Raw genomic sequence first — 140,398 nt, forward strand, 5'->3', positions numbered from 1 at the left:
CAGCTTCCCAATGAATCCTGATTTTCGTTAGGGGTGTCTGGAAACATATTCCTCTCTCCTTCAAGGCCTTTTTCATGCTATTGTATTCTTTTCTTTTCTGGATAACTTCAGTGGCGTAGTCATGATCAAAGAAGAGTGCGCGGTTTTGATAGTGGATTTTTTTCCCCCATGCTTCCCTCAGCACCGTCTCTTTCACTGTGTATTGTTGAAGTTCACCACAATAGATCTCGGGGGTTTACCAGCGCCTGGCTTCAGCAGTAAAGCTCGGTGTGCCCGTTGTGTTTGTAGATCCATGTTTGTTGGTAGGGGTAGCTCATCTTTCAGAAGTTGTTCAATGAATCGTGTTGCTCCCTCTTTTAAGCCGAAGATCCAGATATTATTCCGTCGGCTTCTTCCTTCTTGATCTGTCAGCTTGTCCTGTAGTATTCTCTGCTGCTTAATAGATTGGAGTAGAGCTTCTTTTGCCTCTATGTTCCAGTTTTCTAGCTCCTCAATTCTCTGTTCAGTTTCTGTGATTCTCGCATTTTGCGTGGCTAGTTCTGTCGTTGTTTCTGTTAGCCGCTGGTGGATGTCTTCATCGAGTTCTTTTTTAAAATCCTTTTTAATTTCCCTGAACGTAGTAAATTCCGCTTTTAGTTGGGTTTTGAAGTCCTGGATTTCTTTAACAATATCTTTCAGTCCCATACGGATCGCCACGGCTGCCTCGGCCTCCAGGGGTTCGTCTTCACCCTCTATTTTATCCGTTACTTCGCCTTCGTCTTCATCGCTCAGTTCTGGTTGTTTCTTCGAGTTTTTTTGGTTTATTTGTCTTCTTGATTTTCCTCCCCTTTCCATCTCTGCTGCAGTTGTAATTATTTCTATCAAAACTATCGAATTCGGGGTTTTTTATCGAGTACTGATCGGGAACCAAACACCTATGCTGCCATCTTGGGTTGCGTCAGCCGGAAGTCCTCCTCATCAGTCTATTCTGATTCATCAACACAGTTTCACTGATGATTTATAACTAACCCCAAACCCAGGATAGAGCGGCTGAGTGAATGTGGTGTGGACTGTGTGGATGAGGCTCATTGTGTCAGAGACGCTGTAGAAGGACAGAGTTCCTGCTCCGTGATCCACATACACTCCTACTCTATAGACACCATTCACTCCTGTTCTACTGATGATGGGCTTCACAGGGCGAACAGTCTCTCTGTTATTGTGTCTGAATGTGTAACTGGAGGAAGAGCAGTTCAAACTCCAGGACTGATCATTACATCCAAACCCACACTCATTACCCGATCCATTCCTGCTGATGCTCTTATATGACACTGATATATACACAACATCTCCACTCCACTCAATCTCCCAGTAACAGCATCCACACACACTCTCTCTACACAACACCTGAGAACGCACATCAAATCTGTCTGGATGATCGGGATAATGATGATCTATGAGAGTGGCAGTAATCAGTCTGTTGTTCTCAGACAGACGGAGGTATTTATGTGCTGTGTTCGGATCCAGAGTGAGCCGATGGGAATCTGATGGAGATAAAACACATCAGAATCAGGAATGAATTATTAAATCAGACACACAAACACATCCTCTTTAATACAAGAATATAAATCACTATGTAACCCACTAGAATGTAATTCTAGTATCTGTGGGTTATATTGTGTTTTATTCTGTGTTTGTTTAATTTAGCCTCTAATTCAGAGCTAATATGTAAATGGAGTCTAACGCTCATATTTCAGTCACAAAATATGTGTGCTTGTCCCTTTAAGAATACCGTGCTTTGTAGCAAGGTAGATGGGTGTGTACATGGGGGAAAAACGTGGTTTTGCCCTACAGGTTAGGTTGTTTGTATTTTCTTTGGGTTAAAATTGTTAAGACCCTCCCTCCCGGGAAAACAGAGACTTTTGAGTGGTTAATAGGGAGGAGGAGAGTTCGGGTGCAAGAGAGAGAGAGAGAGAAAGGAGAGCGCGCCGAGAGGAGAACGAGAGACTCAGAGCTGATCAGACCGATCTGAGCTAACGAAAGCAGTAATTGGAGTTTATTAATCGATAAACCATCGTATTAATCATTTGAAGTGTATATAGTGTGTGTGTTAATACAGTTTGTTGAGTTTGTTACATCGTTCATTTTCGTATTCTCCGTGTATGTTTTTCCGTCACCGCGGTTACGTCATTTCGCTCGTAAACGGCCGAGTGGAGATTTCGTGTTTTCAAACGATCTGTGGTGAGGGATAACCCAGTTTTTTAAATGTAACCGCTATTTTGGTATTTTTATTTTCAAGTGTTACTTGCTCATTTAATTGTGTTGACATTTTGGTCAACTAAGTATCTCAGACGTCTGTAACATTTTTTCTATTTGAGCTAAAATTTGTATCAATTTGATATTTATTTTATTGTTTAACTACTGCTTTATTTTGTTTATCCATTTTCACACTTTCCAAAACTTATTCAAAATTTAAGTAAATTCTTTACATTTTCTATTTATTCTACGTGTTTTATTTACTCAAGAGTTTTATAAGAGACGGTAAAGGTGAAGTTTAGCCATTTATTCAGAGTAACATTTTATTATACATTAGTTCAGTCAGTGACTCCAGAGGGGCCCATAATACAACATCTCTTAGGGCACTAGATTATTGAACCTGGTGCTGCCCCTTACTTATCCATTAAAATGTCTGAACCTCACTGAACACATGTGTGTTAATACTCTTATATCTCTCATATGTGTGTTTGTAACCCACTCAAATAATTGAGAATGGATTGATAGAAGATTTCTGTCAATATTTATGATAACTGAGATTAATCATTTCTTTATTCACATTTTTATTTTTACTTGATGGATAGCATGTTCTGGTATGTATCCCCAGCTTTGTCTTGTTACAGATTTCATAAAGAACATTTTGCAGTAGTTTTCACTGTCAAAAGTGATGCAGAAGTAACTATTGATATTAAAATATAGCTTACAAAACCTTCCAAAGAGTGTCCTGCATTACTGCCCCCTAGAGGAACATACTGCTGTATTGACTGAGTTTGACATTCAAACTTATAAATTAATTTAAAATCAATACAGTCTTCTATCCTAACTTCAAAGAGTGTGTTTTGTTACTGGTTTCTAGAAAAACATACGGTAACACTTTCTATGAAGCCCATATTTATAATACATTATACGGGTATTCTTACGGCATTATAATTAATTTATAATGCATTATAAAAAACCTTATAATATGTTATATCATCTCATGAGTATTCATAAGAACAGTTTTAATGTATTATAATTTGTACTTTGTGGTTAAAGCTTTTAAAAATATGATTACCTCCTCCATAGTTATAACATATTATAAGTCTCATATCTTTCCATGTTTCTCATGTCACTTTACTTAAAGCATACAAAGACCACTTATAAGTAATTATAATAATATTTCTCAAAGAGCCATAGGATCAGGTATTAGATGAGATAAATGTGTAATATGACACATTAGTATTATCAGTTTATTTTGATAGTCCCCTTTAGACAGCTTTTGATAAGTAACTCTGCAACTGCATGTCAGCTAGCAGTAATTATTATTATTAGTATCCTAAATATATGCTAACACCAGGGTGCGAATTACTGGGGGGTTTGGGGGGGTCTGACCCCCCTAATTAATGCTTTATCCCCCCTGAAGGACATAAAAACAAGATGTAAGGGGGGTCTTCCTTGTAATTAGTGGTAAATTGTTCGCACTGATCTGTATCTTAAATATTACTCATAGTAAAAATAGTAAATTAATATAAATATAAAATTAACCTGTGACCACCCCTATAAGGGTTCATACCAATCGCCCCAGCAGCCTAAGCGGGAAAATTCAGTCTGCTGAATAGGAAGCCTACCGATAGACACGGTGAGTGTTCAAGACGCCTTTTCTTGTTATACGACCTTATATACTATATATTATATACTTTTCAAACATTGCCTAAAAGTAAAGTAAAATTAGACCACCCATCACTCATGTTTTATATTTAGACGTCTATGCTCGGAAGTTAAACAGTGAAAGAGTAAACGCGATCTTTCATAATCATCAATTTATCAGTCAAATAAGGATGTGAACTTCTTACCCAGCGTTTCCCATACATAGACTTTACTTGGGCGGCCCGCCCAGGTAACGACAAAACGAGGCAGCTGCCCTCTCTAGCGGCTTGTTCCTCAGCTGCGATCGCTCTGGTTTCACTCTCTCCCCTGTCTCTATCATCACTGCACGGCGACACACCCGCTCAATGTTCCCCTCTATGTGCATTCTGCCTATATACGTTACTGATAATCAGTGCTCGACAATAAGGACTGCCCGGGGTCAGCGCTCGGGACAGTAGACAGGATCGTCACTGGCCCGAACGTAGCTAAAAAGCTAAAAAGAAAACGTCTGTTTCTAACTCGCATTTGCGACTAAAAATTAGTACGTGCGACTGTGAAAAAAATATTTAGGAGCACCATGTGCGACTGACCCCATCAGCAAATTTGTGTTTCCGCTCGGGGGAGCTTCAAAGGTTTCTACACGTTTTTGCAACGTTGAGTAATGTATTACAGACATATCTCACGAATCCTTTCATAGACAAAGTGTAGAGAGAGTGTAAATAAGAGACAGATTGTGCAGTAAGTTATAGAGAGCGTCGTTGATTATAATAGAGCTTTGTGACATCGCAAACTAAGATGAGTGACAACTTTAAATAATTTTTTGTGGGAGTTTGTAAATTGTCTGACTATAACACTGTTGCCTGATTTTGCTCTATTTCGTTGTCAAAAGTGGTCTGAAACAAGTCACAACTGAGCCGCTGCGCATCTCTATTCAAACACAGCGGTGTTTCGTTTATGAATGAACGTGCGTTTTTAAACGAATCTAGTGAAATGATTCAATTTCCAATTCATTAAGAGTCACTTGCTTTATTCCCGAATGAACCATCCGTTCGAACGAATCAAATGAATAATATGATTCAGTAATCAAATCAGTCTCTTGCCTCCACCTGCTGGCAGATATCTGTATTCAAAATTGTATAACATGAATTTATGAATTTGATTGCACTCATGGCACCTCTGAGCCTAATTAAACATATGAAAAGGTAAAAACAAAGGTAAAAAAATCTTGGACGACCACCGTAAAAACAAAACTTTTAACATAAATTCTGCTTAATAACACTCTATTTTCTAATATTGTTTAATTTTCTTCTTTGCAACTACATTCCTTTAATAGGAGTCCTCCATTTATGTAGGCTATAGTTAACTGCTGATCTGGGACCATCAACCTGGACATACTGTTGTGCATAAATTTAGTTACATCACAATTATAATTTTTTAAAATTGTCAACTGTATTTAAGGAAATATACAGTTATATTTGGCTTTTGACACATTATTTAAAATGTGGCTAAAAAATAACTATTAACTTTTTTTTTTTTTTTTTTGGTTGGTTGGGCCAGTGAAAATTTTGGCAGGGCAAGTAAAAACCCTGGATAATGCTCGTTGGAAAAGCAAACTGCATGTCTAGTATTTAACATATCGCATATATATTAGTTTTGCACACAATATCTATTTTGTACACGCTTGTACAAAAACAACTATAAAAAGCTGACCCCCCCGATTGTCAAGGTATAATTCGCACACTGGCTAACACTGTATTTTGATGTTCCCCAAAAGACAAACTATTATAAGTAACTTTGCAAGTACATGAACCTTCCACCGAGCCCAACCATAACCTAAGTCTACTAATACTCTAAGGAGTGTTAGTTGGCATGTAGTTAGAAAGTGTAAGCTTATAGTCAATAGACTAAGGGGACCATCAAAATAAAAGATAATGTAAAAAATAAATGTAATATGATATAGTCCATCATAAATTAGGTAGATTAAATATGCGTCCATTGTGTGTTATAAATAATCATAATTTTAAAAGTTATAACCTCAAATACTCAAGTGTTATAATCAGAGCCGGATTAAATAAATGGACTACACTAGACAGGCTGCATCTTTTGGGCCCCCCTCCATCGATGTTATTTATGAATTGAAATCTGAAACTTACCAAAGTTACTAATAAAAGTTAATTCACATTTTACATAGCATAGTCTTTGGTTACAAATTGGTTGTTGTATGCCAAAATAAGTCATGTGTTGTATATAAAACAGTCTATCAGACTATTTTTTGATATTCATTATTTATACGTCATTACTCGGCTTTATTAAATGCTATTAAATTATCCTCATCTTATCCATTGGGAGTGTCATTGTTAAGGCAGTAGTACCAGTAAATAACCAATAGGTGTCAGTAAACTATGTAAACAGAGCAAATAAGTTTATTAAGCAAAACGATATTGGGCTCACACGGAGCCCCTTACGTCACCTGTAGAAGAAAAATAATCCGTGGGGACGGTTTTGCAATTCGTTCCCTCAGTTTAAACTGTACTCACGAGTTCTTAAACTGTTCCCTCGGTTAAATAAATGAATATAAATCGTGCCCATGGATTATCAAACCGTACCCACGAATTTCCAATCCGTGAGCTCAGATTTTGTAAACCGTACCCTCGGATTTTGAATCCTTACCGACAAATTTATAATCTGTGCGCACGCTTTAGCAATCCGTTCCCACGGGTTTGTAAACTGTACCCACGGATTTGTGATGCATTGTATTGCATTTATTAAACTTTATTTCTCATAGTAGGCTATGAGACCATGGAACACTGACAAAACAGAGTTTTAGTTTTATTTTATTTATATTAATCACCAATAGATTAGCTGCTAAAACACCACACCTGTGTTCTATCCTATTGGTTATTATTGTAAAATAAACGCTAAAAAGAAGACTGTTTTGTAAGTGTGGGTCATGGTACCACAATAAAATAATAAGTGAAGAGCGCTGTTCAAACGGCTTTACTTTATTTAATTTTTTCAAAATATAAAATTGCCTGAATTGAAAAAAAACAAAAAACGAGTTTTGGAGGGAAGGTAAAAAGCAATACAAATCAACTAATGTACAGGTTATGTTGTCATTCTTTTGCTCTCAAACTAAATGCAATGTAATAATAGGCCTTATTTAATAATAACATTAAATGTGCAGCATGCATCTAATGCTACATGTTCCAGGCAGGTTTTTGAGCTCGTAAAACACGACTTAAAATCACGACTCACGACTTTGTAGCGTTCCAGGCAAGTCACGCCAAACTGCCTGGGCACATTTATGAATTATTATTATTTTTAGATTATTATTAATTTGATTGCAACGATATATTGTCCTATGCTCTATTTTTCCACCGTGTACCACTTGCATAAACACCGCACGCATTAGGGCTGATATTGTATGTTACGTCAGAACTCGTAACTGGGAGTCCATCGATCTAGTACGAGTTCACGAGTGGGAAGTCACGGGTTTGACTGCCGTTCCAGTGCACTTTCACGGGTAGAAGGTTGGAAAAACACGGGTTACGGGTTGCCTTAAACGCAGCATAACTCTGGGTGTAAGTTTTATCTCATAATACTGTAGAATTTGCATACAAATGAACAAAATTGTGGATTTCAAATTGTGGATTTTCGGGAATTTCACCACATATGGTGCATGTCCACCCTCAACTTATTTGACGGGGCTGAATAAATTGGAAATGGACATTTTGTCATGTCAATATACATCCCAATATTGTGGACAAAAACACCTCTACTGTACTCAGCACACTCAGTGGAATCCAATGATGTAAGTTTCATGTCATAATACTGTAGAATTTGCATAGAAATGAATGTCCACGGGAGCATTATGGAGGGCCCACTGAATAAATTGGAAATGGACGTTTCGTCATGTGAAAAGTCCCAAAATTTGACCGGCCATAACTCACCCAAAATGGGGGTATTCTTAAAGAAATTTGGGTCAAAGTTGAACCTTCCCTAGGCCTACCGATCGCCACCAGTCCTGAGTCGATAGGCCCCCGGGGGACGGAGATACGGACCCCAGAGTTAAAGGGGTCAAACGGAAGGACATGTCCCAGAGACTTGAAACTCGGCTCGTTTGTAGCCCTCGAGGGGCCATGTTTGAAGCCACCTCTCCCGAGTCGATAGGCCCCCGGGGGCCTGAGATACGGATCCCCAAAGACAAAAAGTACCAAAATTTGACCGGCTGTAACTCACCCAAAACGGGGGCAAACTCCACCAAACTCAGGGTATTATTAGACCACGTGGACCTCTTTCCGATGCCACCTGCCCCAAGTCCCTACCCCCCCGGGGGCCGGAGATACGGACCCCCAAATTTTATGTCCACGCTCAACTTATTTGACGGGCCTGACATACTGCTTCCGTGGACACTTCAATAAAGTGTATTTTTTAATAAGTATGTGCAATATTGTTGATGAAAACACCTCTACTGTACTCAGCACACTCAGTGGAATCCATTTATGTAAGGTTTATCTCATAATACTGTAGAATTTGCATAAAAATGAATGTCCACGGGACCACTATGAATGGCCTGCTGAATAAATTGGAAATGGACATTTTGTCATGCAAATAAACATTTCAATAATTTGGTTAAAAACACATCTGCTGTACTCCCCACACTCAGTGGAGTCCATTTATGTCAGTTTTAGCCCATAATGAAGCAGAATTTGCATACAATTAGACAATATATTTTTTTTTCACAGTGCGTTTTTGAGGATTTCACCACATATGGTGCATGTCCATTTCCAATTTATTTGACGGGCCTGAATAAATTGGAAATGGACATTTTGTCATGTCAATTAACATCCCAAAATTGTTGAAAAAAACACCTCTACTGTACTCAGCACACTCATTGGAATCCATTTATGTGAGTTTTATGTCATAATACTGTAGAATTTGCTTACAAATGAACAACATTGGGGATTTCACGTTGAGTTTTCGAGTATTTCACCACATATGGTGCACGTCCACCCACAACTTATTTGACGGGCCTGAATAAATTGGAAATGGACATTTTCTCATGTACATAAACATCCCAATATTGTTGATAATAACACATCTACTGTACTCAGCACACTCAGTGGAGTCCATTTATGTCCGTTTCATGTCATAATACTGTACAATTTGCATAAAAATGAATGTCCGCGGGAGCATTATGAAGGCCCAGCTGAATAAATTGGTAATGGACATTTTGTCATGTAAATAACCATCCCAATATTGTTAATAAAAACACCTCTACTGCACTCAGCACACTAAGTGGAAGCCATTTATGTGAGTTTCATGTCATAATACTGTAGAATTTGCATAAAAATGAATGTCCACGGGAGCATTATGAAAGGCCCGCTAAATAAATTGGAAATGGACATTTCGTCATTTACATTAAAATCCCAATATTGTTGATAAAAACACATCTACTGTACTTGGAATACCCCTTTGGATCGATTTATGAGAGTTTCATGTTATAATAATGTACAATTGTGCTTACAAATTAACAACATTGAGAATTTCACGTTGAGTTTTCGAGTATTTCACCACATATGGTGCATGTCCAACCTCAATTTATTTAACGGGGCTGAATAAATTGGAAATGGACATTTTGTCATGCAAATATACATCCCAAAAGTGTTGATAAAAACACATCTACTCTACTTGGAATACCACTGGGAATCCATTTATGTGAGTTTCATGTCATAATACTGTACAATTTTGCTTACAAATTAACAACATTGAGAATTACACGTTGAGTTTTCGAGTATTTCACCACATATGGTGCATGTCCACCCTCAACTTATTTGACGGGGCTGAATAAATTGGAAATGGACATTTTGTCATGTAAATATACATCCCAAAATTGTTGATAAAAACACATCTACTGTACTTGGAATACCCCTTTGGATCCGTTTATGTGAGTTTCATGTCATAATACTGTAGAATTTGCATAAAAATGAATGTCCACGGGAGCATTATGGAGGGCCCGCTGAATAAATTGGAAATGGACGTTTCGTCATGTGAAAAGTCCCAAAATTTGACCGGCCATAACTCACCCAAAACGGGGGTATTCTTAAAGAAATTTGGGTCAAAGTTGAACCTTCCCTAGGCCTACCGATCGCCACTTGTCCTGAGTCGATAGGCCCCCGGGGGACGGAGATACGGCCCCCCAGAGTTAAGGGGGTCAAACGGAAGGACATGTCCCAGAGACTTGAAACTCGGCTCGTTTGTAGCCCTCGAGGGGCCATGTTTGACGCCACCTCTCTCGAGTCGATAGGCCCCCGGGGGCCTGATATACGGATCCCCAAAGACAAAAAGTACCAAAATTTGACCGGCTGTAACTCACCCAAAACGGGGGCAAACTCCACCAAACTCAGGGTATTATTAGACCCAAGTCCCTACCCCCCCCGGGGGCCGGAGATACGGACCCCCAAATTTTATGTCCACGCTCAACTTATTTGACGGGCCTGACATACTGCTTCCGTGGACACTTCAATAAAGTGTATTTTTTAATAAGCATGTGCAATATTGTTGATGAAAACACCTCTACTGTACTCAGCACACTCAGTGGAATCCATTTATGTAAGTTTTATCTCAAAATACTGTAGAATTTGCATAAAAATGAATGTCCACGGGAGCATTATGAAGGGCCCGCTGAATAAATTGGAAATGGACATTTCGTCATGTCAATAACCATACCAATATTGTTGATAAAAACACCTCTACTGTACTCAGCACACTCAGTGGTATCCATTTATGTAAGTTTTATCTCATAATACTGTAGAATTTGCATGCAAATGAACAAAATTGTGGATTTCAAATTGTGGATTTTCGAGTATTTCACCACATATGGTGCATGTCCATTTCCAATTTATTTGACGGCCCTGAATACATTGGAAATGGACATTTTGTCATGTCAATTAACATCCCAATATTGTTGGAAAAAAAACACCTCTACTGTACTCAGCACACTCAGTGGAATCCAATGATGTAAGTTTCATGTCATAATACTGTAGAATTTGCATAGAAATGAATGTCCACGGGAGCATTATGGAGGGCCCGCTGAATAAATTGGAAATGGACGTTTCGTCATGTGAAAAGTCCCAAAATTTGACCGGCCATAACTCACCCAAAACGGGGCAATCTTAAAGAAATTTGGGTCAAAGTTGAACCGTCCCTAGGCCTACCGAACGCCACTTGTCCCGAGTCGATAGGCCCCCGGGGGCCGGAGATACGGCCCCCCAGAGTTAAGGGGGTCAAACGGAAGGACATGTCCCAGAGACTTGAAACTCAGCTCGTTTGTAGCCCTCGAGGGGCCATGTTTGACACCGCCTCTCCCGAGTCGATAGGCCCCCGGGGGCCTGAGATACGGATCCCCAAAGACAAAAAGTACCAAAATTTGACCGGCTGTAACTCACCCAAAACGGGGGCAAACTCCACCAAACTCAGGGTATTATTAGACCACGTGGACCTCTTTCCGATGCCACCTGCCCCAAGTCCCTACCCCCCCGGGGGCCAGAGATACGGACCCCCAAATTTTATGTCCACGCTCAACTTATTTGACGGGCCTGACATACTGCTTCCGTGGACACTTCAATAAAGTGTATTTTTTAATAAGTATGTGCAATATTGTTGATGAAAACACCTCTACTGTACTCAGCACACTCAGTGGAATCCATTTATGTAAGGTTTATCTCATAATACTGTAGAATTTGCATAAAAATGAATGTCCACGGGACCACTATGAATGGCCTGCTGAATAAATTGGAAATGGACATTTTGTCATGCAAATAAACATTTCAATAATTTGGTTAAAAACACATCTGCTGTACTCCCCACACTCAGTGGAGTCCATTTATGTCAGTTTTAGCCCATAATGAAGCAGAATTTGCATACAATTAGGCAATATATTTTTGTCACAGTGCGTTTTTGAGGATTTCACCATATGTGGTGAATGTCCATTTCCAATTGATTCAGTGGGCCTTTTGTAGTGGTCCCGTGGACACATCAATAAGGTGTATTTTTCAGTAAGTATGAGAAATATTGTTAAAGAAAACACCTCTACTGTACTCCCCACACTCAGTGGAGTCCATTTATGTGAGTTTTAGCCCATAATGAAGCAGAATTTGCATACAATTAGACAATATATATTTTTGTCACAGTGCGTTTTTGAGGATTTCACCACATATGGTGCATGTCCATTTCCAATTTATTTGACGGGCCTGACACACTGCTTCCGTGGACACTTCAATAAAGTGTATTTTTTAATAAGTATGTGCAATATTGTTGATGAAAACACCTCTACTGTACTCAGCACACTCAGTGGAATCCATTTATGTAAGGTTTATCTCATAATACTGTAGAATTTGCATAAAAATGAATGTCCACGGGACCACTATGAATGGCCTGCTGAATAAATTGGAAATGGACATTTTGTCATGCAAATAAACATTTCAATAATTTGGTTAAAAACACATCTGCTGTACTCCCCACACTCAGTGGAGTCCATTTATGTCAGTTTTAGCCCATAATGAAGCAGAATTTGCATACAATTAGACAATATATTTTTTTTTTCACAGTGCGTTTTTGAGGATTTCACCACATATGGTGCATGTCCATTTCCAATTTATTTGACGGGCCTGAATAAATTGGAAATGGACATTTTGTCATGTCAATTAACATCCCAAAATTGTTGAAAAAAACACCTCTACTGTACTCAGCACACTCATTGGAATCCATTTATGTGAGTTTTATGTCATAATACTGTAGAATTTGCTTACAAATGAACAACATTGGGGATTTCACGTTGAGTTTTCGAGTATTTCACCACATATGGTGCACGTCCACCCACAACTTATTTGACGGGCCTAAATAAATTGGAAATGGACATTTTCTCATGTACATAAACATCCCAATATTGTTGATAAAAACACATCTACTGTAATCAGCACACTCAGTGGAGTCCATTTATGTCAGTTTCATGTCATAATACTGTAGAATATGCATACAAATGAACAACATTGGGGATTTCACGTTGACTTTTCGAGTATTTCACCACATATGGTGCATGTCCACCCACAACTTATTTGACGGGCCTAAATAAATTGGAAATGGACATTTTCTCATGAACATAAACATCCCAATATTGTTGATAAAAACACATCTACTGTACTCAGCACACTCAGTGGAGTCCATTTATATCCGTTTCATGTCATAATACTGTACAATTTGCATAAAAATTAATGCCCACGGGAGCATTATGAAGGGCCCGCTGAATAAATTGGAAATGGACATTTCTTCATGTAAATAAACATCCCAGTATTGCTGATAAAAACACAAGGTCCTAGGGCTTTGTGCTTTGGGGGCGCCAGCGAGGGGCGCCAGAGATGCGAGAATCTCGAATCTCGTTGCCCCACGATCCAGCGTCTCCAAACGGGGGACGTCCACGAAACCGCTAGGCCGAACCAATTCAAATAAATTGCAGGTGGGATTTTTTCAGAAACGTCCCAGGAGCACGAAACTCGGCACGGCGGCTCTCGGGGGCCCCCCGAGCGAGGCGCCGAAAGCGCGTGGCCCTATGACGACGTGCTTTTTTTTCCGCGGTCCGATGGTTTCGTGCTTTGGGGGCCTGAGCGAGGGGCCCCCGAGATGCCAGAATCTCAAATCTCGAGTTCCTACCACCCATCGTCTCAAAACGGGGGACGTCCCACTTACCATTTAAACGCGTACAGGTTTGGTGGACGCACGTTCCCTTTTTTGACCTTTTGACCCCTAAAGAAGGCCGTACGGTCGCAGGACTTTGGCGACTGGCTGAGGGGGTCCCCTCGAGCCAAAGGTTTCGATTTCAGCTCGATCGGCCCTTTCGAAAGCGTGTCCACGAACCCGCTAGGCCGAACCCATTCAAATAAATTGCAGGTGGGATTTTTTCAGAAACGTCCCAGGGGCCCGAAATTCGGCACGGTGACTCCAGGGGCATCCCAGAGCGAGGCGCCAAAAGCGCCAGGCCCTAGGACGAAGGAAAAATCGAGAGCCTCCTGCACAAAATATCTCCCTCAGTCCTCTTAGACTCTTACACAGTCAGAGCCTTTCGAGTGATTTCAAAGTGTCAAAGGGGTATTTTTTTCCCGAGGTCCTAGGGCTTCGTGCTTCGGGGGTGCGATCGAGGGGCCCCAGAGATGCGCAAATCTCGAATCTCGTGGCCCTACGACCCAGCGTCTCCGAACGGGAGACGTCCACGAACCCGCTAGGCCGAACCCATTCAAATAAATGGCAGGTGGACGCGCGCTCCCTTTTTTGACCTTTTGACCCCTAAAAAAGGCCGTACGGTCACAGGACTTTTCCGACAGGTCGAGGAGGTCCCCTCGAGCCGAAGGTTTCGAATTCAGCTCAATCGTCCCTTTCGGAAGCGTGTCCACGAACCCGCTAGGCCGAACCCATTCAAATAAATTGCAGGTGGGATTTTTTTAGAAACGTCCCAGGATCACGAAACTCAGCACGGTGGCCCCCCGAGCTAGGCGCCGAAAGCGCGGGGCCCTAGGATGACACACTTTTTTTCCCGCGGTCCGATGGTTTCGTGCTTCGGGGGCCTGAGCGAGGGGCCCCCGAGATGCCAGAATCTCAAATCTCGGGTCCCTACCACCCATCATCTCAGAACGGGGGACGTCCCACTTCCAATTTAAACGCGTACAGGTTTGGTGGACGCGCGCTCCCTTTTTTGACCTTTTGACCCCTAAAAAAGGCCGTACGGTCACAGGACTTTTCCGACCGGTCGAGGAGGTCCCCTCGAGCCGAAGGTTTCGAATTCAGCTCAATCGTCCCTTTCGGAAGCGTGTCCACGAACCCGCTAGGCCGAACCCATTCAAATAAATTGCAGGTGGGATTTTTTCAGAAACGTCCCAGGGGCCCGAAATTCGGCACGGTGGCTCCAGGGCCATCACAGAGCGAGGCGCCAAAAGCGCCAGGCCCTAGGACGAAGGAAAAATCGAGAGCCTCCTGCACAAAATATCTCCCTCAGTCTTCTTAGACTCTTACACAGTCAGAGCCTTTCCAGTGATTTCAAAGTGTCAAAGGGGTATTTTTTTTCCCGAGGTCCTAGGGCTTCGTGCTTCGGGGGTGCGATCGAGGGGCCCCAGAGATGCGCAAATCTCGAATCTCATGGCCCTACGACCCAGCGTCTCCGAACGGGAGACGTCCACGAACCCGCTAGGCCGAACCCATTCAAATAAATGGCAGGTGGGATTTTTTTAGAAACGTCCCAGGGACCCGAAATTCGGCACGGTGGCTCTCGGGGGCCCCCCAAGCGAGGCTCCGAAAGCGCGTGGCCCTAGGACGACGCGCTTTTTTTCCCGCGGTCCGATGGGCTCGTGCTTCAGGGGCCTGAGCGAGGGGCCCCCGAGATGCCAGAATCTCAAATCTCGAGTTCCTACCACCCATCGTCTCAGAACTGGGGACGTCCCGCTTCCCATTTAAACGCGTACAGGTTTGGTGGACGCGCGCTCCCTTTTTTGACCTTTTGACCCCTAAAGAAGGTCGTACGTTCGCGGGACTTTGGCGACCGGTCGAGGGGGTCCCCTCGAGCCAAAGGTTTCGATTTCAGCTCGATCGGCCCTTTCGGAAGCGTGTCCACGAACCCGCTAGGCCGAACCCATTCAAATAAATTGCAGGTGGGATTTTTTCAGAAACGTCCCAGGAGCACGAAACTCGGCACGGCGGCTCCCGGGGCCTCCCCGAGCGTGCCGCCGAAAGCGCGGGGCCCTAGGATGACGCACTTTTTTTCCCGTGGTGCTATGGGCTCGTGCTTCGGGGGCCTGAGCGTGGGGTCCCCGAGATGCTCAAATCTCAAATCCTGGGTCCCTATGACCTTTCGTCTTGGAACTACAGAAATAGCTGCAAATGGACAAATAGTGGGTTCGTGGGACCAGGGGGGCGGGGCTCGTGGCCGGGGAGGAGGTCCCGTGGGGTTCCGCGGGCGTTCCGTAACAGTAATGGGCAAATGGACAAATAGTGGGTTCGTGGGACCTGGGGGGCGGGGCTCGTGGCCGGGGAGGGGGTCCCGGGGGGTTCCGAGGATGTTCCGTAACAATAATGGGCAAATGGACAAATAGTGGGTTCGTGGGACCTTGGGGGCGGGGCTAGTGGCCGGGGAGGGGGTCCCGGGGGGTTCCGGGGACGTTCCGTAACAATAATGGGCAAATGGACAAATAGTGGGTTCGTGGGACCTTGGGGGTGGGGCTAGTGGCCGAGGAGGGGAAAAACTGGACGAATGTCTTGAAATATATCATCGGATAGATGTCTTGAGGTGTGGTAACCATAGTATAAGCAGAATAATTTACTTTGATTCGTTGAATTCTACGAAAATAATGCACACCCGAGGTGTAACAGCCACTCCGCTTCACGTCGTGACCACATCATCACCTCAGGTGTGCATTATTTTCATAGAATTCAACGGCCCATCATCAATTATTCCTTACGTATTAAAACCTCAATGTATTATGTATGAGAGAGAGATGGACTGAGCGAGTGATTAATGTACTTGCATCATTTATAATTCATATTTATGATGATTTGACATTAGTTTGAATGTTTACTGAAGAAAGCGCTAATATCCGTTCATCTGTTAAAGGTGATTTTGCTGCTCAGTGCATTTATTTGCTGTGGCAAGCTGTTTTTGAGGCTAAAAATAACTTCCACTTAACTTTTCATTTTAAAAGTCCCAAAGTCACTATTAACTGCTCACTCATAAAACGGACTCTTGTCGCCATCTAAAGGCCAAACAATGTAACGTTAACTAAAATTACCACGAATACACGTTTCTCAATAATAAAAACTATTATTAAATACATTACTTGAAATATAATTTATATACATTTTATTTATTGAGTAGTAATCTTTAATAAACAACAAAAACATTCATCAAAGAGTTGCTAGGCAATTCAGTCAAGAGTGAAGGCAGCATTCAGCATTGGATTTACATGAACATGATATATAAACTATCTTCTTCTCTGGAACAAATAATAGACTAATGAGACCAAACACTGCCCGTTATATTTACCCATAATGAATTACATGTCATGTGTAACCACTACAGAGACATCAGAGACAGCGGTAAATTCCAGAAGATGTGGCCGTGGTGAGAGAAAAAAAAAAACAGACCCGGCTAGAACACACGGAGTGATACAAAATTGTGAAAGAGCATTCCTGTAGCGATACCAGTAGAATATCTCACAGTTCTCAACCAATCATGATCTAATAATAATAAAATAATCTATTCCTGTTAATGTGAAATAAACTGCTCCGATCACTTTGCTGTTCGAATGAGATCACTCAGTGGTCTTAAGAGTGCTCTTGAAGGTCAAAATGATTGAAATAACTATTAAATAAAGAAGGCAGGGCTTTACTATTCACAGAAACATTAAACATTAAAGTAATATCCAGTGATGCAAACTACTCAACTTTACATAGATTCATTTTTAGGCAGCAGAGTAGGCAATTAACAATTAAGAGCGAATGCGTACATATTATCAAAATAAAAAATACTGTTTGCAAATAGTTCAGATGCATTACAAATTTACATTCACAGTAACATTACAATACTAATATTGATGTCTGTCTTAATATGTTATTATCTAAATGTTATAGCTTCTTGTTCTTGTTACTTCAAAAGATTCATAGCAATTCTCATTACAGATTTGGAAAGATGTTTGGTGCATTTTATATTTTCAAACCCATGTTCATCCATGTTGATTTAAACTCATAACACTTGTATTAAATGGAGTCTCTGAGACATAGTTTTCTTGTGTGTTAATGAATTCAGTGTCATGCTTCACTCTCAAACAAAATGTGGTAGCATGTTGTTAATTATTTTATGGAAAAGAGTTTACCTCAGTATCTCCAGCTTACAGTTTCTCTTCAGTTCATCAGAAAGCAGTTTCACTCCATGATCCTTCAGGTCATTGTTACTCAGGTCCAGCTCTTTCAGAACAGAGTTTGAGGATTGTAAAACTGATGACAAACTCTCACAGGACTGGGCAGTGAGATTACATATGGAAAGTCTGAATGAGGAAAAACAGTAATTGCACACAATATTAGTGTCACAGAGAGGTTCAGAGACGTGCGGATCCATTTGCAGCATTTATTGAGAATAGTCAACAGGCAGAAATTATCACCAGGAAAACAGGAACAACGTAGGAAATCCAGGAAACAGTTCGATACACAGGCAATGGTCGCAATGGCAGGTAGCAGGAATCGTCAACGGGGTACACAGTCCAGAGTCATACACAGAGAATCCAACACAGAGATAAACGCTTAGAATTACGACCATAGGAACAATAAGACTTCGCAAGGTGGCTGTGTGTGTGAGTGGCTTAAATGCATGTGGGTAAATGATAAACAGGTGTATGCAGCAATCAGTTCAGTGGGAAACGAGGAGCAGCTGTGTGCAGTGATTGGTGCAGTGGCTTATGGGGTTTGCAGTCCAGAATGTGTGTGCTAGAGTTCATGACGAGATAGACCAGATACGTGACAATTAGTCTTGGCAATGTGATTTTTATGATTAAATGTTGGGGAAAAACAATGAAAGCGTTTGAACTCAAACCTCAGTATCTCAAGCTTAGAGTTTCTCTTCAGTCCATCAGAAAGCAGATTCACTCCTTTATCCTTCAGGTCATTGTTACTCAGGTCCAGCTCTCTCAGGACAGAGTTTGAGGATTGTAAAACTGATGACAAACTCTCACAGGACTGGGCAGTGAGATTACAGCCATATAGCCTGAGTGGAAAACAAAACAAACAGCCATATTAATGTGTTTATCAGGTTTATATGCCGGCCTTCATATTTGGCCTAAGTACAGCATAATCAACATTATTCAGTAAAATGTTATTAGTAACAGAAATAAGCACAAATCTCAGGGCATGTAAAAAAATCTCCAAGGCCAAAAAAGCCCCTCAGGATCAATGTCAGAGCCAGGATTCGCCCTTGAATAAGACCTTGATTAGCTGGTTCAGATGTTTAATTGGGGTTGGAGCTAAACTCTACTGGACATCGGCAAAAATGCAAAAGGGGAAAGGACAGCAAAAACACAAAAGTCCTGTAAATAAATAAACTATATTTCTTTATCTCTGCCCCTTAGTAATATTTATACTAAAGGGCTGTTGAATGCTTTAATCTTATTGGCTGACAAAAGTTCTAAGGTGTGATTTTTCTTTCAGGAAAACCACATGACGAAAGTAATTCCAGGCAGAACTTTACTGCATTACATATTATCAGTAAAAAAACTTTAGCAACTTGACATTTTGGAATTAGCAAAGGAGGCTTTGGATGAGATGTGTAAGAAATTAACCCTACTCACAATAAGACAAAAACTGGATGAAAGCCTTGAAATATATAATCTGATCAATGTCTTGATGTGTGGTTACTGTAGTGTAAGCGGAATAATTGACTGCGGGCAAAGTCATTTATTCAATTATTAATAATGCACAACTGTAAATCGCGTCATCACCACATCATGTGTGCATTATTTTTCTAATAATTTAACAGCCCAGAGTCAATTATTCCTTAATTAACTCATGTATATACTTTATGTTGCGATTTGTTTATTTTTCAGTGTGACAGTGTAATGTGTATATATTGTCAGAATTGTATTTGTATTCCTACTTTATTATTTTGGATTGATATTTACTAATCTTAAAATATGCTAAAGCATTTAATAAAACCAATTTAAAAAAAAAATTGCTTGGGGAGTGATGTGTTCCACTTCATACTACTAATATTTTACATTTTCAGTGGTATTTTACAGTTTAACATAGCTTAGTTCAGCGGTTCTCAATTCCAGTCCTCGTGCCCACCCCTCCCTCCCTCTGCTCTGTACATTTTATGTGTTTCTCTTACCGCTTTAGATGTTTGTTCTATTCGAACGTAAGTGCCCTTCTAAGTGGACCTCACAGGATATTGCATATATTAAAGCGTGCAAGATATGAATTTAAATTGTATTTATTTACAGATGCATTTATCTCACACTTCACACCTCTCATTAGTTTCATCTGTGTGTAAAGACGCTGTATGCGGTGGTGTAGCGCAAATATCTGAATGAATGTTTCGTAGTAAAAGTGTAGTAAACTTCAACTTCCCCCTTCACTCAGGGAGTAGGGAGCAATGAACACTGTGCAGGGACCATGTCAATCGAACACAGTTCATGCACGGAGCTCACTTTTAACTGGTTATCTGAATGAGATGTGTTATCTAAGAGAGAATATGGTATATACGAGGGTGTGGGAACTGGAGGACTGGAATTGAGAACCGTTCTCCTAGTTCAATATATGAATAGGGTGTTCGTCAACTGATTGCATGCAGTCAGAGATTCCAGTATTGACAGCTTTATTATAACACTTAGAAACGTACCAACATTATAAACACTGAAGGCTATTTTAGATTCCCCCACTTTACAACAAATCCTTTGCATTTAATGATAATCAGAACAGAACAAGAATGAAAAAATATATATTTTAATGTATAAATATAATTGCAGTATATAATATAGGCTTAGCTATAAAAAACAAACAAAAAAAAACGCATAACTGAAGGTAAAGCTGGGGTCATATCATACCTCTCTCATTCGACACAAATCCAAATGTTTCCATATCAGCGGTATTATTTGAAGCAAAACTAGTATTTATCATGTAAAATAGGATTTGTAGTTCATGTGCATTTCAGTATCGACAGAAAAAAATCATAATGAGCAAAAATAACCTACGCTGAATGAAACGGTAAATGGCTGCGCTGTTTGCAATAAATATATAGTGCAGTGAAGTGACAACTACAGTGCTCTACATTTAACCCATCCAAGTGCACACATACAGTAGTGAACACACACCCAGGGCTTGGTGCCTTGTTCAAGGGACTCACCTCAGGCGTGGTATTGAGGGTGGAGAGAGCACTGGTTATTCACCTTGACTTTTGAAGAGGCAATTGTGGCCCAAAAGAAGAGCAAGACTTCTTGACTTCAGTGCATTATGATGATATAATAACAGTAAACCAATCCACAACATAACTAAAGCGATAACCAGCTTCTCTGTGCTAACACTGATTTTAAACTGGAAAATTGCATCTGCTTAATAAATGCATTATTGTAGGATGGCAGCAGTAGAATCACTCAAATCAAGATGACACAATTGTTTTTAATTATGAATGCATCATTGTGTGTTGGATGAGTTAGGTGAAATGTATATTTAGCAAGAAATCATTCACTGATGTTTATGACAACTGCAGATGACAAATTTATAAACAATTTTGCACTGTGCCATCTTTCTTCTAGAACATGTTTGATTTAGTTTACCGCATTAACTAATATGCAGGAACTAACATGTAATTAAGGTGGTGCTATTCATGCAGTAATTCATATGACTCATAAATAAACAAAATAAAAGGAAAAGACTGTTGACACGCAGGGGGGAACAGATCAAGATGTCACAGTCAGAATTGGCAAAGCGCGAGCAGCCTTTGTCATGTTAAAGAACATCTGGGCTTCAAGAGAGATCACCACGGCCACGAAATTGCGCATCTTCAATTCCAATGTTAAATCGGTCTTACTCTATGGCTCAGAGACTTGGAGGATGACCAAAGCGACGCAGCAGAAGATACAGACATTCTTCAACACCTGCCTGAGGCGTATCTTCAAAATCAGGTGGCCAGATAAGATCAGTAATGAAGAACTATGGCAGAGAGCGGGACAAGAATCAATAACAAGCCAGATTCTAAGAAGAAAGTGGGGCTGGATAGGACATACACTGAGGAAACCAGCCTCCAGCATCACCCGCCAGGCCTTAAAGTGGAATCCACAGGGAAAGCGGAAGAGGGGCCGGCCTAGGAATAGTTGGAGGCGGGATGCAGACTTAGAGCTGAAGCAGATTGGGACCAACTGGACGGAGGCAGAAAGGATAGCCCAGAGCCGCGATAGATGGCGAAGTGTTGTCGATGGCCTATGCTCCCTTGGGAGCTATGGGCCTAAGTAAGTAAGTACTGGTGCTCCCAACTTCAAAAAGTTAGGAGCATCCAAAAAATTTAGGAGCACCCAATTTCTTTTTAGTTATGCGCCGATCTTGATTCTTCATGGCCGATTCTGATTAGCACACGTACATCTCGGAGATGTCTATTTGACGTCTGTATTTACATCTGCAAGATGTAGTTTGCTCATCTGCAATACGTCTATTGGACGTTTCCTATCAGATGTCAAATAAAAGTCGTCTTTAAGATGTTTGGGATTCAGAATGTGTTTAAAACTGACATCTTACAGACATCTGCCAGACGTTTGTACCAGAATTGTATCTGACAGAATGTGCGCTGTTTTGTATTCTTCAAAAGCAGATTGTGGAGACCTTTTAATTGTCCACAATAAAAAAAATAAAATCGTCATATCACACCCCCCTAATTGCAATGCAGTTTGTGCAACGCCAGAACAGGGTTTGGTTGAGAGAGAGAGAGAGAGAGAGAAAAAAACGTCCGGTTCCAAGTTAAGCGGAGCGCAGTGTCAGTGACAGGGAGTGATTGACGGCTCAGGGATCGCAAAATGTCAAAATCTCTGGTAGCCCTTCGGGCAGGTACTCATCAGATTTTGTTATCCCGAAAATTAATTTAACTAGCCCAAATAAAAAACACTTTTTTTAAATATAAAAAAATCAGATAGGAGTCTAAATGTCAATCAAAAATGTTTTCAATGCACAAATATAAACAAATATCAAGAAAGGTTCATCATTTCACCATTTAGTGTAGCTGCAGAATTTTAAAATATCAATTTAAGGCAATTTATGACCTTTTTTTTAAAGAGCTGCACAAGTTAAATGAACAATATGAGTGGGTTGGACAATGTAAGGTAGAACATTAAGCCATAAAATTACATGATTTATGAAACAAAAACAATATCTAATACAATGGCATTTCAACCTTTATACCATTAAAAGGGATAAATCAAGTATATAATTTCTTATATTTATTTATACTACAGGGCCGTTGAATGCTTGAATCTGATTGGCTGACGAACGTTCTAGAGGTGTGCATTATATTCAGGGAAACGCACGGCAAACGTAGTTCCAGGCAGCTTTAGACCGCAGTGCATGTCTATATCACTTCGCCATACGATTTCAGTTATTTCAAAGGTCCTTACAGCCCAAAACAGCAAAATAACTAAAACCCACAATGACACTGGCCAAACTAATAAATACAGTAAACATCAGGATAAAAAGGACAGATTATTTCCATGTTTTTTTTCCACAATATATTACGTTTTATTATGTACGGAAAGCACAAACTCTTTTTCTCTCGCCCTCTTCTCACTCACCTCACAGACGCACACACATAACAGTACAGTTGGCACTCGCGTTAGCATTCGCGCTAATGTTGTTAGCGCTGCTCTGACGATTAACAACTTAAAAACGACATGACAGCTCTCACACGCGAGGTAACAACGGCGTGGTCTTGAAGAAAATGAACTTAAAGTTTAACTGTTAGTAGAGACAATGCTGCCAGTCACCCTTGAGAGACACAGATGTGAGAGAGGTAAAGTCATACACTTAGTTTCTCTCCCTCACTCTTGCCGTCTGTCTGCTTGTCTTTCGGTCTGTCTAAACTTCATTATTAACGGCATTATTTTGCTATTAACAGCCCAAGCGTCATTACTAGTTCTAAAATGACGTTTTGGAACTAGCAACGAAGCTGTTGAATGAGCTGCGTAAGAAATTAATCCTACTCACAATAGCGTTTTAAGAATAAAAACCGGACGAATGTCTTGAAATATATCACTTGATCGATGTCTTGAGGTGTGGTAACTGTAGTATAAGCGGAATAATTGACTTCGGGCCGTAGAATTCTACGCGTCGTGACCGCATCACCACCTCGGGTGTGCATTATTTCCTAAGAATTCTACTGCCCGTCGTCAATTATTCCTTACATAAGATATATAACATTAGTATTACTTAATTGTTTAGACTTTTAAAAGGCACATTAAATTATTTCACACTTAGCCCTACACATTTAGCCTACATTATTTGCAATAATTTGACCATAAACAGCTGAAAAAAATTATTGGAAATAAAAATGTATTCTGTGTCACTAGGGGGCGCTTTAGTAGTGCTGAAATATTAGAGTTTCCCTAGTAACGGCTGTACACAAATCAGCACTAACGCTGTTTATCAGACATGAAATGAAAATGCCAAGGACACGTTTCTGAGGACAGTCGGTTCCCTTCAGATACATTCATATAAAGACATCAGTGCCGCGTTTTGACTTTGAAACATGCAGTGCACATATTTATACAATGACATCATTGCCTTTTGAAGATTTATCCATCCCTATCGCGATTGTCTTTCCATCTCTTAAACTTATAATCAAGACTTTTCTTATACTATTTTACATATTTATAACTTTTTATGGCCTTACATTTAATACAAATAAATTGAGGAGTTTTAAGGACCTGCAGAAGTCGCTTTCTTTACAATAGACTGTCGGGGAGTCCGATGAAACATTCTGGTAGCCCGACTGGAAACACAAGAGCCCCGGGACGTCGGGCTGGCAATTTTGCGAGCCCTTCCGGCTAATATCTCAAATCTGCCTTTAAGGTAATAATGTGAAAATTAAGTTTGGTTATTTAATGTTGGAGTTACTGTATCAGCTCACAGCAATTTCGAGCCCTGTATATGCTGCTGAGTTTGGTTCATTTCTGTGTGGCGCGGTGTTCTACAAACAAGTTCATGGAAAGGAAACTGCGATGACAGAAATACAAGTAAATGTACTGCAGTGTCAAAAGATCTGTATGACCAAAAATAACAAGAGTATTTTATGTTTCCACTGTTTTATCATACCGACGCCAAACACTTATAGCATAGTCAACCAAACATATAGATACTTTACATACACTGGTTAATTCAAATAGTTCATAGTACAATACATGCTGTTCAGCCTGAGCTTTGGCAAAGCACATATTTGCTCATGTGAAGAGTTTTTTTTTTTTTTTTTGGCAGAAAGCAGGTTAAGTACAAAGCCGTGTTTACATACAAAATAATAGTTTAGCATCTAAACAACAGCGTTTGCTTTCAAATTAATTAGTTTTGGCTTGTTTAGCAACTTTTGTTAAAAAAACACTTTTCATTCTTGTTGAGTTCAGTTTTGTTCTAAATACCATTACATTTAAAGGATTTATTGTGGTAATCAAACAAATCAAATCAACAAAGAAAGCAAATCAAACTGATTCATGAACAATTTGATCCAGTTCAACTCACTGACTCAGTGATCTGGTCACAGCGGTTCACATTGTCAACACACTGAATCTGTCCAACTGAAATCAGGGAAAGACCTGAGAGTAATATAATCCTAAGAGCACAGCTTTGTTTAGTGTGCAGAGGATTTGATTGACAAAGTGAAAATAAAGATACTATACTAAATGTATAAAGAAAAGGAACATGTTTTAAATAGACATGAAATGCTTGATTGAAACAAACTGTTCAAGAGAACCACTTAAAGAAATATAGGTATTATTAATTGGAAAACTGCATTAAAAAATTCCAGGTTTTCCAGGATGCTTGGAAACCCAGATTGTTTTCACATCAGGTTTTTTGAGTAGACATTCCCTGCCTTGTGCCCTTGGAGAAACATCACTAACACATTTATTCTATAATATAAATGGGAAAATTGGTTAGCTGTAGTTGTGAATTGGCAATTCATCCACATATTGTAACCTAGTGATTTAGTGAATGTCAAACCTCAGTATGTTCAGCTGACAGTGTGAACTCTTCAGTCCATCATAAACCTCACCTCTAGGCTTGAGTCTAGAGTGTGGAATTAAAAGGAGGTTCTGGTCGCGGGATCTCAAGCTTCTCAAGGGGCTATAATGGTGGAGCAATTCGGAGAGGTAAATGGGTTCTTGATGATGTAATGATTTAAAAACAAATAATACAATTTTGAAATGTATTCTAGATTTGACAGGCAGTCAGTGAAGGGCCTTCAAGAGCGTAGTGACATGATCCCTTTTTTTCTTTTTTAGAAGAAACTTAGCAGCGGCGTTCTGGACCAATTGAAGACGGGCAATTTGTGATTAAGAGATGCCACAATATAAAGAGTTACAATAGTCTAGACGCGACGTAATAAAAGCATGAACGGCCATCTCCAGTGTCTTGTCGGTGAGAAAATGTTTGATTTTTGCAAGTGTACGGAACTGATAAAAACTAGATCCAATCACGGTGGAAATTTGTTTATCAAATTTTAGCGTGTCATCCAACAAAACACCCAGGTTCTGTACCTGTGAGGACCTAAAAGCAGATAAACGTCCTAGGTCAAAATCAGAGGCCTTCATATTAGAGCTGCACAATGAATCGTTAAAAGATGGCGATCTCGATTCGACCCCCACACGATCTTAATCCAGCCAATTCACGATTCAGCTAATTATATTTTATTTATATTTTACAAAACTTTCGCTAGTCTAACTACTGCACAGACTGCTGTGAGCTGATGCAGTGACAGGGTCGCCGTTCATTACATAACCATTTAAACTTCATCTTTACTTTATTACATTTAATAAAGATTTGAGATATTAGCCGTCAATCGCTCCCTGTCACTGAAACTGCGCTCCGCTCCGCTGAACTCGGAACCGGACGCTTTTTTTTTTCTCTCAACCAAACTCTGTTCCGGTTCTGCACAAACAGCATTGCAATTAGGGGTGTGTGATCTGACGATTTTTGATGTTCAACAATTAAAAGGTCTTTACAATCTGCTTTTGAAGAAATATACTTAAGCAATAAGGTACCTTCAGCCGTGATTTATTCATGATACAGCACAGCCTCAAATACCTTATTGCTTTTATAAAACGGTTACCACACAATAAAAATATTAAAATCCAAAAAATATATTAATTTATATATATTAAGTTGTACGTTTTCATAAAGTAAAATCATTAACTGCCTTCCGCTGTAAAAAGTAGTCCCTAACTGCTGCAGCTGTGTTTACGTTGCTAAGGGTGGTTGCTAAGGAGGTTCAATGATACACAAAACCGTTGAGTGAAGCGGTCATAGCAGTGCCGTATCATGAATACGACACAGCTGCTGACCAATCAGAATTGAGGAATGGAACTAACCGTTTTATAATGTCAGATGCAATTCATGGCGCCTCTGTCTCAATGTACTGTACGACGCGGCATACATTCACATCAAATGATCATTGATGTGTCCCCCGGTAACTCAGCGGCAGAGTTCCACACACACAGGGGAGTAACTTCCACTGGGGACACGCTTTTCAAAATCCCGTTGGTGTCCACCCACCTTCAGATGGTTTTGTTCAAGTAATTTCTTGTATTGTAGAATGCTGATATATCATTTCTTATTATTTCTAAAGTGTAATAGGGAAAAAGGCAATGAGGAAGTCTGTTTGTTTAAAAGGTCAAAACTCCTGTTATCAAGTAGATTTTTGAGGTGCACTCTTGTCATAAATAATTTTTCCTACATAATTTGTAGCACAACAAAAAGTCAAATATCTATTTAGGAGCCTTATGGTGCGTTCACACCGGACGCGAATGAAGCGGCAAGCGCGAGTGATTTACATGTTAAGTCAATGCAAAGACGCAAATAGCCATCCTGCGGCGCGAAACGTTACCTTTCAAACGTTATATGGTTTGTCATGATTGGATTAGAGTTTATTTGTAAAATGGTGAAAGGCAAGTGTTTCTAGCTAAGAATCTTTAAATGTCTTTACTCTGACATAATACCTTTGTATGTTTGTTTTTTTATGTTTAATGGTGATTTTTTTTTTCCCTTACATTATTACATTATTTTTCATTAAATGTCTTTAAATTTAAAGCAAAGTTTATTATGTTTTATTTTACTGCTATTTGATAACCTAATGTTCAGGGGTAAATCTTTAAAATAAAAAAGTTCTCCAGAATCGTGAGAGAATCGTGATCTTTATTTTAAGCAAAAAAAAAATTGTGATTCTCATTTTATTCAGAATCGTGCAGCTCTAATCCATACTATCTGATGGACCGAAAACTATCACCTCAGTTTTTTCATCATTTAGAGATAAGAAATTTTGAAACAGGGCTGCAACAACGAATCGATTAAATAGATAAAAATCGATTACTAAAAGAGTTGGCAATGAATTTCATAATCGATTCGTTGTGTCGCGCGACGCAGATAAATTTGATTATAAAAATAAAAAACTTTATTTGAGCACGGAGTGAACACACTCAGTCTCTCTGGTGCCCCTGATGCTAGCAGAGTTCGGCGCCTCATAGACAGGACAGAGCAAAAATAAAAAAAAACGAGCGGAGGTAGAGGAAAGATACATGGCGAAGGCAGAGAAATTCGTGCGACCCAAGTCATCCAAGGTGTGGGAGCATTTGACAGTAAATAAACTGCAAAATAAAACTGCACGGCAATGATCCAGCACCTGAAACGCAAACATGTTGGAGTGTTTGATGAGGAGGAAAGGAGTTCAACAGCAGGGTAAGTCACTACAGAATCCTACTTTTGTTCCGTTTTGAAGTGATGAACGTAATGTCCCTGGTGCTGGTGTTTACTCGTTATCCAGCTTCACAAGCATGAGTCCTCTGTGAAATGTGCATCGCCCAATCGAATATTGGCATAGTACTGTTCTGGAACAGAGTTGTAAATATAACTTAACCTCTGATTTCTAGATGTGTTCTCATTCGGAAGTACCTTCGCTTTGGCAATGAAACACACTGTGTCCCCACAACATTAGCTGCAACACTACTACAGCCGCTAAAAGTTAGGCCTTCTTTCTTTCCATATACATATGGGTGGTGTTATGCTAATCTACTCACCCCATGACTTTCTGGAACGAGCCGTTTTAGGGAGCTGTGGCTGAGTCTTAAATTTCTAATAAATATCTCTTTGGTTTTAAGACTTTAAGCTTTGCAACTTTACAGATCTCATCTATGCACAAACATCTTGTAATACTCCAAAGACAAAGGAAAACAAGAAACTGCATCATATGACTTCTTTCAAGTCTTAAAGGGTTTAAAAAACCAAGTAATATTCTAAATTGATCAGCTAGGCTGCACTGAAATGTTCAAATAACAACAAAAGCTTGAACTGAATTTTATTCCTTCATAATTTAGTTTCATAACTAATGAAATTAACATCAACTGATCTAATACTAATGACACTTATAATGACTGGTGAATGTAAAAATCTGCAAAGTTTGAATGATGCATTTCATATTCGCAAAGGTGTGTCTCGGGACGGAGCTAAATTTTGAGAACAACTGAACATTAACAAAGCAGATGGTCAGGTGCAGCCACAGCAGTTCATATCTACTAGACAAAAATAAATAAATAAATATAGATTTGGGCCACTTTAGCTGCAGTCTGAATGTATCTGTAATCTCACACAGAAGTGGTGTCATTTGAAACTGTGTGGGAAGTGTTTCAAATGGCTCAGCAAAGAACACAAATAACATCTGCATGACTTTTCAGGTGTATCTGTAATGCTGCGTTCACACCGCCCCAAATGTCATGCGTCAGTTGCGGCAAGATTACATGTAAAGTCAATGGTTGAGTCCATCAGAGGTCCTTCAGAGGCTCTTTGTTGCGTTGTTTGCGTTGGATCCATCAACTTTTCAAGCGTTACCTGCGTCAACGCAGCAAACACAAGCAACGCAGAAGTTCAGCTAGCTGGACTTTTAACGGACTTGACGCATTTGACGGAGTGCATCAACCAATCAGAGCGTCTCACTGTAGCGATGTCACCACACGTATTTTGAATGAAGCGGGAGCAGAAAAAAATATAGTTTTCAACAATGGAAGACAAGCTTATTGTAGCCGTCTGCAATCGCAAAGAATTATATGATCCGTCCTCGTTTTTGTATAAAGACAGGAATGTAAAGGAACTTGCTTGGATGAAGATCGCTGAAGAGATCGGGATGTCGGCTAAGTTATCAGATCCTTAATTATTTCCCATTTTGTTAGCTAGCGAAACATGGTCATGAGAAAATTCCAAAATGTACCGTCCCTACTAGTTTGCCATGGTTTATTCAGGGGAAGTGTGCAAAAAGCGGTCGAGGAGTCTGAGGGACAGATACACGAAGGAGAGCAGAAAGGAAAAAGAGTCGAGGAAGAGCGGTTCAGAAGCAGGGACAGAGAAAAAGTGGAAGTATCTCTCCGTCCTGTCCTTCCTCGAGCCCGTCATCGCACCCAGACCATCTTCCAGCAACATGAGCTTCGAGGAAGAGCAGGCGGTTGGGTACGACCACACAGAGGTAGAAGCAGCAGCAGGGCTATCAGAAGGTAGAGGCAGAATGTTTTGAGCAGCAAAACCACACACACACCTGCACAACACGAGGTCCACAGAAAGACGTTTGCCTTCCCATTTCTATGCCATAGATGTTTGAAGAATATTACTTATTTTTATTATTTATATCATTGTTTACAGCAGCAGTTTAGCACAAAGGAGACAGGCGGTAGGGAAATAATTTTCATCTCTCCCATGACAGAACCAGCTGACATGGAGCCTGATCCCGGATTCCCTCCGGAATCAGAGTCACCAGAACCTCCAGTGACAGGTTCTTCAGAGCAGCCGGGCCCTTCTGCTGCTTCCTCTGCCCACCCTGTTCCTGTCTCTGCTGCTGCTGTCTCCGCCCGCCCTGGTCCTACTGAATCCTCTGCCCACCCTGTTCCTGCTTCTGCTGCTGCTTCCTCTGCCCACCCTGTTCCTGCTTCTGCTGCTTCCTCTGCCCACCCTGTTCCTGCTTCTGCTGCTGCTTCCTCTGCCCACCCTGTTCCTGCTTCTGTGGCTAGATCTGAAGGTGTGTATGAATGTTTAGAATTGAATTACACAAAACATTTTATAAATCTGTTTAGGTTACCACAAATAGAATAAGCATTTACAAATTAAATACCCACATAAATAGTTGTAATGTGTATTCATTCTATATGACCAAAGATCTGTGTAAAATTTGTTAATAAAATGGACATACAAAGAAAACATTTTTGATTAGTTTCCAGATAAAACTTTTTTTGTGAAACATGCTTAATCTAGCAACATTCTCATTGCCCTGTGTTTTTTGAAGGCCCAGCAAGGAAGAGGACGAGGACGAGGCGGAGGCGGAGGCTGTCCACCGATCCGCCAGAGTTTGAGCGGGAGATGCTGGAAGCCATCAAGGCCAGACAAGATCCTCCTGCTCCTCGGATCACAGATGCTGATGAGCACTTCCTTCTCTCTCTGCTTCCTCTCCTGAAAAACGTGCCACCTCACACCAAAGAGATAATAAAATTTAAAATGCATAAATTATTATATGAAAGCAGCTATGTTCTGTTAAATTTGGAACCATTAGAGCCTACAGAGTAGTTTTTACTCCGTGACGGCGAATGTTTTTCAGGGGAGAAATCAGACTTCTTTCTGTGTCCCTCTCTCTTCCACCGCACTTTATCCAACCAAGTTCCTTTACATTCCTGTTGTATATGTATTTTTTTACATTGTAATTGTATTTATTAAATATATGTTGTAATCGAAATGGATCATCTGCTTTGGTCTTCAATATTATGCTTGCTGGTTCTAAAGTAAATTTTCTGTATTTATCATTACCTTTATGAAAACTATGAAATGATTAAGTTAGCAAAAAAAAACAAAAAAAAAATACATCAGAGACGAATGAAATTAAGCAAGAAAGTTTAGTTTGTTTTATGGATTTTCACATTCCTGTTTACAAGCCTGGGTGGTGGCAGCCATTACCTGCAATCAAAAGAAAAATAGGTAAGCAGCTCAAAAGTAGAATCAATACAGGTACATTCACAGGAGAAACTGCATCTTTATTAACTGCATTGTTCACTATAGACACAGGTTATACAGAAAGTTTTGCTCTTTTTTTAATTTTGGGGTGGCTCTTAAAAGAGCCGTTGTGGGTCAGTCCTGTATGGACATAACTATTCCGATGGCTGCCATGATACTGCTCCCTCCTCACTGAAGTGGGCCATAAACGCTTCTCTGACTTCTACTGCCTCTCTGGTCGCGTCGTTCGCTCCCATCCGCCCCACAGCTGGAGGTTGCAGTTCTCCACGAGCAGCAGCTGCTCCCCTCACTGCAGGTCCCCGGCCATCTGCAGAAGCTCTCATGAAATTATGAAGAACACATGTTGCTTTTATACACTTCTCCACAATTTCTGGATTTATTTCCAGCGTGCGCCGAAACAACCTCCACTGAGAAGACCAAATCCCAAAGGCGTCCTCCACCACTAGCCGAGCCCGGGACAGCCGGTAGTTGAAGACCCGCTGCTGAGGGGTTAGGCCAACACGTCCAGGGAAGGGGCGCATCAAATGCCTGCGCAGCGGGAAGGCCTCAACTGCAACAAACACATGGGCCTGGGGTCTTCGGTGGGGAGCTCTGGACATGTGCTGGTCTGCGGGCAGATGAAGTGTGCCATCATGTAGAGCCTGACCAAAGGCGGAGTTGGCCAAAACCCCTCCATCACTGGTTCTGCCATACCCTCCAACATCTCTGACCCTGAACCTGTAGTTGGCATCCACCACAGCAAGGAGCACGATCCGCTTGCGCGTTTTGTCAATAAAGCCGGTTCTGTAATCAGCGGTAAATGCCGTCAGGTGCGTGATTTCACGTTGAGCCATATGTACTACACACAGCCGTTGTTCACAGACAAGATGCGCAAATCCATGTTCATTATCAGTGTGAATGTGCGCAGCTCGTCGGTAAACAACGGCTGTGTGTAGTATATATGGCTCAACGTGAAATCACACACCTGATGGCATTTACCGCTGATTACAGAACCGGCTTTACTGACAAAACGCGCAAGCAAGATCGGCCGATCCGGATCGGTGCATCCCTACTTATAATTGAAGAATAAAGAGCCAGAGGCGGGGGGTGCCTTTAGGTTCACATGCTTCCCATCGATCGCACCACAGCACAGAGGGAAGTTCCATTGCTCCTCAAACTCCTCTGCAATGGACCTCCACTCCTCTTCTCCTGGCACAGCCATGAACTCCTCCACTAAACCATCCCAGATGGCAGCCACCACATCAGGGATGATGGTGGAGGCAGTGGAAATGCCCACTCTGAAACTGCTGGCTATGGATCTGTAGGAGTCACCGGTGGCAAGAAATCTGCAAGTACAGAAATAAAACAATAATAAAATTAACTAATTGTGGGACACAGATTCTTTTTCATTTTAATAACACCATAAATATTTATTGGGAATCATTGTTCTACTGTTATCTGTAGTACTGGTTCTTTTCAGTGTGAGGTATTAAAATATAAGTTTATTCTTCAGAGAAAATCGAGGGTGAGTAGTCTAGCAATCGCAGATTTCAAAAATCAGAAATAACACTTACCGAAGACAGATGGACAGGCGCTCCTCAGGAGGAATAGAGCGCCTGTAGTTGGTGTCCTGGTAGGAGATTTGAGCTCCGATGCGGCCCAACAGGTCATCAAATTGGGCGCGGGACAGACGGAAGTAGCGCTGAAAGCGAACCTCATCCATACGCAGCTCCTGGAGCAAATGGTTAAACTCCCCAAACTCAGAACGCATCTGAAGAATGGGGTGTATACACAAACGGCGCTGATGCACACGAAGTCGACGTTGTCTAGCTTTATCTAATAAATAAAGCCAAGCCACTCTCTCGATACGATCCGCCATAGTTCAAAACGTCCAGCGAGGAAGACCCTACCATGTGATCTTTTTTGCTCAACGTACATGCGTTGCCTGACGTGTGCGGTGTGAACGCACCAAAAAGCAAGCGTTGCAATCTTCAACGTACATGCTTCAAACTAGATGCGTTAGGAGCGTTGCCTGACGCAGACAAAGTGTGCGGTGTGAACGCACCATAAGTGTGATGGCAAAAGATTTATTACACTGATCACAATTAAACTGCCTTCCTCCAGAGCGAACCGGCGGATGATTTTACGAACTGCTACTTATTCTTATACTTATAAGCCTCTTTCCACAGCGAGTTTTCAAATGCTGTTTCAGGTCACTCTTATATTTGAAGCTCTTCTCACACTGAAGACACGTGAAAGGTCTCTCTCCGGTGTGAATCCTCATGTGAAGCTGAAGGCTTGCGTTCTGACTGAAACTCCTTCCGCACTGAGAGCAGCTGAAAGGTTTCTCTCCAGTGTGGACTCTCATGTGAACCCTGAGGTTTCCTTTCACTCTGAAACTCTTTCCACAGTCCTGGCACGTGAAAGCCGTCTCTCGAGAATGACTTTTCTCATGCCACTGAAGGCGTCTCTTGTCTGGGAATATCTGTCCACACCGATGACAAATAAAAAAACAGTTCTCTCTGGAGTGAAGCCTCATGTGTTTCGTAAGGGTTGCTGCGTGTGCAAAACACCTCCCACACTGAGCACACTTGAATGGCTTCACTCCTGTATGAGTCTCCATGTGAGCCTTGAGATTTCCTTTCTGAGAGAAGCTCTTCCCACACAGTTCACAGGTGAAGGGCTTCTCTCCGGTGTGAGTCTTCATGTGGGAATTAAGGTATATTTTATATCTGAAACTCTGTCCACACTGGTCACACGCAAACGGCTTCTCATCCGTGTGGATCCTCAAGTGTGACTTAACACTTCCTTTGTTTGAGAAGCTCTTCCCACACATTTGGCAGGTGAAAGGCTTCTCTCCGGTGTGAGTTCTCATGTGGTAATCCAGAAGGGCTTTACGTGTGAAGCTCTTTCCACAGCGATCGCAGATAAAAGGCTTCTCTCCAGCGTGGAGTGTCTTATGAGCTTTGAGACTCGCTGTACAACTGAAACTCTCTCCACATCGATGGCATGAGACAGTGTTCTCTCCTGAGTGCTCTCTCTTCACGTGGGCATTGAGGGTTATTTTATGTCTGAAACTCTTTCCACACTGATCACATGTGAATGGTTTCACTCCAGTGTGAACTTTCATGTGGGCTTTAAGGTTATGTTTTAGATTGAAACTCTTCCCACATTGATGGCAGGTAAAGCGACGGTTAGATTTGGTCTTCTGAGCTTTTTTTTGTGGTGATGAAGTTTTAGCCTCAACTGATTTTTCCACAGTCATGAAATCATTCTCTTCTATTTTTTTCAGTTCTTGCTTCTCTTCTTTCAGTGCCATTGGGTCTAAAGCTAAAAAAAAAAGACAAATACAAGTTAATGGCAGTTTAATGGCTAAAAGCAGGGGTCACCAGACTCGGTCCTGGAGGGTTTAGCTCCAACTTGCCTCAACACACCTGCTGGCAAGCTTCCAGTATACCTTGTAAGACCTCAGTCGAGGAGGAAGGGTCTTATCTAGCCAAACCATCGGTTATTAAAAAAAAAAGACAATTTATCTACTTTTTAACCTCAAATGCTGGTCTTGTCTCATCTCTGTGCAGCTCATGTGATCTCTGTGTAATTGGGGTAAATACAGTTAGGGTACGTCTAAAAACTCCCATCTCATTTTCTTTCCTAACTTCAAAATCGCTTTAGATCACTGCAAAAGTACCGACACAGTGTTTACAAAGTGAACATACAAAGAAACTCAAACGGCCTTAACAAAAAAAGGTAAAAACAGCATTGTAGGAGGATTTTGACATTGAAGACATAAACGAGATGGGAGTTTTTAGACGTACCCTAACAGTATTTACCAGAATCACACAGACAGAGATGAGACAAGACCAGCATTTGAGGTTAAAAAGTAGATAAATTGTTAGTTTGTTTGTAAAATAACGGATGGTTTGGCTAGATAAGACCCTTCCTCCTCGACTGAGATCGTTTAGAGTCTTTTGAAGCTGCATTTAAACTGCATTTGGGAAGTTCAAACTTCGGGGCTCCATCCATATCCATTATAAAGAGAGAAATCCTCAAATGTTTTCCTCCAAAAAAACATCATTTCTTTACGACTGAGGAAAGAAAGACATGAACATCTTGGATGACAAGGGGGTGACTACATTATCTGTGCATTGTTGTAATGAAAGTGAACTACTCCTTTAACATAAGCTCAAGATACTTTCAGGTTTTATTGTAAGACATAAAACACACCAGTTACACCCCACTCATGATTTTTTTTAAACTGTTACGTTTCATGAAAAACACAGTTGCTAACAAGTGGCTAAATGGGACTACAGGCTCTGAGACATTGAACGTCATCAACGTTTATCAATTTATAGTATTTTCTAAATGTAGTATAATTTATAGTTCAATTAATTGTAGAATAACCAAACCGAGTTAGTTCCCTGTGTTTTATATAATCTTTAGACAGTGTTTTTTTGCTTGTTTGTTTGTTTGTTTAGCTTTGCCCTGAAATGCAACTAATAGATTTGTATGTAAGATTCTGGTTTTATTACTGATGTAACCAGCGGAGACTCTGGGTTCATACCATGAGCTTAATTAATTTGACTATTCGGTGTAAACACTATGATTACAGGGTTTTCGTGGTCGCGGTGAAACTTTACTAATGAATAATGCTTGAAGCCACGTTAAAATGAAATGTTTACGGCCACATGAAGCTGTTAGAAAGAAGAAAGACTGAGGATTTTCTAGAAGCACGGATAAAATAATATTTTGTGTAACCACTCGAACAAAATGATGGCCGGAACGTGGTACTTTATTCAATAATAATAAACTTACTGTTTATCATTATTGTTTCATTTCAGTTTTATTTTGGCTCTAGTTTAGAATTTATTCCAGTTTTATATGAAAAGGTTAACGTAACATGGAATAAAATTCATCCACAGAGTAAATCCTGGCATATAGGACAGCCACCGGCTCATCACCTCCTTACCTCCATTCACTACTACACATCTACACTCCCTCCAGAAGTCTGAGATCCTCTAGTGAAAGACGCCTTATTGGACCACCACAGAGAGGTATTAAATCACTTTGCAGAACATTCTCCTTCACTGTTCCTGATCTTCCCACACCTATCTGTAATGCAGACTCCGTAATATTGCCCTTTTCTTCTGGATGAGACTGATCCAAATCTAATATTGTGTTTGTACTACTCATTGTTATCGAGTAGCACCACGGAAGGCACAGAAACATTATAAAGCACAATGACGTTTTCATGCACTAAATCTGTACATAAAGATCGATGGTTTTGTATTAAAGGACTTTATCTTGCTGGAGTTTCATGCAGTTTCTAAATCATTTTGCCAACAAAAATATAACCTATAAACCCAGAACTGTTGTGTCTCCTCAGCAGTGTTTCTTCATTACATTTACTGCCACCTGCTGGTAGTTTGAGTTTCTGATTTAAATAAAAACATTAAGGGGATAGTTCACCCAAAAATCATTATGTTGCTTCAAATCTGAATGACTTTCTTTCTATTGTGCAACTTAAAACTGTTGGCAACAAAGCGGAGACTAATACTGAAAAAATACTGAGATGTTTATCAAATTATCGTCTTTTATGTTCCACTGATTATGTTTGGGTTTATGTAGTATAATTACATTTCGAATCTAGGGCTGTCCTCAAGCAACTAATAGTCGTTCATTTATCAACTAATCCCACATTTATTAATAAGCCATCTATAATGATAATTATAATAACTGCCTATATAGCTTAATAAGCGCTGATAACACGCACAAGGCTTGCCACAGCACACCGGCACAAGCTAATAATCATGAATGTGTCTGAGAGAAAAGTAATGAGGCTGAATTAACATTTTAGAAATCTAACATACGCCAGTGCTTGCTTTATTTTTTATTTTTGTGGCTTAAGAGATGAAGTCTTTTTTATTGCTTTTTATAAGGAACTAGTAAAGTAATGCATTAGTTTTTAATTGACAAGTAAATATCTGAGTTATTGCTTTAAATAAGTAACACAATAATAGATTTAAATGATCTTTTGTGGGTATTTCACAAATTAAGCGACACATCATGTAATTATTAGATTCAAAAATAACAAATGAATCGCCTGACAGCTCTTGTGTATATGTGTGTGTGTTTAAATAAATAAACTATTTTTAATCACATTTTTCTAAAATTAGTCATTTTTATTTACATCTAGTCCCTAAGGTGCCTGTTTGTTAATGAAGTAACATCAGTTAATACCACTACTGTTCCTGATGTCTCCAGTATATTTCCCCTGATTTTAGCCATTGATTATAGCCATTAAAGCCATGATTTTAAACCTTTATTAGGCTTTGAAAACGAGTGAACTTATAACAGTCCTAAAATGAAGTCTTCAAATAATCTCCAGTGTTTGTCTGGTCTGCATGAGGACTCAGATGCTCAATGTCAAATAAAACCACTTCAAATATTTGACATTCTTCAGAAATACCAGTCATTTTTATAGAGATGGACATTTAACTTTCAGAATGAAAACCAACCTGTTTGTTCCTCAGTATCTTCTTGTTTCAGACTGAACACCTCTTCAATCTTTATATCTTCTCTCTCATCTTTAATAAACGCAGTGTTTGTTTGTTCTTCAGTATCTTCTTGTTTCAGACTGAACACCTCTTCAATCTTTATATCTTCTCTCTCATCTTTAATAAACGCAGTGTTTGTTTGTTCTTCAGTATCTTCATGTTTCAGACTGAACACCTCTTCAATCCTGATGTCTTCAGTCTCCTCTTTAATAATCTCCATCTTCATGGACGTTGCTCCAGCAGGAGTTTCCCTCTCTCTCTCTGTGTGTTTGTCCTGATTAAGATGAAGAACAGAAAGCAAAATAAACCTAAGCTCAATTTCAGGGTCAGCTGCTAGTCTCAGCACAGTCAGAGTCAGGATGTACCGGTGCCCCGTCGTCCGAGCAGAATCCACATTCGGCCGTGATCGGAGGTTACTACTAAGGTTCGATTGTGTCTCATAGGGAGTTTGGCGCAGGGCCTCAGTGGAAAACAGGCCCTTGGCGGCTGGAACAAAAGACGAAGAATGCATCCACATGCACATGAATCAGGAGTGTTAAATAAAGAAACCACGCAAGATGACGACGTGGTCCAGTGGTTAAGGCGGTGGAAGGCTAATGCATTGTGCTCGACACGCATTGGAAGCTTTATCGCCACTGAGAGCCCACCGGACCAGACAGGCCCAACCTGTTTACGATGGGTAACGGTGAGCTGTAATTGCGCTGCAGTTTAATGATAAACTGCAGTCCTGTCTTGAGAACATACTGACCAAACAACAAGCCTCCTGGCCCTGGCGCTCTATCATCAGCAGACGCCTTTTTGACGAGGAAAAAAAAACCTAAACGAAACAAGGCTACATTTCTCAACAAAACTCTAAGCCTCCAGAGAGGCTGGCAAAAATTGCCAAAGCTGACTGTATTTCAAGTCATCCTGGCGGGGTATTGGGTAAAGTTTTCAACCAGCAATGATCGCGCCTCGGATAAACCTCATAGGCTACAATATTGCCTCTGCGAAAGAATGCCGGCAGCGGTCGTGACCTTTTGGTGCACCTACGTGGATGTGAACCGACAAGGTGGTAGCAAGCTTTAAACTGCCGCACAAACAGTCTCCTGGCACGGGTTGCTGCACCGTGTTTCTACGGAACAGGTTAGAGGTGTGCAAAAGACGGCTCATTCACTATTCCCTCTGTGCTCAAAACAGCCTGCTGAAAGCACAGCAGCAGCAGCTGAAAAGGTCCGCAGCATGGCCTCTCCCCGTCAGCAAGGCGGCGGGGTGGCCGAGTGTTTAAGGCGATGGACCGTTAATCCATTGTGCTCTGCACAGTGGTTCGAATCCCATCCTTGCCGTTCGGCTCCTTTAGCACTGGACCTTAACCCAGGTCCTGGGCACCCCATGCTGGACTTTTTGTGTCTCCTCCTTATCTAACACACTCAGTCCAGTTCTTTGAGTTCTCTACTAATGGGCTGATGATCTGAATCAGGAGTGCTAAATAAAGCATGCTACGTAAAATGACGAGGTGGCCGAGTGGTTAAGGCGATGGACTGCTAATCCATTGTGCTCTGCACGTGTGGGTTCGAATCCCATCCTCGTCGTTCGGTTCCTTTAGCAGTGATCCTCAGTCCAGGTCCTGGGGACCCCACTCTGCACTTTTTGTGTGTCTTCCTTATCTGACACACTCAGTTCAGTTCACTGGGCGCTCTACTAATGAGCTGATGGTCTGAACCGGGAGTGTTAAATAAAAGGGCCACGCAAAATGACGTGGTGGTCGAGTGGTTAAGGCGATGCAAGGCTAATCCGTTGTGCTTGGCGCGCCTTGGTTTGTGTGGGTTCGAATCCCATTCTCTTCATTTGATGCTTTAGCACCACTGAGAGCCCACCGGAACAGACAGGCCCAACCTGTTTACGATGGGTAACGGCGAGCTGTAATTGTGCCGTAGTTTAATGATACCTGCAGCAAAGTCTAGAGAACATATTGACAAAAGAACAAGTCTTCTGGCTCCGGCACGCTATGATCAGTTGACACCTCTTTGACGAGGACCAACAACCAGCCACGCCAATAAAAGGAAACAAAACGAAGCAAGACTATCTTTCTCAACAAGCCTCCAAAGAGACTGGCAAATATTGCCGAAGCTGACTGCATTTCAAGTCATCCCGGTGGGGTATTGGGTAAATTTTTCAACCGGCAATGACCACGGCTCAGATAAACCACATAGGCTACAATATTGCCTCTGCGATAGAACACCGGTGACGGTCGTGACCTTTCGGTGGACCTACGTGGATGTGAACCGACAAGTTGGTAACAAGCTGGATGAGCCCCAGGGACAGATCATCGGTGAAGACCTCTTCACCTAGACGGCCATCGACGCAAGACTGTGAAAACCAGATCCTCTCCAATCTGACTTTGTGAAAACATGGAACTTTTGCATCTGCATTAAAGTTAGTCTGTTTCTTCTTATTCTGAGTTCACCGTAGCCACCAGATCCATTCTGTATTCAGATCAGATGGTCACTGCAGTCCCCCGGATCCAGTCCGTACCATGAGCAGATGGTGGATCAGCACCTACAGCCGAATGTCAGCGGATACCATGTCAACTAGATGAGCCCCAGAGACAGATCATTAGTAAAGAATGCATCCACATGCCACAGCAAACTCGAGATGGTGAAAATGTTCACCAAACACCCGCCGCTGACTTCTTTTAAAACAAGCCAGCTTATCGAAGGGGCACAGGATAAACGCCCTGAGAAAGCTGTGCCTCGCAACCCTAAGAATGGCATAGGCGTTAGTGCAAAACTCCGGCATTTCACGCGTCCCTGGGTGGGCTCGAACCACCAACCTTTCGGTTAACAGCCGAACGCGCCAACCGATTGCGCCACAGAGACGGCCGTTGGTGCCTGCTGCCGCCAGATCGCGGTTGTAAAAGCAAGGCTTAGGGTTAGGGTTAGGGATTAGAATCGCACGTACTAACAGGCTTTTTTGAAAGATGTTTCCTGAGCTCACAAAATACGCTCAGCCTGTGCGGCAAATGGGCAAGCTGGAGCCACGCCACACTGTTGGGAAGAAAGAGAGTAAACAGAGCCGCCCAACGTGGGGCTCGAATCCCACGACCCTGAGATTAAGAGTCTCATGCTCTACCGACTGAGCTAGCCGGGCTGGTCGTGGGTGTCTTCACCGGGTCGGATGCAGTTTTAATCGGCCCCCAAATTACACAGGCGAAACGGAGGCTCTCGCGTTGTGCAGGACTGTCGAGCCGTCCCGTGGGTAGGGCTTAGAGCAGGCTTAGAGTTTTCTTCTGTCAGTTTTGACCCGATCTGTTTTTGGGAAGCGCAGTTTGACCCAGCAGTGCGGGCCAACAACATGTTCTGTTTTGCCGCGTGAAGGCGGTTCAATGCTTTGGACAGCGTATGGTTGAGATGTGATTTTCCACCAATTTGGGGCACCTTTTTATGGAAATCAAGGATGATTTCATGGGAAATGGCAAACTGGTGTAGCGTTTGGCTAATAAGCTAAAGCTACAAAGGATGTACCGGTGCCCCGTCGTCCGAGCAGAATCCACATTCGGCCGTGATCGGAGGTTACTACTAAGGTTCGATTGTGTCTCATAGGGAGTTTGGCGCAGGGCCTCAGTGGAAAACAGGCCCTTGGCGGCTGGAACAAAAGACGAAGAATGCATCCACATGCACATGAATCAGGAGTGTTAAATAAAGAAACCACGCAAGATGACGACGTGGTCCAGTGGTTAAGGCGGTGGAAGGCTAATGCATTGTGCTCGACACGCATTGGAAGCTTTATCGCCACTGAGAGCCCACCGGACCAGACAGGCCCAACCTGTTTACGATGGGTAACGGTGAGCTGTAATTGCGCTGCAGTTTAATGATAAACTGCAGTCCTGTCTTGAGAACATACTGACCAAACAACAAGCCTCCTGGCCCTGGCGCTCTATCATCAGCAGACGCCTTTTTGACGAGGAAAAAAAAACCTAAACGAAACAAGGCTACATTTCTCAACAAAACTCTAAGCCTCCAGAGAGGCTGGCAAAAATTGCCAAAGCTGACTGTATTTCAAGTCATCCTGGCGGGGTATTGGGTAAAGTTTTCAACCAGCAATGATCGCGCCTCGGATAAACCTCATAGGCTACAATATTGCCTCTGCGAAAGAATGCCGGCAGCGGTCATGACCTTTTGGTGCACCTACGTGGATGTGAACCGACAAGGTGGTAGCAAGCTTTAAACTGCCGCACAAACAGTCTCCTGGCACGGGTTGCTGCACCGTGTTTCTACGGAACAGGTTAGAGGTGTGCAAAAGACGGCTCATTCACTATTCCCTCTGTGCTCAAAACAGCCTGCTGAAAGCACAGCAGCAGCAGCTGAAAAGGTCCGCAGCATGGCCTCTCCCCGTCAGCAAGGCGGCGGGGTGGCCGAGTGTTTAAGGCGATGGACCGTTAATCCATTGTGCTCTGCACAGTGGTTTGAATCCCATCCTTGCCGTTCGGCTCCTTTAGCACTGGACCTTAACCCAGGTCCTGGGCACCCCATGCTGGACTTTTTGTGTCTCCTCCTTATCTAACACACTCAGTCCAGTTCTTTGAGTTCTCTACTAATGGGCTGATGATCTGAATCAGGAGTGCTAAATAAAGCATGCTACGTAAAATGACGAGGTGGCCGAGTGGTTAAGGCGATGGACTGCTAATCCATTGTGCTCTGCACGCGTGGGTTCGAATCCCATCCTCGTCGTTCGGTTCCTTTAGCAGTGATCCTCGGTCCTGGGGACCCCACTCTGCACTTTTTGTGTGTCTTCCTTATCTGACACACTCAGTTCAGTTCACTGGGCGCTCTACTAATGAGCTGATGGTCTGAACCGGGAGTGTTAAATAAAAGGGCCACGCAAAATGACGTGGTGGTCGAGTGGTTAAGGCGATGCAAGGCTAATCCGTTGTGCTTGGCGCGCCTTGGTTTGTGTGGGTTCGAATCCCATTCTCTTCATTTGATGCTTTAGCACCACTGAGAGCCCACCGGAACAGACAGGCCCAACCTGTTTACGATGGGTAACGGCGAGCTGTAATTGTGCTGTAGTTTAATGATACCTGCAGCAAAGTCTAGAGAACATATTGACAAAAGAACAAGTCTTCTGGCTCTGGCACGCTATGATCAGTTGACACCTCTTTGACGAGGACCAACAACCAGCCACGCCAATAAAAGGAAACAAAACGAAGCAAGACTATCTTTCTCAACAAGCCTCCAAAGAGACTGGCAAATATTGCCGAAGCTGACTGCATTTCAAGTCATCCCGGTGGGGTATTGGGTAAATTTTTCAACCGGCAATGACCACGGCTCAGATAAACCACATAGGCTACAATATTGCCTCTGCGATAGAACACCGGTGACGGTCGTGACCTTTCGGTGGACCTACGTGGATGTGAACCGACAAGTTGGTAACAAGCTGGATGAGCCCCAGGGACAGATCATCGGTGAAGACCTCTTCACCTAGACGGCCATCGACGCAAGACTGTGAAAACCAGATCCTCTCCAATCTGACTTTGTGAAAACATGGAACTTTTGCATCTGCATTAAAGTTAGTCTGTTTCTTCTTATTCTGAGTTCACCGTAGCCACCAGATCCATTCTGTATTCAGATCAGATGGTCACTGCAGTCCCCCGGATCCAGTCCGTACCATGAGCAGATGGTGGATCAGCACCTACAGCCGAATGTCAGCGGATACCATGTCAACTAGATGAGCCCCAGAGACAGATCATTAGTAAAGAATGCATCCACATGCCACAGCAAACTCGAGATGGTGAAAATGTTCACCAAACACCCGGCGCTGACTTCTTTTAAAACAAGCCAGCTTATTGAAGGGGCACAGGATAAACGCCCTGAGAAAGCTGTGCCTCGCAACCCTAAGAATGGCATAGGCGTTAGTGCAAAACTCCGGCATTTCACGCGTCCCTGGGTGGGCTCGAACCACCAACCTTTCGGTTAACAGCCGAACGCACTAACCGATTGCGCCACAGAGACGGCCGTTGGTGCCTGCTGCCGCCGGATCGCGGTTGTAAAAGCAAGGCTTAGGGTTAGGGATTAGAATCGCACGTACTAACAGGCTTTTTTGAAAGATGTTTCCTGAGCTCACAAAATACGCTCAGCCTGTGCGGCAAATGGGCAAGCTGGAGCCACGCCACACTGTTGGGAAGAAAGAGAGTAAACAGAGCCGCCCAACGTGGGGCTCGAACCCACGACCCTGAGATTAAGAGTCTCATGCTCTACCGACTGAGCTAGCCGGGCTGGTCGTGGGTGTCTTCACCGGGTCGGATGCAGTTTTAATCGGCACCCAAATTACACAGGCGAAACGGAGGCTCTCGCGTTGTGCAGGACTGTCGAGCCGTCCCGTGGGTAGGGCTTAGAGCAGGCTTAGAGTTTTCTTCTGTCAGTTTTGACCCGATCTGTTTTTGGGAAGCGCAGTTTGACCCAGCAGTGCGGGCCAACAACATGTTCTGTTTTGCCGCGTGAAGGCGGTTCAATGCTTTGGACAGCGTATGGTTGAGATGTGATTTTCCACCAATTTGGGGCACCTTTTTATGGAAATCAAGGATGATTTCATGGGAAATGGCAAACTGGTGTAGCGTTTGGCTAATAAGCTAAAGCTACAAAGGATGTACCGGTGCCCCGTCGTCCGAGCAGAATCCACATTCGGCCGTGATCGGAGGTTACTACTAAGGTTCGATTGTGTCTCATAGGGAGTTTGGCGCAGGGCCTCAGTGGAAAACAGGCCCTTGGCGGCTGGAACAAAAGACGAAGAATGCATCCACATGCACATGAATCAGGAGTGTTAAATAAAGAAACCACGCAAGATGACGACGTGGTCCAGTGGTTAAGGCGGTGGAAGGCTAATGCATTGTGCTCGACACGCATTGGAAGCTTTAGCGCCACTGAGAGCCCACCGGACCAGACAGGCCCAACCTGTTTACGATGGGTAACGGTGAGCTGTAATTGCGCTGCAGTTTAATGATAAACTGCAGTCCTGTCTTGAGAACATACTGACCAAACAACAAGCCTCCTGGCCCTGGCGCTCTATCATCAGCAGACGCCTTTTTGACGAGGAAAAAAAAACCTAAACGAAACAAGGCTACATTTCTCAACAAAACTCTAAGCCTCCAGAGAGACTGGCAAAAATTGCCAAAGCTGACTGTATTTCAAGTCATCCTGGCGGGGTATTGGGTAAAGTTTTCAACCAGCAATGATCGCGCCTCGGATAAACCTCATAGGCTACAATATTGCCTCTGCGAAAGAATGCCGGCAGCGGTCGTGACCTTTTGGTGCACCTACGTGGATGTGAACCGACAAGGTGGTAGCAAGCTTTAAACTGCCGCACAAACAGTCTCCTGGCACGGGTTGCTCCACCGTGTTTCTACGGAACAGGTTAGAGGTGTGCAAAAGACGGCTCATTTACTATTCCCTCTGTGCTCAAAACAGCCTGCTGAAAGCACAGCAGCAGCAGCTGAAAAGGTCCGCAGCATGGCCTCTCCCCGTCAGCAAGGCGGCGGGGTGGCCGAGTGTTTAAGGCGATGGACCGTTAATCCATTGTGCTCTGCACAGTGGTTCGAATCCCATCCTTGCCGTTCGGCTCCTTTAGCACTGGACCTTAACCCAGGTCCTGGGCACCCCATGCTGGACTTTTTGTGTCTCCTCCTTATCTAACACACTCAGTCCAGTTCTTTGAGTTCTCTACTAATGGGCTGATGATCTGAATCAGGAGTGCTAAATAAAGCATGCTACGTAAAATGACGAGGTGGCCGAGTTGTTAAGGCGATGGACTGCTAATCCATTGTGCTCTGCACGCGTGGGTTCGAATCCTATCCTCGTCGTTCGGTTCCTTTAGCAGTGGTCCTCAGTCCAGGTCCTGGGGACCCCACTCTGCACTTTTTGTGTGTCTTCCTTATCTGACACACTCAGTTCAGTTCACTGGGCGCTCTACTAATGAGCTGATGGTCTGAACCGGGAGTGTTAAATAAAAGGGCCACGCAAAATGACGTGGTGGTCGAGTGGTTAAGGCGATGCAAGGCTAATCCGTTGTGCTTGGCGCGCCTTGGTTTGTGTGGGTTCGAATCCCATTCTCTTCATTTGATGCTTTAGCACCACTGAGAGCCCACCGGAACAGACAGGCCCAACCTGTTTACGATGGGTAACGGCGAGCTGTAATTGTGCTGTAGTTTAATGATACCTGCAGCAAAGTCTAGAGAACATATTGACAAAAGAACAAGTCTTCTGGCTCCGGCACGCTATGATCAGTTGACACCTCTTTGACGAGGACCAACAACCAGCCACGCCAATAAAAGGAAACAAAACGAAGCAAGACTATCTTTCTCAACAAGCCTCCAAAGAGACTGGCAAATATTGCCGAAGCTGACTGCATTTCAAGTCATCCCGGTGGGGTATTGGGTAAATTTTTCAACTGGCAATGACCACGGCTCAGATAAACCACATAGGCTACAATATTGCCTCTGCGATAGAACACCGGTGACGGTCGTGACCTTTCGGTGGACCTACGTGGATGTGAACCGACAAGTTGGTAACAAGCTGGATGAGCCCCAGGGACAGATCATCGGTGAAGACCTCTTCACCTAGACGGCCATCGACGCAAGACTGTGAAAACCAGATCCTCTCCAATCTGACTTTGTGAAAACATGGAACTTTTGCATCTGCATTAAAGTTAGTCTGTTTCTTCTTATTCTGAGTTCACCGTAGCCACCAGATCCATTCTGTATTCAGATCAGATGGTCACTGCAGTCCCCCGGATCCAGTCCGTACCATGAGCAGATGGTGGATCAGCACCTACAGCCGAATGTCAGCGGATACCATGTCAACTAGATGAGCCCCAGAGACAGATCATTAGTAAAGAATGCATCCACATGCCACAGCAAACTCGAGATGGTGAAAATGTTCACCAAACACCCGCCGCTGACTTCTTTTAAAACAAGCCAGCTTATCGAAGGGGCACAGGATAAACGCCCTGAGAAAGCTGTGCCTCGCAACCCTAAGAATGGCATAGGCGTTAGTGCAAAACTCCGGCATTTCACGCGTCCCTGGGTGGGCTCGAACCACCAACCTTTCGGTTAACAGCCGAACGCGCTAACCGATTGCGCCACAGAGACGGCCGTTGGTGCCTGCTGCCGCCGGATCGCGGTTGTAAAAGCAAGGCTTAGGGTTAGGGTTAGGGATTAGAATCGCACGTACTAACAGGCTTTTTTGAAAGATGTTTCCTGAGCTCACAAAATACGCTCAGCCTGTGCGGCAAATGGGCAAGCTGGAGCCACGCCACACTGTTGGGAAGAAAGAGAGTAAACAGAGCCGCCCAACGTGGGGCTCGAACCCACGACCCTGAGATTAAGAGTCTCATGCTCTACCGACTGAGCTAGCCGGGCTGGTCGTGGGTGTCTTCACCGGGTCGGATGCAGTTTTAATCGGCACCCAAATTACACAGGCGAAACGGAGGCTCTCGCGTTGTGCAGGACTGTCGAGCCGTCCCGTGGGTAGGGCTTAGAGCAGGCTTAGAGTTTTCTTCTGTCAGTTTTGACCCGATCTGTTTTTGGGAAGCGCAGTTTGACCCAGCAGTGCGGGCCAACAACATGTTCTGTTTTGCCGCGTGAAGGCGGTTCAATGCTTTGGACAGCGTATGGTTGAGATGTGATTTTCCACCAATTTGGGGCACCTTTTTATGGAAATCAAGGATGATTTCATGGGAAATGGCAAACTGGTGTAGCGTTTGGCTAATAAGCTAAAGCTACAAAGGATGTACCGGTGCCCCGTCGTCCGAGCAGAATCCACATTCGGCCGTGATCGGAGGTTACTACTAAGGTTCGATTGTGTCTCATAGGGAGTTTGGCGCAGGGCCTCAGTGGAAAACAGGCCCTTGGCGGCTGGAACAAAAGACGAAGAATGCATCCACATGCACATGAATCAGGAGTGTTAAATAAAGAAACCACGCAAGATGACGACGTGGTCCAGTGGTTAAGGCGGTGGAAGGCTAATGCATTGTGCTCGACACGCATTGGAAGCTTTAGCGCCACTGAGAGCCCACCGGACCAGACAGGCCCAACCTGTTTACGATGGGTAACGGTGAGCTGTAATTGCGCTGCAGTTTAATGATAAACTGCAGTCCTGTCTTGAGAACATACTGACCAAACAACAAGCCTCCTGGCCCTGGCGCTCTATCATCAGCAGACGCCTTTTTGACGAGGAAAAAAAAACCTAAACGAAACAAGGCTACATTTCTCAACAAAACTCTAAGCCTCCAGAGAGGCTGGCAAAAATTGCCAAAGCTGACTGTATTTCAAGTCATCCTGGCGGGGTATTGGGTAAAGTTTTCAACCAGCAATGATCGCGCCTCGGATAAACCTCATAGGCTACAATATTGCCTCTGCGAAAGAATGCCGGCAGCGGTCGTGACCTTTTGGTGCACCTACGTGGATGTGAACCGACAAGGTGGTAGCAAGCTTTAAACTGCCGCACAAACAGTCTCCTGGCACGGGTTGCTGCACCGTGTTTCTACGGAACAGGTTAGAGGTGTGCAAAAGACGGCTCATTTACTATTCCCTCTGTGCTCAAAACAGCCTGCTGAAAGCACAGCAGCAGCAGCTGAAAAGGTCCGCAGCATGGCCTCTCCCCGTCAGCAAGGCGGCGGGGTGGCCGAGTGTTTAAGGCGATGGACCGTTAATCCATTGTGCTCTGCACAGTGGTTCGAATCCCATCCTTGCCGTTCGGCTCCTTTAGCACTGGACCTTAACCCAGGTCCTGGGCACCCCATGCTGGACTTTTTGTGTCTCCTCCTTATCTAACACACTCAGTCCAGTTCTTTGAGTTCTCTACTAATGGGCTGATGATCTGAATCAGGAGTGCTAAATAAAGCATGCTACGTAAAATGACGAGGTGGCCGAGCTGTTAAGGCGATGGACTGCTAATCCATTGTGCTCTGCACGCGTGGGTTCGAATCCTATCCTCGTCGTTCGGTTCCTTTAGCAGTGGTCCTCAGTCCAGGTCCTGGGGACCCCACTCTGCACTTTTTGTGTGTCTTCCTTATCTGACACACTCAGTTCAGTTCACTGGGCGCTCTACTAATGAGCTGATGGTCTGAACCGGGAGTGTTAAATAAAAGGGCCACGCAAAATGACGTGGTGGTCGAGTGGTTAAGGCGATGCAAGACTAATCCGTTGTGCTTGGCGCGCCTTGGTTTGTGTGGGTTCGAATCCCATTCTCTTCATTTGATGCTTTAGCACCACTGAGAGCCCACCGGAACAGACAGGCCCAACCTGTTTACGATGGGTAACGGCAAGCTGTAATTGTGCTGTAGTTTAATGATACCTGCAGCAAAGTCTAGAGAACATATTGACAAAAGAACAAGTCTTCTGGCTCCGGCACGCTATGATCAGTTGACACCTCTTTGACGAGGACCAACAACCAGCCACGCCAATAAAAGGAAACAAAACGAAGCAAGACTATCTTTCTCAACAAGCCTCCAAAGAGACTGGCAAATATTGCCGAAGCTGACTGCATTTCAAGTCATCCCGGTGGGGTATTGGGTACATTTTTCAACCGGCAATGACCACGGCTCAGATAAACCACATAGGCTACAATATTGCCTCTGCGATAGAACACCGGTGACGGTCGTGACCTTTCGGTGGACCTACGTGGATGTGAACCGACAAGTTGGTAACAAGCTGGATGAGCCCCAGGGACAGATCATCGGTGAAGACCTCTTCACCTAGACGGCCATCGACGCAAGACTGTGAAAACCAGATCCTCTCCAATCTGACTTTGTGAAAACATGGAACTTTTGCATCTGCATTAAAGTTAGTCTGTTTCTTCTTATTCTGAGTTCACCGTAGCCACCAGATCCATTCTGTATTCAGATCAGATGGTCACTGCAGTCCCCCGGATCCAGTCCGTACCATGAGCAGATGGTGGATCAGCACCTACAGCCGAATGTCAGCGGATACCATGTCAACTAGATGAGCCCCAGAGACAGATCATTAGTAAAGAATGCATCCACATGCCACAGCAAACTCGAGATGGTGAAAATGTTCACCAAACACCCGCCGCTGACTTCTTTTAAAACAAGCCAGCTTATCGAAGGGGCACAGGATAAACGCCCTGAGAAAGCTGTGCCTCGCAACCCTAAGAATGGCATAGGCGTTAGTGCAAAACTCCGGCATTTCACGCGTCCCTGGGTGGGCTCGAACCACCAACCTTTCGGTTAACAGCCGAACGCGCTAACCGATTGCGCCACAGAGACGGCCGTTGGTGCCTGCTGCCGCCGGATCGCGGTTGTAAAAGCAAGGCTTAGGGTTAGGGTTAGGGATTAGAATCGCACGTACTAACAGGCTTTTTTGAAAGATGTTTCCTGAGCTCACAAAATACGCTCAGCCTGTGCGGCAAATGGGCAAGCTGGAGCCACGCCACACTGTTGGGAAGAAAGAGAGTAAACAGAGCCGCCCAACGTGGGGCTCGAACCCACGACCCTGAGATTAAGAGTCTCATGCTCTACCGACTGAGCTAGCCGGGCTGGTCGTGGGTGTCTTCACCGGGTCGGATGCAGTTTTAATCGGCACCCAAATTACACAGGCGAAACGGAGGCTCTCGCGTTGTGCAGGACTGTCGAGCCGTCCCGTGGGTAGGGCTTAGAGCAGGCTTAGAGTTTTCTTCTGTCAGTTTTGACCCGATCTGTTTTTGGGAAGCGCAGTTTGACCCAGCAGTGCGGGCCAACAACATGTTCTGTTTTGCCGCGTGAAGGCGGTTCAATGCTTTGGACAGCGTATGGTTGAGATGTGATTTTCCACCAATTTGGGGCACCTTTTTATGGAAATCAAGGATGATTTCATGGGAAATGGCAAACTGGTGTAGCGTTTGGCTAATAAGCTAAAGCTACAAAGGATGTACCGGTGCCCCGTCGTCCGAGCAGAATCCACATTCGGCCGTGATCGGAGGTTACTACTAAGGTTCGATTGTGTCTCATAGGGAGTTTGGCGCAGGGCCTCAGTGGAAAACAGGCCCTTGGCGGCTGGAACAAAAGACGAAGAATGCATCCACATGCACATGAATCAGGAGTGTTAAATAAAGAAACCACGCAAGATGACGACGTGGTCCAGTGGTTAAGGCGGTGGAAGGCTAATGCATTGTGCTCGACACGCATTGGAAGCTTTAGCGCCACTGAGAGCCCACCGGACCAGACAGGCCCAACCTGTTTACGATGGGTAACGGTGAGCTGTAATTGCGCTGCAGTTTAATGATAAACTGCAGTCCTGTCTTGAGAACATACTGACCAAACAACAAGCCTCCTGGCCCTGGCGCTCTATCATCAGCAGACGCCTTTTTGACGAGGAAAAAAAAACCTAAACGAAACAAGGCTACATTTCTCAACAAAACTCTAAGCCTCCAGAGAGGCTGGCAAAAATTGCCAAAGCTGACTGTATTTCAAGTCATCCTGGCGGGGTATTGGGTAAAGTTTTCAACCAGCAATGATCGCGCCTCGGATAAACCTCATAGGCTACAATATTGCCTCTGCGAAAGAATGCCGGCAGCGGTCGTGACCTTTTGGTGCACCTACGTGGATGTGAACCGACAAGGTGGTAGCAAGCTTTAAACTGCCGCACAAACAGTCTCCTGGCACGGGTTGCTGCACCGTGTTTCTACGGAACAGGTTAGAGGTGTGCAAAAGACGGCTCATTTACTATTCCCTCTGTGCTCAAAACAGCCTGCTGAAAGCACAGCAGCAGCAGCTGAAAAGGTCCGCAGCATGGCCTCTCCCCGTCAGCAAGGCGGCGGGGTGGCCGAGTGTTTAAGGCGATGGACCGTTAATCCATTGTGCTCTGCACAGTGGTTCGAATCCCATCCTTGCCGTTCGGCTCCTTTAGCACTGGACCTTAACCCAGGTCCTGGGCACCCCATGCTGGACTTTTTGTGTCTCCTCCTTATCTAACACACTCAGTCCAGTTCTTTGAGTTCTCTACTAATGGGCTGATGATCTGAATCAGGAGTGCTAAATAAAGCATGCTACGTAAAATGACGAGGTGGCCGAGCTGTTAAGGCGATGGACTGCTAATCCATTGTGCTCTGCACGCGTGGGTTCGAATCCTATCCTCGTCGTTCGGTTCCTTTAGCAGTGGTCCTCAGTCCAGGTCCTGGGGACCCCACTCTGCACTTTTTGTGTGTCTTCCTTATCTGACACACTCAGTTCAGTTCACTGGGCGCTCTACTAATGAGCTGATGGTCTGAACCGGGAGTGTTAAATAAAAGGGCCACGCAAAATGACGTGGTGGTCGAGTGGTTAAGGCGATGCAAGGCTAATCCGTTGTGCTTGGCGCGCCTTGGTTTGTGTGGGTTCGAATCCCATTCTCTTCATTTGATGCTTTAGCACCACTGAGAGCCCACCGGAACAGACAGGCCCAACCTGTTTACGATGGGTAACGGCGAGCTGTAATTGTGCCGTAGTTTAATGATACCTGCAGCAAAGTCTAGAGAACATATTGACAAAAGAACAAGTCTTCTGGCTCCGGCACGCTATGATCAGTTGACACCTCTTTGACGAGGACCAACAACCAGCCACGCCAATAAAAGGAAACAAAACGAAGCAAGACTATCTTTCTCAACAAGCCTCCAAAGAGACTGGCAAATATTGCCGAAGCTGACTGCATTTCAAGTCATCCCGGTGGGGTATTGGGTAAATTTTTCAACCGGCAATGACCACGGCTCAGATAAACCACATAGGCTACAATATTGCCTCTGCGATAGAACACCGGTGACGGTCGTGACCTTTCGGTGGACCTACGTGGATGTGAACCGACAAGTTGGTAACAAGCTGGATGAGCCCCAGGGACAGATCATCGGTGAAGACCTCTTCACCTAGACGGCCATCGACGCAAGACTGTGAAAACCAGATCCTCTCCAATCTGACTTTGTGAAAACATGGAACTTTTGCATCTGCATTAAAGTTAGTCTGTTTCTTCTTATTCTGAGTTCACCGTAGCCACCAGATCCATTCTGTATTCAGATCAGATGGTCACTGCAGTCCCCCGGATCCAGTCCGTACCATGAGCAGATGGTGGATCAGCACCTACAGCCGAATGTCAGCGGATACCATGTCAACTAGATGAGCCCCAGAGACAGATCATTAGTAAAGAATGCATCCACATGCCACAGCAAACTCGAGATGGTGAAAATGTTCACCAAACACCCGCCGCTGACTTCTTTTAAAACAAGCCAGCTTATCGAAGGGGCACAGGATAAACGCCCTGAGAAAGCTGTGCCTCGCAACCCTAAGAATGGCATAGGCGTTAGTGCAAAACTCCGGCATTTCACGCGTCCCTGGGTGGGCTCGAACCACCAACCTTTCGGTTAACAGCCGAACGCGCCAACCGATTGCGCCACAGAGACGGCCGTTGGTGCCTGCTGCCGCCAGATCGCGGTTGTAAAAGCAAGGCTTAGGGTTAGGGTTAGGGATTAGAATCGCACGTACTAACAGGCTTTTTTGAAAGATGTTTCCTGAGCTCACAAAATACGCTCAGCCTGTGCGGCAAATGGGCAAGCTGGAGCCACGCCACACTGTTGGGAAGAAAGAGAGTAAACAGAGCCGCCCAACGTGGGGCTCGAATCCCACGACCCTGAGATTAAGAGTCTCATGCTCTACCGACTGAGCTAGCCGGGCTGGTCGTGGGTGTCTTCACCGGGTCGGATGCAGTTTTAATCGGCCCCCAAATTACACAGGCGAAACGGAGGCTCTCGCGTTGTGCAGGACTGTCGAGCCGTCCCGTGGGTAGGGCTTAGAGCAGGCTTAGAGTTTTCTTCTGTCAGTTTTGACCCGATCTGTTTTTGGGAAGCGCAGTTTGACCCAGCAGTGCGGGCCAACAACATGTTCTGTTTTGCCGCGTGAAGGCGGTTCAATGCTTTGGACAGCGTATGGTTGAGATGTGATTTTCCACCAATTTGGGGCACCTTTTTATGGAAATCAAGGATGATTTCATGGGAAATGGCAAACTGGTGTAGCGTTTGGCTAATAAGCTAAAGCTACAAAGGATGTACCGGTGCCCCGTCGTCCGAGCAGAATCCACATTCGGCCGTGATCGGAGGTTACTACTAAGGTTCGATTGTGTCTCATAGGGAGTTTGGCGCAGGGCCTCAGTGGAAAACAGGCCCTTGGCGGCTGGAACAAAAGACGAAGAATGCATCCACATGCACATGAATCAGGAGTGTTAAATAAAGAAACCACGCAAGATGACGACGTGGTCCAGTGGTTAAGGCGGTGGAAGGCTAATGCATTGTGCTCGACACGCATTGGAAGCTTTATCGCCACTGAGAGCCCACCGGACCAGACAGGCCCAACCTGTTTACGATGGGTAACGGTGAGCTGTAATTGCGCTGCAGTTTAATGATAAACTGCAGTCCTGTCTTGAGAACATACTGACCAAACAACAAGCCTCCTGGCCCTGGCGCTCTATCATCAGCAGACGCCTTTTTGACGAGGAAAAAAAAACCTAAACGAAACAAGGCTACATTTCTCAACAAAACTCTAAGCCTCCAGAGAGGCTGGCAAAAATTGCCAAAGCTGACTGTATTTCAAGTCATCCTGGCGGGGTATTGGGTAAAGTTTTCAACCAGCAATGATCGCGCCTCGGATAAACCTCATAGGCTACAATATTGCCTCTGCGAAAGAATGCCGGCAGCGGTCATGACCTTTTGGTGCACCTACGTGGATGTGAACCGACAAGGTGGTAGCAAGCTTTAAACTGCCGCACAAACAGTCTCCTGGCACGGGTTGCTGCACCGTGTTTCTACGGAACAGGTTAGAGGTGTGCAAAAGACGGCTCATTCACTATTCCCTCTGTGCTCAAAACAGCCTGCTGAAAGCACAGCAGCAGCAGCTGAAAAGGTCCGCAGCATGGCCTCTCCCCGTCAGCAAGGCGGCGGGGTGGCCGAGTGTTTAAGGCGATGGACCGTTAATCCATTGTGCTCTGCACAGTGGTTTGAATCCCATCCTTGCCGTTCGGCTCCTTTAGCACTGGACCTTAACCCAGGTCCTGGGCACCCCATGCTGGACTTTTTGTGTCTCCTCCTTATCTAACACACTCAGTCCAGTTCTTTGAGTTCTCTACTAATGGGCTGATGATCTGAATCAGGAGTGCTAAATAAAGCATGCTACGTAAAATGACGAGGTGGCCGAGTGGTTAAGGCGATGGACTGCTAATCCATTGTGCTCTGCACGCGTGGGTTCGAATCCCATCCTCGTCGTTCGGTTCCTTTAGCAGTGATCCTCGGTCCTGGGGACCCCACTCTGCACTTTTTGTGTGTCTTCCTTATCTGACACACTCAGTTCAGTTCACTGGGCGCTCTACTAATGAGCTGATGGTCTGAACCGGGAGTGTTAAATAAAAGGGCCACGCAAAATGACGTGGTGGTCGAGTGGTTAAGGCGATGCAAGGCTAATCCGTTGTGCTTGGCGCGCCTTGGTTTGTGTGGGTTCGAATCCCATTCTCTTCATTTGATGCTTTAGCACCACTGAGAGCCCACCGGAACAGACAGGCCCAACCTGTTTACGATGGGTAACGGCGAGCTGTAATTGTGCTGTAGTTTAATGATACCTGCAGCAAAGTCTAGAGAACATATTGACAAAAGAACAAGTCTTCTGGCTCTGGCACGCTATGATCAGTTGACACCTCTTTGACGAGGACCAACAACCAGCCACGCCAATAAAAGGAAACAAAACGAAGCAAGACTATCTTTCTCAACAAGCCTCCAAAGAGACTGGCAAATATTGCCGAAGCTGACTGCATTTCAAGTCATCCCGGTGGGGTATTGGGTAAATTTTTCAACCGGCAATGACCACGGCTCAGATAAACCACATAGGCTACAATATTGCCTCTGCGATAGAACACCGGTGACGGTCGTGACCTTTCGGTGGACCTACGTGGATGTGAACCGACAAGTTGGTAACAAGCTGGATGAGCCCCAGGGACAGATCATCGGTGAAGACCTCTTCACCTAGACGGCCATCGACGCAAGACTGTGAAAACCAGATCCTCTCCAATCTGACTTTGTGAAAACATGGAACTTTTGCATCTGCATTAAAGTTAGTCTGTTTCTTCTTATTCTGAGTTCACCGTAGCCACCAGATCCATTCTGTATTCAGATCAGATGGTCACTGCAGTCCCCCGGATCCAGTCCGTACCATGAGCAGATGGTGGATCAGCACCTACAGCCGAATGTCAGCGGATACCATGTCAACTAGATGAGCCCCAGAGACAGATCATTAGTAAAGAATGCATCCACATGCCACAGCAAACTCGAGATGGTGAAAATGTTCACCAAACACCCGGCGCTGACTTCTTTTAAAACAAGCCAGCTTATTGAAGGGGCACAGGATAAACGCCCTGAGAAAGCTGTGCCTCGCAACCCTAAGAATGGCATAGGCGTTAGTGCAAAACTCCGGCATTTCACGCGTCCCTGGGTGGGCTCGAACCACCAACCTTTCGGTTAACAGCCGAACGCACTAACCGATTGCGCCACAGAGACGGCCGTTGGTGCCTGCTGCCGCCGGATCGCGGTTGTAAAAGCAAGGCTTAGGGTTAGGGATTAGAATCGCACGTACTAACAGGCTTTTTTGAAAGATGTTTCCTGAGCTCACAAAATACGCTCAGCCTGTGCGGCAAATGGGCAAGCTGGAGCCACGCCACACTGTTGGGAAGAAAGAGAGTAAACAGAGCCGCCCAACGTGGGGCTCGAACCCACGACCCTGAGATTAAGAGTCTCATGCTCTACCGACTGAGCTAGCCGGGCTGGTCGTGGGTGTCTTCACCGGGTCGGATGCAGTTTTAATCGGCACCCAAATTACACAGGCGAAACGGAGGCTCTCGCGTTGTGCAGGACTGTCGAGCCGTCCCGTGGGTAGGGCTTAGAGCAGGCTTAGAGTTTTCTTCTGTCAGTTTTGACCCGATCTGTTTTTGGGAAGCGCAGTTTGACCCAGCAGTGCGGGCCAACAACATGTTCTGTTTTGCCGCGTGAAGGCGGTTCAATGCTTTGGACAGCGTATGGTTGAGATGTGATTTTCCACCAATTTGGGGCACCTTTTTATGGAAATCAAGGATGATTTCATGGGAAATGGCAAACTGGTGTAGCGTTTGGCTAATAAGCTAAAGCTACAAAGGATGTACCGGTGCCCCGTCGTCCGAGCAGAATCCACATTCGGCCGTGATCGGAGGTTACTACTAAGGTTCGATTGTGTCTCATAGGGAGTTTGGCGCAGGGCCTCAGTGGAAAACAGGCCCTTGGCGGCTGGAACAAAAGACGAAGAATGCATCCACATGCACATGAATCAGGAGTGTTAAATAAAGAAACCACGCAAGATGACGACGTGGTCCAGTGGTTAAGGCGGTGGAAGGCTAATGCATTGTGCTCGACACGCATTGGAAGCTTTAGCGCCACTGAGAGCCCACCGGACCAGACAGGCCCAACCTGTTTACGATGGGTAACGGTGAGCTGTAATTGCGCTGCAGTTTAATGATAAACTGCAGTCCTGTCTTGAGAACATACTGACCAAACAACAAGCCTCCTGGCCCTGGCGCTCTATCATCAGCAGACGCCTTTTTGACGAGGAAAAAAAAACCTAAACGAAACAAGGCTACATTTCTCAACAAAACTCTAAGCCTCCAGAGAGACTGGCAAAAATTGCCAAAGCTGACTGTATTTCAAGTCATCCTGGCGGGGTATTGGGTAAAGTTTTCAACCAGCAATGATCGCGCCTCGGATAAACCTCATAGGCTACAATATTGCCTCTGCGAAAGAATGCCGGCAGCGGTCGTGACCTTTTGGTGCACCTACGTGGATGTGAACCGACAAGGTGGTAGCAAGCTTTAAACTGCCGCACAAACAGTCTCCTGGCACGGGTTGCTCCACCGTGTTTCTACGGAACAGGTTAGAGGTGTGCAAAAGACGGCTCATTTACTATTCCCTCTGTGCTCAAAACAGCCTGCTGAAAGCACAGCAGCAGCAGCTGAAAAGGTCCGCAGCATGGCCTCTCCCCGTCAGCAAGGCGGCGGGGTGGCCGAGTGTTTAAGGCGATGGACCGTTAATCCATTGTGCTCTGCACAGTGGTTCGAATCCCATCCTTGCCGTTCGGCTCCTTTAGCACTGGACCTTAACCCAGGTCCTGGGCACCCCATGCTGGACTTTTTGTGTCTCCTCCTTATCTAACACACTCAGTCCAGTTCTTTGAGTTCTCTACTAATGGGCTGATGATCTGAATCAGGAGTGCTAAATAAAGCATGCTACGTAAAATGACGAGGTGGCCGAGTTGTTAAGGCGATGGACTGCTAATCCATTGTGCTCTGCACGCGTGGGTTCGAATCCTATCCTCGTCGTTCGGTTCCTTTAGCAGTGGTCCTCAGTCCAGGTCCTGGGGACCCCACTCTGCACTTTTTGTGTGTCTTCCTTATCTGACACACTCAGTTCAGTTCACTGGGCGCTCTACTAATGAGCTGATGGTCTGAACCGGGAGTGTTAAATAAAAGGGCCACGCAAAATGACGTGGTGGTCGAGTGGTTAAGGCGATGCAAGGCTAATCCGTTGTGCTTGGCGCGCCTTGGTTTGTGTGGGTTCGAATCCCATTCTCTTCATTTGATGCTTTAGCACCACTGAGAGCCCACCGGAACAGACAGGCCCAACCTGTTTACGATGGGTAACGGCGAGCTGTAATTGTGCTGTAGTTTAATGATACCTGCAGCAAAGTCTAGAGAACATATTGACAAAAGAACAAGTCTTCTGGCTCCGGCACGCTATGATCAGTTGACACCTCTTTGACGAGGACCAACAACCAGCCACGCCAATAAAAGGAAACAAAACGAAGCAAGACTATCTTTCTCAACAAGCCTCCAAAGAGACTGGCAAATATTGCCGAAGCTGACTGCATTTCAAGTCATCCCGGTGGGGTATTGGGTAAATTTTTCAACTGGCAATGACCACGGCTCAGATAAACCACATAGGCTACAATATTGCCTCTGCGATAGAACACCGGTGACGGTCGTGACCTTTCGGTGGACCTACGTGGATGTGAACCGACAAGTTGGTAACAAGCTGGATGAGCCCCAGGGACAGATCATCGGTGAAGACCTCTTCACCTAGACGGCCATCGACGCAAGACTGTGAAAACCAGATCCTCTCCAATCTGACTTTGTGAAAACATGGAACTTTTGCATCTGCATTAAAGTTAGTCTGTTTCTTCTTATTCTGAGTTCACCGTAGCCACCAGATCCATTCTGTATTCAGATCAGATGGTCACTGCAGTCCCCCGGATCCAGTCCGTACCATGAGCAGATGGTGGATCAGCACCTACAGCCGAATGTCAGCGGATACCATGTCAACTAGATGAGCCCCAGAGACAGATCATTAGTAAAGAATGCATCCACATGCCACAGCAAACTCGAGATGGTGAAAATGTTCACCAAACACCCGCCGCTGACTTCTTTTAAAACAAGCCAGCTTATCGAAGGGGCACAGGATAAACGCCCTGAGAAAGCTGTGCCTCGCAACCCTAAGAATGGCATAGGCGTTAGTGCAAAACTCCGGCATTTCACGCGTCCCTGGGTGGGCTCGAACCACCAACCTTTCGGTTAACAGCCGAACGCGCTAACCGATTGCGCCACAGAGACGGCCGTTGGTGCCTGCTGCCGCCGGATCGCGGTTGTAAAAGCAAGGCTTAGGGTTAGGGTTAGGGATTAGAATCGCACGTACTAACAGGCTTTTTTGAAAGATGTTTCCTGAGCTCACAAAATACGCTCAGCCTGTGCGGCAAATGGGCAAGCTGGAGCCACGCCACACTGTTGGGAAGAAAGAGAGTAAACAGAGCCGCCCAACGTGGGGCTCGAACCCACGACCCTGAGATTAAGAGTCTCATGCTCTACCGACTGAGCTAGCCGGGCTGGTCGTGGGTGTCTTCACCGGGTCGGATGCAGTTTTAATCGGCACCCAAATTACACAGGCGAAACGGAGGCTCTCGCGTTGTGCAGGACTGTCGAGCCGTCCCGTGGGTAGGGCTTAGAGCAGGCTTAGAGTTTTCTTCTGTCAGTTTTGACCCGATCTGTTTTTGGGAAGCGCAGTTTGACCCAGCAGTGCGGGCCAACAACATGTTCTGTTTTGCCGCGTGAAGGCGGTTCAATGCTTTGGACAGCGTATGGTTGAGATGTGATTTTCCACCAATTTGGGGCACCTTTTTATGGAAATCAAGGATGATTTCATGGGAAATGGCAAACTGGTGTAGCGTTTGGCTAATAAGCTAAAGCTACAAAGGATGTACCGGTGCCCCGTCGTCCGAGCAGAATCCACATTCGGCCGTGATCGGAGGTTACTACTAAGGTTCGATTGTGTCTCATAGGGAGTTTGGCGCAGGGCCTCAGTGGAAAACAGGCCCTTGGCGGCTGGAACAAAAGACGAAGAATGCATCCACATGCACATGAATCAGGAGTGTTAAATAAAGAAACCACGCAAGATGACGACGTGGTCCAGTGGTTAAGGCGGTGGAAGGCTAATGCATTGTGCTCGACACGCATTGGAAGCTTTAGCGCCACTGAGAGCCCACCGGACCAGACAGGCCCAACCTGTTTACGATGGGTAACGGTGAGCTGTAATTGCGCTGCAGTTTAATGATAAACTGCAGTCCTGTCTTGAGAACATACTGACCAAACAACAAGCCTCCTGGCCCTGGCGCTCTATCATCAGCAGACGCCTTTTTGACGAGGAAAAAAAAACCTAAACGAAACAAGGCTACATTTCTCAACAAAACTCTAAGCCTCCAGAGAGGCTGGCAAAAATTGCCAAAGCTGACTGTATTTCAAGTCATCCTGGCGGGGTATTGGGTAAAGTTTTCAACCAGCAATGATCGCGCCTCGGATAAACCTCATAGGCTACAATATTGCCTCTGCGAAAGAATGCCGGCAGCGGTCGTGACCTTTTGGTGCACCTACGTGGATGTGAACCGACAAGGTGGTAGCAAGCTTTAAACTGCCGCACAAACAGTCTCCTGGCACGGGTTGCTGCACCGTGTTTCTACGGAACAGGTTAGAGGTGTGCAAAAGACGGCTCATTTACTATTCCCTCTGTGCTCAAAACAGCCTGCTGAAAGCACAGCAGCAGCAGCTGAAAAGGTCCGCAGCATGGCCTCTCCCCGTCAGCAAGGCGGCGGGGTGGCCGAGTGTTTAAGGCGATGGACCGTTAATCCATTGTGCTCTGCACAGTGGTTCGAATCCCATCCTTGCCGTTCGGCTCCTTTAGCACTGGACCTTAACCCAGGTCCTGGGCACCCCATGCTGGACTTTTTGTGTCTCCTCCTTATCTAACACACTCAGTCCAGTTCTTTGAGTTCTCTACTAATGGGCTGATGATCTGAATCAGGAGTGCTAAATAAAGCATGCTACGTAAAATGACGAGGTGGCCGAGCTGTTAAGGCGATGGACTGCTAATCCATTGTGCTCTGCACGCGTGGGTTCGAATCCTATCCTCGTCGTTCGGTTCCTTTAGCAGTGGTCCTCAGTCCAGGTCCTGGGGACCCCACTCTGCACTTTTTGTGTGTCTTCCTTATCTGACACACTCAGTTCAGTTCACTGGGCGCTCTACTAATGAGCTGATGGTCTGAACCGGGAGTGTTAAATAAAAGGGCCACGCAAAATGACGTGGTGGTCGAGTGGTTAAGGCGATGCAAGACTAATCCGTTGTGCTTGGCGCGCCTTGGTTTGTGTGGGTTCGAATCCCATTCTCTTCATTTGATGCTTTAGCACCACTGAGAGCCCACCGGAACAGACAGGCCCAACCTGTTTACGATGGGTAACGGCAAGCTGTAATTGTGCTGTAGTTTAATGATACCTGCAGCAAAGTCTAGAGAACATATTGACAAAAGAACAAGTCTTCTGGCTCCGGCACGCTATGATCAGTTGACACCTCTTTGACGAGGACCAACAACCAGCCACGCCAATAAAAGGAAACAAAACGAAGCAAGACTATCTTTCTCAACAAGCCTCCAAAGAGACTGGCAAATATTGCCGAAGCTGACTGCATTTCAAGTCATCCCGGTGGGGTATTGGGTACATTTTTCAACCGGCAATGACCACGGCTCAGATAAACCACATAGGCTACAATATTGCCTCTGCGATAGAACACCGGTGACGGTCGTGACCTTTCGGTGGACCTACGTGGATGTGAACCGACAAGTTGGTAACAAGCTGGATGAGCCCCAGGGACAGATCATCGGTGAAGACCTCTTCACCTAGACGGCCATCGACGCAAGACTGTGAAAACCAGATCCTCTCCAATCTGACTTTGTGAAAACATGGAACTTTTGCATCTGCATTAAAGTTAGTCTGTTTCTTCTTATTCTGAGTTCACCGTAGCCACCAGATCCATTCTGTATTCAGATCAGATGGTCACTGCAGTCCCCCGGATCCAGTCCGTACCATGAGCAGATGGTGGATCAGCACCTACAGCCGAATGTCAGCGGATACCATGTCAACTAGATGAGCCCCAGAGACAGATCATTAGTAAAGAATGCATCCACATGCCACAGCAAACTCGAGATGGTGAAAATGTTCACCAAACACCCGCCGCTGACTTCTTTTAAAACAAGCCAGCTTATCGAAGGGGCACAGGATAAACGCCCTGAGAAAGCTGTGCCTCGCAACCCTAAGAATGGCATAGGCGTTAGTGCAAAACTCCGGCATTTCACGCGTCCCTGGGTGGGCTCGAACCACCAACCTTTCGGTTAACAGCCGAACGCGCTAACCGATTGCGCCACAGAGACGGCCGTTGGTGCCTGCTGCCGCCGGATCGCGGTTGTAAAAGCAAGGCTTAGGGTTAGGGTTAGGGATTAGAATCGCACGTACTAACAGGCTTTTTTGAAAGATGTTTCCTGAGCTCACAAAATACGCTCAGCCTGTGCGGCAAATGGGCAAGCTGGAGCCACGCCACACTGTTGGGAAGAAAGAGAGTAAACAGAGCCGCCCAACGTGGGGCTCGAACCCACGACCCTGAGATTAAGAGTCTCATGCTCTACCGACTGAGCTAGCCGGGCTGGTCGTGGGTGTCTTCACCGGGTCGGATGCAGTTTTAATCGGCACCCAAATTACACAGGCGAAACGGAGGCTCTCGCGTTGTGCAGGACTGTCGAGCCGTCCCGTGGGTAGGGCTTAGAGCAGGCTTAGAGTTTTCTTCTGTCAGTTTTGACCCGATCTGTTTTTGGGAAGCGCAGTTTGACCCAGCAGTGCGGGCCAACAACATGTTCTGTTTTGCCGCGTGAAGGCGGTTCAATGCTTTGGACAGCGTATGGTTGAGATGTGATTTTCCACCAATTTGGGGCACCTTTTTATGGAAATCAAGGATGATTTCATGGGAAATGGCAAACTGGTGTAGCGTTTGGCTAATAAGCTAAAGCTACAAAGGATGTACCGGTGCCCCGTCGTCCGAGCAGAATCCACATTCGGCCGTGATCGGAGGTTACTACTAAGGTTCGATTGTGTCTCATAGGGAGTTTGGCGCAGGGCCTCAGTGGAAAACAGGCCCTTGGCGGCTGGAACAAAAGACGAAGAATGCATCCACATGCACATGAATCAGGAGTGTTAAATAAAGAAACCACGCAAGATGACGACGTGGTCCAGTGGTTAAGGCGGTGGAAGGCTAATGCATTGTGCTCGACACGCATTGGAAGCTTTAGCGCCACTGAGAGCCCACCGGACCAGACAGGCCCAACCTGTTTACGATGGGTAACGGTGAGCTGTAATTGCGCTGCAGTTTAATGATAAACTGCAGTCCTGTCTTGAGAACATACTGACCAAACAACAAGCCTCCTGGCCCTGGCGCTCTATCATCAGCAGACGCCTTTTTGACGAGGAAAAAAAAACCTAAACGAAACAAGGCTACATTTCTCAACAAAACTCTAAGCCTCCAGAGAGGCTGGCAAAAATTGCCAAAGCTGACTGTATTTCAAGTCATCCTGGCGGGGTATTGGGTAAAGTTTTCAACCAGCAATGATCGCGCCTCGGATAAACCTCATAGGCTACAATATTGCCTCTGCGAAAGAATGCCGGCAGCGGTCGTGACCTTTTGGTGCACCTACGTGGATGTGAACCGACAAGGTGGTAGCAAGCTTTAAACTGCCGCACAAACAGTCTCCTGGCACGGGTTGCTGCACCGTGTTTCTACGGAACAGGTTAGAGGTGTGCAAAAGACGGCTCATTTACTATTCCCTCTGTGCTCAAAACAGCCTGCTGAAAGCACAGCAGCAGCAGCTGAAAAGGTCCGCAGCATGGCCTCTCCCCGTCAGCAAGGCGGCGGGGTGGCCGAGTGTTTAAGGCGATGGACCGTTAATCCATTGTGCTCTGCACAGTGGTTCGAATCCCATCCTTGCCGTTCGGCTCCTTTAGCACTGGACCTTAACCCAGGTCCTGGGCACCCCATGCTGGACTTTTTGTGTCTCCTCCTTATCTAACACACTCAGTCCAGTTCTTTGAGTTCTCTACTAATGGGCTGATGATCTGAATCAGGAGTGCTAAATAAAGCATGCTACGTAAAATGACGAGGTGGCCGAGCTGTTAAGGCGATGGACTGCTAATCCATTGTGCTCTGCACGCGTGGGTTCGAATCCTATCCTCGTCGTTCGGTTCCTTTAGCAGTGGTCCTCAGTCCAGGTCCTGGGGACCCCACTCTGCACTTTTTGTGTGTCTTCCTTATCTGACACACTCAGTTCAGTTCACTGGGCGCTCTACTAATGAGCTGATGGTCTGAACCGGGAGTGTTAAATAAAAGGGCCACGCAAAATGACGTGGTGGTCGAGTGGTTAAGGCGATGCAAGGCTAATCCGTTGTGCTTGGCGCGCCTTGGTTTGTGTGGGTTCGAATCCCATTCTCTTCATTTGATGCTTTAGCACCACTGAGAGCCCACCGGAACAGACAGGCCCAACCTGTTTACGATGGGTAACGGCGAGCTGTAATTGTGCTGTAGTTTAATGATACCTGCAGCAAAGTCTAGAGAACATATTGACAAAAGAACAAGTCTTCTGGCTCCGGCACGCTATGATCAGTTGACACCTCTTTGACGAGGACCAACAACCAGCCACGCCAATAAAAGGAAACAAAACGAAGCAAGACTATCTTTCTCAACAAGCCTCCAAAGAGACTGGCAAATATTGCCGAAGCTGACTGCATTTCAAGTCATCCCGGTGGGGTATTGGGTAAATTTTTCAACCGGCAATGACCACGGCTCAGATAAACCACATAGGCTACAATATTGCCTCTGCGATAGAACACCGGTGACGGTCGTGACCTTTCGGTGGACCTACGTGGATGTGAACCGACAAGTTGGTAACAAGCTGGATGAGCCCCAGGGACAGATCATCGGTGAAGACCTCTTCACCTAGACGGCCATCGACGCAAGACTGTGAAAACCAGATCCTCTCCAATCTGACTTTGTGAAAACATGGAACTTTTGCATCTGCATTAAAGTTAGTCTGTTTCTTCTTATTCTGAGTTCACCGTAGCCACCAGATCCATTCTGTATTCAGATCAGATGGTCACTGCAGTCCCCCGGATCCAGTCCGTACCATGAGCAGATGGTGGATCAGCACCTACAGCCGAATGTCAGCGGATACCATGTCAACTAGATGAGCCCCAGAGACAGATCATTAGTAAAGAATGCATCCACATGCCACAGCAAACTCGAGATGGTGAAAATGTTCACCAAACACCCGGCGCTGACTTCTTTTAAAACAAGCCAGCTTATTGAAGGGGCACAGGATAAACGCCCTGAGAAAGCTGTGCCTCGCAACCCTAAGAATGGCATAGGCGTTAGTGCAAAACTCCGGCATTTCACGCGTCCCTGGGTGGGCTCGAACCACCAACCTTTCGGTTAACAGCCGAACGCACTAACCGATTGCGCCACAGAGACGGCCGTTGGTGCCTGCTGCCGCCGGATCGCGGTTGTAAAAGCAAGGCTTAGGGTTAGGGTTAGGGATTAGAATCGCACGTACTAACAGGCTTTTTTGAAAGATGTTTCCTGAGCTCACAAAATACGCTCAGCCTGTGCGGCAAATGGGCAAGCTGGAGCCACGCCACACTGTTGGGAAGAAAGAGAGTAAACAGAGCCGCCCAACGTGGGGCTCGAACCCACAACCCTGAGATTAAGAGTCTCATGCTCTACCGACTGAGCTAGCCGGGCTGGTCGTGGGTGTCTTCACCGGGTCGGATGCAGTTTTAATCGGCACCCAAATTACACAGGCGAAACGGAGGCTCTCGCGTTGTGCAGGACTGTCGAGCCGTCCCGTGGGTAGGGCTTAGAGCAGGCTTAGAGTTTTCTTCTGTCAGTTTTGACCCGATCTGTTTTTGGGAAGCGCAGTTTGACCCAGCAGTGCGGGCCAACAACATGTTCTGTTTTGCCGCGTGAAGGCGGTTCAATGCTTTGGACAGCGTATGGTTGAGATGTGATTTTCCACCAATTTGGGGCACCTTTTTATGGAAATCAAGGATGATTTCATGGGAAATGGCAAACTGGTGTAGCGTTTGCCTAATAAGCTAAAGCTACAAAGGATGTACCGGTGCCCCGTCGTCCGAGCAGAATCCACATTCGGCCGTGATCGGAGGTTACTACTAAGGTTCGATTGTGTCTCATAGGGAGTTTGGCGCAGGGCCTCAGTGGAAAACAGGCCCTTGGCGGCTGGAACAAAAGACGAAGAATGCATCCACATGCACATGAATCAGGAGTGTTAAATAAAGAAACCACGCAAGATGACGACGTGGTCCAGTGGTTAAGGCGGTGGAAGGCTAATGCATTGTGCTCGACACGCATTGGAAGCTTTAGCGCCACTGAGAGCCCACCGGACCAGACAGGCCCAACCTGTTTACGATGGGTAACGGTGAGCTGTAATTGCGCTGCAGTTTAATGATAAACTGCAGTCCTGTCTTGAGAACATACTGACCAAACAACAAGCCTCCTGGCCCTGGCGCTCTATCATCAGCAGACGCGTTTTGGACGAGGAAAAAAAAACCTAAACGAAACAAGGCTACATTTCTCAACAAAACTCTAAGCCTCCAGAGAGGCTGGCAAAAATTGCCAAAGCTGACTGTATTTCAAGTCATCCTGGCGGGGTATTGGGTAAAGTTTTCAACCAGCAATGATCGCGCCTCGGATAAACCTCATAGGCTACAATATTGCCTCTGCGAAAGAAAGCCGGCAGCGGTCGTGACCTTTTGGTGCACCTACGTGGATGTGAACCGACAAGGTGGTAGCAAGTTTTAAACTGCCGCACAAACAGTCTCCTGGCACGGGTTGCTGCACCGTGTTTCTACGGAACAGGTTAGAGGTGTGCAAAAGACGGCTCATTCACTATTCCCTCTGTGCTCAAAACAGCCTGCTGAAAGCACAGCAGCAGCAGCTGAAAAGGTCCGCAGCATGGCCTCTCCCCGTCAGCAAGGCGGCGGGGTGGCCGAGTGTTTAAGGCGATGGACAGTTAATCCATTGTGCTCTACACAGTGGTTCGAATCCCATCCTTGCCGTTCGGCTCCTTTAGCACTGGACCTTAACCCAGGTCCTGGGCACCCCATGCTGGACTTTTTGTGTCTCCTCCTTATCTAACACACTCAGTCCAGTTCTTTGAGTTCTCTACTAATGGGCTGATGATCTGAATCAGGAGTGCTAAATAAAGCATGCTACGTAAAATGACGAGGTGGCCGAGTGGTTAAGGCGATGGACTGCTAATCCATTGTGCTCTGCACGCGTGGGTTCCAATCCCATCCTCGTCGTTCGGTTCCTTTAGCAGTGATCCTCAGTCCAGGTCCTGGGGACCCCGCTCTGCACTTTTTGTGTGTCTTCCTTATCTGACACACTCAGTTCAGTTCACTGGGCGCTCTACTAATGAGCTGATGGTCTGAACCGGGAGTGTTAAATAAAAGGGCCACGCAAAATGACGTGGTGGTCGAGTGGTTAAGGCGATGCAAGGCTAATCCGTTGTGCTTGGCGCGCCTTGGTTTGTGTGGGTTCGAATCCCATTCTCTTCATTTGATGCTTTAGCACCACTGAGAGCCCACCGGAACAGACAGGCCCAACCTGTTTACGATGGGTAACGGCGAGCTGTAATTGTGCCGTAGTTTAATGATACCTGCAGCAAAGTCTAGAGAACATATTGACAAAAGAACAAGTCTTCTGGCTCCGGCACGCTATGATCAGTTGACACCTCTTTGACGAGGACCAACAACCAGCCACGCCAATAAAAGGAAACAAAACGAAGCAAGACTATCTTTCTCAACAAGCCTCCAAAGAGACTGGCAAATATTGCCGAAGCTGACTGCATTTCAAGTCATCCCGGTGGGGTATTGGGTAAATTTTTCAACCGGCAATGACCACGGCTCAGATAAACCACATAGGCTACAATATTGCCTCTGCGATAGAACACCGGTGACGGTCGTGACCTTTCGGTGGACCTACGTGGATGTGAACCGACAAGTTGGTAACAAGCTGGATGAGCCCCAGGGACAGATCATCGGTGAAGACCTCTTCACCTAGACGGCCATCGACGCAAGACTGTGAAAACCAGATCCTCTCCAATCTGACTTTGTGAAAACATGGAACTTTTGCATCTGCATTAAAGTTAGTCTGTTTCTTCTTATTCTGAGTTCACCGTAGCCACCAGATCCATTCTGTATTCAGATCAGATGGTCACTGCAGTCCCCCGGATCCAGTCCGTACCATGAGCAGATGGTGGATCAGCACCTACAGCCGAATGTCAGCGGATACCATGTCAACTAGATGAGCCCCAGAGACAGATCATTAGTAAAGAATGCATCCACATGCCACAGCAAACTCGAGATGGTGAAAATGTTCACCAAACACCCGCCGCTGACTTCTTTTAAAACAAGCCAGCTTATCGAAGGGGCACAGGATAAACGCCCTGAGAAAGCTGTGCCTCGCAACCCTAAGAATGGCATAGGCGTTAGTGCAAAACTCCGGCATTTCACGCGTCCCTGGGTGGGCTCGAACCACCAACCTTTCGGTTAACAGCCGAACGCGCTAACCGATTGCGCCACAGAGACGGCCGTTGGTGCCTGCTGCCGCCGGATCGCGGTTGTAAAAGCAAGGCTTAGGGTTAGGGTTAGGGATTAGAATCGCACGTACTAACAGGCTTTTTTGAAAGATGTTTCCTGAGCTCACAAAATACGCTCAGCCTGTGCGGCAAATGGGCAAGCTGGAGCCACGCCACACTGTTGGGAAGAAAGAGAGTAAACAGAGCCGCCCAACGTGGGGCTCGAACCCACGACCCTGAGATTAAGAGTCTCATGCTCTACTGACTGAGCTAGCCGGGCTGGTCGTGGGTGTCTTCACCGGGTCGGATGCAGTTTTAATCGGCCCCCAAATTACACAGGCGAAACGGAGGCTCTCGCGTTGTGCAGGACTGTCGAGCCGTCCCGTGGGTAGGGCTTAGAGCAGGCTTAGAGTTTTCTTCTGTCAGTTTTGACCCGATCTGTTTTTGGGAAGCGCAGTTTGACCCAGCAGTGCGGGCCAACAACATGTTCTGTTTTGCCGCGTGAAGGCGGTTCAATGCTTTGGACAGCGTATGGTTGAGATGTGATTTTCCACCAATTTGGGGCACCTTTTTATGGAAATCAAGGATGATTTCATGGGAAATGGCAAACTGGTGTAGCGTTTGGCTAATAAGCTAAAGCTACAAAGGATGTACCGGTGCCCCGTCGTCCGAGCAGAATCCACATTCGGCCGTGATCGGAGGTTACTACTAAGGTTCGATTGTGTCTCATAGGGAGTTTGGCGCAGGGCCTCAGTGGAAAACAGGCCCTTGGCGGCTGGAACAAAAGACGAAGAATGCATCCACATGCACATGAATCAGGAGTGTTAAATAAAGAAACCACGCAAGATGACGACGTGGTCCAGTGGTTAAGGCGGTGGAAGGCTAATGCATTGTGCTCGACACGCATTGGAAGCTTTAGCGCCACTGAGAGCCCACCGGACCAGACAGGCCCAACCTGTTTACGATGGGTAACGGTGAGCTGTAATTGCGCTGCAGTTTAATGATAAACTGCAGTCCTGTCTTGAGAACATACTGACCAAACAACAAGCCTCCTGGCCCTGGCGCTCTATCATCAGCAGACGCCTTTTTGACGAGGAAAAAAAAACCTAAACGAAACAAGGCTACATTTCTCAACAAAACTCTAAGCCTCCAGAGAGGCTGGCAAAAATTGCCAAAGCTGACTGTATTTCAAGTCATCCTGGCGGGGTATTGGGTAAAGTTTTCAACCAGCAATGATCGCGCCTCGGATAAACCTCATAGGCTACAATATTGCCTCTGCGAAAGAATGCCGGCAGCGGTCGTGACCTTTTGGTGCACCTACGTGGATGTGAACCGACAAGGTGGTAGCAAGCTTTAAACTGCCGCACAAACAGTCTCCTGGCACGGGTTGCTGCACCGTGTTTCTACGGAACAGGTTAGAGGTGTGCAAAAGACGGCTCATTCACTATTCCCTCTGTGCTCAAAACAGCCTGCTGAAAGCACAGCAGCAGCAGCTGAAAAGGTCCGCAGCATGGCCTCTCCCCGTCAGCAAGGCGGCGGGGTGGCCGAGTGTTTAAGGCGATGGACCGTTAATCCATTGTGCTCTGCACAGTGGTTCGAATCCCATCCTTGCCGTTCGGCTCCTTTAGCACTGGACCTTAACCCAGGTCCTGGGCACCCCATGCTGGACTTTTTGTGTCTCCTCCTTATCTAACACACTCAGTCCAGTTCTTTGAGTTCTCTACTAATGGGCTGATGATCTGAATCAGGAGTGCTAAATAAAGCATGCTACGTAAAATGACGAGGTGGCCGAGTGGTTAAGGCGATGGACTGCTAATCCATTGTGCTCTGCACGCGTGGGTTCGAATCCCATCCTCGTCGTTCGGTTCCTTTAGCAGTGATCCTCAGTCCAGGTCCTGGGGACCCCACTCTGCACTTTTTGTGTGTCTTCCTTATCTGACACACTCAGTTCAGTTCACTGGGCGCTCTACTAATGAGCTGATGGTCTGAACCGGGAGTGTTAAATAAAAGGGCCACGCAAAATGACGTGGTGGTCGAGTGGTTAAGGCGATGCAAGGCTAATCCGTTGTGCTTGGCGCGCCTTGGTTTGTGTGGGTTCGAATCCCATTCTCTTCATTTGATGCTTTAGCACCACTGAGAGCCCACCGGAACAGACAGGCCCAACCTGTTTACGATGGGTAACGGCGAGCTGTAATTGTGCTGTAGTTTAATGATACCTGCAGCAAAGTCTAGAGAACATATTGACAAAAGAACAAGTCTTCTGGCTCCGGCACGCTATGATCAGTTGACACCTCTTTGACGAGGACCAACAACCAGCCACGCCAATAAAAGGAAACAAAACGAAGCAAGACTATCTTTCTCAACAAGCCTCCAAAGAGACTGGCAAATATTGCCGAAGCTGACTGCATTTCAAGTCATCCCGGTGGGGTATTGGGTAAATTTTTCAACCGGCAATGACCACGGCTCAGATAAACCACATAGGCTACAATATTGCCTCTGCGATAGAACACCGGTGACGGTCGTGACCTTTAGGTGGACCTACGTGGATGTGAACCGACAAGTTGGTAACAAGCTGGATGAGCCCCAGGGACAGATCATCGGTGAAGACCTCTTCACCTAGACGGCCATCGACGCGAGACTGTGAAAACCAGATCCTCTCCAATCTGACTTTGTGAAAACATGGAACTTTTGCATCTGCATTAAAGTTAGTCTGTTTCTTCTTATTCTGAGTTCACCGTAGCCACCAGATCCATTCTGTATTCAGATCAGATGGTCACTGCAGTCCCCCGGATCCAGTCCGTACCATGAGCAGATGGTGGATCAGCACCTACAGCCGAATGTCAGCGGATACCATGTCAACTAGATGAGCCCCAGAGACAGATCATTAGTAAAGAATGCATCCACATGCCACAGCAAACTCGAGATGGTGAAAATGTTCCCCAAACACCCGCCGCTGACTTCTTTTAAAACAAGCCAGCTTATCGAAGGGGCACAGGATAAACGCCCTGAGAAAGCTGTGCCTCGCAACCCTAAGAATGGCATAGGCGTTAGTGCAAAACTCCGGCATTTCACGCGTCCCTGGGTGGGCTCGAACCACCAACCTTTCGGTTAACAGCCGAACGCGCTAACCGATTGCGCCAAAGCTGGGGAACAATAGTCTGTTAAGGGGGGGGAAGAAAAGGAAGGAGGGGGAAGAAGGGGGGAAAAGAGAAAAAGAAAGAAAAAAGAGAGAAAAAAGGAAAAAATGAGGAGAAAAGAAATGAAAGGGAATTTTATCTCTTTGAACTTCAAAGCAATGTTTATGGAGTGTATATTTACAATAAATTATCTGAAAAAAAAATGTTTTGTCTATTTTCCTGTACATTTATATGGGAGTAAGGATGATCACAAGCTTCCCAGTTCATATTACAGTGTTGCCATACATTGAAGTGTTTACTGAATGTTTTATTTATCAGTAATTATCACATAAATGATGTCCAAATGAATGAAATTATTTGAATTAATGAATTTAAATAATATTTTATTAGATTTATATTACTGATTATTGATATCTTATTCAAAGGTTTTGCACTTTAAATATATTTCTGCTGTAGTTATGTTCTAAAACTTATAGTACAAAAAATTGTACATTTATTTATTAAATAATCCCCAAATTTATCAACATTTTTAAAAGGGCCTATAACCGTTAAATGATACTGTAACAAAGACATACAAAAAGAGTTATTTAATCATGACCAAACTTTTATTTTTCAATCAGTCATAGCCAATTATTCATTATTCTTTTCTTTTTTCTTTTTTTTTACATTTTTATTCTTATAGTTATGTTGCATGTGCAGAAAACAGAATAATATCTCTTAATAATACTTTCTATTGTCCATGACTCTTGTGCATTTTTTGCAAGTGCAAAAGAACAGAAAACAGAGCTATACATATAAATAAAACCGTCCAATGTCCATGGCTCTTGTGCATTAACTGCAAGTGAAAAGAACAGAAAGCACAGAACAATACAAATGAATAAAACTTTAAAATATTAATGACTCCTGTGCATGTTTTGAAAGTGCTAAAGAACAGAAAACAAAACTATACTATTAAATAAAACTGTCTTAATGTCCATGGCACTAGTGCATTCATTGCAAGTGCAAAAGAACAGAAAGCAGAAAACAATACACATAAATAAAACTTTATCCCCTTTATTTTTTGGACTCTTATGGATAGGGATGGGAATCGAAAACTGGTTCTTGTTGAGAACCGGTTCCCAGTGTTTCAATTCCTTTGAATCGTTTGCAAAATTTGCAAACGATTCCCTTAACGATTCCAGTGGGCACGAATGACGTCATCACGCGCATTGCGTAACGTACGCACGTTGCGTAGCTTACGCTCAGTCAATAGTAAGCATGGCTCCTAAGCGGAACAAACGCTCAAAAGTCTGGTTGTATTTCACCAAAAAAGACGAAAATAGGGCAACTTGCAATACTTGCAGCGTAGATATTTCCTCAAAGGGAGGAAATACCACTAACATGCTAAAACATTTGCGCACACAGCATGCAATAACAATAAAAGAATGTTGCGTTTTCGATCCGCTCCGGACTAACAGTTCTCAACCCAGCAGCGGCAGCAGCAGCAACAACGTTATTTCCTCGGCTAATAAAACTGATATTTAATAACTAATAACTAATTAACTAACAAACACTGCCATCATATTAGCTGTGTAAAACTTGCTGTTAGTAACGGTTAACGTTAAATGAACGCCTTCTCATGCATTACATTTTGATGACCATCACATAAGTCCAGAAAGATCACGTATCGTTCCTGAAAAAGCAGATATACTTATTTTTTTGCAAAATAATTGTTAAATCTTCATAGCAAGCTGATGGTTGCAGATTTGCAAAATGCACAGTTCAGCTGCATTTTACACTGTATTGTATTTGTCACTGGCTGACAGTTCTATTTTTGAGTTCATATATATCCTTTTAAAAAGGAGAATTTTAATTTCTATTAGAAAATGTTGGACATTCTTGTAGAATTGCCACAAAATAATTTATGTTGTATTTTGTAAATTTTACAGAAGAATATTTATTTTATTATTTAATAAATTTTCTCATTGGTGATGGTGATGCTAATCAACAATTTGTTGTCACTTTTCTTCTAAATGAGAATCGATAAGGGAATCGATAAAGAATCGAATCGTTAAGCAGAATCGAAAATGGAATTGGAATCGTAAAAATCTTATCAATTCCCATCCCTACTTATGGATGGCACAGAGCTTGAAATGGTCTCTATCAGGCGACAACAATCTGGCCACTGAGCAAGTGGGGCAGTGGTGGTGAATGTATGCCTCTTCACGCTCTCCACCCCTGGAGTGACCCTGTGTCCAGCCTGCTCTGGTGTCTGGCAGCAAACATCACTCTCTTCTTATCGTAATCCAGCAGGATCTGCCAACTATATTGCTCACCTAAGCAGAGAGAGCATATAATACATGGCAAATGAGAAAACAAAACAAGTGGTAGTGTTAACATATGACAGGTCAAGAAGAGAAACTGACCTGATAGAGGTTGTTCCACTTCCGCTGCCGTGGTGCTGGTCTGTTGCCTCCAGACGGACAAACCCCAGAGCTGGCAAAAGTCCTCAACCTGGCCATCCACTCGCCAACACCCATGGCCTTGTGGCTCTTTGGCTTAGTGCTCATCTAAATATATTAGGGAAATAATAGTTAGTAATGTGCATTTTGCAGGTATTGGACAACTACACAAATGTTTTAAATTTTTTTATAATGATACAACGATATATATTCAAGCTGACTAAATAATGGCACCCATTACAACAATTAAACATTATTTTATTGCTAATAAAGCAAAACAAGGTTACACATTTAAAGGTGTTACACTACAGTTATACATATAAAGATTTGAATATGAAATTACTACATGCAGTTACGATAGGGATAAGATTATTGTTTTGTTTGGTTTACAGTTAGTTGCATCCAATTATGCATAATTTACTGTTATTACTATAGTAACTACATATAGCATGTATTAATGACAATGTAAAATAAAGTACATTGTTAGTTAAAAGCTGTGGTTATACATATGATAATCAATCTGAGAAAAAAAAAAAAAAAAAAAAAGAACATAGTAAGTACACTTTACTTAAACCATGGTTAATTTTTGTAAAGGATGTCTATATAACATTGCATTTTCATTTAAATTATTATTTGTAGCACTTGCATCTGCGTTTATATAAATAGTAATCCATCTGCAAACACAAAACTTGATTACTACATTCACATAGCAAAATCACATTAAATGTTAATTGGAAATGATAATGTCTACAACTAAACATATTTTTTAAATCCAAATCAAACTTTAAATAGAATAGATGTGTTTACTATGCAAAATTACAGGCAAATGGTGTTTTATATGTAAGATTATAGGCAAATCATGGAAACAAAACATGATTACTACACTTTCACTATAGTAAAAGCATGGTAAATGACTTGGGTTTTTTTTCATTCATATTTTTATTTATAGTAAGACGGTGTTTACACTTAAAGAACAAGTAAACTGAGTTTAATAAGTACGATTACAGGCACAATTGTGTTTAATATGTGAGATTATAGGCAAGTAATGAAAAGAAAACATGATTACTACACTTTCACTATAGTAAAGCCATGGTAAATGACGACAAACACAAGCACAACGTTTTTTGTTGTTGCTGTTCATTCAGATTTTCATTTATAGTAAGACTGTGTTCATACAGTTGTAATCGATCAGCCAAAAACACAACATGGTTACTACGCTTTCACTATAGTAAAAACAAGGTAAATTGTCATAAGGGATGACTGCACTTACAGCTGAAACGCGTTTTTCCCCCATTTAAATCGAGCTTAAGAATGAGTAAATGGACTTTAGAAAGTTAGATTACATTTAAACAGTGTTTCATTATGGGCAATTCGCGAGTCAAAAGTTTGTGAACACGGATGAACGACGGACGAAAACGTAACGAGTTACCAATTGAGAACATTGTAAACAGAGAGGAAGAAAGTAAAAAACATGTATTACTTACTTTGAAAAGTTATCCTTTATTCCGTTCGTCTGATTTTTGAACCTGACTTAGAATGAAACTAAGCGCGGTGAGTGGCTCTCAACAATGGAGCTCGAGCGATGCGATTGGCTCTCGTCCATTCTCACAATGGACGGCGAGCGACGCGATTGGCTCTCGTCCATTCTCACAATGGACGGCGAGCGACGCGATTGGCTCTCGTCCATTCTCACAATGGACGGCGAGATCGGCGATTGGACGAGGAGACGGCCGCGGAAACAGACGATCCTGCTCCAGGTAGCGCCACAGAGACGGCCGTTGGTACCTGCTGCCGCCGGATCGCGGTTGTAAAAGCAAGGCTTAGGGTTAGGGTTAGGGATTAGAATCGCACGTACTAGCAGGCTTTTTTGAAAGATGTTTCCTGAGCTCACAAAATACGCTCAGCCTGTGCGGCAAATGGGCAAGCTGGAGCCACGCCACACTGTTGGGAAGAAAGAGAGTAAACAGAGCCTCCCAACGTGGGGCTCGAACCCACGACCCTGAGATTAAGAGTATCATGCTCTACCGACTGAGCTAGCCGGGCTGGTCGTGGGTGTCTTCACCGGGTCGGATGCAGTTTTAATCGGCCCCCAAATTACACAGGAGAAACGGAGGCTCTCGCGTTGTGCAGGACTGTCGAGCCGTCCCGTGGGTAGGGCTTAGAGCAGGCTTAGAGTTTTCTTCTGTCAGTTTTGACCCGATCTGTTTTTGGGAAGCGCAGTTTGACCCAGCAGTGCGGGCCAACAACATGTTCTGTTTTGCCGCGTGAAGGCGGTTCAATGCTTTGGACAGCGTATGGTTGAGATGTGATTTTCCACCAATTTGGGGCACCTTTTTATGGAAATCAAGGATGATTTCATGGGAAATGGCAAACTGGTGTAGCGTTTGGCTAATAAGCTAAAGCTACAAAGGATGTACCGGTGCCCCGTCGTCCGAGCAGAATCCACATTCGGCCGTGATCGTAGGTTACTACTAAGGTTCGATTGTGTCTCATAGGGAGTTTGGCGCAGGGCCTCAGTGGAAAACAGGCCCTTGGCGGCTGGAACAAAAGACGAAGAATGCATCCACATGCACATGAATCAGGAGTGTTAAATAAAGAAACCACGCAAGATGACGACGTGGTCCAGTGGTTAAGGCGGTGGAAGGCTAATGCATTGTGCTCGACACGCATTGGAAGCTTTAGCGCCACTGAGAGCCCACCGGACCAGACAGGCCCAACCTGTTTACGATGGGTAACGGTGAGCTGTAATTGCGCTGCAGTTTAATGATAAACTGCAGTCCTGTCTTGAGAACATACTGACCAAACAACAAGCCTCCTGGCCCTGGCGCTCTATCATCAGCAGATGCCTTTTTGACGTGGAAAAAAAAACCTAAACGAAACAAGGCTACATTTCTCAACAAAACTCTAAGCCTCCAGAGAGGCTGGCAAAAATTGCCAAAGCTGACTGTATTTCAAGTCATCCTGGCGGGGTATTGGGTAAAGTTTTCAACCAGCAATGATCGCGCCTCGGATAAACCTCATAGGCTACAATATTGCCTCTGCGAAAGAATGGCGGCAGCGGTCGTGACCTTTTGGTGCACCTACGTGGATGTGAACCGACAAGGTGGTAGCAAGCTTTAAACTGCCGCACAAACAGTCTCCTGGCACGGGTTGCTGCACCGTGTTTCTACGGAACAGGTTAGAGGTGTGCAAAAGACGGCTCATTCACTATTCCCTCTGTGCTCAAAACAGCCTGCTGAAAGCACAGCAGCAGCAGCTGAAAAGGTCCGCAGCATGGCCTCTCCCCGTCAGCAAGGCGGCGGGGTGGCCGAGTGTTTAAGGCGATGGACCGTTAATCCATTGTGCTCTACACAGTGGTTCGAATCCCATCCTTGCCGTTCGGCTCCTTTAGCACTGGACCTTAACCCAGGTCCTGGGCACCCCATGCTGGACTTTTTGTGTCTCCTCCTTATCTAACACACTCAGTCCAGTTCTTTGAGTTCTCTACTAATGGGCTGATGATCTGAATCAGGAGTGCTAAATAAAGCATGCTACGTAAAATGACGAGGTGGCCGAGTGGTTAAGGCGATGGACTGCTAATCCATTGTGCTCTGCACGCGTGGGTTCGAATCCCATCCTCGTCGTTCGGTTCCTTTAGCAGTGATCCTCAGTCCAGGTCCTGGGGACCCCACTCTGCACTTTTTGTGTGTCTTCCTTATCTGACACACTCAGTTCAGTTCACTGGGCGCTCTACTAATGAGCTGATGGTCTGAACCGGGAGTGTTAAATAAAAGGGCCACGCAAAATGACGTGGTGGTCGAATGGTTAAGGCGATGCAAGGCTAATCCGTTGTGCTTGGCGCGCCTTGGTTTGTGTGGGTTCGAATCCCATTCTCTTCATTTGATGCTTTAGCACCACTGAGAGCCCACCGGAACAGACAGGCCCAACCTGTTTACGATGGGTAACGGCGAGCTGTAATTGTGCTGTAGTTTAATGATACCTGCAGCAAAGTCTAGAGAACATATTGACAAAAGAACAAGTCTTCTGGCTCCGGCACGCTATGATCAGTTGACACCTCTTTGACGAGGACCAACAACCAGCCACGCCAATAAAAGGAAACAAAACGAAGCAAGACTATCTTTCTCAACAAGCCTCCAAAGAGACTGGCAAATATTGCCGAAGCTGACTGCATTTCAAGTCATCCCGGTGGGGTATTGGGTAAATTTTTCAACCGGCAATGACCACGGCTCAGATAAACCACATAGGCTACAATATTGCCTCTGCGATAGAACACCGGTGACGGTCGTGACCTTTCGGTGGACCTACGTGGATGTGAACCGACAAGTTGGTAACAAGCTGGATGAGCCCCAGGGACAGATCATCGGTGAAGACCTCTTCACCTAGACGGCCATCGACGCAAGACTGTGAAAACCAGATCCTCTCCAATCTGACTTTGTGAAAACATGGAACTTTTGCATCTGCATTAAAGTTAGTCTGTTTCTTCTTATTCTGAGTTCACCGTAGCCACCAGATCCATTCTGTATTCAGATCAGATGGTCACTGCAGTCCCCCGGATCCAGTCCGTACCATGAGCAGATGGTGGATCAGCACCTACAGCCGAATGTCAGCGGATACCATGTCAACTAGATGAGCCCCAGAGACAGATCATTAGTAAAGAATGCATCCACATGCCACAGCAAACTCGAGATGGTGAAAATGTTCACCAAACACCCGCCGCTGACTTCTTTTAAAACAAGCCAGCTTATTGAAGGGGCACAGGATAAACGCCCTGAGAAAGCTGTGCCTCGCAACCCTAAGAATGGCATAGGCGTTAGTGCAAAACTCCGGCATATCACGCGTCCCTGGGTGGGCTCGAACCACCAACCTTTCGGTTAACAGCCGAACGCGCTAACCGATTGCGCCACAGAGACGGCCGTTGGTGCCTGCTGCCGCCGGATCGCAGTTGTAAAAGCAAGGCTTAGGGTTAGGGTTAGGGATTAGAATCGCACGTACTAACAGGCTTTTTTGAAAGATGTTTCCTGAGCTCACAAAATACGCTCAGCCTGTGCGGCAAATGGGCAAGCTGGAGCCACGCCACACTGTTGGGAAGAAAGAGAATAAACAGAGCCGCCCAACGTGGGGCTCGAACCCACGACCCTGAGATTAAGAGTATCATGCTCTACCGACTGAGCTATCCGGGCTGGTCGTGGGTGTCTTCACCGGGTCGGATGCAGTTTTAATCGGCCCCCAAATTACACAGGCGAAACGGAGGCTCTCGCGTTGTGCAGGACTGTCGAGCCGTCCCGTGGGTAGGGCTTAGAGCAGGCTTAGAGTTTTCTTCTGTCAGTTTTGACCCGATCTGTTTTTGGGAAGCGCAGTTTGACCCAGCAGTGCGGGCCAACAACATGTTCTGTTTTGCCGCGTGAAGGCGGTTCAATGCTTTGGACAGCGTATGGTTGAGATGTGATTTTCCACCAATTTGGGGCACCTTTTTATGGAAATCAAGGATGATTTCATGGGAAATGGCAAACTGGTGTAGCGTTTGGCTAATAAGCTAAAGCTACAAAGGATGTACCGGTGCCCCGTCGTCCGAGCAGAATCCACATTCGGCCGTGATCGGAGGTTACTACTAAGGTTCGATTGTGTCTCATAGGGAGTTTGGCGCAGGGCCTCAGTGGAAAACAGGCCCTTGGCGGCTGGAACAAAAGACGAAGAATGCATCCACATGCACATGAATCAGGAGTGTTAAATAAAGAAACCACGCAAGATGACGACGTGGTCCAGTGGTTAAGGCGGTGGAAGGCTAATGCATTGTGCTCGACACGCATTGGAAGCTTTAGCGCCACTGAGAGCCCACCGGACCAGACAGGCCCAACCTGTTTACGATGGGTAACGGTGAGCTGTAATTGCGCTGCAGTTTAATGATAAACTGCAGTCCTGTCTTGAGAACATACTGACCAAACAACAAGCCTCCTGGCCCTGGCGCTCTATCATCAGCAGACGCCTTTTTGACGAGGAAAAAAAAACCTAAACGAAACAAGGCTACATTTCTCAACAAAACTCTAAGCCTCCAGAGAGGCTGGCAAAAATTGCCAAAGCTGACTGTATTTCAAGTCATCCTGGCGGGGTATTGGGTAAAGTTTTCAACCAGCAATGATCGCGCCTCGGATAAACCTCATAGGCTACAATATTGCCTCTGCGAAAGAATGCCGGCAGCGGTCGTGACCTTTTGGTGCACCTACGTGGATGTGAACCGACAAGGTGGTAGCAAGCTTTAAACTGCCGCACAAACAGTCTCCTGGCACGGGTTGCTGCACCGTGTTTCTACGGAACAGGTTAGAGGTGTGCAAAAGACGGCTCATTTACTATTCCCTCTGTGCTCAAAACAGCCTGCTGAAAGCACAGCAGCAGCAGCTGAAAAGGTCCGCAGCATGGCCTCTCCCCGTCAGCAAGGCGGCGGGGTGGCCGAGTGTTTAAGGCGATGGACCGTTAATCCATTGTGCTCTGCACAGTGGTTCGAATCCCATCCTTGCCGTTCGGCTCCTTTAGCACTGGACCTTAACCCAGGTCCTGGGCACCCCATGCTGGACTTTTTGTGTCTCCTCCTTATCTAACACACTCAGTCCAGTTCTTTGAGTTCTCTACTAATGGGCTGATGATCTGAATCAGGAGTGCTAAATAAAGCATGCTACGTAAAATGACGAGGTGGCCGAGTGGTTAAGGCGATGGACTGCTAATCCATTGTGCTCTGCACGCGTGGGTTCGAATCCCATCCTCGTCGTTCGGTTCCTTTAGCAGTGATCCTCAGTCCAGGTCCTGGGGACCCCGCTCTGCACTTTTTGTGTGTCTTCCTTATCTGACACACTCAGTTCAGTTCACTGGGCGCTCTACTAATGAGCTGATGGTCTGAACCGGGAGTGTTAAATAAAAGGGCCACGCAAAATGACGTGGTGGTCGAGTGGTTAAGGCGATGCAAGGCTAATCCGTTGTGCTTGGCGCGCCTTGGTTTGTGTGGGTTCGAATCCCATTCTCTTCATTTGATGCTTTAGCACCACTGAGAGCCCACCGGAACAGACAGGCCCAACCTGTTTACGATGGGTAACGGCGAGCTGTAATTGTGCTGTAGTTTAATGATACCTGCAGCAAAGTCTAGAGAACATATTGACAAAAGAACAAGTCTTCTGGCTCCGGCACGCTATGATCAGTTGACACCTCTTTGACGAGGACCAACAACCAGCCACGCCAATAAAAGGAAACAAAACGAAGCAAGACTATCTTTCTCAACAAGCCTCCAAAGAGACTGGCAAATATTGCCGAAGCTGACTGCATTTCAAGTCATCCCGGTGGGGTATTGGGTAAATTTTTCAACCGGCAATGACCACGGCTCAGATAAACCACATAGGCTACAATATTGCCTCTGCGATAGAACACCGGTGACGGTCGTGACCTTTCGGTGGACCTACGTGGATGTGAACCGACAAGTTGGTAACAAGCTGGATGAGCCCCAGGGACAGATCATCGGTGAAGACCTCTTCACCTAGACGGCCATCGACGCAAGACTGTGAAAACCAGATCCTCTCCAATCTGACTTTGTGAAAACATGGAACTTTTGCATCTGCATTAAAGTTAGTCTGTTTCTTCTTATTCTGAGTTCACTGTAGCCACCAGATCCATTCTGTATTCAGATCAGATGGTCACTGCAGTCCCCCGGATCCAGTCCGTACCATGAGCAGATGGTGGATCAGCACCTACAGCCGAATGTCAGCGGATACCATGTCAACTAGATGAGCCCCAGAGACAGATCATTAGTAAAGAATGCATCCACATGCCACAGCAAACTCGAGATGGTGAAAATGTTCACCAAACACCCGCCGCTGACTTCTTTTAAAACAAGCCAGCTTATGGAAGGGGCACAGGATAAACGCCCTGAGAAAGCTGTGCCTCGCAACCCTAAGAATGGCATAGGCGTTAGTGCAAAACTCCGGCATATCACGCATCCCTGGGTGGGCTCGAACCACCAACCTTTCGGTTAACAGCCGAACGCGCTAACCGATTGCGCCACAGAGACGGCCGTTGGTGCCTGCTGCCGCCGGATCGCGGTTGTAAAAGCAAGGCTTAGGGTTAGGGTTAGGGATTAGAATCGCACGTACTAACAGGCTTTTTTGAAAGATGTTTCCTGAGCTCACAAAATACGCTCAGCCTGTGCGGCAAATGGGCAAGCTGGAGCCACGCCACACTGTTGGGAAGAAAGAGAATAAACAGAGCCGCCCAACGTGGGGCTCGAACCCACGACCCTGAGATTAAGAGTATCATGCTCTACCGACTGAGCTATCCGGGCTAGTGGTGGGTGTCTTCACCGGGTCGGATGCAGTTTTAATCGGCCCCCAAATTACACAGGCGAAACGGAGGCTCTCGCGTTGTGCAGGACTGTCGAGCCGTCCCGTGGGTAGGGCTTAGAGCAGGCTTAGAGTTTTCTTCTGTCAGTTTTGACCCGATCTGTTTTTGGGAAGCGCAGTTTGACCCAGCAGTGCGGGCCAACAACATGTTCTGTTTTGCCGCGTGAAGGCGGTTCAATGCTTTGGACAGCGTATGGTTGAGATGTGATTTTCCACCAATTTGGGGCACCTTTTTATGGAAATCAAGGATGATTTCATGGGAAATGGCAAACTGGTGTAGCGTTTGGCTAATAAGCTAAAGCTACAAAGGATGTACCGGTGCCCCGTCGTCCGAGCAGAATCCACATTCGGCCGTGATCGGAGGTTACTACTAAGGTTCGATTGTGTCTCATAGGGAGTTTGGCGCAGGGCCTCAGTGGAAAACAGGCCCTTGGCGGCTGGAACAAAAGACGAAGAATGCATCCACATGCACATGAATCAGGAGTGTTAAATAAAGAAACCACGCAAGATGACGACGTGGTCCAGTGGTTAAGGCGGTGGAAGGCTAATGCATTGTGCTCGACACGCATTGGAAGCTTTAGCGCCACTGAGAGCCCACCGGACCAGACAGGCCCAACCTGTTTACGATGGGTAACGGTGAGCTGTAATTGCGCTGCAGTTTAATGATAAACTGCAGTCCTGTCTTGAGAACATACTGACCAAACAACAAGCCTCCTGGCCCTGGCGCTCTATCATCAGCAGACGCCTTTTTGACGAGGAAAAAAAAAACCTAAACGAAACAAGGCTACATTTCTCAACAAAACTCTAAGCCTCCAGAGAGGCTGGCAAAAATTGCCAAAGCTGACTGTATTTCAAGTCATCCTGGCAGGGTATTGGGTAAAGTTTTCAACCAGCAATGATCGCGCCTCGGATAAACCTCATAGGCTACAATATTGCCTCTGCGAAAGAATGCCGGCAGCGGTTGTGACCTTTTGGTGCACCTACGTGGATGTGAACCGACAAGGTGGTAGCAAGCTTTAAACTGCCGCACAAACAGTCTCCTGGCACGGGTTGCTGCACCGTGTTTCTACGGAACAGGTTAGAGGTGTGCAAAAGACGGCTCATTTACTATTCCCTCTGTGCTCAAAACAGCCTGCTGAAAGCACAGCAGCAGCAGCTGAAAAGGTCCGCAGCATGGCCTCTCCCCGTCAGCAAGGCGGCAGGGTGGCCGAGTGTTTAAGGCGATGGACCGTTAATCCATTGTGCTCTGCACAGTGGTTCGAATCCCATCCTTGCCGTTCGGCTCCTTTAGCACTGGACCTTAACCCAGGTCCTGGGCACCCCATGCTGGACTTTTTGTGTCTCCTCCTTATCTAACACACTCAGTCCAGTTCTTTGAGTTCTCTACTAATGGGCTGATGATCTGAATCAGGAGTGCTAAATAAAGCATGCTACGTAAAATGACGAGGTGGCCGAGTGGTTAAGGCGATGGACTGCTAATCCATTGTGCTCTGCACGCGTGGGTTCGAATCCCATCCTCGTCGTTCGGTTCCTTTAGCAGTGATCCTCAGTCCAGGTCCTGGGGACCCCGCTCTGCACTTTTTGTGTGTCTTCCTTATCTGACACACTCAGTTCAGTTCACTGGGCGCTCTACTAATGAGCTGATGGTCTGAACCGGGAGTGTTAAATAAAAGGGCCACGCAAAATGACGTGGTGGTCGAGTGGTTAAGGCGATGCAAGGCTAATCCGTTGTGCTTGGCGCGCCTTGGTTTGTGTGGGTTCGAATCCCATTCTCTTCATTTGATGCTTTAGCACCACTGAGAGCCCACCGGAACAGACAGGCCCAACCTGTTTACGATGGGTAACGGCGAGCTGTAATTGTGCTGTAGTTTAATGATACCTGCAGCAAAGTCTAGAGAACATATTGACAAAAGAACAAGTCTTCTGGCTCCGGCACGCTATGATCAGTTGACACCTCTTTGACGAGGACCAACAACCAGCCACGCCAATAAAAGGAAACAAAACGAAGCAAGACTATCTTTCTCAACAAGCCTCCAAAGAGACTGGCAAATATTGCCAAAGCTGACTGCATTTCAAGTCATCCCGGTGGGGTATTGGGTAAATTTTTCAACCGGCAATGACCACGGCTCAGATAAACCACATAGGCTACAATATTGCCTCTGCGATAGAACACCGGTGACGGTCGTGACCTTTCGGTGGACCTACGTGGATGTGAACCGACAAGTTGGTAACAAGCTGGATGAGCCCCAGGGACAGATCATCGGTGAAGACCTCTTCACCTAGACGGCCATCGACGCAAGACTGTGAAAACCAGATCCTCTCCAATCTGACTTTGTGAAAACATGGAACTTTTGCATCTGCATTAAAGTTAGTCTGTTTCTTCTTATTCTGAGTTCACCGTAGCCACCAGATCCATTCTGTATTCAGATCAGATGGTCACTGCAGTGCACTGCACTGAGATTAAGAGTCTCATGCTCTACCGACTGAGCTAGCCGGGCTGGTCGTGGGTGTCTTCACCGGGTCGGATGCAGTTTTCATCGGCCCCCAAATTACACAGGCGAAACGGAGGCTCTCGCGTTGTGCAGGACTGTCGAGCCGTCCCGTGGGTAGGGCTTAGAGCAGGCTTAGAGTTTTCTTCTGTCAGTTTTGACCCGATCTGTTTTTGGGAAGCGCAGTTTGACCCAGCAGTGCGGGCCAACAACATGTTCTGTTTTGCCGCGTGAAGGCGGTTCAATTCTTTTGACAGCGTATGGTTGAGATGTGATTTTCCACCAATTTGGGGCACCTTTTTATGGAAATCAAGGATGATTTCATGGGAAAAGGCAAACTGGTGTAGCGTTTGGCTAATAAGCTAAAGCTACAAAGGATGTACCGGTGCCCCGTCGTCCGAGCAGAATCCACATTCGGCCGTGATCGGAGGTTACTACTAAGGTTCGATTGTGTCTCATAGGGAGTTTGGCGCAGGGCCTCAGTGGAAAACAGGCCCTTGGCGGCTGGAACAAAAGACGAAGAATGCATCCACATGCACATGAATCAGGAGTGTTAAATAAAGAAACCACGCAAGATGACGACGTGGTCCAGTGGTTAAGGCGGTGGAAGGCTAATGCATTGTGCTCGACACGCATTGGAAGCTTTAGCGCCACTGAGAGCCCACCGGACCAGACAGGCCCAACCTGTTTACGATGGGTAACGGTGAGCTGTAATTGCGCTGCAGTTTAATGATAAACTGCAGTCCTGTCTTGAGAACATAATGACTAAACAACAAGCCTCCTGGCCCTGGCGCTCTATCATCAGCAGATGCCTTTTTGACGAGGAAAAAAAAACCTAAACGAAACAAGGCTACATTTCTCAACAAAACTCTAAGCTTCCAGAGAGGCTGGCAAAAATTGCCAAAGCTGACTGTATTTCAAGTCATCCTGGCGGGGTATTGGGTAAACTTTTCAACCAGCAATGATCGCGCCTCGGATAAACCTCAGAAGGCTACAATATTGCCTCTGCGAAAGAATGCCGGCAGCGGTCGTGACCTTTTGTTGCACCTACGTGGATGTGAACCGACAAGGTGGTAGCAAGCTTTAAACTGCCGCACAAACAGTCTCCTGGCACGGGTTGCTGCACCGTGTTTCTACGGAACAGGTTAGAGGTGTGCAAAAGACGGCTCATTCACTATTCCCTCTGTGCTCAAAACAGCCTGCTGAAAGCACAGCAGCAGCAGCTGAAAAGGTCCGCAGCATGGCCTCTCCCCGTCAGCAAGGCGGCGGGGTGGCCGAGTGTTTAAGGCGATGGACAGTTAATCCATTGTGCTCTACACAGTGGTTCGAATCCCATCCTTGCCGTTCGGCTCCTTTAGCACTGGACCTTAACTCAGGTCCTGGGCACCCCATGCTGGACTTTTTGTGTCTCCTCCTTATCTAACACACTCAGTCCAGTTCTTTGAGTTCTCTACTAATGGGCTGATGATCTGAATCAGGAGTGCTAAATAAAGCATGCTACGTAAAATGACGAGGTGGCCGAGTGGTTAAGGCGATGGACTGCTAATCCATTGTGCTCTGCACGCGTGGGTTCGAATCCCATCCTCGTCGTTCGGTTCCTTTAGCAGTGATCCTCAGTCCAGGTCCTGGGGACCCCACTCTGCACTTTTTGTGTGTCTTCCTTATCTGACACACTCAGTTCAGTTCACTGGGCGCTCTACTAATGAGCTGATGGTCTGAACCGGGAGTGTTAAATAAAAGGGCCACGCAAAATGACGTGGTGGTCGAGTGGTTAAGGCGATGCAAGGCTAATCCGTTGTGCTTGGTACGCCTTGGTTTGTGTGGGTTCGAATCCCATTCTCTTCATTTGATGCTTTAGCACCACTGAGAGCCCACCGGAACAGACAGGCCCAACCTGTTTACGATGGGTAACGGCGAGCTGTAATTGTGCTGTAGTTTAATGATACCTGCAGCAAAGTCTTGAGAAACATATTGACAAAACAACAAGTCTTCTGGCTCCGGCACGCTATGATCAGTTGACACCTCTTTGACGAGGACCAACAACCATCCACGCCAATAAAGGGAAACAAAACGAAGCAAGACTATCTTTCTCAACAAGCCTCCAAAGAGACTGGCAAATATTGCCGAAGCTGACTGCATTTCAAGTCATCCCGGTGGGGTATTGGGTAAATTTTTCAACCGGCAATGACCACGGCTCAGATAAACCACATAGGCTACAATATTGCCTCTGCGATAGAACACCGGTGACGGTCGTGACCTTTCGGTGGACCTACGTGGATGTGAACCGACAAGGTGGTAACAAGCTGGTTGAGCCCCAGGGACAGATCATCAGTGAAGACCTCTTCACCTAGACGGCCATCGACGCAAGACTGTGAAGTCCAGATCCTCTCCAATCTGACTTTGTGAAAACATGGAACTTTTGCATCTGCATTAATGTTAGTCTGTTTCTTCTTATTCTGAGTTCACCGTAGCCACCAGATCCATTCTGTATTCAGATCAGATGGTCACTGCAGTCCCCCGGATCCAGTCCGTACCATGAGCAGATGGTGGATCAGCACCTACAGCCGAATGTCAGCGGATACCATGTCAACTAGATGAGCCCCAGAGACAGATCATCAGTAAAGAATGCATCCACATGCCACAGCAAACTCGAGATGGTGAAAATGTTCACCAAACACCCGCCGCTGACTTCTTTTAAAACAAGCCAGCTTATCGAAGGGGCACGGGATAAACGCCCTGAGAAAGCTGTGCCTCGCAACCCTAAGAATGGCATAGGCGTTAGTGCAAAACTCCGGCATTTCACGCGTCCCTGGGTGGGCTCGAACCACCAACCTTTCGGTTAACAGCCGAACGCGCTAACCGATTGCGCCACAGAGACGGCCGTTGGTGCCTGCTGCCGCCGGATCGCGGTTGTAAAAGCAAGGCTTAGGGTTAGGGTTAGGGATTAGAATCGCACGTACTAACAGGCTGTTTTGAAAGATGTTTCCTGAGCTCACAAAATACGCTCAGCCTGTGCGGCAAATGGGCAAGCTGGAGCCACGCCACACTGTTGGGAAGAAAGAGAGTAAACAGAGCCACCCAACGTGGGGCTCGAACCCACGACCCTGAGATTAAGAGTCTCATGCTCTACCGACTGAGCTAGCCGGGCTGGTCGTGGGTGTCTTCACCGGGTCGGATGCAGTTTTCATCGGCCCCCGAATTACACAGGCGAAACGGAGGCTCGTTGTGCAGGACTGTAGAGCCTTCCCGTGGGTAGGGCTTAGAGCAGGCTTAGAGTTTTCTTCTGTCAGTTTTGACCCGATCTGTTTTTGGGAAGCGCAGTTTGACCCAGCAGTGCGGGCCAACAACATGTTCTGTTTTGCCGCGTGAAGGTGGTTCAATGCTTTGGACAGCGTATGGTTGAGATGTGATTTTCCACCAATTTGGGGCACCTTTTTATGGAAATCAAGGATGATTTCATGGGAAATGGCAAACTGGTGTAGCGTTTGGCTAATAAGCTAAAGCTACAAAGGATGTACCGGTGCCCCGTCGTCCGAGCAGAATGCATCCACATGCACATGAATCAGGAGTGTTAAATAAAGAAACCACGCAAGATGACGACGTGGTCCAGTGGTTAAGGCGGTGGAAGGCTAATGCATTGTGCTCGACACGCATTGGAAGCTTTAGCGCCACTGAGAGCCCACCGGACCAGACAGGCCCAACCTGTTTACGATGGGTAACGGTGAGCTGTAATTGCGCTGCAGTTTAATGATAAACTGCAGTCCTGTCTTGAGAACATACTGACCAAACAACAAGCCTCCTGGCCCTGGCGCTCTATCATCAGCAGACGCCTTTTTGACGAGGAAAAAAAAACCTAAACGAAACAAGGCTACATTTCTCAACAAAACTCTAAGCTTCCAGAGAGGCTGGCAAAAATTGCCAAAGCTGACTGTATTTCAAGTCATCCTGGCGGGGTATTGGGTAAAGTTTTCAACCAGCAATGATCGCGCCTCGGATAAACCTCATAGGCTACAATATTGCCTCTGCGAAAGAATGCCGGCGGCGGTCGTGACCTTTTGGTGCACCTACGTGGATGTGAACCGACAAGGTGGTAGCAAGCTTTAAACTGCCGCACAAACAGTCTCCTGGCACGGGTTGCTGCACCGTGTTTCTACGGAACAGGTTAGAGGTGTGCAAAAGACGGCTCATTCACTATTCCCTCTGTGCTCAAAACAGCCTGCTGAAAGCACAGCAGCAGCAGCTGAAAAGGTCCGCAGCATGGCCTCTCCCCGTCAGCAAGGCGGCGGGGTGGCCGAGTGTTTAAGGCGATGGACCGTTAATCCATTGTGCTCTGCACAGTGGTTCGAATCCCATCCTTGCCGTTCGGCTCCTTTAGCACTGGACCTTAACCCAGGTTAATAATGGGCTGATGATCTGAATCAGGAGTGCTAAATAAAGTATGTCACATAAAATGACGAGGTGGCCGAGTGGTTAAGGCGATGGACTGCTAATTCATTGTGCTCTGCATGTGTGGGTTCGAGTCCCATCCTCGTCGTTCACCAGACACCTGCTGCTGATTTCTTTTAAAACAAGCCAGCTTATTGACGCGCGTGCAAATTTCCGGCACTTCACACGTCCCTGGGTGGGCTCGAACCACCAACCTTTCGGTTAACAGCCCAACGCGCTAACTGATTACGCTATAGAGCCAGCTGCTGGCTGCTGCTGCCGCCGCCGGATCACGGTTGTAAAACCAACGGGACTAGAATCGCACATACTAACTATTTTGAAAGATGTTTCCGGAGCTCACAAAATTCGCTCTTTGACGAGAAAAAAAGCCCAAAACTAAACAAGGCTTTCTTTCTCAACAAAACTTTAAGCCGCCAGAAAGGCTGTCAAAAATTGCCAAAGCTGACTGTATTTCAAGTCATCCCGGCAGGGTATTGGATAAAGTTTTCAACCAGCAATGATCGTGCCTTATTGCCCATTATTGTGACGGAACGCCCGCGGGACCACCTCCCAGGCCACGAGCCTCGCCCCCAAGGTCCCACGAACCCACTATTTGTCCATTTGGCCATTATTGTTATGGAACGCCAGCGGGACCCCATCCCCGGCCACGGGCCCCGCCCCCAAGGTCCCACGAACCCACTATTTGTCCATTTGTCCATTATTGTTGCGGAACCCCCCGGGACCCCCTCCCCGGCCACGAGCCCCGCCCCCAAGGTCCCAAGAACCCACTATTTGTCCATTTGTCCATTATTGTTTTGGAACACCCGCAGAACCCCCCATGGAAATCCACATTGTTGTTCATATGTAAGCAAATTGTACAGTATTATGACATAAAATGCACATAAATGGATTCCAATAAGTGTGCTGAGTACAGTAGAGGTGTTTTTATGAACAATATCCGAGCTCAGCACTGGCCCGAACCCTATAAGCGCTCCCCCCTATGGGCTGAAGGTGAGGAGACAGGGTGGAGGAGGGGCGTTGACAAGTCAAGAGCTGATGAAGGTAGGATTGTTGTGTTATTTATAGGGATTTTTCCTGTGCTGATTGGTTAGGGAGAGTGATTGCTAAGGGTGAATTGGCCGTGTTAATTATCTGTGCGAGCTCCTCCCGAAACTTGTTAATAAAACATCACTCATTTGTATGCAAATTCTACAGTATTATGACATAAAACTCACATAAATGGATTCCAGTGAGTGTGCTGAGTACAGTAGAGGTGTTTTTATCAACAATATTGGGATGTTTATTTACATGACAAAATGTCCATTTTCAATTTATTCAGCGGGCCCTTCATACTGCTCCAGTGGGCATTAATTTTAATACAAATTCTACAGTATTGTGACATAAAACTGACAGAACTGGCTTCCAGTGAGTGTGCGGATTACAGTAGAGGTGTTTTCATCAGCAATATTGCACATACCTATTAAAAAAATACACTTGATTGAAGTGTCCACGGAAGCAGTATGAAGGACCAGTCAAATAAGTTGTGGGTGGACATAAAATGTGGGGGTCCATATCTCTGGCCCTCGGAGGTGTAGGGACTTGGGGCAGGTGACATATGAAAGAGGTGCCCATGTTCTAACATTACCCCGAGTTTGGTGGAGTTTGCCCTCTTTTTAGGTGAGTTACGCCGGTTTCACACTGCACGCGTAAGCAGGACCTAAGCAGCGCGTGCGCAGCACGTAAGCAGAGCAGAAGCAGTGTGCATCCATTTTGCTTTCACACCGGCAGCGTTTGTTGCGCGCAGCTGAACTGCAGCTTGTGTACTGCAAATGAGTATCGTTCATTCGGTCACGCATTTCAGGTGTTCTCTGACAACTGTCTGTCATGTGCATTAAATTGTGATATGGTTGTATGTTGTAGATTTAAGTAGCAAATGAGAAACGCTAAAATATTGAATATATTTTTAGACAAAGGTCTTAAAGGGTAACGAAACTCCCCTGTTTCAGCACTGGCTACTCTCACCACAGTTTTGAAAAATGCTGCAAAAGTGGGCGTGGTGCGCTCACAGCGCTGCGTGGAGGAGAAGGGAGAGAGACAACACAGACAACTTTGGGTTCAGACAGTTTCATTTCGCTCCCCACGAGTTTAAAATACAAATAAATGCACTTCCATTTGCACTATGTATCGAAAACATATATGAACACGCTGTTGAACCTCTAATAACTGTTAAGGCTTATTTTGCCGCGTTTATATAAGCCTTTTGATGGGTTGCGTCAAGGAAAAACCGCTTACACTTACTTTGTGAATGAATCGTGTGTGCCGAACTTTTACGTTCTCTTTCATCCATGAACGTTCCTCTCAGTTAATGTACGCAATTTAATAGTCTGAACAGAGCCCTGAAGCGCCTGCCACAGCAAATCAGCACACGCTGTCGTGAATAATTAAGCAAATCGACTTCTCATAGGATAAGAACACGCAGCGTCATGAATATTTATGAGACACCGACGCGTCATCGATGTACTATAGTCCATCGCCGCGTCACAAACGGTGACGTCAGCACAATGTAGATTTTAAACCCGGAAGATGAAAATAGCGCAAAAAAAGCTCAAAATTAACCAGTTATCTCTAACAATTAATATTAACAGATGCCAGCCTTGCTTTCTATGATGTGCAACACAAACATTTCTGCTAAAATCTCAGAAAAAGTTGTCAGGGGTTTCATAACCCTTTAAAGGTCTTAATGATTACCAGTTTGGTTTAAGATAAGTAAAGCAACAGTTTTTCAATAACGAAAAAAATATGTAAAAGTATGGTATATGGGGTACAATTCACCCCTGCTGTTGGGGCTAAAGGCACAGTAATTTACAAGATAAGTAATAGATGATGGATTTTTACATTTGTTGACATGACATGGTTAGATTCATATGGTATATATCATATTTTTTATGGTGGTTGTCCAACTTTGAGATAATCACCACGTTTATAATGAAACCATTATATTTAAAAACATGTAATAAATATATTTATTTATTCTTGTATTTATCAAAACAAGCAGAAAATAGTACAAACTTTGCTAACGTGATTGTTTTAAACAAGTAGGCTAATTTAGACATTATTTACAAAAAAATACATTATTTTTGCTGGTGAGCCTTTTAAACCGTGATTGTGATGCATGTGATGCATGATTTTATGGTGAAATTGTTACTTTTCATGTTAATCAAGTCAGTTTTGATCAAGAACGATGCACTGTGGCTTTAATCCAGCGTAAGCGGCAAAGCAAAAATAGAATCGGTGCCAAAACGATCGCGGCACTGACGCTTCTGCTCCGCTCCTGCTACGCGCTGCCACGCCATTCCTGCGTGCGGTGTGAATGATATAATCTGTTAACATGCGCGCCGAAAAAAATATGCGCTGCTTACGTCCTGCTTACGCGTGCAGTGTGAAACCGGCGTTACAGCTGGTCATATTTTGGGACTTTTTGCATTTGGGGAACCGTATCACCGGCCCCCGGGGGCCTATCGATTTCGGGAAAGGGCCTGACGAGGGACAGGGCCTGACGAGGACTACTAACGAGCCGAGTTTCAAGTCTCTGGGACTAGTCCTTCCATTTGACCACCTGAATTATAGGGGGCCATATCTCAGCCCCCCGGGGGCCTATCGACTTGGGACAGGTGGTGTTCTGTAGGCCTTGACCCAAGTTTGGTCAAGTTTGCCTTCGTTTTCGAGGAGTTATGGCCGGTCTAATTTTGGGACTTTTCAAATAAAGAAACGTCCATTTCCAATTTATTCAGTGGGCCCTTCGTAATGCTCCTGTGGACATTCATTTTTATGCAAATTCTACAGTATTATAACATAAAACTCACATAAATGAATTCCAATGAGTGTGCTGAGTACAGTAGAGGTGTTTTTATCAACAATATTGGGATGTTTATTTACATGACAAAATGTCCATTTCCAATTTATTCAGCGGGCCCTTTATACTGCTCCTGTGGACATTCATTTTTATTCAAATTCTACAGTACTATGAGATGAATGTAACACTCACTCCTTGACAAAAGAAGTGTCCAAGTATGGACCAGTCAAATCAGAAGAATAAATTCGTCTACAGCGAATAAGGATGTCACAACAATAATAAACCACTCAAGCAATGTGTAAAGTTTAACTCAATGTATTGTTTTCAATCAAAATATTAGATTTCGATTAGTGCATGACAGAAAATTTTAAATAAAATGTCCAATATGTAACTTTTCAACCAAAATAAAAAAAATGAAAAGAAATGAAAATTTGCTTAAACACCAAGCTGTCACGATTAGCAGGATGAGGAGTGGAGATGGAGTTGAAGGAGACCGGAGTAAATAAAATACTGATATATATTAATTAAACAAACGTAAACATGGAGCTGAACAAACAAAAGTAACAATACATCGACGGACAAAAGGGAGTGAGCAAACACAGACTTAAATACACAGAAACGGGGGCGTGGTAACAAACAAGATAACGAGATGACGAGGGGGAAATACAAATATGGGCAAGACAGAACCAACTAATAAAAAACCAAAAGGGGGGAACACAGGACTAAACCATTATCATAAGGAAACATAGGGGGAAAACACTAGGAAAACAGAAGGACAAAATACTGACATTACATCCCCCCTCCAAAAAAAAGGCACGTCTCGCGCCGTCTAACATCCGTAGGGGAGGGAGGGTGGGCGCCCTGGAGACCGCTAGACAGGGATACAGGGAACACAGGATACAGGGGCGGTCTCCAGGGCAGACAGTCCAAGAGGCCATGGCGGGTCTGGGGGCTCAGGAAGCCATGGCCGAGTAAACAGTCCAGGTGGCCATGGCCGAGTAAACAGTCCAGGTGGCCATGGCCGATCAGGGGAGTAGCCCCAAAATTTTGTTGGGGGAACCTAAGGCATAGTCCACCCAGGAGAGCACGGAAGGGCGTGCTGGAGAAAGCGCCGGCTCTGGAGGGGGCACTGGAGCGACTCCGGCTCTGGAGGGCGTGCAGGAGAGAGCTCCGGCTCTGGAGGGCGCGCTGGAGGCATCGGCTCTGGATGGCACTCTTGAGGAGCATGCTCTGGACGGCGCACTAGAGGAGCAGGCTCTGGACGGCGCTTGGGGCGAGCGGGCTCTGGAGGGCTGGGCGACCCCAGCGGAGACTCTGGAGGGCTGGGCGTCTCCAGCGGAGACTTAGGGAGAGCAGGCTCTGGGCGAGCGCTCTGGCGGCGCGGTCACTGGAAGGCTGGGCGGAACCAGCGGAGACTCAGGGAGGCTGGGCGGAACCAGCGGAGACTCAGGGAGGCTGGGCGGAACCAGCGGAGACTCAGGGAGGCTGGGCGGAACCAGCGGAGACTCAGGGAGGCTGGGCGGAATCAGCGGAGACTCAGGGAGGCTGGGCAGAACCAGCGGAGACTCAGGGAGTAGTGATGCGCGGATGGCGGTTATATCCGCGGGCGCTGCGGATAATCCGCGGGTCGGGTGGGTCGGGTAATAAAAAAATGCATTCTGATTATTTGCGGGTGGGTCGCGGGTGGATGAGATAAATCAATAATAATGCAAATATTAACTACATTTTCTAAAACTTGAACGTGTTTTAAATATGTTTTTCATCAGGCAGAGACGATTTCATTTGTGTGCGTGTGTGTGTGTTTGCCTGTTCTAAGTTTTTGGTGACAGAAACGTTGACATTCCATATAAAGTTTGAAGGGAGTTATGCCTGTGCTAATGCTATTGAGCACGGTAATGCAGCGGTGTAGTGCATTGGTCGCTTTGCGTTTACCCACGTCTCTGATGCGCATCATTCAGAAGTGTCCTGCATTAGCCAAAATCATGACAGTCCAACACATGAATAGCTAATTCAGTCGCATGTTAATAAATTGAAATATTCCCTAAAAACACCCAGTAAAGACAGTGATGTGGTCAGGACCGTGGCGCCGGCTTCTTTTGAAATATATTTGACGATTTTGCCTGATGCGTCCATGCTGCCTGTTCATTCTTACGCGAAAGCATGTCAGGCTAGGCGCGCAGTGGTAGGCTATAATTATTATTGATTACTTATTTGAATCAGTAGATTATAATGAAAACAATACCTTAAAAATGAAAAGAAGCAGATTTTTACGCTCAGACCTTTCTTAAACTGGTGAACCCCTGTAAACTTCAGTCCAAGCATGCGTTCAAATACTAAGTTCAGAGCGGCTCTAATAGAGAGAAAACCCGACCGATTTCGTCAGAGATCGCGGAGAGTCGCATCCAGATGTCAGTTAATGTTATTCTTTTCTGCATGGATTTGGCTTAAAATCATGAGTGATAAACGTATAAGTGTGCAGCGATTTGCAGATCAGCTGAATCAATCTGCTGTTAACATGAACCATCATTTTATCATATCATCATGCAAAACTAAGAATTACAATAAGTGTAATATGACGATCGGCTGCGGGTCGGGTGCGGTTATCTAAATCAGAGAAAAATATAGGTGCGGGTGGGTGGCGGGCGGATAATTTATTTGAAGCTGCGGATTCGGGTGACGATTGAGCCCATCCGCGCATCTCTATCAGGGAGGCTGGGCAGAACCAGCGGAGACTCTGACTTGGCAACGGACAAAAGGGAGTGAGCAAACACAGACTTAAATACACAGAAATGGGGGCGTGGTAACAAACAAGATAACGAGATGACGAGGGGGAAATACAAATATGGGCAAGACAGAACCAACTAATACAAAACCAAAATGGGGGAACACAGGACTAAACCATTATCATAAGGAAACATAGGGGGAAAAACACTAGGAAAACAGAACAGGACAGGACAAAATACTGACACAAGCTGATTTGTTCTTGTATTTTTAACAAGTTTTCCCTTTTCCTTACAGGTTTCAAGATTCACTGTGCTCAAGGGACTCCAAGGTATAATCACCCTTTTTATGTAAAAATTTTATGTAAATTAACTGAATTAACTGTTAATAATGTTCCCTTCTAGACTATTTCTCTCAGTTTTTTGTAAAACTGTAATACTTTGACTTCACCTTTTGTGAAATTTCAATTCAAGGAAGTGTTGCTTTAAATAAATCAATTTGAAGTTTAAATCCCTTATTTGCTACTTCAATTTTGAATAAATGTCTCTATCTTGTCTTAAATGTGCAATACAAAATAAAGAAGAAAAAATACATTTGGTCACTGAACAATCAGAAAAAAAAAAAAAATGAACCCAAATAAATTCACATATGAATTCTTTCACAAACTTTAAACTTCAGTTTCCAAAATGAGCTAATTCAAAATGAATAATTCAGTCTCTCAAATCATATTCACAGCTGTGTGAATATAGCTGAAATCACTGAGCAGTGATTTAAATTGTTCGTTACTCAGTCTCTCCTCCGTAATCGAATCCTTCCAAAAAACAAAAAACAAAAAAAAAATGAACGGAGTGTATGCAATGTAAGTTCAATTTCCTACTGCCCAAATTGGCAACAAAGTGTCAGTTTCACGAAATCCTGACTCTCTATTAGGTCCGTGTGGCTCGCCAGTCCCAACTCCCTCCACGAACATGGGAGTTAGTATGAAATCCAGAGATTCAGGAACTCCAGTCCAATAAGCATCGGTCTCAATGCAGCTTTGATTCAGCAGTTCACAGCATGCACTCGATTGGACAGCAATGATATTGAATCATGAAAAAGAAGAAAAGGAGAACAATAAAAACCTGACCAAGACCAGATGAACTTGTACAATTTTATCCCCTTTTAGTCTGAAAATCTCCATTTCAACTTGATCTTTGGCTTATCCGTCTCGTAGAAATTAAATAAGTTTATATGCCTCTTTTTTCTTTTGCGAAATACCCTTTGTTAACGTGCTTTGTGTTAACGAGGCCTTATTATCAATGTCAATGTCAATGTCAATGTCACATTTATTTATATAGCACAATTCCAAGGCCAGGGCCTACCAAAGTGCTTCACAATAAAATACACAAAAATATTCGTCACACACTGATACAATAAGAACAATAAAATAACAAAATGCTAAAAATAAAAGTACACATAGAATAGAACACATTCATCAAGGCGGCTCCTCTGTGCCAAAAGCTACTTCAAACAAGTGAGTTTTCAGCAATGACTTAAAAGTGGACAGGCTATTTGCAGTCCGCACAGCTACGGGCAGTGAGTTCCATAGAGTGGGAGCTGCCACTAAGAAGGCTCGGTCACCTCTGGATCTCAGTTTCGATCTAGGTACCTCCAGGACCATCAGACTGGCTGAACGGAGGTCTCTGGAGGGCCTATGCAACCTAACAAGGTCTGTAAGATACTCTGGGGCTAGCCCATTGAGACATTTAAAAACAAACAAAATAACCTTAAAATCAATCCGGTACTTTACTGGAAGCCAGTGAAGCGATGAGAGCACTGGAGTAATGTGCTCCCGCTTCTTCCTGCCACTTAAAAGACGAGCTGCTGCATTCTGTACAAGCTGCAGACGATGGAGCTCGGACTGCCCAATGCCTGTATACAAGGAGTTGCAGTAGTCCAGGCGAGAGGTAATAAAAACATGAATAACTTTTTCTAGGTCAGCCTGTCTCAGATACGGTTTGACTTTAGCTATCAGTCTAAGCTGAAAAAAGCTAGACTTAACCACAGCACTGACCTGCTTATCCAGTTTAAAAGTACTGTCAACAATCACTCCAAGATTCCTGGCATGGGATCTTAAGTGAAGTGCTAGTTGGCCAAGGGAGCTGGTAAGAACCTGAACCAAATCTGGGCGACCAAACAGGACAACCTCCGTTTTATTCTCATTAAGTTTTAAAAAGTTTAGGTCCATCCATGTCTTAATATCGCAGTTTATCACGGCCTGCAAAGATTCTTTGGCTGGAACCTTTAGCGGTAGATACACCTGTACATCATCAGCGAAGCAGTGGAAGGAGATGCCATGCTTCCTCAATATGGATCCCAAAGGGAGCATATACAGGGAGAATAGGAGTGGACCCAGAACTGACCCCTGCGGGACCCCGCAGGTCAGAGGGGCCATTGAAGAGGAAAACTGCCCCATTTGTCCAGAAAATGATCTGTCTGATAGATACGACTCGAACCACCTTAAGACAGTGCCTTTTAAGCCAACACAGTGCTCTAAGCGCCACAGAAGAATTTTATGATCGACTGTGTCGAAAGCTGCAGTCAAATCAAGCAGAATTAGAATGGCATAGTTGCCAGTATCAAGATTTAAGAACAGATCATTAAAAACTTCATATCATTAAAAACTAAAATCGAGGCCTAAAACCAGACTGAAACTGTTCACAAACATCAGCTGTTTTTAAAAATTCTTGGACCTGAATTAAAGCAGCTCTTTCTAAAACCTTGGAAATAAAAGGGAGCTTGGAAATGGGTCTAATATTAGACAAAACCAGAGGGTCTAAGTTCTTCTTCTTTAAAAGAGGCTGTACTATGGCATGTTTGAAGGAGGATGGGATGCAGCCAGAACTAAGACACAAATTAATAAATTTCAAAATAAAAGACTCCACTGAACAGAAGACCTTCTTAAACAGACACGATGGAATGCTATCTGTTTGGCAGTTCGCAGGGCGTAAATGTGCAACTATCTCATTCAGTTCAGAGAGACAGACAGGTTCAAAGCTGTCTAAGACAGCTGTGCTTGCTAGAAGAGCTGAGGGGTCCTGAGCAGACAGAGAGAGTGGGATTCTAATAGCAGAAATCTTGTCTGTAAAAAACTGCAGAAAAGCCTCACACAAGCTAAAAGAAGGTTCCATACAAACAGCATCACCAGGGTTCACCAGTGAATCAAATACATTAAAAAGAACCTGAGACTTGTGAGCGTTTTTTGACACAAGTGAGGAGAAATATTCAGTTTTTGCAGTTTTTACAGCCTGCTGATAATTAATAAGACTGTCCTGAAGGAGTTCCCTAGAAATTTGAAGATTGTCCTTTTTCCATTTTCTCTCCGCCTGTCTGCATGTGCGCCTGAGCGCATGAGTGGACTCATTCAGCCAGGGCTCCTTCTGTGGCTTTATGCGCTTTAAAGTCATAGGTGCAATCGAATCTAAAATCTTAGTACAGAGAGAATCAAACATTGCTATGCATTCATCCACACTGCAGTCACTAAGATCATCCAGAGAGTATAAAAAAGAGTCTTTAAAAGTAGCACAAAACAACTGTGGACTTGCAGAATTAATAACATGGAGACGGCGCACAGGAGCTGCGCTTAGAGAGGGAGCAGGCATGGAGAGGGAAAATAGAACAGGTAGATGGTCGGATAAAAGTGTGTGGCCGATCTCAGTTATCTGTATGTCCAGCCCATATGACAACACAAGATCCAAAATATGACCCTTTTCATGCGTGGGCTCCCGAACAGACTGCATAAGGTTAAAAGAGTCAATTACATTCAGGAAGTCTTTGACCAGAGGTCTGTTCTCACAACACACACATATATTAAAATCGCCAACAATCAAAAAGTGGTCATATTTAAGAGTGACATCCGACACAAAGTCTGCAAAGTCCCGAACAAAGTCTTTGTTGAATTTTGGTGGCCGATATAGACCACCACACAGAGAAAGATCTTAGAAAGCTTTACCTCAAAGAGTTGCAGCTCAAAGCTGGTGTAGCCTGCAGTTGAAGATTGTTGAAAGCAAAAAGTGGATTTAAAAATGTATGTCAGTCCTCCACCTTTACCGGTAATACGAGGGTAGTTGAAGTAATTGCATCCAGGGGGAAGAAGCTCCGATAAAGGAGCAAGATCACCTTCACGGAGCCAGGTTTCCGTCAGAAACATAAAATCCAAATTGCGTGCGGTAAAGAGATCGTTCAGTAAAAACGTTTTATTTGTGACAGATCTCACATTCAGCATAGCCAGATTTAAAGTAAGAGTGTCAGATGCGGACAGGACACGCTTCAGGGAGCGGAGGTTCCGACAATCCACACCACTTCTCCTAGTCGGTACACGCCAGCTGGCAGGGGGGAGCACCAGCCGATCAGGGTCCACCGAGCGGCAGACACCGCCTAAGCTGCCAGCGTCAGGGAACACCGGCCGGATCCATCGGTCCCTGAACACCCTCGAGCGCAGAACAGCATCACCCAACAGATACAGATCGGTCCAGCAACCAAGCACACGAACAGTCCTCAGAGTAGCCTCGAACCTTACCCGGACACCTCCGCGTTTACCACGTCTTCTGCGCCGTCTCTTGCAGGCATGATAGAGAGGAGGACGCCTCAGGAAGGCCGGAATTTCCTCGAGGCATGGAGATGGAGGTGAGCTTTTCAGCAGGTCAGTTTTAATCTGATTGCAGAAGCCTCCAATCTCAAGCAAAGTTTGTCGATCATAGGTGAAAAAAGATAGTACGCCTTGGCAACACAGGTAAAATAATAATAAATATAAAACAAAGGCAGAGTAGAGTGACAGATGGCCAGCCAAACATCTCAGCGCCATCTTGACTTGATCTTCTGAGCATAATTAGAATAATTAGAATTAGAATTCTCAAATATCTCCGAAGAGACCTATATCGCGTATGCTCTCTTCAGCTCCGTGAAACCCAACCTCGTTCTAGATCCGGAAACTACAGAAAGGAAAAAAAAATATGCACATGCAACGTCCTAAATCCTCATTGGTCAATTTTCCCCAAATATTAAATATTTGAATTGGCTGTTATAAATGACCATGAAAACATATAAAATACGTATTTAAAAAATAAATAAATAACATACTTCATATTTATTTATTTGATCATCTTTTAACACTACTGGTAACCTGGGTTACATGAAACTGACAGAATTGGCTTCCACTGAGTGTGCTGAGTACAGCAGAGGTGTTTTCATCAAAAATATTGCACATACTTATTAAAAAAATACACTTTATTGAAGTATCCACGGGAGCAGTATGAAGGGCCCATCAAATAAGTTGAGGGTGGACATAAAATGCAGAAAGAGGTGCCCATGTTCTAATGTTACCCCGAGTTTGGTGGAGTTTGCCAACGTTTTGGGTCAGTTACAGCCAGTCCTATTTTGGGACTTTTTGCATTTGGGGAACTGCATCTCTGGCCCCCGGGGACCTATCGATTCGGGAAAGGCAGCGTCGGACACGGCCTGACGAGGACTACCAATGAGCCGAGTTTCAAGTCTCTAGGACTCGTCCTTCCGTTTGACCCTTGAACCATGGGGGGCCATATCTCTGGCCCCCCGGGGTCCTATCGACTCGTGACAGGTGGCGTTCTGTAGGCCTATTGGAGGTCCAACTTTGACCCAAGTTTGGTGAAATTTGCCTTCGTTTTCGAGGAGTTATGGCCGGTCTAATTTTGGGACTTTTCTAATAAAGAAACGTCCATTTCCAATTTATTCAGCGGGCCCTTCATAATGCTCCTGTGGACATTCATTTTTATGCAAATTCTACAGTATTATGTGATGAAACTGACATAATTGGCTTCCACTGAGTGTGGGGAGTACAGTACATGTGTTTTTATCAACAATATTGGGATGTTTATTTACATGACAAAATATCCGTATCTCCGGCCCCCAGAGGTGTAGGGACATGGGGCAGGTGACATCAGAAAGAGGTGCCCATGTTCTAATGTTACCCCAAGTTTGGTGGAGTTTGCCCATGTTTTGGATGAGTTACAGCCGGTCATATTTTGGGACTTTTTGCATTTGGGGAACCGTATCTCTGGCTCCCGGGGGCCTATTGATTCGGGAAAGGTGGCGTCGGACACAGACTGACGAGGACTACTAACAAGCCGAGTTTCAAGTCTCTGGGACTAGTCCTTCCGTTTGACCACCTGAATTATTGGGGGCCATATCTCTGCCCCCGGGGGCCTATCGACTCGGGACAGGTGGCGTTATGTAGGCTTACTGGAGGTCCAACTTTGACCTAAGTTTGAGGAGTTATGGCCAGTCTAATTTTGGAACTTTTCAAATAAAGAAACATCCATTTCCAATTTATTCAGCGGGCCCTTCATACTGCTCCCGTGGACATTCATTTTTATGCAAATTCTACAGTATTATGACATAAAACTCACATAAATGGATTCCAATGAGTGTGCTAAGTACAGTAGAGGTGTTTTTAACAACAATATTGGGATATTTACATGACGAAATGTCAATTTCCAATTTATTCAGCCCCGTCAAATAAGTTGTGGGTGGACTTGCACCATATGTGGTGAAATACTCGAAAACTCAATGTAAAATCCCCAATGTTGTTCATTTGTATGCAAATTCTACAGTATTATGACATAAAACTCACATAAATGGATTCCAATGAGTGTGCTAAGTACAATAGAGGTGTTTTTAACAACAATATTGGGATGTTTATTTACATGACGAAATGTCCATTCCCAATTTATTCAGCCCCGTCAAATAAGTTGTGGGTGGACATGCACCATATGTAGTGAAATACTCGAAAATTCAACGTGAAATCCCCAATGTTGTTCATTTGTATGCAAATTTTACAGTATTATGACATAAAACTCATATAAACAGATTCCAATGAGTGTGCTGAGTACAGCAGAGGTGTTTTTATCAACAATATTGGGATGTTTATTTACATAACAAAATGTCCATTTCAAATTTATTCAGTGGGCCCTTCATACTGCTCCCGTGGACATTTTTATGCACATTCTACAGTATTATTGTAACAGATCAGAGGGAAGACAAAGGCGGATTAACAGAAAGAACGGGTTTTAATGATAACTTAAGCAAACAGAATAAATTAGGTTGTTCAGAACAGGAAGATAAACAATACCAATGTAACAGAAGACAACCACACAAACAGAACTTAACTTCGGGTGGTAACTGAAACAAGATGAATGCGATGGTTGCAAACACGGTTCAGCTACTAAAGGACAAGATCACAGGCAGGATAACAGGCAGACTGGTAAACAGACAAACAGGATACAACGACTGGTAAGGCATTCAGAGCTGGGAGAGGAAAGAGTCCGGGTTCTAACAAGTAGATCAGACAGTGAATGGTTGAATGTCCCAGGCTTATGTAGCGTGAGCGGGGTGATGAGCGGCTGGTGAAGGTGATTAGAATTCTGGTGATTGCAGCCGTGCAGGTGCAGTGAATGAATCTGACGGCCCGGATGGATTCCTGACAGTAGGGGGTACTGTCAGGAATCCATCCGGGCCGTCACATTCATTCACTCCTCCACGGGCAGCTCCCGATGCCCGGATGCGGCTGCGAGGGCGGCCTCTTGGTCGGGGTGCAGGCTTGTCAGGGTGTTGTTGATGGAAGTCAGACAGAAGGGATGGATCAAGGATATCATTGCGGGAGACCCAGGAACGTTCCTCTGGGCCATAACCCTCCCAGTCCACCAGGTACTCAAGCTGGCCCCCTCGCCATCGGGAGTCCAAGATCTCCTGGACCTGGTAGACTGATGGGTCCTCCAGGACTTCAGGAGGAGGAGGCACCTCGGTAACGTCAGATTCTGTGGATGGAGGAAGAGGAGTAGTAGTGGCAGGTTTGAGGAGTGAAACATGAAATGAAGTGTGTATGCGGTAGTGAGGAGGGTCCCGTGGCCGTTCCATGACAACAATGGCCAAATGGACAAATAGTGGGTTCGTGGGACGGGTCGGGGTATATGTCCGCAAGGGTCAAGGATTAATTCCGTGACTACAATGGCCAAATGGACAAATAGTGGGTGCGTTCGAAACCGCATACTCAATGAGTAGGTACTTATTTTCAATATGTACTTACTTAACGAGCGCTAAAAGAGTACGTACTCTACAGCCAAATCTCGTTGAGTACGGATGTGATCTGCACGTCTTCCGCCATGTTGACGTTATCATGTGACCAACGACGTTATAACAAGCGCAACAACTTAACATATAGCGACAGGTTTAATTAATCTTTCTATAAATATTTTGATATTGATGAAATTTGTTCATTTTGTGGTCATGTTGAAGAAACAGCTGTTCTTTTATTGTGATTGTAGTATAACGGATACGTTTTGGGTTCATTTAGGTTTTTGTATTTTTTAATTCTTAAAGTTAATTACTTTTGTTTTATGTTCAAAATTGTTTATCCACACGCAAAACTATAGCTTAAATTCTTGTTGAATTTCTCTTTTCATCCGTGAGGCTTATCAATAACAAAAACAACAAATCCAATTTTTGATAAACTATGATGTGAATATTTTGATTATTCAGAGATATTTAATCATATTTCCCTGCATATAATCGCATACTATGATATAAGCAAGCCTAATAGTTATGTTTTCAGTTTTTCTCATTATGATTGTTCATTGTTAAAGATAAATACCACCTTTCCCTGAGCTTGTAATAATATGTTATGTAGTAATAATAATAAAAAGAAAATAAGCACAACAGGTGCTCAAACACCTCATAGCATCAGTAACACAACGACCCTACCTAGTACATCTTCCTCCGTGTTTGCAATATCTGCACAAAGGAGACGTGGATCAGCTGCTCAAAGATCTTGTGTTTGGAGAAGACAGTTGATTTTACACTCAAAAAAATTTAAGTATTACTACTTAGAAATTAAGATTACTTCAGAATGCACTGATCAATAATAATGGTACATGCTGACCTATAATTAGTTATATTTTTAGTAAAACAAGCATGTTTTTTTACAATCAAGTAATTAATTAATGCATATGTTAATGAAACTTATATTTTATTTACAGACAACAACATGGATAAATGAGTAAAATAAACAAATTAAAGTAACCATGAACATAAATAAAGACACATGGAACAAAGCTTTATTCAGACATATTGGTATTTTAGTCTTTCTCTAGATGCTCTCGCTGGCTCTTTGGTCTCTGAGGATAAAGAGGCCACAGCAACATCTGGTCCAGATGAGACAAAGGGCAGGTGGAGTGATGGAGGGTCTCATCCTGTCACAGTTCAGTCAGTTCATGTCTTTGGTTTCTCCCATTGTCTCCCCCTGTAGATCTGTGTGATTTGGTTTAGCCCTCGTTTGTCCCGATCCCCGTCACCTGTCTGTAATTATCAGTTCCCTTTATAAGTCTGTCTTTGAGTTCAGTGTTTTGTCGGTCCTTAACGTTACGTGTTTTTGTAAGAAAGCCTTCTGTGTTCCTGCCTGTTCCTGCCCTGTTCCATTTGGAGTATTATATTAAAGAAACTGTCTACTTTGACTTTCGTCTCGTCTCGTCTTGCACACACCCCTGACACATCCATCGCACTAGACCATTTCCAGGATGCTGCTGTGGATTTCTCTTTTCTCACTGCACACACCAGTCTGCAGACATTTCAGATCATACAAAGATGCACAAATACAATACAAAAGTTGTCATTTTAACAGCACAATTTCATTAGATCTCTGTATTAGAAGTAACAAAATTACTTAACTTTATATTAAGTTTCAGATTTTACTTTTTTCCCCACAAATGCTGCTGTCACCTTTCCTTTCAGGTCCTGCTCCACTGCAAAATATCTGCAACAAAAGCACAGAAATCTAGAATCAGAAAAGTGCTTAAAGTTTTTTATTTATTTTTATTATTATTTTTTATTAATAAACTGCAACTTAAGGTTTAAATAGATGTCTGCAGTGTACTCACTCAAAGCCTTTGATGGCAGCACTGCTTCATCAATCACTCTTCACCAGACAAGCATACTTGTCTCATCTGTCCCTGTAACATCCACACAAGATTCAGTTCCCTCTGATTCATGTGCTCAATACTACATTTATGAGGTAGCTGTTGTGTTAATTGGCTTTTTATCCAATACAAATTCTCCTGAATTTATCAACAGTACTATTAGACCAATGAAATAGATAACTAATGTCTAGTTACTATATGTACATGTGTTTATTTACATTACATTAATCTAAAGCAGTGTTGACAACAGAGAATTCTACATAACAACTCACATAACGTCCATCACTCGTTTAGATGTCTGTTTGGTGTTGTTATGTGCTCATTTAATTCTCTTAGAACATGTTCCTGTCAGTTGTTAAACATTTAGTAATCATCTTTAAGATGTCCATGGTCGCTATATGTAATAAAACGTGTTTTACAGCGAAATCACAAATATACTTTAACGTTACACGTCTTGACACCTTATGCAAATCAGCAGTTTACGATACAGTAGCTCAACAAATACGATTTTAAGACAGGGAACCGTGTTTTGGTTTGTAATACTCACATTTGTAAACACTCTTGTTGTGGTTCCCAATCACGTTTTGGCCTCCTGTGGCCTCCTGGGATTGAAAAGTGTGCATCAGATGAACACTTCAGAATCTGGGCTGAAGCAGTAGGACATCCGGGGATTTCTCGCCTTCTCTTTTATGAATACTGAGGTTTCGAACGTACTTCTTTCTTCACGTACTCATTTTTCCTACTATATAGTAGGTAAGTAGGCATATTCGAAAGCACTTTAAGTATACGTTCGTCCGAATCTCGCGAGAATTAGTGCACTCGCCTACTAATTCTCGCCTACTCTTTTATGAATACTGAACATTCAAACATACTTTTTTGCTCGCCTACTGCTTTTTGCCTACTAAATAGTATGGAAGTATGCGGTTTCGAACGCAGTGAGTGTGTTCGTGGGACCTTGGGGGAGGGGCCCGGGCGGTCCCGCAGGCCCAACACTTTGGGGGGCCAGCCCCCCCCCAGGCATTCCCGTGTGGCCCCGCCGACCGGCCCAGTCAGATTGACACCAGCAGCGCACCCCTCAAAAATTTTGGGGGGTCGATGCGCAGGGTCCACGAACCCATGACCACGAACCATCAAACCAGTGCCGAAATGGACACCCCAAAAAATGTTGGACTTTATGGAGAAAGTCCACAGACTCATTTTCTGTGTTTTTTTTTTTTTTTTTTTTTTGGGGGGGGGGGGGGAGGGGGGATGTAATCTCTACATTGTTTTATTAACATGTCCTTACTGTTAATTAATGTTGCAATTTTCTTTATTTCTGTTATCTTCTGAGAAGGTCAAGAACTATGGTCCTTTGGTAATTGTAATATTGTTTAGGTTTTGCTATTAAATTAAAGAACATCACCACTAGATATTTGTAGCAGGTTGTAACAGTCACTGTCTGTCACAGGTTTTGTCAGACTCTTTTGTTTGATGTGTTTATACTTGCCACTAGAGGGACAGGTGTAGCTCACTCTGGACTAGATAAAACAGGAAGTAGTAGACTAAGTGATAGGTTCTGTTTGAAGCTGCCTCATGTTGCCTTTGGCCTGCTCTTGTTTGAGAAACCTTTTGTTTCCTGCTTAAATGTAAGTTTCAGCCTTATTCATTAGATCCATTAGTTTGAGTTTATTTGGAGATTAACTTTGACTAGTTTACTTGATGTTAGGTTCTGTTTGAAGCTGCCTTTTGGTTACTTATGGCCTACATCCAAATCTTTGAGAAACCTTTGTTTCCTGCTCAAACGTAAGTTATTGATTATGTTACCCTTTACTTTGGTTTTCTTAAATTGAGTTTAATTAGTTATTCTGTGTTTTCTCTTGTAGAGGATTGTTTATGGTATAGTTCTTACTCAAATACTGTGACTACCACTGATGGACAATTGTACTGCTGAAGCCAATTCCTTGGCGTATATTGGAGCGGGTCCTTGGTGCAGACTGGACATTCAAATTTAGGACATCAGCTTGCCATCTGCTCATCTACAGATAGGACTGGTTACTTTTGCTTCAGGAACTGTTTATGATTTCAACCTGTCTTGGACTCTGCGGGCCATATCAATTCTTCTCACACATGTACTCATGCACACAGTAAATTTATGGAATTGAATATACTTGTATGTGACTTGCAGTATTTGGAGAGTTGTGTTTGACAAATATTGATTGAAAACATGCAGAAAGAAACATCAATGTTGTTTGTGGACATATTTATTTGGTAGTTTAACTCTTTCACATAAGATCAGTTTTTGCAAAGAAGATGATTTCCCCCCTTTTAAATTCTCGTTGCTTGACCAGTGCAAAGTAACTGGAACCGTTACAAGGTGTTTCATACACAGGAAACAAATTACAGAAGTCACTACTGAATTATTTATCTTTTTATCAGTATTTTTGTACCAAATTAGGGGAGATGTGTTACAGTTTTACTCAATTGCTTAAACACATTTCTTGAAATGCGAAACTCTAAACACAAATCCACAATTCCTAACTCAATTCCCCCAACTTCCTATACTGAGGTCAAAATGAAGCTCTCCACTCAAAACAACTCAATATTGCTGAAAAACCAAACTTTTCTCTCAGACATGACACACAACACAGTTTTACACACTGATGAGATAAATTCAAAACAATGCTATGAAAACAATACAAATAGGGGAGGAGGGTGATGCTTGAAATTGTTCTTCCATTGTTAACCATGGTGACCTGCAAAGAAACGCGTGCAGCCATCATTGTGCCTAAATCAACAATTTATAGGATCATCAAGAACTTCAAGGAAAGAGGTTCAATTCTTGTTAAGAAGGCTTCAGTGCATCCAAGAGAGTCCAGCAATCACCAGGATCGTCTCCTAAAGAGGATTCAGCTGCGGGATCGGAGTGCCACCAGTGCAGAGCTTGCTCAGGAATGGCAGCAGGCAGGTGTGAGCGCATCTGAACACACAGTGAGGCGAAGACTTTTGGAAGATGGCCTGGTGTCAAGAAGGGCAGCAAAGAAGCCACTTCTCTCCAAAAAAAAAAAAAAAAAAAAAAACCATCAGGGACAGATTGATCTTCTGCAAAAAGTATGGGGAATGGACTGCTGAGGACTGGGGCAAAGTCATATTCTCTGATGAAGCCTCTGTCCGATTGTTTGGGGCATCTGGAAAAAGGCTTGTCCGGAGAAGAAAAGGTGAGCGCTACCATCAGTCCTGTGCCATGCCAACAGTAAAGCATCCTGAGACCATTCATGTGTGGGGTTGCTTCTCATGCAAGGGAGTGGGCTCACTCACAATTTTGCCCAAAAACACAGCCATGAATAAAGAATGGTACCAAAACACCCTCCAACAGCAACTTCTTCCAACAATCCAACAACAGTTTGGTGAAGAACAATGCATTTTCCAGCACGATGGAGCACCATGCCATAAGGCAAAAGTGATAACTAAGTGGCTCGGGGACCAAAACGTTGAAATTTTGGGTCCATGGGCTGGAAACTCCCCAGATCTTAATTCCATTGAGAACTTGTGGCGGGTGGACAAACAAAAACCCACTAATTCTGACAAACTCCAAGAAGTGATTATGAAAGAATGGGTTGCTATCAGTCAGGATTTGGCCCAGAAGTTGATTGAGAGCATGCCCAGTCAAATTGCAGAGGTCCTGAAAAAGGGCCAACACCGCAAATACTGACTCTTTGCATAAATGTCATGTAATTGTCGATAAAAGCCTTTGAAACAAGTGCTTGTAATTATATTTCAGTACATCACAGAAACAACTGAAACAAAGATCTAAACGCAGTTTAGCATCAAACTTTGTGAAAACTTTGTGTCATTCTCAAAACTTTTGGCCACGACTGTATATTATCTTCATTAGTGAAAGTTAAGATTCACTTGAATAATTCATGGCAAATTTACAAAAAGTCTAATAGAAATGTGTAGAATATATAATTGACAGATCAAAAATTTTGCATTTATGTAATGACTTATACAAGGAGCTAATGGCTTGATGTTTTTGTCACAGGTTGGGGCGGGCCAATCAGGCTGCACCCACCCCTAAGACCCGTTACCACCCTTAGGGAGTCGGACAGAGGTCAGGCAAGGACAACAGACAATAAGGCTTCAAATAAACAGTATTTATTGAGTATAAAATGGATAAGAAGATTTAAAATGGTGAGTCTTCTGGGCAGGGTCATTCCGTCCTACGGACCCACCGAAGGCCCACCTAGTGCAGTGTAGAGAAGACTCTGGTAAGTGGCTTCACTGGCTTTCAGTGGAAGGGACGAGGGCTCACGACTGAACGGGGGCTGCTGCAGGACAGTTCAAATACGTATTTCGGGTACCTACTCCTCTTCTTCTCCGGGTGACAAACAGAGACTTGCGGCGGAAAAGCTTTGCTGCAGAGCGGACAGGTGAACGTACCGGCACGTAATCCTCTTCTCCCACAGGCAACAAGCAGAGAACTTACGGCTGGAGAGCTTCGCTGCAAAGCGGTCAGGCAAGTGTACAGGCACGTAATCCTCTTCTCCAGCAGGTGACAGACAGAGACTTGCGGCTGAAGGGCTTCACTACAGAACAGACAAGTGAATGTACAAGCACGTAATCCTCTTCTTCAGCAATGACAGACAGAGAACTTACGGCTAGAGGAATTTACTGCAAGTAGTCAGGTAAGTGTACAGGCACGTAATCCTCTTCGTCAGCAGATGACCCACAGAGAACTTACGGCTGGGGAGCTTCGCTGCAAAACAGTCAGGTGAGTATACAGGCACGTAATCCTCTTCTTCAGCAATGACAGACAGAGAACTTACAGCTGGAGGAATTTACTGCAAAGCAATCCAGTAAGCGTACAGGCACGTAATCCTCTTCTTCAGCAATGACAGACAGAGAATTTACAGCTGGAGGAATTTACTGCAAAGCAATCCAGTAAGCGTACAGGCACGTAATCCTCTTCTTCAGCAATGACAGACAGAGAACTTACAGCTGGAGGAATTTACTGCAAAGCAATCCAGTAAGCGTACAGGCACGTAATCCTCTTCGTCAGTAGGTGACCAACAGAGAACTTACGGCTGGGGACCTTCGGGCTGGGAAGCTTCGCTGCAAAACAGTCAGGTGAGTGTACAGGCACGTAATCCTCTTCGTCAGCAGGTGTCCAACAGAGAACTTACGGCTGGGGAGCTTCGCTGCAAAACAGTCAGGTGAATATACAGGCACGTAATCCTCTTCTTCAGCAATGACAGACAGAGAACTTACGGCTGGGGAGCTTCGCTGCAAAACAGTCAGGTGAGTATACAGGCACGTAATCCTCTTCTTCAGCAATTACAGACAGGGAACTTACAGCTGGAGGAATTTACTGCAAAGTAGTCCGGTAAGTGTACAGGCACGTAATCCTCTTCGTCAGCAGGTGTCCAACAGAGAACTTACAGCTGGGGAGCTTCGCTGCAAAACAGTCAGGTGAATATACAGGCACGTAGTCCTCTTCTTCAGCAATGACAGACAGAGAACTTACAGCTGGGGAGCTTCGCTGCAAAACAGTCAGGTGAATGTACAGGCACGTAATCCGCTTCTTCAGCAATGACAGACAGAGAACTTACGGCTGGGGAGCTTCACTGCAAAACAGTCAGGTGAGTATACAGGCACGTAATCCTCTTCTTCAGCAATGACAGACAGAGAACTTACGGCTGGGAATCTTCGCTGCAAAACAGTCAGGTGAGTATACAGGCACGTAATCCTCTTCTTCAGCAATGACAGACAGAGAATTTACGGCTGGCGAGCTTCACTGCAAAACAGTCAGGTGAGTATACAGGCACGTAATCCTCTTCTTCAGCAATGACAGACAGAGAACTTACAGCTGGAAGAATTTACTGCAAAGCAGTCCAGTAAGCGTACAGGCACGTAATCCTCTTCGTCAGCAGGTGTCCAACAGAGAACTTACGGCTGGGGAGCGTCGCTGCAAAACAGTCAGGTGAATATACAGGCACGTAGTCCTCTTCTTCAGCAATGACAGACAGAGAACTTACAGCTGGAAGAATTTACTGCAAACCGTCGGTGAATCTTCAGGTATGAAATCCCCTTGAGGGGCTGGCAAATAGTACATTCAAATATCTGGCATTCACATCAGGGAGTCCCATAGACAAGAGGGAGAAGATGGAGATCAATTGGTCTACTCACAGTCTCTCACAAACAATCTTACTGTACAGCGACTTCCTCCCTCCAGTTGCATCAGCGTACTTTTTCTCCCAAACTCCCAGTCTCTCACCCGTCTTCCAGCCCCACTTCCTCTGCTCCCTTTATCCTCTCACGCTTCCTCCAAGATCCGCAGTCCCCCAGAAAAAAAGGAATTTCCCCCCCACCTTGGTCTGTACTCTCTCCTCTTATCCTCCCTTGTTGGCATCATGTCCCAATCACAGGGCTTCCACTCCCTCGTCCACAGCTGCCGACGATTTCGGCTAATCATCCCATTCGCGGGGATTTTGCGCTAACCCGGAACTAGCCCGGTGTTCTGTTGTTATGGGTCCGACGGGAGGCAATCGCGGCAAACATTAGTTCCGCTTGGCAAAGTAAAAAGTTAAATATTTCATCACCTCGTGACATTTTGAGGGGTAAGACTATTGCACAGAGAACTATATAACACATTTTGAGCAACATGACAATAGCAACTGATAATGTAGGATGTATATAATGTATATAATCAGTTGTGTGAATGTACCAAAGCAATCGCAGCGTGATCAGAAGAATGAGAAGCTTTTTATGATGTGCATAAGAGACTAGATGATGTGGATGTTACAGTTTTTCTCAATTGCTAAAACACTATAACCAGTCTTTTGAACTAAAATTTCAAAACTATAATGCCATTTTTGAAAAAGCACACCCATTTCCCTAAACAATAAACACTATTCCCTGCTTTGACACATGCGTTATATTTGGTGAACTGTTACTGCAAAACTCTACACACAAATCCCTACATTTCTCAGTGCTTACATTATGTGGTCATTTAGAAAGCACAAGCATTCAATATTGTTCACTCAAGTCTGCGAAGTTTGAGCTCAATTAGCACACAATTACCCAAGTGGAAACAGTAGGAGTCAAAATTTAGCACACACCAATCAGAAACTTAGATGGAGATAAAAGAGCCAAAGTCAGCTTACAGTTTTTCTCAGTCACTTTGGTGCATTTCTCAGATCAGAAATGAAATTGTCAAAACTACTTGTTCAACATCCACATCATCTAGTCTCTTGTGCACATCATAAAAAACTTCTAATTTTTCTGATCAAGTTGCGATTGGTTTGGTACATTCATACCTGATTATATACATTTTTCTGCGGTTTCCTACATTATCAGTTGCTATTGTCATGTTGCTCAAAATGTATTATATAGTTCTCTGTGCAATAGTCTTACCCCTCAAAACATCAAGTCATTAGCTCGTCGTATAAGTCATTACCTAAATGCAAAATTTTTGATCTAGTTGTCATAAACTGTCAATCATATATTCTATACATTTCTATTAGACTTTTTGTAAATTTGCCATGAATTATTCAAGTGAATCTTGACTTTCACTAATGAAGATAATATAGAACAACTAATGATAAAGCAGTTCTCTGAAATAGATCAAAGGTACATCTCATGAACCTTCCATTGGAAAGCATATATAGACAGAGGACAACACAGGAGTTACAAATTCTGACAGTGAACTCTCTCATTTTTATTTTCACCTTTGTGCCCATATTTCTTTTTCTTTTCTGATTCACAATGAAATTGTAATGTTTTTTTTTTTTTTTTGTCAGACCACTAGTACAAGTGTAACTGTGAATCCTATCCCATCTTTTTCAATCATTATCCCACATACAGTAATGTGTAATTTTGAAAAGGAAGAGTAGGAGGTGAAAGAGGAAGAGGAGAAGGAGGACGATGACGACGACAATGTGGAAGAGATAGAGGAAAGTCAAAGGCAAGAAGACAAGCAGTCTCATATATTTTAGTTGCCAGGATTGGATCAGGTATGCAATAGGAGTTTACCCTCGTGGCCTGGCCAGGGCTAATTTAGCCTGTGATGTTGAAGTGGTTCTTAGGCCTGTCCCAGACCAAAGACAGGATGCTGGGTAGAATAATTATTTTTGTTGTTGTTTGCTGTTTTGTACTGTACTCTACAGTACATTAAAATAAGGAATAAAACACTTGCGAAGGCATAGATTTGTTGTGTTCATCATGTGAAAAGTGTTTTATTTGTACTGTTTTCGTAGTATTGTTTTGAATTTATCTCATCAGTGTGTAAAACTGTGTTGTAGTGTGTGTGTTTTTGAGGATTTGTGTGTCATGTCTGAGAGCAAAGTTTGGTTTTTTAGCAAGATTGAGTTGTTTTGAGTGGAGAGCTTCATTTTGACCTCAATATAGGAAGTTTGGGGAATTTAGTTAGGAGTTGTGGATTTGTGTTTAGAGTTTCGCAAATAAGAGGCATAATTTCAAGAAATATGTTTAAGCAATTGAGAAAAACTGTAAACAAGTGTTCAAATGATTGACAGCCTTTTACCTGTGTGCTTCTTATAATAAACAATTAGCTGATATGCATGTAAACAGACTTTTTTAAAGAGCTTTTTATGCTTTTAATGACATAGAATAGTGGAGAACTGACACAAAATCATTGGGTGAAGAGAAGGGGGCGGGAGCAGCAAAACATTTCGAAACGGGAATCAAACTCAGGGCGCTTTGAGCGGAGATATGCTAAATATTGATGTACTAACCGCTAGGCTATCGGTGCCGACGTAAAAGGCTTTTTACCTATTCATGATAGAATAATCATGGCTGATAGCGAGATATGCAAACGTAACACAAAACCAAACTGGACGCAAGAACAGCTGTTACTTCTTGCCCAACATAGGATATAATCAAATGAAAATTTGGAGCTGGGATAACCTCCAAGACTAAAAAAAAGTTGTGTGGGCATATGCGTGCATATACATGCAGAGTGTTTCTAAAAAGTTTAAGTTCCAAGGCAGATCTCCAGCAACAGCAATACTAGGAAGGTTAGGATTTGATCTTGTGATTTAAGCCTGATTTAGGCTGATTTATACTCGACGCGTTCTTCTGCACCGCAAGCCTGTGCTGCCTGCACACGCACATCCCCAAATTCTGGGCCCCTGTTCCTAAAAGATCTTAAGGATAAAAGTAGCCTATCTCATAACTTAGCAATTTAGGAGAAAAACTTAAAAATAATGCTTAAAACAATCCTGAATTTAGGACTCCTAATTTTTGCTCAAAGAGTATTTCACAAAGTGTTTTAGTACTAAAACTAGCTCCTAAATCTGTGACATGTTAGGAGTAGTGGAGAGGACTCCTAAGTCACTAAGATCAAGTCATAAAACTGTCCTATAATGGCTGTTGCCGGCTGTCTGCCTTGGAACATAAACATTTCAGAAGCATTGGATGATAATGAGCTTTTAAGAAGGTGTGGTCTTAATCGCGAAGGTGTTATGACTGTTGCAGAATTGCAACAAATAGAAACAACCCAATAATGCCACAGATCAAGGTTTTAACAATCTTCGAATGGCAGCTCCTCATGAATGCAATAAATATTTTAATGAGGCTAAGGATTTCAATCTGCAATAGCATAACAAGGTTACATGAAAACATTATCGGCAACTTGAAAGTAATGTAGCTGTAGCAGTTGTTTGTCACTTAAATTCTGCAATCTCAGCCTTAATTTGCCTGACTTTGCAAAGAATACCAGCACTTTTCACAGTCATCTTTGCTTCTGGACAAAAGTGGGAAAGCTGCATTTATTTGCACACATTTTCCCACACTCTTTTTTAGTTTTTGAGGTTATCCCAACTCCAAATTTTCCCTTGATTATATCCTTGTTTTCATGAACAAGTTTGGCAAGAAGTAAGAGTTGTTTTTGCGTCCAGTTTGGTTTTCTTTTACGTTTACATGCCTTACTATCACCTATGATTATTCTACCGCTAATTAAAAGGCTGTTTATATGCATAGCTGTATACGAGGAGTGCACATGACGCTGAATATACACGTTTAATTAGTGACACTAGTGGCCTGCATTTTAAAATCTTTATTTGAATATGGCAACATTTTTATTTAAAACCTTTATGTAAATATGATATAATAGTGCACGTTACAATATTTCTATGAATAAATGTCTGACAGAGACCCCTCCCCTATCAGCCAATCATTGTGTGCATAGTTAATGAGCATGTCAACGTCATCCATAATAACGAGGTTAACCCCGCCCTTACGTTTAGCTTAAGACTTCTCTCTATTCCTTAGTAAAAGTTTGTTTCAGCAGCTTTGAGAATAGGTTTTAAGAGAAAACTCTTAGCTAAAAACTTTTACTGCCATTTAGGAGAACTTTTAGTGGTAAGATGACATGTTTTGTGGTTACAGGCTCTGATCATGTGTACATAATGTATTGACATTAAACTCCTTTTTAACATGATAATTTTATTCTTACATGTACTTTAATAATATGTTATTAGCCTTGAGATAAATGATGCAGTGAATAAATGCATACATATGCAACAGTCATTAGTAATATCCAATAGTCTAGTGGTAGAATGTTTGTTAAATGAATCAGAGGATTTTGGTTCTAATCCACCATCACACAACTTTTTTTCTCATCCCTTAATAAAATTAAATATGTTCATCAGTGATCCTATATCAGAGAGACATTTGATTGTTTGTTTGTTTGTTTGGTTTATTTCTATAGCACAAATTCATACAACCATTGTTGCCCAAAGTGCTGAACAAAAATATAAAACCAAAAAAAAAGAACAAAAACTAAGTAAAACCAAAAGAAAACATTTACATAAATATACAGAGACAATGACATAACACCACACAGGAAAACCACAAAGAACATAAAACTCAGCACTCAGAGAAATTAAAAGCCTGAGTTAATAGATACGTTTAAGACCCTTAAGTCTTAATCTAGATCTGGGAATTGTTAAAAGTTGCTGATCAGAAGATCTCAAGGATCTAGCCGAAGTGTGACGTTTTACTAAGGTGTCAAGATATGTTGGAGCTAAGCCATTTAAAGATTTAAAAACAAACACTAAAAGTTTGTATTCTATTCAAAAACGAACCGGCAGCCATTTAAGAGAGAACAAAATTGGTGTGATACGCTCATACTTGTGTGTACCTGTCAGCAGTCTAGCTGCCGCATTTTGAACTGCCTGCAACCGTGCTAGAGCTGATTGGTTAACTCCCGTGTATAAAGTGTTACAGTAATCGAGTCGTGAAAAAAATAAAGGCATGGATGAGTTTCTCAAGGTCATTTCCGGAGAAAAAATGTTTTGCTTTAGCTAAAAGTCTCAGATTAAAAAAGCACAATTTAACAACATTGTTAATTTGCTTATCAAATTTGAGTTTTCTCTATTTGTGTGTATTTTGTTTTGATTTTTAACCGTTTTTTAACCGATTTTCATCAGCATTAGGTACGTCCATGCTGTGAGATGTTCAAAAAAGTGGTGGGACAATATCGAGCTTTGCAAAAAGTGTCCCACCCATCCCTCCCGTGAATTACGCCTATGAAAATAAGTCATGTGAAACACTAACAAAAGCAGTTATGAGAAATATTTTTATTACAGCAGTCTTCAACAGTAAAACCAGCACAACAGTGTTAAAATGTACAGTTTCACAAACTTTTTTGCAAAAGTTTTCGTCCTTTCCAATACTGGTCACGATGAGGTTTTTTTGCCATCTGACTATTTCTTTGGTCACCCATTGATGGATTATAGAGATGTTTGTACAGGCGTACCTGTTCAGCCAAAACAGCTTTAAAAAATTTTGTGAGAAATGAGGTGACACTCGAACAGTTCACTCGAGAAGCCATGCACACCGCCACGCGAAATGGGTGATTTCACAAACCCAAGCTAACTTGCGGACGCGTATAAATCTTTACGTTGCACAGATTTAGGAGCTAGTTTTAGTGCTAAACGCTTTGTAAAACACTCTTAGAGCAAAAACTTATGAGTCCTAAATTTAGGAGACACGTCCATTATTTTTAAGATTTTCTCCGACATTGGCAAGTTTTGAGCTACTTTTAGCCTTAAGATGTTTTGTGAATACGGGCCCTGAGCTTTATAAAAGGGCAACAGATGAGCTCTTCTGTTTTGGAGTAATGGATGCCAACGTTGGAAACAGGCAGAGCCAGAGGAGTGAGAGTAAGAGGAGGAGGACGGGGAGGAGATTTTTTCGGATGAGATCAAAGCCACTTTGGTTGACCATGTGGTCCATGGTCTAACAATGAGGAAGGCTGGGCAAAGAGTACAGCCAAATTTGAGCAGGTACACTGTAGCATCCATCATCCGCACTTTGCAAAATGAGAATTGGTAAGAGTACATGGTAATGGGTAATTGGTAATGAGTACATTACTGTAGTACAGTATTGCCTGTGGACTGTTCTGTAGACTGTGAAAATACTGTAAAGTATGTTTCAAGTATTTGGGAAATGTATTCCTACTTTGTAGGCCTATTTACAGTATTTTACAGTATACTATTTGTATTGCAGAACACAAGGTGGTCGGGAACTTCTTCTGTCTCCTGAACAGGATACTGAAATCATAAACATGGTTCTAGAAAATAACGCCATAATATTATGGCAAATACAAAGAAAAATAATAGAAAACAACAACATATTTCAAAATATTGATAGGGTAAGCTTATCAACACTAGACCGTCTCTTGCACTGAAATAATCTGAGGATGAAGCAGGTCTACAGGGTGCCATTTGACGCAATTCAGAAAGAGTCAAAGAATTGCGATACAACTATGTGCAAGTAAGTCCCATACAATCCCACAATTGATGCATACTCTCAACACTGTATAAATCACAGTATACATATTTCAGTACTGTACAGTAATCATACTCTGATTGTGCTTCACAACAGTGACCACTCCAAGTCTGTATTACGTATCATATGTGCTTCAGAGAGTCCTTGAGCTAGAGGTGGCTGCAGTGGAGCACTAGTTCATCTTCATTGATGAGGTTGGATTCCAGTGGCGGCTGGTGCTAAAAAATTTTAGGGGGGCGCACACAAAATAAATCACATTGTTAATACAGGCTTTATTATCAGTAAAGTAATCATTAAACATTTGTAATCATCCAAAAAAATATTAGCCATTTATATTAATGTGATTCAGAGATGAAGGCCATAATACTAATATTATCCACACGAGGGAGCCACAGGATAAATCTCAGTTTAAAGACAGTGAAAATAAATTGATTTGTAGTAAAACATTGCATATAAATTAATTTTCATAAAGTTATATATAGTCCGATATAATAAGTAACTGTTATGCAAAAACTGTAAATACTAAATACTTGTAGACCATTAATTGTTTTGACCTAATTATAATGGTATTGACAATATATTTGTCAAGTTGGTAGACATAACTGAATGTATGTCCAATTAAAGAAGGAACACTATCTATCTATCTATCTATCTATCTATCTATCTATCTATCTATCTATCTATCTATCTATCTATATATATATATATACAGTATATATATATATATATATATATATATATATATATATGTGTGTGTGTGTGTGTGTGTGTGTGTGTATGTATATATATATATATATTAGGGCCGGGACTTTAACGCGTTAATTTAGATTAATTAATTACACAAAAATAACGCGTTAAATTTTTTTAACGCATTTTAAATGCACTTAGTTTTGCACCGCGGAACGTTTCTTACTGGATGAGATTCCGCGGACCGATTATACTGGAGCACCAACTAGCGTTTAGACAAGCTGCGTCCGTCCTAAATAGTATTGTATGTCCCAAATCGTAGTATGTTTAAAAAATTATTCCAAAGATTCCCGGATGGTCTACTACTTAACGATCAATGCACACTCTTAACAGCTAATATTGCCCGCAGGCCGCAACACACTGCGCCGTGAACGAGGATTCGATTAGAACTACAAACACGCATAAAAAGTGTTAAACTACAAACATGGAGGATATACGCGACCAACGGACAGGTAGAGAAAGGGGTTTACGTGATAAATAATCAGTGTGTAACCTGATAAAAAATATTTTTTAAATGTTATCCGCGTTATATTCCATGTGCAGCAACATTTATAATGATAGGTTTGGTCATTAACGTTTAAATGCATAATTAAGCAAACACAAGAGCAGAGTTCTCGGCATGAAAGACTTGTTAAAGAACGTGCCTCTTGCTACACTTAATGGCAATATTGCATTGGTCTGTTGGACTTGGTTGAACAAAAATAAACAATATTTTGTTACTTAAGCTTATGTATTCAGTCATTATTCAATGGTATACTAAGAATCCATGTAAAAATCTTAATTCTCACTGTTCTCAGGTCAAATATTTATATGCGATTAAAATGCGATTAATTTCGATTAATTAATTACAAAGCCTCTAATTAATTAGATTAAATTTTTTAATCGAGTCCCGGCCCTAATATATATATATGAATATATATAAATAATATTGTGCTTATAATAATACTAACATAAACACTCACAATTTACTTGAAAAAAGATGTCTATTGTGTAACTGCATCGTCTACACAAATCATTGTGCTTGTACCCCGACGATCGAGTTAAACTGCATTGTTTCAGTTACTCTCTGTGTAGTTGTCCACAACGCTTTGGTGACAGGACTTTGAAAACAGGGAAAACGATAAAAGGCATGACTTTACATGACTTTATCCAAGCTCCATGATTCGTAAGATTGTTTTATTTTTTGCTTCATTTGAACGGCTTGTGATCTCACCGAATTTGGTGGAAATTGCTCTTCGCTCGTTAAGTTCGCCATCATTACTCTGATTGACCGCGCCTCAAAATAATAATTAAAAAAAAAATTAAATCTCGCGGTATTTTCTGCTGCTTGGGGCAGAATTTTCAGCGCCCCAAGACCATAAAATTCTGAGAGACTGATTGGCCGCATATTTATTAATTTGCCCTAGCAACAGTACATGACTGGCTATTTGGCTGCACTGCAGGGGCGCTTTTTCTCAGCGCCCCATGACAGAAACGATACAAGTCTGTCTGTGGAAATTCACTGGTGAATGAATGTCACTAGGTGGGAAATGTTGTATATGTTTTCATATCGCATGTAGGCACATACTGGTGGGTAAAACCGAATTAAAAAACTTAATTTGTAAAAATACATTTTACATTTACATTTTAGCCCCTCTTATCAGGGAGGGCGGTGCCCCAGCGCCCCCTATGGCCGGCCGCCACTGTTGGATTCAACCTCACAAAAAGAAGAAGGCAGGGAAGGAATATCATTGGCCAGGGTGCCATTGTTGAAGTCCCTGGCCAGCGTGGTGGGAACATCACAATGTGTGCAGCAATTACCAAGCATGGAGTCATCCATCACCATGCTACCCTTGGCCCCTACAACACTGCCCATCTGATCACATTCCTGGAAATCCTACACAACACACTCATTCCACCAGATCAGATAGATGGCCCAGAAAAGCTCAGGTATGTTGTCATTTGGGACAATGTAAGTTTCCACCGGGCTGCTCTGGTTCATAACTGGTTCACTGCCCACCCACGTTTTTTAGTTGTTTATCTCCCTCCATATTCTCCATTCCTCAATTTTTTTCTGCCTGGAGATGGAAAGTGTATGACCGAAATCCACACACACACACACACACACACACACACACACACACACACACACACACACACACACACACACACACACACACCACACACACACACACACACGTATACCCTTCTTCAAGCTATGGAAGATGCATGTGGAGATATAGCAGTTGATGCTTTTCATGGCTGGATTCACCATGCAAGGCGATATTTCCCACGCTGCTTGGACAGGTCAAACATTGCTTGTGATGTGGATGAGGTGCTGTGGCCAGACCGAAACAGAAGAGAGGATGCAGCATAGCTGTTTTTTTTTTTTTTTTTTTACTGTAACTGTATTCAGTAAATACTTCTGTTGATGGTATATGTAGACCACGTTATGTGCAACTTTGTGTTGGTTGGGATGAACACTGTGTACATAGTTTTTGTGGGAAAATACAGTAAAATATATTTAGATGTATTTGTGTGTTATGTATAAAAACAATATTCTGAAATATTTTACAATGCACTTATGTAGGCCTATGTACTGTCTGTAGTAAGTGTAACACTGAACAAAAAAGGCTTACAGTAAGTCATATTGTTTTACATTAAGCACATCAGTGATCAACTGGTTCTTATAAATGTCTATTCATGTGATGGTTTGTGTGTGTCATTTGAAAACAAAATACCATTTTGAGAAGAAATTATATTGTTTTGAATGTAAAGTTTCATTTGTATATATATATATATATATATATATATATATATATATATATATATATAAACCTTTTAAACCATTTAACTGATAGTAATAATCGGTTAAAATTATTATGGTCGGTCCCAGCTTACACAATTACTGTCACAGTCAGGCTGGGTGAGGAGTGGAGATGGAGGAGGAGAACCAGATTAAATGAATTATAAAGTTTATTAAACAAAAATACTGAAATTGCAAACAAACAAACAAACAAACAAACAAACAAACAAACAAAGAGCAAGAAATGAGAACATGTAACGTTAGTAACATTAACGACAGACAAGGGGTAGTGAGCAGACACAGACTTAAATACACTGAAGACTGGGCGTGGTTACAAACGAGATAATAGGATGACGAGGGGGAAATACAAATATGGGCATGACTAGACCAAATGAGACAGAACTAAAGGGGGAGACAAGGACTAAACCATAGGAACTGGAACATAGGGGGAAAAACACTAGGAGAACAGAACAAGACAGGACAAAATACTGACAATTACGTTGTGACGATGTTATTTTGTACATCACTGGAACGTGGTGAGTACGTCTCAACGACCAAACTGGCACGTTGTGAGGACATGACTATAAAGGACCATATTGGTTGCAGCGACGTTCCAAATAACGTACCAGCGATGTAACTTTGATTCTACAAATACTAAGCCATTGCATTTTAAACATGACACCTATTATTTAACCATGTAAAGTGTTACTAAGTCATGAGCACAGATAATTGAACACATCAATACATAAATTAAAATGATTAAAATGTTTTACTTTTACTGAAAAAGTTTAAATATCTCATTGATGGGTATAGTATAGTAATAATTACCAGTACTCTCATTACAGTTTTCTGAATTGCTAAAACACTATAACCAGTTTTTTGAACTAAAATTTCAAAACTATAATGCCATTTTTGAAAAAGCACACCCATTTCCCTAAACAATAAACACTATTCCCTGCTTTGACACATGAGTTATATTTGGTGAACTGTTACTGCAAAACTCTACACACAAATACCTACATTTCTCAGTGCTTACACCATGTGGTTATTTAGAAAGCACAAGCATTCAATATTGTTCACTCAAGTCTGCGAAGTTTGAGCTCAATTTTCACACAATTACCCAAGTGGAAACACTAGGAGTCAAAATTTAGCACACACCAATCAGAACCTTCGATAAAAGAGATAAAAGCGCCAAAGTCAGCTTACAGTTTTTCTCAGTCACTTTGGTGCATTTCTCAGATCAGAAGTGAAATTGTCAAAACTACTTGTTTACAGTTTTTCTCAATTGCTTAAACACGTTTCTTGAAATTATGCCTCTTATTTGTGAAACTCTAAACACAAATCCACAACTCCTAACTCAATTCTCCCTACTTCCTATATTTAGGTCAAAATGAAGCTCTCTACTCAAAACAACTCAATCTTGCTGAAAAACGTCTCGGGTTACGTATGTAACCCGAGACGTTCCCTTCCAGGAACTCAACACTGCGTCATCAACGCTTTGAGGAACGATATACCAACTACCCATAATTCCAAGTTCCTGCCCAGTGGTGTTTGTCTGGGAAAGGAAAAGGAAAGCGTTGCTTCTGGTGGATCAGGCCAGGAAGAGCTCTCTGCCTGGGGTTACCAGGGCGAGAGAGAATATCCCTCTGTTTGGGGGACCAGCCCAGAGCGAGAGGGCAGTGCCAGAAGATACTTACCTGTGGGGCACTGATGGTTCTCCGCCTGGGAAACTGCCAGGACGCGAGAAGTATTACACCTCTGTCCGGAAAAATGCCAGAGCAAGAGGGAGATGGTATATACCTCGGCCCTCGGGCTCACGAGGAAGGAAGAGCTCCGCCTGGGAAACTGCCAGGACGCGAGCGGAATCACATCTCTGCCTGGGACGCGCCCAGCGAAGAGGAAGAATGTTGTGTACCTCGGCCCTCAGGCACACGAGGAAATAGTCCAAACTCCGTCTGGGGAACAGCCAGCACGAGAGGGACTGGATTGGTTCAGCCTGGAAACTGCCAGGACGCGAGTGGGATTACATCTCTGCCTGGGAAATTCCCAGCGAAGAGGGATCAGATCCGCCTCGGCCCTCGGGCACACGAGGAAAAGAATCCACCTCTGTCTGGGGACCAGCCAGACGTAGAGGGACAAGAGGTGTGTGGGGGTACCAGAACACCAGGTTGCTTCGCCTGGGAAACTGCCAGGACGCAAGCGGTATTACATCTCTGCCTGGGACGTACCCAGCGAAGAGGGATAAATCTCGGCCCTTGGGCTCACGAGATTTTGGTCATACGCCCCAGTCTGGTCACCAGCCAGAGAGGGGGTTCTCCTCGGCCCTCGAGCGCACGAGGAGGAAGGTGGTCCTTTGTCGGGGCGTACCCGGATCAAGAGGGACTCAAGTAGTGCCTGGAAACTTCTGGCCAGGACACTGGAATGGCTCCGCCTGGAAACTGCCAGGACGTGAGTGGAATTACATCTCTGCCTGGGACGCGCCCAGCGAAGAGGGATATGTAAAGCACCTCGGCCCTCGGGCTCACGAGGTGGAGGCCTCTGTCTGGTGACCAGCCAGACCAAGAGGAAGGAGTCGTCCTCGGCCCTTGGGCACACGAGGAGACAATAGTCCTTTGTCGGGGCGCACCCGGACAAAAGGGACACAAATAGTGCCTGGAAACTCTGGCCAGGACACTGAAAGGGGCTCCGCCTGGAAAACTGCCAGGACGCGAGCGAAATTACATCTCTGCCTGGGGAGCACCCAACGGAGAGGGAATATCTACCTTGGCCCTCAGGCTCACGAGGTATATCTTCTGTCAGCTTAGGACAGAGGAGCCTGGAGTGGCTCGTAGGTCTAGCTCGTAGAACCTAACGAAGGTCAAAGGTGTAGACCAACCCGCCGCACTGCAGATGTCCTGAATAGGGACACCTGCCATCAGAGCTTTCGAGGCTGCCATGCCTCGGGTAGAGTGAGCCTTGACGCCCATCGGTGATGGGAGGCCAGAGGACTCATAGGCAGTAGTTATGGCATCTACGATCCATCTACTGATAGTCGGTTTCGTTGCAGGGAGCCCTCTCTTAGGGGGACCGTAGCAGACCAACAGTTGCTCTGACTTCCGACACAGGGCAGCTCTGTGGACGTATGTGTCCACTGCTCGCACTGGACACATACACTTATACTTCCGATGGTCGCTCTCCACGAATGGAGGAGGGTAAAAGGCCTGCAGGGTGACTGGCTGTGGTACTGCTGTCGGTACCTTCGGGACGTACCCGGGTCTAGGGTAGAGAAATGTTTTGGCCAACCCAGGCACAAAGTCAATATATGAAGGGGCCACTGAAAGGGCCTGAAGGTCTCCTACTCTCCTCAGAGAAGTAAGAGCCAACAGCAGCGCCGTCTTAATGGTAAGGAAGCGATCTGAAATCTCCTCTAAGGGCTCGAAAGGAGGCCTACAGAGGGCTTCAAGTACCACAGCGAGATCCCATGTGGGGATTTTAGGGTTCACCCGAGGCCTCAACCTGAGTGCACCGCGAAGGAACCGTATGACCAGGGGGTTCTTACCCACTGACAGGCCACCAAGAGGGGCGTGGAAGGCCGATAAAGCCGCCATGTACACCCTCAGGGTGGAGTGGGCTAACCCGGTGGAGAAGCGAGACTGCAGGAACTCCAGAACTGTACCAACCGGGCAGTGAACTGGGTCAGCGTGTCGCTCTCTACACCATGAAGTGAAAAGTTTCCACTTTAGGCCATAAAGTTTCCTTGTAGAGGGAGCTCTAGAGTGAAGGATGGTCTCAGCAACCTCGGTTGAGAGACCCTCACTTATGAGATGCGCCCCCTCAGGGGCCACACCCATAGTTTCCACTTCTCTGGGTGGGGGTGGCAGATTGCGCCCCCAGCCTGAGAAAGGAGATCCCTCCTGATCGGAATCTCCCACGGAGAGCCGTCTAGGAGGGCTATGATGTCCGAGAACCATACTCGGGTCGGCCAGTATGGGGCTACTAATAGTAGACTGACTCCGTACTGGCGTACTCTTTCTAGAACTCCCGGGAGCAGAGCGAACGGGGGAAAGGCGTACAGACGGAGCCTCGGCCACGTCTGTACCATGGCGTCCAGCCCAAGTGGAGCTGGAGGCACTAGAGAGTACCAGAAGGGACACTGCGATGTCTCTTGAGTCGCAAAGAGGTCCACCTGAGCCTGGCCAAACACTCTCCATATCTGCTTCACCACCTGTGGGTGAAGCATCCATTCCCCGGGCCTTGCTTGCCCCTGCCTCGACAGGACGTCTGCTCCTACGTTGAGATACCCAGGAATGTGAACTGCACTCAGTGAGAGGAGTTTCCCCTGGGACCACAGGAGGATATGGGATGCCAGCTTGAACAAGGGGCGTGACCGCACACCTCCCTGGTGGTTGATATAATAAACCACTGCTGTGTTGTCGGTGCGGACCAACACATGGCGTTTTCTCAGGTCTGGGAGGAAATGCCTCAGGGCCTTGAAAACCGCCAGCATCTCCAGGCAATTTATGTGCCACGAGAGGTGCTGACTGGTCCACAGGCCGGAGGCCGAGCGGCCACTCATGACCGCTCCCCACCGGGAGAGGGAGGCATCTGTCGCTAGCGTGACGCGGCGACACGGATCTCCCAGAACCGGGCCCTGAGATAGAAACCAAGGTTTCTTCCACATGTTTAAGGCACGAAGGCATCGCCGCGTGACCTTGATCTTGCGGAAAGGATTTCCCCTCGGGGAAAAACCCTTGGTCTTGAGCCACCACTGTAGCGACCCTAATGTGCAGCAGGCCTAAAGGTATCACGTTGGCTGCTGCTGCCATAAGACCTAACAGTACTTGGAACTGTTTGACAGTGAGTGACAGGCCTAGCTTGACCGCATTTACTGCAGTAAGGATCGACTCGATCCGAGCAGGAGACAACCGTGCCTGCATCCTGGTCGAATCCCATACGACACCTAGATAAGTGGTTCTCTGTAATGGAGACAGCACACTCTTCTTGGTGTTGAGTCTCAACCCCAAATCTTTCATGTGAGCGAGAACAACATCTCGATGTTGAACCGCTAACTGTTCTGAGCTGGCTAAAATCAGCCAGTCGTCCATGTAGTTGAGTATACGGATGCCCTGGAGTCACAGAGGAGCCAGAGCAGCATCCATACACTTTGTAAAAGTTCGGGGTGAGAGTGCTAGGCCGAAAGGAAGAACTCTGTATTGGTAAGCTTTGCCCCTGAAAGCGAATCTGAGAAACTTCCTGTGCTGAGGAAGGATGGAGACGTGAAAGTACGCATCTTTGAGATCTATCGTGACAAACCAGTCCTCGGACCTGATTTGAGACACGACCTGCTTGACAGTTAACATACTGAACTTCAGTTTTCTGACTGAACGGTTCAGTTGTCTGAGATCTAAGATGGGCCGCAGCCCTCCATCCTTCTTGGGAACAATGAAGTACCGGCTGTAGAACCCAGATTCTCTGTGCTGAGGAGGGACCACCTCGATGGCCTCCTTCCTCAGAAGAGAATCTACTTCTTGTTCCACTACCAGAACCTCCTCGGGGCCTACCACAGTAGGAAACACCCCGTTGAAAGGCGGCGCCGGAGCGCCGAACTGGATTTGATACCCTCTTTCTACAGTACGCAGGACCCATGGAGACACATTCGGCAGTAGTTTCCACGCTGCCAGAAAGTGTACTAAGGGAACCAGCCTCTCGAGGCTGGTTTCTGGTAAACTTTGAGGAATTAATTCGGTGGCCTGTAACAGCTGACTGGCAGGCGACACCTGAATTAACTGCTCTGAGGACCCCCGTGGGGGTGACAAACTTACAGGGTCCGCTACGTTGCCTGGGCGGGACCACCAGCAGAGGTTTGTGGGAGACTGTCGTGCCCTGAAGCACTGGCAGGGTTAGCTGACTGGTCTCCTGAGGGCCCCGAGGAGAAACGGGCACCATATAATGTGGTGAACCCCATTTTTCCCCGAGAGGGGCTGCCCTCAACAGCCCTGAGCCACAGCAGTCAGGGCCGTTTAGCCGAGGACCTCTTTGACTAAAGCACGACCCTCAGGTCGGGCCTAGTCTTAGAAGCCCCCGACTTGGAGCGCTGCTTACCCCGCACCCCTCCTGACAGATCAACGCTCGCTTTTTGCGCCTCGCGGCGTGAGGAGCTGGTACACGGCTGGGGCTGCTCCCGTCCAGCACCCCCAGAGGAAAAGACACGGCGAGGGAGGTATTGCTGAAAAGCTGCCGCTTGTCTGCGGGCCTCCTGGTACCTGCTGACGACTGCATCAACCGAGTCGCCAAACAGACCAGGAGGCTGAATTGAGGCGTCGAGCAGGAGGGCCCTGTCCTTCTCTTTCATGTCGGACAGGGACAACCACAAGTGCCTCTCCGCGACCACAAGGGCTGCCATAGACCGCCCAATGGCACGGGCGGTCTCCTTAGTGGCGCGGAGAGCAAGATCTGCTGTACGCCTCATTTCTGATACATTCACCTCCCTGCCTTCATCTAAGTCCTTTAGCAGGTCGGCTTGGTATGCTTGCAACACTGACATAGTGTGCAGACATGACCCAGCCTGACCTGCTGCCGCGTACCCCTTGCTCAACAAGCTAGAAGTTAGTTTAAGTGGCTTGGTGGGCAAGGTCGGAGCCTTCAGAGATGATGCCGCTGCAGGAGACAGATAGCTCGCAAGCGTCTGTTCAACTGCCGGCATCATCTTGTACCCGTGCTCCTCGACCCCTCCCACGTTACCGTAGTAACTGGAGGAGGGGGTGAAAACACGGGCCGAGAATGTTTTTTCCCATGATCTCGACAGCTCACTGTGGAGATCAGGGACAAATGGAAGGCTCCGCCCTGGAGGTGGCTTGCGTGTCCGCAGAAAGCGCTCATCTAATTTGCTTTCTAGCGGCTCATGTGGTTGCTCGGCGGGCCAGCTGATGTTAAGTCTGGCCACCGCACGAGTTACCACCTCCAGGAGCTCCTCAAACTGGGGGGATTTCACAGGCGGTTGTGCTTGGAGATCGACACTCTCTACATCAACCTCCTCGGAGGAAAATAAGAGGAGTGCCGATGCCTCCTCCCGGGGGGAAGAAACCGCAGTGTGGGCTTCCGCATCCAGGAGGAGGTCAACCGATCCGCTAGGTGAGGAGGGAGATAGGGGATCACCCGTCTCCATTCCCTCTAGCAGATCGAGCTGCGAACCCCACGAGTGCAGATGCTGCTCCGCCTCGGCGGAAGCGGGGCCAGACCCGCGAGGAACGCTGGTGAAGGCTCCCTCCTCGAAGAGAGCCCTCCGGGAACTAAGCACCCGCAGTGGAAGACGCTCACACTGCGGACAGCCAGCCCCCTCAAGGGCTGACTGAGCATGCTCCGCTCCCAAGCAGAAAACACACATCCTGTGTGTGTCCCCACCGACGATGAATCGCTGGCAGGGAGGAACACACATTCTGTGTGACTGCTGATCCGCCTTTACAAAGTCAAACTTTCTACCCCTTTTGGCTGACATTGCTCAAACAAAAGCTGTGCAAACTGGCACAAAAAACAGCAATGAAAGACCAGACAGACAGACCAACATAGAGCGCTTCGCTGAATGACAAAAGCTGAAGCCGGTTTGAAACGCACATGCTTATATACTTCCTGGTCGCTGACGTCACCGCGCCGGGAGGAGGCGGGCTCGCCAATGGCATTCCCCAAAGCGTTGATGACGCAGTGTTGAGTTCCCGGAAGGGAACCAAACTTTGCTCTCAGACATGACACACAAATCCTCAAAAACACACACACACTACAAGACAGTTTTACACACTGATGAGATAAATTCAAAACAATTCTACGAAAACAATACAAAAAAAAAAAAAAATTCACATGATGAACACAACAAATGTATGCATTTGCAAGTGTTTTATTCCTTAATTTACAGTTTTTGCCTATTGCTTACACACTTTTTGCAGAATTTGGCTCATTATGTCAAAACTCTACACACACAAATAAATCAGACATAGCACTTGGGGATTAACAACTCACATCTATGCCAAAATGAAACACAGCAATCAAAACTTAACACTCCTTTCTAAAAATGAAATTCTTGCAACAAAACCATACACACAAGGACCATTTGAATTAGTCTTTCATATCACCCGCAACACACTGATGGGCTTTATATAAAACACTGCAGTCTTTGTGTTTGTATTTTTATTGTCATTTTCTCAAACTCAAAAGTAGAGTTTCTGTAATCAAACATTTTTACACAAAAAAAAACATTCATACAGAAATACAGAAAAATAAAATCAAATATCCTCAAATTTAGCAACAAAACAAAAGTAAAAAAAAAAAAAAACAGGGGGGCCAGGGGCTTATGGATCCCGCCTTCTGTTCGGATCTGGCCACAAGACCTCATCAACATCACAAGCGATGTCCTCGCGGGCTAGGCATCGGGGAAAATATCGCCTTGTGTGCCGAATCCACCCTTGGATTGATCCCACTTCAATGTCTCCGCATGCCTCTTCCATTGCTTGCAGAAGAGTCATGCGGGCGTGTGGTTGCCGATCATATACTTTCCACCGCCACGCTGAAAAGAATTCCTCGATTGCATTTAGAAAAGGGCTGTAAGGGGGCAGGTATAAAACTGTAAAATTGTTATGGTTGTTGAACCAATCTCGGACCAGAGCTGCCCGGTGGAAACTAACATTATCCCAGATGATAACAAACCTGGGCTGTTCTGGTCTCTCCTGCACAACAGCATGTAGTGCATCTAAAAATGCAATGATCTGTTCTGTATTGAAGGGACCTAGAGTGGCATGGTGATGCAGGACTCCTTGGACACTAATTGCAGCACACAAGGTGATATTTCCCCCACGCTGCCCAGGGACATTCACAACAGCCCTTTGCCCAACTACGTTACGGCCCCGACGCCTGGTTTTGGCCAGATTAAAGCCTGCCTCATCCACGTAGATGAACTCATGTGGCAGTTCGGCAGCATCAAAATCCAGAACTGTCTGTATCAGAAAATATTGAGTAGTGTTACTGAAAACACATAAAGTAACTACAATGTCTAGAATTTCACAGAAGTAGGTGCTGGGTTGGGTCAAGCTGCAGGCTGGGCAGGGGCAGCATAAACCGTCATTCCCACATCAATATATAGTATGTAAAGTAAAGTGACACATACCTGCACATAATCATGGCGCAGATCCTTCACCCTGACACTGTTCCGCTCAAATGGCACCCTGTACAGCTGCTTCATTCTGAAGTTATGTTTCTTTAGGATGCGACTTAGTGTAGAAATGCTGACCCGGTTGATATGGTTGAATACATTTCTGTCTTCAATGATGCGTTGTTGCAACTCTCGAAGTCGGATTGCATTATTTTCTCTGACCATTTCTATGATGGCAAGCTCTTGTTGTTCAGTGAAGAGCCGTGCCCTTCCACCCTGAGGAGGTCGTCCAATCATTCTGTAGAAAATGCCACCACAAGATGTCATTGATTAGGTTCTTTTTCACATACTGTAATTTCAAACTGTACATAGTACTGTATCATCACAATGTTTTTCTCTTTTACATATACTTCACAGCACTACCTATTTCTGTATAGTACAGTTACTGTAATATGATACAGAATCATGTGACACATACAGTAGGTACAGTCTGGAGTGGAAACTTGAAGATATACCTGTTCTCCAGTCGGAATGTTCTTATTATCGATGCTACTGTGTAGCGACGGAGGTTAGGGTGGACTCTTTGCCCAGCCTCCCTCATGGACAGGCCATGATTTATCACATGGTCCACCAGAGTAGCCCTGATGTCATCAGACACACGTCTACGCACTGGTCCTTGTCTTTGTACTCGTCCTCGTCCTCGTCCTCTTCCACGTCCGAATCCTCTCCCTCTTTGTCCTCCTCTAACTCTGACTCTCATGGCCTCCATGCTTCCAAAGTTCTCAAAATGGTTTACCTGAGGCCTATTTGTAGTGCTAAGGCTCAGACCGATTGGTGTTCTGTTTTCTGTGCAAGTGTTTTCAGGTGTGTATGTAAGTGCCTACAATTGCCAGATTAGTTTTGCATTTTGAACAGAGTGTTAACCCAATGATAACAGGTGATTTTGTTTGTGAACAATGTGTCTAATGTAAGAAAACGTGTGTATTGTTTCGCAATAAGTGTGTCACAGATTTGCAAACAAAGTGCAAAGTTGACAATGTGTTTAAGCTATGGTTACACTGTGTTTAACCCCTTAACGCCTGAATTTATATAGCTGTATATAAATAAATGTTTTATGTGTGTTTTTGCCTTTAAGTAGATGGTAAAAAATGTTGAGATTATCAATTTCACTTTTGCACATCAAATAGATAGAAATTTTGGTATGTTGCAAATTTGCGACAACAGGCATAATGACAAAAAACAATGTTTTATTTATTCACCCTTTTTTAACTTCTTTATTTATATAAGGTAAGTTGTGCTAAGATACAAATATTTACCTGCTTATTGTGTGCTTATACACTCGACATAATGAGGTGAAATATGTGTGACAAGTATTTTTGAAGTTATTGTAATAATTAGGTTTGTAGCATATTAGCGACAGTAGGCCATAAGGATCAAACTTTCCCGACTCATTTCCATAACTTCGCGACCGGAGTAATCCTCGTGCGTAAACAAGAAATAAGTCCGTCACTTTGCGGTCCCACTAGAAACAAGTGCTTGTCGAAGGTTCCTAGGTCCGTAGCGAATATGCACTAACCGGCATTGGGGGAATGCAGACGCTATCTCGGCTGGTTGATTGAGTCAAACGGTTTGTCGCATATTTATGACAGTAGGCGTTAAGGGGTTAAAGTATGCTTCAAGAAGTTTAGGTATTGAGGCTTTGATCTAAGCATTCGGTTTTAGTGTTTAAGCAATGGGCAAAAACTGTAATATACTGTCGACTACAGTACAAAACAGCAAACAACAACAAAAATAATTATTCTACCCAGCATCCTGTCTTTAGTCTGGGACAGGCCAAAGAACCTCTTCAGCATCACAGGCTAAATTAGCCCTGGCCAGGCAGCAGGGGTAAAATCCTATTGCATGCCTGATCCAACCCTGGCAACTAAAATATATGAGACTGCTTGTCTTCTTGCCCTTGCCCTTCCTCTGTCTCTTCCATGTTGTCGTCATCATCATCGTCCTCCTTCTTCTCCTCCTCTTCCTCTTTCACCTCCTACTCTTCCTCTTCAAAGTTACACATTACTGTATGTGGGATACTGATTGAAAAAGACGGGATAGGATTCACAGTTACACTTGTACTAGTGGTCTGACGACAAAAAAAAAAAAAAAAAAAAAACACAAAAAAAACGCATTACAACGTCATTGTGAAACAGAAAAGAAAAAGAAATATGGGCACAAAGGTGAAAATAAAAATGAGAAAGTCCACTGTCAGAATTTTTAACTCCTGCGTTGTCCTCTGTCTATATATGCTTTCCAATGGAAGGTTCATGAGCTGTACCTTTGAGCTATTTCAGAGAACTGCTCTATCATTAGTTGATCTATAATATCTTCATTAGTGAAAGTCAAGATTCACTTGAATAATTCATGGCAAATTTACAAAAAGTCTAATAGAAATGTATAGAATATATGATTGACAGTTTATGACAACTAGATCAAAAATTTTGCATTTAAGTAATGACTTATACGACGAGCTAATGACTTGATGTTTTGAGGGGTAAGACTATTGCACAGAGAACTGTATAATACATTTTGAGCAACATGACAATAGCAACTGATAATGTAGGAAACCACAGACAAATGTATATAATCAGTTGTATGAATGTACCAAAGTAAACGCAACTTGATCAGAAAAATTAGAAGTTTTTTATTATGTGCACAAGAGACTAGATGATGTGGATGTTAAACAAGTAGTTTTGACAATTTCATTTCTGATCTGAGAAATGCACCAAAGTGACTGAGAAAAACTGTAAGCTGACTTTGGCTCTTTTATCTCCATCTAAGATTCTGATTGGTGTGTGCTAAATTTTGACTCCTAGTGTTTCCACTTGGATAACTGTGTGCAAATTGAGCTCAAATTTCGCAGACTTGAGTGAACAATTTTGAATGCTTGTGCTTTCTAAATGACCTCATGGTGTAAGCACTGAGAAATGTAGGAATTTGTGTGTAGAGTTTTGCAGTAACAGTTCACCAAATATAACTCATGTGTCAAAGCAGGGAATTGTGGGAGGAACTGTAATGATGGAACAAGTTTCTGGTTGCATTAGTCCAATACCTAGTCTGTCCAATAATTAGTCTGTCTAAACATGTGAGTATGTGTTCTGTATTGTGAGGACCTGTTTTGGCAGCCAGTGTAATGAGCCCATTTTGCATGATTGCAGCATGAATAGTGATGTTCCCACAGCTTTGGCCCGGAACATTTAAAATAGCTTTGTGGTAAAAGATGTTTCTCCTTATTCCTCTAACTGCAACTTACTGCCTTTTTATAGTGCTTACACCTTGATTGTTGAGTTTACAGTTAAGCACCTAAGTGTCTGCACACCTGATGGCCATGTTTGATCATTGGTTCATATGTGTAGTATTTTGCAAAGCAGTGGCTTAAAATGGCAAAGAAGAGACATTTCTGTAGATTTCTGTGTCTAATGTAGAGAAGTGTGTTTAGTGTCTTGCAAAACAATGTGTGTAGTGTTTTGCAAAAAGTGTGAGGCTGAGAATGTGCTTATAGTTGTGTAGATTTGGGCTGAGGTTTTGCTCCTTGGGTGTCAGGTTTCACTAATGGTGTGTTATTTTTTTAATTTTAGTGTGTAAGCAATCGTAAAAAACTGTAAGACGACACAACGATACTAAGGCTACGTTTACATTAATTCGGAATACATTTGAAAACGGAGTTTTCATTTTAAAACACTCTCCGTCCACACTAGCGTTTCCAAGCGTTTTCCAAAAGTTTCTCATTCACACTGAAACGTAGGAAAACATCAAATTCGCCTTACTGCACATGCGCAAAGCCTCCAAAATTATACAGACGTAATAAGTTTTCACGCAATTCTTCTGGCGGGATAATTTACGGAAATATCTCATCATCCACTGACGCGTCTATGTCGCGCTCATTCATATTTTATCTTAAAAGCAGTTGTCATGTTTTGCAGGACAGCAACTGTGAGTAAATTTTCTATCATCATTTTAGGACTGTAATTTGAAGAGTCTACAAGGTAAATCTCTTTAGCAGCAGTGTGACAGTGAATAGCACGGGCACAATTACTGGTGTAAACATAGATATCTATTGGTACAATATGCGTCACATGACTATAAATATGCGTCATCGTTTTCAAAAGCCTCCGTTTTCACAGTCCACACTACAATGTGAAAACGGCGTTTTCAAATTTATCCACTTTGGCCGGAGTTTTTAGAAATAATCTTTTTCTGTGATAAAAACAGGGTTTTCGTGTAAATGAGAGGCCAAACCACAGGGAAATATCTGTGTTTTCCCTTCATGTAAACGGGGCCTAAAGGACAAACAACTTATAAAGAGTGACTAATGACAGGTGTGGACAATAATGAGGGAGAAACCAAAGTCAATAGAACAGCAGGGGGAGGTAATGGAAGAAACCAAAACAGTGCAAAGACCAGAAACACAAGGATACATGTAACAATAACGTCATATTTCCAATTGTATGTAAGGTAGACAGGTACATTTACTGCTATTATTTGCATTTCTTTGAATGGGGATCCCCTTATGTTGTATCATTCTCTGAAAGGGGTTTCCCAGGTTTGTTGGAGGTCTTGGTTAAATCTGGAGTAAAGTCCTAGGAAACCATTGACAATGACACAGTTTCATAGGCAGATTTAAGTCTGAGGTGAGCAAAGATGGCAACTTGGAAAACAAGGCTCTCAATAGAAAATAAACTGAAGTAAATGGAAGAAAACAAAAAGGAGACTAGAATGGTTGGCAGATGATGCTAGATTTTTTACTAGACCTAGACTAGAATCAGACTAGAGTTGGTTTCTCTGACTATACTGATGATTCATTCATGTCATGAGCTTTTAAACTCTGCTGGTGGACTGGTTGAAAAGTTGTAACTGTGTTTAACATTAGGGAAATTAACAATCACACACATACCAAACATCATATACATCCTATAAACCAGAGTTTTTTTTTACCTTGTTCCTAGAGACCCACAGTCCTATAGAGTTTAGCTCTAATTAAACACACCTGAAACAGCTAATCAAGCTCATCCGGAGCATTTCAAAATCACAGTTATTAATGAACTTTGCAAGACAGCGGGCAGAGTTGAAGACTCTGTTATAAAATATTCAATAATTTCTCGTTACAATGGAAGGAACAGTGAGTGATTAAAACATATAATAAAACATAAAACAAGTCAAACATATAAGTTACACATATAACATAGAATTATGCAATGAAACTTTATTTGTTTATAAGCCCTGTTAACATTGTTTTGTAATGATCTGATGCATTTAGATATGTAAAGGTAGTAGAAGAAGATTTAAGTCCTTTGTTCAAGAAAGAGGTTAAAATGTCTCAATAGGGGTTCAAGCTCAAGTTGTCTTGGTAGGGGAATCACCCGTTTGTCTCCACTCATGATTCTTTAGTCAGAATAGTCAGAATGTCATGCATTCAGACCCATTTGTCTTGGGTTGACTGCCTAAAGATGACAATGTTGGAGGAGATTTTCCTAATTGATATGATTATGGAGGAGGACTAATTGGACCTGCTGGTGCCACGATGACAGTTTTTCTGATTTTATGGTCCTTGATTGCAGACTCTAACCTCCCATGGAATTCTTGCTTTTTTTCTGCAGAGGCATCACTGTCTGACCTGTCCTACATCTGTTTTCAAGATTTAGTATTTACAATAAATTACATTATGCATTTACATTGATACATCCCAAAATGCTGCTATAAGAAAATATTTCACAATGAATACACATAGTATGCATAATGCAGTCTGTTTATATGGTTCCAATAACAATTTACCAGGGGGTTCAGTTATCGTGATAAAAATGTTTTGAAACATTTTATATTTCAAGAATATGTTTGTAATGGCAAATGTATGCCCATACATTTTTAAATGTGTGTGTGTGTATATATATATATATATATATATATATTAGGGGTGTAACGATACGCGTATTCGTATTGAACCGTTTGGTACAAGGCTTTCGGTTCGGTACGCATTACGAACCGAACGATTAAAAAAAATACTTTTATATTTGAAAAAAATAAAAGAGAATAAAGTGTGTAAAATATAATGTTTTCAGTGCTACTACGCTCAACAAGGCAGCCTAAACGACGTGACAGGCAACGTGCTGACTGCCCCTCCCACCCCCAAACACTACTCAGGCTAAACAGGCATTTGCTGCACTAGCTCGTTGCAAGATGTCTAGTAACGATCCTCCTATAACCAACAGGTCTGGAGTTTGGGAGCACTTTGGTTTCCCTGTAAAAGTTATGAGGGTGATGGCAAGAGAGTGGTGGACAAAAAAAAAAACAATGGTATGTCGCATCTGCTATACGATCGTAATCTACATCAGCGGCAATACTTCAAACATGTCATGACATATCATCACCCCAGTGTGTCAATAAGTGGAACTAGACGAAAACTAGAAACACATACACTACAAACTTATCTCCGCGGCATTCAGGCAGGCACTTCCATCAGATTCTAACAGGGCAAAACAAATCACCGAGGCGATCTGTATATTTATAGCCGCGGATATGAGACCTTACAAGGTAGTGGAAAATACGGGTTTTAAGAAATTGCTAAGTGTAATTGAGCCCCGTTACATTATTCCTTCACGAGCCCATTTCAGCAAGACAATAATTCCTGCTTTGTACAGAAAAACAAAAGCCCAAATAGAGAACCTATCTATCTTTCTGGAAAAAAAAACAAACAAACATAAAAATTGATTGAAACTGAGTTCCATATAAAAACAAAATTGTTCTTTTCTTTCTATTAGTTTATAACTACTACAATATTACATTATTATTATTATTATTATTATTATTTTTTATCAGGAGCTTTTTGGTTATAAAGGAGGTTTTATTTTATTTGCTGATAAACAGAAACCCCAAAGGTAGGTGAAGAATAGCTCCATAATTGTTTAAAGTAAAAGAAAAAAACAAAATCATGCTTTTTTTTAGGTTTTAATAAATAAAAAGTGAAAAAAATCAAAGAAATTATCTGGCTTTTTTTTTTTTTTTGCTGTATCGAAAACATACCGAACTGTGACACCACTGTGTTGTATCGAACCGAACCGTGATTTTTGTGAACCGTTACACGCCTAATATATATACAGGACAGGACATCTAAACGCTCACCTATCATACATCAACCTCAAATATGAAAGATGTATGTAGTAGAAATTTTACACTTCAGCTCAATCTAATGTTAACCTAGAAAAATGTGTGCTATTGAAGTGTGTGGGAGTGTAGAAGCTGAATAGTAGCGTGCTTTGTGACAGATGGAGGTGCCGGTGCCGTCTCTTAAAATACTTCAACATTTTGGTCATACAGATAAGAGTAATACATATTTTGAATCTGTAAAGACTCTACGTTCATTCTCTGTAAACTTAAGCATGAAACGTCAAAACTCTGTGCCATACAGACATGAAAAATATATCAATAGAAAGTGAAATGGCTACTTTTAAATGAACCAATTAAAATAGAAAACAAATATTGTCAGATTATGTAATGCCTATGAAACATGCAAACAGGTGCATCCACTACTGTGGAGACATCGAGAGTCAGAGACTTTATCTCTTAAACCAAAAAAACAAAGCAAACACTAGTTCATCAATAAATTATTAAAACGTTAATGCAATCGCCTTGCTGTTTTTCCCTGACACATTCATAATTATATCATCTGCCGGTGCAGATGGCTCATTATTATCATTTGTTATTATAGTTTTACAGTATTACAATAATAAACTTATTGAACAATAGTGCACTAATGCTTAAAATGACTGACCAGAAAAAAATCTTTTATATATATCATAAATCATGAACAAGACCTATAGTGCCATTCTACAGTCTTAACACTCAATGTAGTACATAAGAAACGCTTCTTCTTCATACTATTTTGATTAATTAAACTTCATTTAGTCTCAAGAAATCTGCTGTTGCATTCCCTCTATCCAAGTTTATTTGAACCATTACAGCTTTGTAGTTCGCTCTCTTCCGCAGGTGGGGAGTTTTGGAGAGCATGGCGGCCTTTGTGAGTCGCAATGATGTTTCCAGAAGCCCTTCGGAAGGTGGACAGTCGATGTCGAAAGTTCTCTCCAGAGAAAAAGTAGAGCATTGGGTCAAAGCATGAGTTGGCAGCAGCCAGGCAGAGGGTGATGACCACAGACTTCTGCATATAAATAATCTCCTCACAGTTAACACCTTTGCGGTTTTTGAAGTGGAGATGCAGTGTGCGTTGTATATG

General features: G+C 44.2%; 3 protein-coding genes, 44 non-coding genes and 2 pseudogenes across 47 annotated transcripts in view; all 49 read right to left on the reverse strand.

Moving 5' to 3' along the window:
* Positions 1-33,802: 33,802 nt before the first annotated feature.
* On the reverse strand, positions 33,803-38,439 carry LOC141288984 (uncharacterized). The gene is made up of 2 exons (XM_073821180.1): positions 38,175-38,439; positions 33,803-34,989 (listed from the first exon to the last, which is right to left on the reverse strand). The coding sequence occupies exons 1-2, from the start codon at positions 38,437-38,439 to the stop codon at positions 33,803-33,805; spliced, it is 1,452 nt and encodes a 483-aa protein (XP_073677281.1).
* Positions 38,440-39,070: 631 nt separating this feature from the next.
* Positions 39,071-39,211, reverse strand: LOC141289076 (U4 spliceosomal RNA). Its single transcript, XR_012339821.1, has one exon. It is a non-coding gene; the product is annotated as a U4 spliceosomal RNA (small nuclear RNA).
* Positions 39,212-40,291: 1,080 nt separating this feature from the next.
* Positions 40,292-40,432, reverse strand: LOC141289053 (U4 spliceosomal RNA). Its single transcript, XR_012339799.1, has one exon. It is a non-coding gene; the product is annotated as a U4 spliceosomal RNA (small nuclear RNA).
* Positions 40,433-40,997: 565 nt separating this feature from the next.
* On the reverse strand, positions 40,998-41,071 carry trnan-guu (transfer RNA asparagine (anticodon GUU)). The gene has a single exon. It is a non-coding gene; the product is annotated as a tRNA-Asn (tRNA).
* A 1,137-nt stretch (positions 41,072-42,208) lies between these two features.
* LOC141289077 (U4 spliceosomal RNA) lies at positions 42,209-42,349 on the reverse strand. Its single transcript, XR_012339822.1, has one exon. It is a non-coding gene; the product is annotated as a U4 spliceosomal RNA (small nuclear RNA).
* Positions 42,350-43,423: 1,074 nt separating this feature from the next.
* On the reverse strand, positions 43,424-43,564 carry LOC141289054 (U4 spliceosomal RNA). The gene has a single exon (XR_012339800.1). It is a non-coding gene; the product is annotated as a U4 spliceosomal RNA (small nuclear RNA).
* Positions 43,565-44,129: 565 nt separating this feature from the next.
* On the reverse strand, positions 44,130-44,203 carry trnan-guu (transfer RNA asparagine (anticodon GUU)). Its single transcript has one exon. It is a non-coding gene; the product is annotated as a tRNA-Asn (tRNA).
* Positions 44,204-45,333: 1,130 nt separating this feature from the next.
* LOC141289089 (U4 spliceosomal RNA) lies at positions 45,334-45,474 on the reverse strand. Its single transcript, XR_012339833.1, has one exon. It is a non-coding gene; the product is annotated as a U4 spliceosomal RNA (small nuclear RNA).
* Positions 45,475-46,554: 1,080 nt separating this feature from the next.
* LOC141289097 (U4 spliceosomal RNA) lies at positions 46,555-46,695 on the reverse strand. Its single transcript, XR_012339841.1, has one exon. It is a non-coding gene; the product is annotated as a U4 spliceosomal RNA (small nuclear RNA).
* A 565-nt stretch (positions 46,696-47,260) lies between these two features.
* trnan-guu (transfer RNA asparagine (anticodon GUU)) lies at positions 47,261-47,334 on the reverse strand. Its single transcript has one exon. It is a non-coding gene; the product is annotated as a tRNA-Asn (tRNA).
* Positions 47,335-48,470: 1,136 nt separating this feature from the next.
* LOC141289081 (U4 spliceosomal RNA) lies at positions 48,471-48,611 on the reverse strand. The gene has a single exon (XR_012339824.1). It is a non-coding gene; the product is annotated as a U4 spliceosomal RNA (small nuclear RNA).
* A 1,080-nt stretch (positions 48,612-49,691) lies between these two features.
* LOC141289064 (U4 spliceosomal RNA) lies at positions 49,692-49,832 on the reverse strand. Its single transcript, XR_012339810.1, has one exon. It is a non-coding gene; the product is annotated as a U4 spliceosomal RNA (small nuclear RNA).
* Positions 49,833-50,397: 565 nt separating this feature from the next.
* On the reverse strand, positions 50,398-50,471 carry trnan-guu (transfer RNA asparagine (anticodon GUU)). The gene has a single exon. It is a non-coding gene; the product is annotated as a tRNA-Asn (tRNA).
* Positions 50,472-51,607: 1,136 nt separating this feature from the next.
* Positions 51,608-51,748, reverse strand: LOC141289082 (U4 spliceosomal RNA). The gene has a single exon (XR_012339825.1). It is a non-coding gene; the product is annotated as a U4 spliceosomal RNA (small nuclear RNA).
* A 1,080-nt stretch (positions 51,749-52,828) lies between these two features.
* LOC141289055 (U4 spliceosomal RNA) lies at positions 52,829-52,969 on the reverse strand. Its single transcript, XR_012339801.1, has one exon. It is a non-coding gene; the product is annotated as a U4 spliceosomal RNA (small nuclear RNA).
* Positions 52,970-53,534: 565 nt separating this feature from the next.
* Positions 53,535-53,608, reverse strand: trnan-guu (transfer RNA asparagine (anticodon GUU)). The gene has a single exon. It is a non-coding gene; the product is annotated as a tRNA-Asn (tRNA).
* A 1,137-nt stretch (positions 53,609-54,745) lies between these two features.
* Positions 54,746-54,886, reverse strand: LOC141289083 (U4 spliceosomal RNA). Its single transcript, XR_012339826.1, has one exon. It is a non-coding gene; the product is annotated as a U4 spliceosomal RNA (small nuclear RNA).
* Positions 54,887-55,960: 1,074 nt separating this feature from the next.
* Positions 55,961-56,101, reverse strand: LOC141289057 (U4 spliceosomal RNA). Its single transcript, XR_012339802.1, has one exon. It is a non-coding gene; the product is annotated as a U4 spliceosomal RNA (small nuclear RNA).
* Positions 56,102-56,666: 565 nt separating this feature from the next.
* trnan-guu (transfer RNA asparagine (anticodon GUU)) lies at positions 56,667-56,740 on the reverse strand. Its single transcript has one exon. It is a non-coding gene; the product is annotated as a tRNA-Asn (tRNA).
* Positions 56,741-57,870: 1,130 nt separating this feature from the next.
* LOC141289091 (U4 spliceosomal RNA) lies at positions 57,871-58,011 on the reverse strand. Its single transcript, XR_012339834.1, has one exon. It is a non-coding gene; the product is annotated as a U4 spliceosomal RNA (small nuclear RNA).
* Positions 58,012-59,091: 1,080 nt separating this feature from the next.
* LOC141289051 (U4 spliceosomal RNA) lies at positions 59,092-59,232 on the reverse strand. Its single transcript, XR_012339797.1, has one exon. It is a non-coding gene; the product is annotated as a U4 spliceosomal RNA (small nuclear RNA).
* A 565-nt stretch (positions 59,233-59,797) lies between these two features.
* trnan-guu (transfer RNA asparagine (anticodon GUU)) lies at positions 59,798-59,871 on the reverse strand. The gene has a single exon. It is a non-coding gene; the product is annotated as a tRNA-Asn (tRNA).
* A 1,136-nt stretch (positions 59,872-61,007) lies between these two features.
* LOC141289084 (U4 spliceosomal RNA) lies at positions 61,008-61,148 on the reverse strand. Its single transcript, XR_012339828.1, has one exon. It is a non-coding gene; the product is annotated as a U4 spliceosomal RNA (small nuclear RNA).
* A 1,080-nt stretch (positions 61,149-62,228) lies between these two features.
* LOC141289065 (U4 spliceosomal RNA) lies at positions 62,229-62,369 on the reverse strand. Its single transcript, XR_012339811.1, has one exon. It is a non-coding gene; the product is annotated as a U4 spliceosomal RNA (small nuclear RNA).
* Positions 62,370-62,934: 565 nt separating this feature from the next.
* trnan-guu (transfer RNA asparagine (anticodon GUU)) lies at positions 62,935-63,008 on the reverse strand. The gene has a single exon. It is a non-coding gene; the product is annotated as a tRNA-Asn (tRNA).
* A 1,136-nt stretch (positions 63,009-64,144) lies between these two features.
* On the reverse strand, positions 64,145-64,285 carry LOC141289085 (U4 spliceosomal RNA). The gene has a single exon (XR_012339829.1). It is a non-coding gene; the product is annotated as a U4 spliceosomal RNA (small nuclear RNA).
* A 1,080-nt stretch (positions 64,286-65,365) lies between these two features.
* Positions 65,366-65,506, reverse strand: LOC141289058 (U4 spliceosomal RNA). The gene has a single exon (XR_012339803.1). It is a non-coding gene; the product is annotated as a U4 spliceosomal RNA (small nuclear RNA).
* Positions 65,507-66,071: 565 nt separating this feature from the next.
* On the reverse strand, positions 66,072-66,145 carry trnan-guu (transfer RNA asparagine (anticodon GUU)). Its single transcript has one exon. It is a non-coding gene; the product is annotated as a tRNA-Asn (tRNA).
* Positions 66,146-67,281: 1,136 nt separating this feature from the next.
* Positions 67,282-67,422, reverse strand: LOC141289094 (U4 spliceosomal RNA). The gene has a single exon (XR_012339837.1). It is a non-coding gene; the product is annotated as a U4 spliceosomal RNA (small nuclear RNA).
* Positions 67,423-68,502: 1,080 nt separating this feature from the next.
* On the reverse strand, positions 68,503-68,643 carry LOC141289059 (U4 spliceosomal RNA). Its single transcript, XR_012339804.1, has one exon. It is a non-coding gene; the product is annotated as a U4 spliceosomal RNA (small nuclear RNA).
* A 565-nt stretch (positions 68,644-69,208) lies between these two features.
* On the reverse strand, positions 69,209-69,282 carry trnan-guu (transfer RNA asparagine (anticodon GUU)). Its single transcript has one exon. It is a non-coding gene; the product is annotated as a tRNA-Asn (tRNA).
* Positions 69,283-70,418: 1,136 nt separating this feature from the next.
* Positions 70,419-70,559, reverse strand: LOC141289086 (U4 spliceosomal RNA). Its single transcript, XR_012339830.1, has one exon. It is a non-coding gene; the product is annotated as a U4 spliceosomal RNA (small nuclear RNA).
* Positions 70,560-71,639: 1,080 nt separating this feature from the next.
* Positions 71,640-71,780, reverse strand: LOC141289060 (U4 spliceosomal RNA). Its single transcript, XR_012339805.1, has one exon. It is a non-coding gene; the product is annotated as a U4 spliceosomal RNA (small nuclear RNA).
* A 5,979-nt stretch (positions 71,781-77,759) lies between these two features.
* Positions 77,760-77,900, reverse strand: LOC141289087 (U4 spliceosomal RNA). Its single transcript, XR_012339831.1, has one exon. It is a non-coding gene; the product is annotated as a U4 spliceosomal RNA (small nuclear RNA).
* Positions 77,901-78,980: 1,080 nt separating this feature from the next.
* Positions 78,981-79,121, reverse strand: LOC141289061 (U4 spliceosomal RNA). The gene has a single exon (XR_012339807.1). It is a non-coding gene; the product is annotated as a U4 spliceosomal RNA (small nuclear RNA).
* Positions 79,122-79,686: 565 nt separating this feature from the next.
* trnan-guu (transfer RNA asparagine (anticodon GUU)) lies at positions 79,687-79,760 on the reverse strand. The gene has a single exon. It is a non-coding gene; the product is annotated as a tRNA-Asn (tRNA).
* A 1,136-nt stretch (positions 79,761-80,896) lies between these two features.
* LOC141289088 (U4 spliceosomal RNA) lies at positions 80,897-81,037 on the reverse strand. Its single transcript, XR_012339832.1, has one exon. It is a non-coding gene; the product is annotated as a U4 spliceosomal RNA (small nuclear RNA).
* A 1,080-nt stretch (positions 81,038-82,117) lies between these two features.
* On the reverse strand, positions 82,118-82,258 carry LOC141289062 (U4 spliceosomal RNA). The gene has a single exon (XR_012339808.1). It is a non-coding gene; the product is annotated as a U4 spliceosomal RNA (small nuclear RNA).
* A 565-nt stretch (positions 82,259-82,823) lies between these two features.
* trnan-guu (transfer RNA asparagine (anticodon GUU)) lies at positions 82,824-82,897 on the reverse strand. The gene has a single exon. It is a non-coding gene; the product is annotated as a tRNA-Asn (tRNA).
* A 1,137-nt stretch (positions 82,898-84,034) lies between these two features.
* Positions 84,035-84,175, reverse strand: LOC141289093 (U4 spliceosomal RNA). Its single transcript, XR_012339836.1, has one exon. It is a non-coding gene; the product is annotated as a U4 spliceosomal RNA (small nuclear RNA).
* Positions 84,176-85,255: 1,080 nt separating this feature from the next.
* On the reverse strand, positions 85,256-85,396 carry LOC141289052 (U4 spliceosomal RNA). The gene has a single exon (XR_012339798.1). It is a non-coding gene; the product is annotated as a U4 spliceosomal RNA (small nuclear RNA).
* A 1,193-nt stretch (positions 85,397-86,589) lies between these two features.
* LOC141289096 (U4 spliceosomal RNA) lies at positions 86,590-86,731 on the reverse strand. The gene has a single exon (XR_012339840.1). It is a non-coding gene; the product is annotated as a U4 spliceosomal RNA (small nuclear RNA).
* A 1,081-nt stretch (positions 86,732-87,812) lies between these two features.
* LOC141289063 (U4 spliceosomal RNA) lies at positions 87,813-87,953 on the reverse strand. Its single transcript, XR_012339809.1, has one exon. It is a non-coding gene; the product is annotated as a U4 spliceosomal RNA (small nuclear RNA).
* A 565-nt stretch (positions 87,954-88,518) lies between these two features.
* Positions 88,519-88,592, reverse strand: trnan-guu (transfer RNA asparagine (anticodon GUU)). Its single transcript has one exon. It is a non-coding gene; the product is annotated as a tRNA-Asn (tRNA).
* Positions 88,593-89,607: 1,015 nt separating this feature from the next.
* Positions 89,608-89,748, reverse strand: LOC141289095 (U4 spliceosomal RNA). Its single transcript, XR_012339839.1, has one exon. It is a non-coding gene; the product is annotated as a U4 spliceosomal RNA (small nuclear RNA).
* An 822-nt stretch (positions 89,749-90,570) lies between these two features.
* LOC141289066 (U4 spliceosomal RNA) lies at positions 90,571-90,736 on the reverse strand (annotated as a pseudogene).
* Positions 90,737-98,187: 7,451 nt separating this feature from the next.
* Positions 98,188-101,556, reverse strand: LOC141288985 (uncharacterized; annotated as a pseudogene).
* Positions 101,557-131,332: 29,776 nt separating this feature from the next.
* On the reverse strand, positions 131,333-133,140 carry LOC141287838 (uncharacterized). The gene is made up of 3 exons (XM_073819933.1): positions 132,648-133,140; positions 132,148-132,430; positions 131,333-131,977 (listed from the first exon to the last, which is right to left on the reverse strand). The coding sequence occupies exons 1-3, from the start codon at positions 132,899-132,901 to the stop codon at positions 131,336-131,338; spliced, it is 1,179 nt and encodes a 392-aa protein (XP_073676034.1). The 5' UTR covers positions 132,902-133,140; the 3' UTR covers positions 131,333-131,335.
* A 6,961-nt stretch (positions 133,141-140,101) lies between these two features.
* The window catches only part of cysltr1 (cysteinyl leukotriene receptor 1), a 1,053-nt gene continuing 756 nt past the window's right edge, over positions 140,102-140,398 (reverse strand). Inside the window, exon 1 of the mRNA XM_073821181.1 lies at positions 140,102-140,398. This exon is cut by the window's right edge and continues 756 nt beyond it. Within this exon, the coding sequence (XP_073677282.1) occupies positions 140,102-140,398 (297 nt within the window).

This window comes from Garra rufa, chromosome 16 (genome assembly GCF_049309525.1).
Source record: "Garra rufa chromosome 16, GarRuf1.0, whole genome shotgun sequence".
NCBI classification, from domain to species: Eukaryota; Metazoa; Chordata; class Actinopteri; order Cypriniformes; family Cyprinidae; genus Garra; species Garra rufa.

What these genes read in the sequence shown, in the direction of transcription:
- LOC141288984 (XM_073821180.1), bottom strand. Translation starts at nt 38,439, where the DNA reads ATGAAGATGGAGATTATTAAAGAGGAGACTGAAGACATCAGGATTGAA. An exon ending in AGATACTGAGGAACAAACAG is followed by an intron (nt 34,990 to 38,174) that starts GTTGGTTTTCAT and finishes TTTTTTTTTTAG; the next exon opens with CTTTAGACCCAATGGCACTG.
- LOC141287838 (XM_073819933.1), bottom strand. Translation starts at nt 132,901, where the DNA reads ATGGAGGCCATGAGAGTCAGAGTTAGAGGAGGACAAAGAGGGAGAGGA. An exon ending in ACATTCCGACTGGAGAACAG is followed by an intron (nt 132,431 to 132,647) that starts GTATATCTTCAA and finishes CATTTTCTACAG; the next exon opens with AATGATTGGACGACCTCCTC. An exon ending in TGCGCCATGATTATGTGCAG is followed by an intron (nt 131,978 to 132,147) that starts GTATGTGTCACT and finishes TTTCTGATACAG; the next exon opens with ACAGTTCTGGATTTTGATGC.